The sequence below is a fragment of the Salmo salar genome, chromosome 26 (assembly GCF_965601325.2).
Source record: "Salmo salar chromosome 26, fSalSal1, whole genome shotgun sequence".
Lineage (NCBI taxonomy): Eukaryota > Metazoa > Chordata > Actinopteri > Salmoniformes > Salmonidae > Salmo > Salmo salar.
This window is the reverse complement of record NC_138316.1, coordinates 537,150-681,328: the sequence shown is the minus strand read 5'-3', so window position 1 is coordinate 681,328 and position 144,179 is coordinate 537,150. Positions and strand designations below refer to the sequence as shown.

General features: G+C 42.1%; 4 protein-coding genes and 1 long non-coding RNA gene across 16 annotated transcripts in view; 3 read left to right on the top strand and 2 right to left on the bottom strand.

The window, feature by feature from the left end:
- Positions 1–4,643, top strand: part of LOC106586970 (nucleus accumbens-associated protein 2) — a 9,440-nt gene extending 4,797 nt beyond the window's left edge. Inside the window, exon 5 of the mRNA XM_014174733.3 lies at positions 1–4,643. This exon is cut by the window's left edge and continues 509 nt beyond it. Coding sequence (XP_014030208.1) covers positions 1–48 — 48 coding nt within the window. The 3' untranslated portion in view covers positions 49–4,643.
- A 39,033-nt stretch (positions 4,644–43,676) lies between these two features.
- Positions 43,677–57,248, bottom strand: LOC106586967 (uncharacterized). The gene is made up of 3 exons (XR_001324333.3): positions 56,221–57,248; positions 50,034–50,132; positions 43,677–49,927 (listed from the first exon to the last, which is right to left on the bottom strand). It is a non-coding gene; the product is annotated as an uncharacterized LOC106586967 (long non-coding RNA).
- A 159-nt stretch (positions 57,249–57,407) lies between these two features.
- edf1 (endothelial differentiation-related factor 1) lies at positions 57,408–60,933 on the top strand. 3 transcript variants are annotated; one of them, XM_014174729.2, is made up of 6 exons: positions 57,408–57,738; positions 57,858–57,949; positions 58,386–58,437; positions 59,382–59,542; positions 59,715–59,808; positions 60,027–60,933. In XM_014174729.2, the coding sequence occupies exons 2-6, from the start codon at positions 57,872–57,874 to the stop codon at positions 60,086–60,088; spliced, it is 447 nt and encodes a 148-aa protein (XP_014030204.1). In that variant the 5' UTR covers positions 57,408–57,738; positions 57,858–57,871; the 3' UTR covers positions 60,089–60,933. The 3 variants fall into 3 exon arrangements, with proteins under 3 accessions (XP_014030204.1, XP_014030205.1, XP_082825420.1); XM_014174730.2 differs by having other exon boundaries at positions 57,444–57,743; XM_082969294.1 differs by having other exon boundaries at positions 57,728–57,949.
- A 1,277-nt stretch (positions 60,934–62,210) lies between these two features.
- Positions 62,211–63,029, top strand: brd3os (BRD3 opposite strand). The gene has a single exon (XM_045708911.2). The coding sequence runs from the start codon at positions 62,685–62,687 to the stop codon at positions 62,943–62,945; it is 261 nt and encodes an 86-aa protein (XP_045564867.1). The 5' UTR covers positions 62,211–62,684; the 3' UTR covers positions 62,946–63,029.
- Positions 63,030–65,296: 2,267 nt separating this feature from the next.
- On the bottom strand, positions 65,297–116,352 carry LOC106586971 (bromodomain-containing protein 3). Of its 10 annotated transcripts, none has more exons than XM_014174738.2 (13): positions 116,153–116,352; positions 113,675–114,001; positions 110,198–110,335; positions 109,698–109,845; positions 109,403–109,593; positions 104,739–105,110; positions 104,350–104,478; positions 104,072–104,269; positions 103,625–103,693; positions 99,758–99,960; positions 99,162–99,451; positions 98,551–98,676; positions 65,297–71,690 (listed from the first exon to the last, which is right to left on the bottom strand). In XM_014174738.2, exons 2-13 carry the CDS (start codon positions 113,864–113,866, stop codon positions 71,572–71,574), a joined length of 2,175 nt encoding a protein of 724 aa, XP_014030213.2. In that variant the 5' UTR covers positions 113,867–114,001; positions 116,153–116,352; the 3' UTR covers positions 65,297–71,571. The 10 variants fall into 10 exon arrangements, with proteins under 10 accessions (XP_014030213.2, XP_014030209.2, XP_014030210.2 ...); XM_014174734.2 differs by having other exon boundaries at positions 116,096–116,288; XM_014174735.2 differs by having other exon boundaries at positions 116,104–116,288.
- Positions 116,353–144,179: the final 27,827 nt, after the last annotated feature.

Genomic DNA, 144,179 nt, shown 5'->3' with positions numbered 1-144,179 from the left:
TCCAAACACACAGGACAGCAGGACAAGTTGCTAGGAGATGACCAGTGAGCTCCTAACATCCCTCTTCTCCACCAATCTATATATGTCTATGTATGTGTATTTAAGCTTTGGCTACTCTACTGCATGTAACATCGCAGAAATTGCAGTTAAGACATGCACTTAAAAGAAAACTGATGAAAAATTAAATGCAGTATAATAATTCCCTGAAGAAGAAGAGAAGAATGCTACTACTGTGGCACCTGATGGACTCGCTGATAGATAAGGTGGGTGAACAGACATGAGGCGAATGAGGAAAACCGTTGAGTTTTTAGTTGTCTTCTGTAGTTTGTACTCTTGTAAAGCCTACAAGACCAGAGGTCTAGGGTTGGCTTTTATGTGCATTTACCCTCTACTATACCACTGGTCATAATGTACGGCTCACTACTTCTACCAAAAGTTCGTTACCACTTTATTTTACAGTACAGAAATTACCTGGTATTTTACATAGAAATTGCATTGTAAAATGGTAATTAAACAATTATAATAACCTAGAACCTACATTTGTTTATTTGAGGCTCAATGCAAGTAGAACCACTCAGCACCATTTGGTACCAGGTAGTTACCAACAGTTTAAAGGTCTTAGAAGTAAGTAGCAGAAAGTACCCATTAAATACCTAGAAAATACCAAGTCATTTCTGTTCCTTAAAATAAAGTGCTACCAACGCTTCTTTATTGAATTCTGTTTTCTAATTGTTCTGCTTCCACCTAATTACCTCTGATGTGACATTATGTTCATCTATATAGTCAACTGTTGGCACTGAATAAGACAAACATTACCAATATCAAAATGGGGAGGCCACATAATATTGCTTCTATATTCCTTTATTTGAATCAGCTTCAAACTGTCGGTCCACTGCGATGCATTGAAGGTATAGCCCCAGTGAGATTGATCTGTACTTTACCTTATATCCAGTACTGTTTTGATATTACTGATTGGAATATGTTGAAAGATTCATCCACCCAGGACTCATCCATCAACATTGAGGAATATACGCCATCAATCACAGGCTTCATTAGGAAATGTGTTGATATTGTTCACAAAATAGCAATCCGGACATGCTCCAACTAAAAACCCTGGATCAACAGAGATATCCGTACCATGCTCAGAGCCCGTACTGCAGCATTCAATGTCAGCAGAACGGACCCTGATGACTTGGTGGGGTGCGATGCGTACAAGGCAAGCAGTTACGAGCTCCTCAAATCCATTAGTGACGCAAAAAGACAGTACAGACTCAAACTTGAATTGATGTTTGACTACTTAGACTCGCGACTACAAGGACTACAAACTATCATGGACTATCACGGACTACAAAGGCAAATCTAGCTGTGTGGTGCCCACCGAAACCTCCCTCCCAGATGAGCTTAACACACTCTGGTCGCTTCGAGGCAGACAATACCGAGCAATCCAGGAAGACACTCGCTGATCCGGACAACCAAGTGCTTTCACTCTGAGGCTGATTTGAAGAAAACTCTCAAAAGAGTGAATACTCACAAAACCGCCAGACCAGATGGCATCCCTGGCCGCATTCTCAGTGTGTGTGCTGACCAGCTGGTGAGCGTCTTCTCAGACATCTTCAACCTGTCCCTGGCTGTAGTCCTCACCTGTTTCAAGGAGACTACCATTGTCCCAGTGCCCAAGAAAAACAAGGTGACATTCCCAAATGACTACTGACCAGTCTCACTCACCCCAGTCATCATGAAGTGCCTCGAGAGGCTGGTCATGGCCCACATCAAGGCCATCATGCCAGGCACACTGGACCCACGCCAATTTGCCTACCGCTCCAACAGATCCACGGAAGATCCCATTTCCATCACTATTCACACGGCCCTAACACATCTGGACAAGAGGAACACCTAAGTGAGAATCCTGTTCATTGACTACAGTTCAGCATTCAACACTATTGTTCCCTCCAAGCTCGACACCAAGCTCAAAGCACTGGGTCTGGACAGCACCATCTGCAACTGGGTCCTGAACTTCCTGGCGGGCAGACCACAAGAACAACACCTCTTCCATACTAACTCTTAACACAGGGGACCCTCAGGGGTATCTCCTCAGCCCTCTGCTGTACTCCCTATTCACCCATGACTGCGTGGCTTTGCATGACACCAACTCCATCAAGTTTGCTCACAACACCACAATTGTAGGCCTGGTAACCAACAATGACGAGTCAGTCTATAGGGAGGTTGTAAGTGAACCGGCATTGTGGTGCCAGGACAACAGCAGCTAGAATTTTTCCGTCCACAATTCAACTGTGGGAGCATGGCGGCTCTCAACACCAGGCAATAAAAAGAGCTGGCCGCTACTATACGAGAGATTGTTTGTGAGGAGATTACCTCTGCCCTCGTCTTACAATTAAAACCGATAATTGAATCATTGGCTGTGCTCACTGCTAAAGTGGATACCTATTCTAAAGTGGAAAGCCTGGAGAAGACAACCAATGCGACAGAGGTGTGACTCCATGACCTGGAAACAGCGCAAGCTAAGTTGGAAGGGATAATCAAACTCCTGTAAATTCAATGTGCAGGTCACAGGACTTGAAACTGGTGTGGAAGCGGGCAACCAACTTCCTTCATGAGCAATCTTTTCTATGAGCTGTTCGGACAGGAGGTCCATGTCGCTGATTAACAGTGAGCACTGCACCGGTCAACTCCAACGGCTCTCACTATATGATTGTACGGATCCACAACTTTGAAGTCAAGCGGCGAATTGTTCACCTTGTAGTGTTATCTGGGGGTTTGACTATGCAGGGAAGAGGATCAGCATCTACCCAGACCTGAGTGCCAAAATGCTAAAACACAGGGAAACCTACAACAAGGTGAGATACCAGCTACGTAAGCTAAACCTGAGATGCGGCTTCATCCACTCGACAAAACTCATCTTGACCTCCAGAACACCACACACATGTTTTCCACTGCCAAGGAAGCTCAAGACTTCTTCAAGAAGCACATCAAACCCAACACACAACGGGACAAGCCAACAGAAGGAACCTCATGACTGGCACATTTTTTAAGGTATGCTATCCATGCACAATCACGCGGCCTAGCCTATGGCTATGATGCTGCCCTCAGCATAAGACAATGATGACACCCCCTAATGTTTGGGTACAAGGAACAATAATAATATTATTGCTGAGCATTAAACTTGTTATAAGTATATTGCCTATGGTCCTGGACATTTACACAGTAATGGCACCACACCAATTAATGAACAATGGACAATATATGGAGGTTTACACATACTGGAACTGCATTCTTGAGGCTACAGTGTATTGAATCCATTTGGGCAGAATATGGCAAATAACAGTATATATACAAAAGTATGTGGACACCACTTCAAATTAGTGGATTCAGCTATTTCAGCCATACCCGTTGCTGACAGGTGTACAAAATCTCCATAGACAAACATTGGCAGTGGAATGGCCTTCCTGAAGAGCTCAGTGACTTTCAACCTGGCACCGTCATAGGATGCCACCTTTCCAACAAGTCAGTTTATCAAATTTCTGCCCTGCTAGAGCTGTCCCGGTCAACTGTAAGTGCTGTTATTGTGAAGTGGAAACTTCTAGGAGCAACAACGGCCCAGCCGCGAAGTGGTAGGCTACACAAGCTCACAGAACGAGACCGCACACAAGCGTAAGATCATCATGCGCTATACCAAGCGTCGGCCGGAGTGGTGTAAAACTCGCCGCCATTGGACTCTGGAGCAGTGGAAACGCGTTCTCTGCAGCGATGAACCATGCTTCACCATCTGGCAGTCCGATGGACAAATCTGGGTTTGGCGGAAGCCAGGAGAACACTACCTGCCCAAATGCATAGTGCCAACTATAAAGTTTGGTGGATAAGGAATAATGGTCTGGGGCTGTTTTTAATGGTTTGGGCTAGGCCCCTTAGTTCCAGTGAAAGGAAATCTTAACGCTACAGCTTACAATGACATCCGAGATGGTTCTGTGCTTCCAACTTTGTGACAAAAGTTTGGGGAAGGCCCTTTCCGGTTTCAGCATGACAATGCCCCTGTGCACAAAGCGAAGTCAATACAGAAATGGTTTGTTGAGATCGGTGTGGAAGAACTTGACTGGCTTGCAATGAGCCCTGACCTCAACCCCATCGAACACCTTTGGGATGAATTTGAACACCGACTGCGAGCCAGTCGGCCTAATCGCATAACATCAGTGCCCGACCTCACTAATAATCTTGTGGCTGAATAGAAGCAAGTCCCCGCAGCAATGTTCCAACATCTAGTGGATAGCAGCAAAGGAGGGACCAACTCCATATTAATGCCCATGATTTTGGAATGAGATGTTCGACGAACAGGTGTCCACGTACTTTAGGTCAAGTAGTTTAAGTTAGTAGCTATTCCCCTACTATTTTATGTTTCATTTTGTATAGATATTTTGCTACTGCCAAGGAGAGATGGCCAGTCCAATATGTGCTACTACTACACAATAGCTTTTTTGTTTTTGCTTGTTTTTCTTCTTGTTGATTCCTTCCCCCCTCTATTTAGGCACTAAATGTATCTCCCAGGGAGGACTTGCCCTACAGGCAATGATTAATTATTATATACAGTAACATCTAGAGTATAGACTTCACTTTTTGCACAGGAGGAGGGCTGGGAGCTACATAGGAAGGAGGGGGGCTGAGGAAGGGGGGGCAGGGAAGGGGGAACGGTTTACAGAGACCCAGTGGGTCGTGCTTTTTATTTTACATCCATGGTCTTATCAACACTAAGGATAACAATTACATTTTAGAAAAACAATGGCAACACTAGCTATTGTCTCATGGAATCTGAAAGGCCTTAAATAATCCTATCAAACATTCCAGCTGTCTTGATATTCAGGCAAGATACCATACTGATATAGTAATGCTCCAAGAAACACACTTGCTCCATAAGGACACACATAGAATAGAGAACCATTTGTACAAACTGGCTGCTTCTTAATAAGCCCCAAACAAAACTAAGGGTGTTATCATAATGATGCATAAGAAACTCAAAATCACAGTATCCCTGGTGAAGGCGAAGACCAAGAAGGCAGAATCACTTTCCTTAAATGTATCCGTAATGGAAAGAAAATAGCCTTTATGCAATTTGCCTTCATGAAAATTGCCTGTATGCTTCAAATTCATATGATCCTACATTTTTTTTAAATTCTCTGACCAGCATATTGTTAGAATTGACTGAATTCCAACTGGTTATTTGGACAGACATGAATGCCATTTTGGACATGTGGGACAAATCTAATGAGACCAACATACTCTCCAACATACAGTGCATTCGGAAAGTATTCAGACCCCTTGACTTTTCCACATTTTGTTACGTTACAGCCTTGTTCTAAAATTAATGAAATAGTTTTTTTCCCCTCATCAATCTGCACACAATACCCCTTAATGACAAAGAAAAAATAGGTTTTCAGACATTTTTGCAAATGGATAAAAAAAAACTGAAATATCACATTTACGTAGGTATTCAGACCCTTTACTCAGTACTTTGTTGAAGCAGCCTTGGCAGCGATTACAGCCTCGAGTCTTCTTTGGTATGACGCTACAAGCTTGGCACACCTGCATTTGGGGAGTTTCTCCCATTCTTCTCTGCAAATCCTCTCAAGCTCTGTCAGGTTGGATGGGGAGAGTTGCTGCACAGCTATTTTCAGGTCTCTCCAGAGATGTTCGATCAGGTTCAAGTTTGGGCTCTGGCTGGGACACTCGAGGACATTCAAAGACTTGTCCCAATGCCACTCCTGCGTTGTCTTGGCTGTGTGATTAGGGTCATTGTCCTGTTGGAAGGTGAACCTTCACCCCATTTTGAGAACAGGGAGAACAGGGCTCCGGGCAGCCGAGCGGAAATGGAGGAAAACTCGCCTCCCTGCGGACCTGGCATCCTTTCACTCCCTCCTCTCTACATTTTCCTCTTCTGTCTCTGCTGCTAAAGCCACTTTCTACCACTCTAAATTCCAAGCATCTGCCTCTAACCCTAGGAAGCTCTTTGCTACCTTCTCCTCCCTCCTGAATCCTCCTCCCCCCCCCTCCTCCCTCTCTGCGGATGACTTCGTCAACCATTTTGAAAAGAAGGTTGACGACATCCGATCCTCGTTTGCTAAGTCAAACGACACCGCTGGTCCTGCTCACACTGCCCTACCCTGTGCTTTGACCTCTTTCTCCCCTCTCTCTCCAGATGAAATCTCGCGTCTTGTGACGGCCGGCCGCCCAACAACCTGCCTGCTTGACCCTATCCCCTCCTCTCTTCTCCAGACCATTTCCGGAGACCTTCTCACCTCGCTCATCAACTCATCCTTGACCGCTGGCTACGTCCATTCCGTCTTCAAGAGAGCGAGAGTTGCACCCCTTCTGAAAAAACCTACACTCGATCCCTCCGATGTCAACAACTACAGACCAGTATCCCTTCTTTCTTTTCTCTCCAAAACTCTTGAACGTGCCGTCCTTGGCCAGCTCTCTTGCTATCTCTCTCAGAATGACCTTCTTGATCCTAATCAGTCAGGTTTCAAGACTGGGCATTCAACTGAGACTGCTCTTCTCTGTGTCACGGAGGCTCTCCACACTGCTAAAGCTAACTCTCTCTCCTCTGCTCTCATCCTTCTAGACCTATCTGCTGCCTTTGATACTGTGAACCATCAGATCCTCCTCTCCACCCTCTCCGAGCTGGGCATCTCCGGCGCGGCCCACGCTTGGATTGCGTCCTACCTGACAGGTCGCTCCTACCAGGTGGCATGGCGAGAATCTGTCTCCGCACCACGTGCTCTCACCACTGGTGTCCCCCAGGGCTCTGTTCTAGGCCCTCTCCTATTCTCGCTATACACCAAGTCACTTGGCTCTGTCATATCCTCACATGGTCTCTCATATCATTGCTATGCAGACGACACACAATTAATCTTCTCCTTTCCCCCTTCTGACAACCAGGTGGCGAATCGCATCTCTGCATGTCTGGCAGACATATCAGTGTGGATGACGGATCACCACCTCAAGCTGAACCTCGGCAAGACGGAGCTGCTCTTCCTCCCGGGGAAGGACTGCCCGTTCCATGATCTCGCCATCACGGTTGACAACTCCCTTGTGTCCTCCTCCCAGAGTGCTAAGAGCCTCGGCGTGACCCTGGACAACACCCTGTCGTTCTCCACTAACATCAAGGCGGTGACCCGATCCTGTAGGTTCATGCTCGACAACATTCGCAGAGTACGACCCTGCCTCACACAGGAAGCGGCGCAGGTCCTAATCCAGGCACTTGTCATCTCCCGTCTGGATTACTGCAACTCGCTGTCGGCTGGGCTCCCTGCCTGTGCCATTAAACCCCTACAACTCATCCAGAACGCCGCAGCCCATCTGGTGTTCAACCTTCCCAAGTTCTCTCACGTCACCCCGCTCCTCCGCTCTCTCCACTGGCTTCCAGTTGAAGCTCGCATCCGCTACAAGACCATGGTGCTTGCCTACGGAGCTGTGAGGGGAACGGCACCTCTGTACCTTCAGGCTCTGATCAGGCCCTACACCCAAACAAGGGCACTGCGTTCATCCACCTCTGGCCTGCTCGCCTCCCTACCTCTGAGGAAGCACAGTTCCCGCTCAGCCCAGTCAAAACTGTTCGCTGCTCTGGCACCCCAATGGTGGAACAAGCTCCCTCACGACGCCAGGACAGCGGAGTCAATCACCACCTTCCGGAGACACCTGAAACCCCACCTCTTTAAGGAATACCTGGGATAGGATAAAGTAATCCTTCTAACCCCCCCCCCCCCCCCTTAAAAGATTTAGATGCACTATTGTAAAGTGGTTGTTCCACTGGATATTATAAGGTGAATGCACCAATTTGTAAGTCGCTCTGGATAAGAGCGTCTGCTAAATGACTTAAATGTAAATGTAAATGTTGAGGTCCTGAGAGCTCTGGAGCAGGTTTTCATCAAGGACCTCTTTGTACTTTGCTCTGTTCATCTTTCCTTCAATCCTGACTAGTCTCCCTGTCCCTGCCGCTGAAAAACATCCCCACAGCATGATGCTGCCCCCACCATGCTTCACCGTAGGGATGGTGCCAGGTTTCCTCCAGACGTGACGCTTGGCATTCAGGCTAAAGAGTTCAATCTTGGTTTCATCAGACCAGAGAACCATGTTTCTCATGGTCTGAGAGTCCTTTAGGGGCCTTTTGGTAAACTCCAAGCGGGATGTTATGTGCCTTTTACAGAGGAGTGGCTTCCGTCTGGCCACCCTACCATAAAGGCCTGATTGCTGGAGTGCTGCAGAGATCGTTGCCCTTCTGGAAGTTTCTCTCATCTCCAAGGAGGAATTCTGGATCTCTGTCAAAGTGACCATCGGGTTCTTTGTCATTCCCTGACCAAGGCCCTTCTCCATCGATTGCTCAGTTTGGCCGGGCAGCCAGCTCTAAGAAGATTCTTGGTGGTTCCAAACTTCTTCCATTTAAGATTGATGTAGGCCACTGTGTTTTTGGGGACCTTCAATGCTACAGGCATTTTTTGGTACTCTTCCGCAGATCAGCGCCTCGACACAATCCTTTCTCGCCGCTCTACGGACAATTCCTTCGACCTCATGGCTTGGTTTTTGCTTTGACATGCACTGTGGGACCTTATATAGACAGGTGTGTGCCTTTCCAAATCATGCCCAATCAATTAATTTCACCACAGGTGGACTCCAATCAAGTTGTTGAAACATCTCAAGGATGATCAATGGAAACAGGATGCACCTGAGCTCAGTTTCGAGTCTCATAGCAAAGGGTCTGAATACTTATGTAAACAAGGTATTTTTGTTTTTATTTGTAATAAATTAGCAAGCATTTCGAAAAAAAAACTGTTTTTTCTCGTTTGTATGGGCTAATAATAATAAGGCCAAATAAAATTGTTAATTAAACTGGGTCGTGTTTTGGAGGACACATGACTCTCGACCTTTGCCTCTCCCGAGTTTGTAGGGGAGTTGCAGCGATGAGACAAGACTAACTATCAATGGGATATCATGAAATTTGTGAGAAAAGGGGTAAAAATATTTTTTTTTACCATTGGTCAGCAAAAAAAAAAAATCTATATATTTTTTTTATACATCAAGGAGTCTTAAAATTATAATAATTAAAATGAACCCCCCCCCCCCCATTGAGCCCCTGGCCCAGGCAATTCGACAATCAAAAGAAGTTACACCAATATGCCTCAATTCTACGGATCAAATCATCTCATTATACGCTGAAGATGTATCTCAATCTCTCCCAAATGCTTTGAAGATCATAGACAAATTCCACTCCAGCTCAAGTTATAAAATAAATCTAACCAAATCTGCCCTACTCCCCCTCAAGAACCTGACAAGAGTACCCCAAACTCTACTTATAGAATCCCAATCATTTCCCATTTTAAATATTTAGGAATAGATATATTTCCTTCTTTAGACAAAACCATTGTCAAAACCTTCAACAGAATGCTCAGTGAAGATGCGGGAGGAGGTGTGCTTGGTGGGGTGGGAAAAATGGTTTCTGGGTGGGGAGGGAGGATGCAGGCGTGTGGATATGGACTGAGGGGGTGGGGGAATGGGTTGGTGAGGGGGAGCCTTTTTTGTTTATTTTCCTTACTTAAAAAGTATTACAAAACTGTTGATACACGTACTGTTCTTTATCTTACAAAACTGTTGATACTGTTCTTTATGTATATATGCATTTCTCTGATTGTTTTTTCTTCTTCTTTCGAGTGGCATCCCACAGGTACAAAAAAATATGAAAGGCAAATATGATAACTGAATATATCTGAATTGATTTGACTTTGAATGTTATACCGGTACCTGTAACCCCCTTCTGAAAAAATGCCAAACAAAATAAAAAAAGTGTTAAAAAAAAAGGAAGCAGAGGACGGACACATGCCCTGATACACATATATGGGATTGCAGTAAAAAGAGTCATCAGTTTTAAGTTCCCGGTGTCCACATCACCGAGGACTTGACATGGACCAACAGCACCACCACTCTTGTCAAGAAGGCGCAACAGCGTCTCTACCTCCTAAGGCGGCTGATGATATTCCGCATGCCAACCCGGCTCCTCTCCAAATACTTCCGCTGCACCATCGAGAGTGTCCTGAATGGTTGTGTCACTGCCTGGTAAGGGAATTCCTCCATCCACGACAGCAAGACCCTCCAGTGTGGTGAAGACGGCCCAGTACATCACTGGGACCGTGTCCTGCCCATACAGGACATCTACTTGAAACGGTGCCTGAAGAAGCCCCGCAGCATCGTCAAGGACACCACACACCACAGCGAAGAGCTGTTCACTCCCTTATCGTCTGGCAGATTCAGAGACAGTTTCTATCTACAAGGCATCAGACTGCTGAACACTTGAACTGGACTGACCACCTGCACTGACTCTGCACCTTAGCAAACATGCACTCACTCACATACACAGCCACACACTGTATACACACACACACACACACACACACACACACACACACACACACACACACACACACACACACACACACACTTTCATGCTACGCACACACACATCCCAACTGCTGCTACTAGGCTCTTATTTTTGCTAAATACTGCACAATTTAAACACTTGCCCACCAACCCCCCCCCCTTCCCCAAAACACGTGTAAATATTGGACTATAAATTGTGCCTTCCTGTATTATATTTAAGCTAAAATATTTATTCTATTCTACTGAGCCATTTACTTTATGTTCGTATTCTTATCTTTTATAATTTCTTATTGCTGTTGCATTGTCGAAGGAACCTGCAAGGAAGCATTTCGTTTGACGGTGTATATCATGTTTATCCTGTACATACAACTAATAAAACTTTAAACTAGATGCTTAAGGCTCTCCGTCCCTCCATCAATAACATGAGTTTCTCACTCATGTTCTGAAACAAGGTTGAGCGCAGCAGTCATGGTTTACAACAAAACAGATGCAATAAACAGAAACATTGGTCAAAATCCTCTTTGTTTTGACGTTATGTGAAAGGCAACAGAGCTACCAATAGAGGATGGTTTAGCTGGGAGAAATTGGTGCATATATTGTATGTTAGGTTTGTTATATTGGTTGACTTTGTTCACAATTACTGTTAGTCTTTAAACCCACTCTTCCACAATCAATACATCCAGACGGGTTTGTATTACACAAAGATTGGTCTGGCTATTGGAATATTCTCAAAACCAAATGGCTGGCTGTTTATGAGTGAAGGCACACATGGTATTTTAATTACACTTTTGATATAAGGTATTCATTGAGTATTGTTTGTTGAAATACATGTCAATACTTATACTACCCAAAACATACTACTACACATACAGTACCTTGGATAACTTGGACATTGGAGGGTGAATGTTCATATGTCATTGTTGTTTTGTGATGATCTTTTGTGAGGTCCTCCTGGTCCATGAGCTTCTCCAGGAGGAGGACGTGTCCCTAAATGTGAAGAGGAGGTTCCAAAACTTCCAGACAGTGTGGAACTGGTTGCTCTGTTTGAGGTGGTTGTTCTCAAGGCGAAAGAGATTCCAAATACCGTCTGGAGGAAGAAGAATGAAAAAACAGGCTTCTGGCAAAAAGTTGTGGCAAACGTTTGGCCAATTTGCCAAAAATGTTTGCAAATCGTTTTGTGGCAAACTGTTGCAGTAAATATGTGGCAACTTGTAAACTTCTGGCAAACAATTCTAGGAAACTTGTGGCGAACATTATGTGACGAACAGTGCAAATTAAATCAGTTTTGTGTTACAATGTGTTAAACAAATCAAATGTTGCAGTAAATATGCGGCAACTTGTAAACTTCTGGCAATCAATTCCAGGAAACTTAACTTTAAATTAATTTACACTACCGGTCAAAAGTTTTAGCACACCTCCTCATTCAAGGGATTTTCTTTATTTTGTACTATTTTCTACAGTGTAGAATAATAGTGAAGACATCAAAACTATGAAATAACACATTGAATCATGTAGTAACCAAACAAAAGTGTTAAACAAATCAAAATATATTTTATATTTGAGATTCTTCAAATAGCCACCCTTTGACTTGATGCCAGCTTTGTACACTCTTGGAATTCTCTCAACCAGCTTCATGAGGTAGTCACCTGGAATGAATTTAAATTAACAGTGCCTTCTTAAAAGTTAATTTGTGGAATTTCTTTCCTTCTTAATGCGTTTAACTTCTTTGGGATAGGGGCAGTATTGACATGGCTGGATAAAAAACGTACCCGATTTAATCTGGTTACTACTCCTGCCCAGAAACTAGAATATGCATATAATTAGTAGATTTGGATAGAAAACACTCTACCGTTTCTAAAACTGTTTGAATGGTGTCTGTGAGTATAACAGAACTCATATGGCAGGCCAAAACCTGAGAAGATTCCATACAGGAAGTGCCCTGTCTGACAATTTGTTGTCCTTCTGTTGCATCTCTATCGAAAATACAGCATCTCTGCTGTAACGTGACACTTTCTAAGGCTCCCATTGGCTCTCTAAAGCCGCCAGAAAGTGGAATGGGGTGTCTGCTGTCTCTGGGCGAAGAACAGCAGGAGAATGTGTGAGTGGTCAGCCTGGGGACAGTGACACTGGAGATGCGCGTTCATGAGAATTCTCAATTTTTCTCTTTCAGCCTTTGAATGAATACAACGTTGCCCGGTTGGAATATTATTGCTATTTTACGAGAAAAATAGCATAAAAATTTATTTTAAACAGCGTTTCACATGCTTCTAAGTACGGTAATGGAATATTTCAAAAAAAATTGTCACGAAATGCGCTCGCGCATTACCCTTCGGTTGTGACCTGAACGCACGAACAAAACGGAGGTATTTGGATATAACTATGGATTATTTGGAACCAAAACAACATTGGTTGTTGAAGTAGAAGTCCTGGGAGTGCATTCTGACGAAGAACAGCAAAGGTAATCCAATTTCTCTTAGTAATTCTGAGTTTAGTGAGCACCAAACTTGGTGGGTGTCAACTTAGCTAGCCTGTGATGGCCGAGCTATCTACTCAGAATATTGCAAAATGTGCTTTCGCCGAAAAGCTATTTTAAAATCTGACACCGCGATTGCATAAAGGAGTTCTGTATCTATAATTCTTAAAATAATTATGTTTTTTGTCAACGTTTATCGTGAGTAATTTAGTAAATTCACCGGAAGTTTGCGGTGGCTATGGTAGTTCTGAACATCACATGCTAATGTAAAAAGCTGGTTTTTGATATAAATATGAACTTGATTGAACAAAACATGCATGTATTGTATAATATAATGTCCTAGGAGTGTCATCTGATGAAGATCATCAAAGGTTAGTGCTGCATTTAGCTGTGGTTTTGTTTTTTGTGATATATATGCTTGCTTTGAAAATGGCTGTGTGATTATTTTTGGCAGGGTACTCTCCTGATATAATCTAATGTTTTGCTTTCGCTGTAAAGTCTTTTTTAAATCGGACAATGTGGTTAGATTAACGAGAGTCTTGTCTTTAAAATGGTGTAAAATAGTCATATGTTTAAGAAATTGAAGTTATAGCATTTTTGAGGTATTTGTATTTCGCGGCACGCTCTACCATTGGATATTGGTGAGGCGTTCCGCTAGCTTTGAAAATGGCTGTGTGACTATTTTTGGCTGGGTACTCTCCTGACATAATCTAATGTTTTGCTTTCGCTGTAAAGCCTTTTTGAAATCGGACAATGTGGTTAGATTATCGAGTCTTATCTTTAAAATGGTGTAAAATAGTTGATTGTTTGAGAAAATTGAATTGTGGTATTTTAGTTGGTTTTGTATTTCGTGCCGTGCGATGCCATTGGCTGTTGGCTAAGGGTTCCGCAGGCGGAACGGGGTTCCGCAAGCGGAATGTCTGTCCTCAACCGGTTAAGCCAATCATTGTGTTGTGACAAGGTAGGGTTGGTATACAGAAGATAGCCCTATTTGGTAAAAGACCAAGTCCAATAGAAATGACAGTCCATCATTACTTTAAGACATGAAGATCAGTCAATATGGAACATTTCAAGAACTTTTAAAGTTCCTTCAAGTGCAGTCGCAAAAACTATCAAGCGCTATGAAGAAACTGGCTCTCATCTGGACAGCCACAGGAATGGAAGTCCCCGAGTTACCTCTGCTGCAGAGGATAAGTTCATTAGAGGTACCAGCCTCAGAAATTGCAGCCCAAATAAATGCTTCACAGAGTTCAAGTAACAGACACATCTCAACATCAACTGTTCAGAGGAGACTGTGTGAATTGCTGCAAAGAAACCACTACTAAAGGACACCAATAAGAAGAAGAGACTTGCTTGGGCGAGCAATGGACAGTAGACCGGTGGAAAGTTGTTCTTTGGTCTGGAGTCCAAATTGGAGATTTATTGTTTAGAATTCAAGGCACACTTAACCATCATGGCTACCGCAGCATTCTGCAGCAATACTCCATCCCATCTGGTTTGGGCTTAGTGGGACTATCATTTATTTTTCATCAGGACAATGATCCAACACACCTCCAGGCTGTGTAAGGGCTATTTTACCAAGAAGGAGAGTGATGGAGTGCTGCATCTGTCACGAATCCCACCGAAGGTGGCTCCCCTGCCTGCTCGGGCGGCGCTCGGCGGTCGTCGTCACCGACCTACTAGCCGCTGCTGATCCTTTTTTCCTTTTCGTTTGGTATGTCTTATTGTTTGCACCTGTTCCTCATTTGTCTTTTGATTTTGGTTATTTAAGCCTGGTTAGCTCGCCCAGTGTTGTGCGGGATTATCTTAGCGTCAGGTTGTGTTTTTGTCGTTGGATGTGCTGGCGATTTACGACTGTGATATTGTATGCTGGCTGTGCACCTGTTTTGGGCACTTGGCATTTTTTCCACGCCGTTTGTGTTGGCGTTGTTCGTGTTGTGTTTTTTTATTTAAATAAACACAAAGTTCCGTACCTCTGCTCTCTGCGCCTGACTCCTACCACCACTCCTAGCAACCGTCTGACAGAATCCCGCACCAACTATGGAGTCAGCAGGAGCAGCCTCCCCTCCTCTCCCATCGATGGAGGAACGGGTCCTTCACCATACCACCATCCTCCACCGAATCGGCTCAGCGATGGAGCAGATGATGGAGAGGATGGACCGATGGGAGAGGAGTGGCCTCCCTACCGCATCCCCAGCACCAAATCCCCCTCCACCATCTACCCCTCCACCGACGTCCGGACCCGGAGCCCTACGCCTGGCTCTCCCCAGGGAGTACGATGGAGCGGCGGCTGGGTGCCAGGGGTTCCTGCTACAGTTGGATTTGTACGTCCTCCTCTCCTGCTTAACGGGACGTGCCCTGGAGTGGGCCAACTTAGTGTGGTATGGCCCAGACTCGGCAAGGGATCACTACCCCGAGTTCACCCGCCGGTTCCGGGCCGTGTTCGACCACCCAGCAGAAGGCCGGGCGGCGGGTGAACGGCTGTTCCACCTGCGTCAGGAGACGAGGAGCGCACAGGACTTTGCTCTGGAGTTCCGGACCTTAGCTGCTGGAGCGGGGTGGAACGACAGGGCCCTGATGGACCACTATCGGTGTAGCCTCCGGGAGGACGTCCGCCATGAGCTAGCCTGTCGGGACACTACCCTGTCACTAGACGAACTAATCGACATGTCCATTCGTCTTGACAATCTGCTGGCTGCGCGCGGGCGTCCAGACGGGGCCCTGTTGGTTCCACCTCCAGGTCCTCCAGCTCCCATACCTATGGAGCTAGGGGGGGCCGCGTCCAGGGGAACCGGAGGAGGAGGCTCCCCTTGTATCCAGTGTGGTCGGAGAGGACACACTACCGACCGGTGCTGGGGGAGCTCCTCTGGGAATCGGGATGGCAGGCGGCGCACTCCTCGTCCATCTCAGGTGAGTAAGCACCAACCTCACCCAGAGCTCCCTGTTGGTCACATGTTCGTTTTAGTAACTTTCCCCTTGTTTTCTCCCTCTTTCCAGTATAAGGCGCTAGTCGATTCAGGCGCAGCTGGAAACTTTATGGATCGTGGGCGCGCATTAAGGCTAGGGATTCCCCTGGTGTCGTTGGACCAACCTTTCCCCGTGCACTCCTTAGATAGCCGACCATTAGGGTCAGGACCGGTCAGGGAGGCCACGGTGCCACTGGACATGGTAATGCAGGGGGATGATGGGGAACGGATTAGTCTCTTCCTCATTGATTCTCCTGCGTTTTCCGGTGGTGCTGGGGATTCCCTGGCTGGCCAATCACAATCCCAATATTTTGTGGAGACAGGGGGCTCTCAGAGAGTGGTCAGAGGAGTGCTCAGGCAGGTGTAAGGGAGTTTCCATCGGTGCGACGACGGTGGAGAGTCCAGACCAGGTTTCCACTGTGCGCATTCCCTCAGAATATGCCGATTTGGCTATCGCCTTCTGTAAAAAGAGGGCGACCCGATTACCACCTCATCGACGAGGGGATTGCGTGATAAATCTCCAGGTAAACGCTGCACTTCCCAGGAGTCACGTGTACCCATTGTCACAGGAAGAGACGTTGGCTATGGAGACATATGTCACGGAATCTCTGAGACGGGTATATTCGGCCCTCCATGTCACCCGTCTCCTCGAGTTTCTTTTTCGTGAAAAAAAAGGATGGAGGGTTGCGTCCGTGCATTGATTATCGAGGTCTAAATTCCATCACAGTAGGGTTCAGTTACCCACTACCTCTCATCGCTACGGCGGTGGAATCATTTCACGGCGCGCGTTTTTTCACGAAACTGGACCACAGGAGCGCGTACAATCTGGTGCCTATCCGGGGAGGAGACGAGTGGAAAACCACATCGGGCCACTATGAGTACCTCGTCATGCCGTACGGGTTAAAGAATGCTCCAGCCGTCTTTCAAACCTTTGTTGACGAGATTCTCAGGGACCTGCACGGACAGGGGGTGGTGGTGTATATTGACGACATCCTGATTTATTCCGCCACCCGCACCGCGCATGTCTCCCTGGTGCGCAAGGTGCTTGGGCGACTGCTGGAGAATGACCTGTACGTCAAGGCTGAGAAATGTGAGTTTTTCAAACGAGCCGTTTCCTTCCTGGGGTATCGCATTTCCACCTCGGGGGTGGTGATGGAGGATGACCGCGTTAAAGCCGTGCGTAATTGGCCGACTCCGACCACGGTAAAGGAGGTGCAGCGGTTTTTAGGGTTTGCCAATTACTACCGGAGGTTTATCCGGGGCTTTGGTCAAGTTGCTGCTCCCATTACCTCACTGCTGAAGGGCGGTCCGGCGCGCTTGCGCTGGTCAGCAGAGGCGAACAGAGCGTTCAGTCGCCTGAAGGAGCTGTTTACCGTCGCTCCAGTGCTGGCTCATCCGGATCCCTCTTTGGCATTCATAGTGGAGGTGGACGCGTCCGAGACTGGGGTGGGGGCCGTGCTATCACAGCGCTCGTGCACGCCACCCAAACTCCGCCCGTGCGCTTTCTTTTCTAGGAAGCTAGGGACGGCGGAGCAGAACTATGACGTGGGGGACAGGGAGTTGTTAGCTGTGGTCAAGGCTCTGAAGGTGTGGAGACATTGGCTTGAGGGGGAAAAGCACCCTTTCCTCATCTGGACTGACCACCGTAATCTCGAGTACATCCGGGCAGCTAGGAGACTGAATCCGCGTCAGGCCAGGTGGGCCATGTTCTTTACCCGTTTCCGGTTCACGATCTCTTATCGGCCAGGTTCACTGAACACGAAGGCCGACGCACTGTCCCGCCTATATGACACCGAGGAGAGGGCCATCGATTCGGCACCCATTTTTCCGGCGTCGTGTTTGGTAGCTCCGGTGGTATGGGAGTTGGACGCGGAGATCGAGCGGGCGTTACGGTCGGAACCTGCACCATCGCAGTGTCCGGCAGGTGTTCAGTACGTACCGCTTGGTCTCCGTGATCGATTGATTCGATGGGCCCATAATCTCCCCTCTTCGGGTCACCCTGGGATCGAGAGGACAGTGCGGAACCTGAGGGGGAAGTACTGGTGGCCCACCTTGGGTAAGGACGTGCGGTTTTATGTTTCCTCCTGCTCGGTGTGCGCTCAGAGCAAGGCTCCTCGACACCTGCCTAGAGGGAAATTACACCCCCTCCCCGTTCCACAGCGGCCGTGGTCACACTTGTCAGTGGACTTCCTCACTGACCTTCCCGTATCTCAGGGGAACACCACTATCCTGGTCGTTGTGGATCGGTTCTCGAAGTCCTGTCGTCTCATCCCGTTGCCCGGTCTCCCTACGGCTCTGCAGACTGCGGAGGCCCTGTTTACCCATGTCTTCCGGCACTATGGGGTGCCCGAGGACATCGTTTCTGATCGGGGTCCCCAGTTCACGTCCAGAGTTTGGAGGGCGTTCATGGAACGTTTGGGGGTCTCGGTCAGCCTGACCTCGGGTTTCCACCCCGAGAGTAATGGGCAGGTGGAGAGGGTGAACCAAGAGGTGGGTAGGTTTCTAAGGACGTATTGCCAGGACCGGCCCAGAGAATGGGCGAAATACGTGCCATGGGCAGAAATAGCCCAAAATTCTCTACGGCACTCATCAACCAACATGTCACCGTTCCAGTGCGTGTTGGGCTACCAGCCGGTCCTGGCTCCATGGCACCAGAGCCAGACCGAGGCTCCTGCGGTGGAGGATTGGGTGCAGCGCTCGAAGGACACCTGGAGAGCCGTCCAAGACGCACTTACAAAGGCGAGTGGACGGCAGAAGAAGAGCGCTGACCAGCACCGCAGTGAGACCCCTGTGTTTGCACCAGGGGATCGAGTCTGGCTCTCGGCTAGAAACCTGCCCCTCCGCTTGCCCTGCCGGAAGCTGGGCCCGCAGTGTGTAGGGCCATTTAAAGTCCTGAGGAGGATAAACGAGGTGTGTTACCGGTTACAACTTCCATCTTATTACCGTATTAACCCCTCGTTTCATGTGTCTCTCCTCAGGCCGGTGGTGGCTGGTCCCATGCAGGAAGGTGAGGTGCCGGAGGTTCCTCCCCCCCCGCTGGACATTGGGGGGTCCCCGGCGTATAAAATATTTACATGAGAGGAATGTGAACACTATCGGGATGTTGACCTTAGGAACTACAGAATTATTTACGAGCCAAGTATTAACTGAGCAATAGATTATCCAATGGAAGTTTAAAAGATAATCAGCCAAATGTAATAATAAAAATAACAAAAACTAAATCAAAACCAGTTCAGAACTATTTCCTTTTTGTGTGAACTTTGGAGGTGGGGGCTGTCGTGTCTTTACTATGGATTAAATGACATGACATGCATGCATTCAAAATAGCCCTTACACAGCCTGGAGGTGTGTTGGGTCATTGTCAAATCAAATTTATTTATAAAGCCCTTCTTACATCAGCTGATATCTCAAAGTGCTGTACAGAAACCTAGCCAAAAACCCCAAACAGCAAGCAATGCAGGTGTAGAAGCATTGTCCTGATGAAAAACAAATGATAGTCCCACTAAGCCCAAACCAGATGGGATGGAGCATTACTGCAGAATGCTGTGGTAGCCATTATCAAATTAATTCTCTGTAATTAATATTACCTGACTAAACTAATCATGTAAATGTAATTAACTAGGAAGTTGGGCACCACGGAAGAATGTTTATAGAGCTGTTGTCTTCCATATAAACTCTTAAAGATCTGGTAATCTTTTATATAATTAGCAGTAAATTACGCTGTGAGCTATGGGGTTCATAAACCTCTCCAACAAGGCAACGTCATGACACGGCCCCGTAGAAAGTCCTTTGTCCGAAGTTTGTTGAATGCATGCACTGAAACAAATCAGTAAACAAAATTAGGATACTGAAAACAATTACTGAAAAATATATATTTTGGCATCTTAAAAAGGTAGAAATTGAGTTATACCTAATATGGAAATTTATATTATTTTTCCAACATGAATTATTGTTACTTTTAACCCAATTTGGGTAATTTCGACAACCCACTGCTGGATCAATATCAGTCAGACACAGCATTGGGTTAATTCAACCCAACGGGTTTGGGTTGTGCTTCTAACCCAACGCCTTGGGTTGAGCACTTGACCCAACTGCTGGGTAAATATTAGACTATATTTCTGGATTGTGACATAAACCCAGCACATTGGGTTGGGGGATTGACCCACCAGCTGGGTCATTTATGTCATCCTTGGGTTATTTTCAGTGTCGTCCTAATTTATATTTTGATTGGATATTACATTTGAAGGTCACTCTACTAAGGACAGACTAATGACTCACTACTTAACTATTTCATTCATAAAGCACTTTTCACAATTCCCAAAATGTAACATTTGTATTTAAAATAAATTGTGATCGAATGAAAGCGCAATAGAACGTGCTTCAGTAGTTGAACTAAAGGCAAACAATCCACATATCGTGCTGTAGGCATAAACCAGGCACAAATACATTAAAAAACAAACTAAAAGTACATTTAACAGAGCTATAAATAGTGCCTTAAGAGCATATTAAGAATATATTAGGATTGAAATGAGACACTTGTGGCTCGTCCACCCATTGATCTATTATCATCCTCCTGTCACTTCTCACACAACATACAGTTGAAGTCGGAAGTTTACATACACCTTAGCCAAATACATTTAAACTCAGTTTTTCACAATTCCTGACATTTAATCCTAGTAAAAATTCACTGTCAGAGAGAATACAGTAGGCGGCACACGTCAAAAAGTGATTGAGTTATTTTATGGGTCACGTGGTTACGCCCATATATGTACATCCTGTCCTTCCGTTCTCACGCTGTTGAGTAAGTGTTTATGTAACCTGATAGTCCATCTGTTTATGTTAAAGCTTAAAGCTGTCATGATGATTGATGTGTAGTGACCTCGTTGAACTGTGGAATGTGTTTGAACATTTGAAAGAGTATGGCCCCTGTTCTAGTGAACTTAGGGCCTGGCTATTGTATATGAAACAGTAATGTCCGGGGTATTGGTCAGCTGGAGAATAAGTAAGAGCTGTGACCACTACGAATGACCTCGAGAGATAAACCCGAGAACACTAAAGAAGAAATTAAACATGGATTTTTTGATCACTGACACACCCGTGATGACCTTAACAATGGAAGCAGGACTCTGGTTAAAACATAGAGAAAGGGAAGAGTATAAAGCATCATAAAGCCAAAAAAGTGTTTTCCAAATATGTGTAGAACCCAAATACCGCCCGCAACTGTGTTGAAAGATCAAGTGCTGATTTCTATTGGACAACTATGGGGTTATCTGTTTGATTACCTGGCCTGTAGAGTGAAACTCAACACTGTAGCCGAAGGAGAAGAATATACAGACCTTAGAATTTAGGAGTGGACTACAGGCTTGAAGACTGGCATGTGTTTCGCAAGGTGGTATGTCCCGAACTGAGAGTTATCACAAAGGGGTATAGCTTGTTCACTGGCTACGAGACCCATTGGGAAGGTGCCCCTGACTCCTCAGGAAGAATATTTCATAGGGTGAAAATACAAAGAAAGAATGGACTTCCATGTGGGTGTGTGGAGTTCTATATCAGCAATGAGAAAATCCGCAATGGTAACATCTGTGACGGTGGGATTTTAGGTTGCGTATGCTTATTCCTTTTAACCTGTTAGGGCTAGGGGGCAGTATTGACATGGCTGGATAAAAAACGTACCCGATTTAATCTGTTTACTACTCCTGCCCAGTAACTAGAATATGCATATAATTATTGGCTTTGGATAGAAAACACCCTAAAGTTTCTAAAACTGTTTGAATGGTGTCTGTGAGTATAACAGAACTCATATGGCAGGCAAAAACCTGAGAAGATTCCATACAGGAAGTGGCCTGTCTGACAATTTGTTGTCCTTCTGTAGCATCTCTATCAAAATTACAGCATCTGTGCTGTTACGTGACACTTTCTAAGGCTTCCATTCGCTCTCTAAAGCCTTTAGAAAGCGGAATGACACGTCTCTCTGGGCAAAGTATAGGAGCAGTGTTTGTAAATGGACTGGCTGGGGACAGTGCGCGTCCACGAGACCAAAGCATTTTTTTTCTTTCACTCTTTGAATGAATACAACGTTGCCCGGTTGGAATATTATCGCTATTTTACAAGAAAAATAGCATAAAAATTGCTTTTAAACAGCGTTTCACATGCTTCTAAGTACAGTAAAGGAATATTTTGAAATGTTTTGTCACGAAATGTGCTCGCGCATCACCCTTAGGATAGTGACCTGAACGCACGAACAAAACGGAGGTATTTGGATATAACTATGGATTATTTGGAACCAAAACAACATTTGTTGTTGAAGTAGAAGTCCTGGGAGTGCATTCTGATGAAGAACAGCAAAGGTAATCCAATTTTTCTAATAGTAATTCTGAGTTTACGTTGTCCCAAACTTGGTGGGTGTCAAAATAGCTAGCCCTGATGGCCGAGCTATGTACTCAGAATATTGCAAAATGTGCTTTCGCCGAAAAGCTATTTTCAAATCTGACACCACGATTGCATAAAGGAGTTCTGTATCTATTATTCTTAAAATAATTGTTATGTTTTTTGTGAACGTTTATCATGAATAATTTAGTAAATTCACTGGAAGTTTGCGGTGGGTATGCTAGTTCTGAACATCACATGCTAATGTAAAAAGCTGTTTTTGATATAAATATGAACTTGATTGAACAAAACATGCATGTATTGTATAACATAATGTCCTAGGAGTGTCATCTGATTAAGATCATCAAAGGTTAGTGCTGCATTTAGCTGTGGTTTGGGTTTACGTGACACATATAGCCTTTTTGAAATCGGACAATGTGGTTAGATTAACGAGAGTCTTATCTTAAAAATAGTTGATTGTTTGAGCATATTGAATTGTGGTATTTTAGTTGGTTTTGTATTTCGCGCCATGCGATGCCATTGGCTGTTGGCTAGGGGTTCCGGAGGCAGGGGTTCTGCAGCAGAATGTCTGTCCTCACCAGGTTAAAATGGGATATAATAGTTGTATGTTTGAGAAATTAGATTTATGAGATTTTTGTTGTTTTGAATTTGCCGCCCTGCTATTTCACTGGCTGTTGAATAGTGTGCGTCCCACATACCCCAGAGAGGTTAAAGGGAGTGCTCCTAATCTCTGTTTTTTACCTGTATAGAAGACACCTGTCCTCAGAAGCAATCAATCAATCAGATTCCAAACTCTCCACCATGGCCAAGACCAAAGAGCTCTCCAAGGATATCAGGGACAAGATTGTAGACCTACACAAGGCTGGAATGGGCTACAAGACCATTGCCAAGCAGCTTGGTGAGAAGGTGACAACAGTTAGTGCGATTATTCGCAAATGGAAGAAACATAAAAGAACTGTCAATCTCCCTCGGCCTGGGGCTCCATGCAAGATCTCACCTCGTGGAGTTGCAATGATCATGAGAACGGTGAGGAATCAGCCCAGAACTACACGGGAGGATCTTGTCAATGATCGCAACGCAGCTGGGACCATAGTCACCAAGAAAACAATTGGTAACACATTACGCCATGAAGGACTGAAATCCTGCAGCGCCCGCAAGGTCCCCCTGCTCAAGAAAGCACATATACATGCCCGTCTGAAGTTTGCCAATGAACAGCTGAATGATTCAGAGGACAAGTGGGTGAAAGTGTTGTGGTCAGATGAGACCAAAATGGAGCTCTTTGGCATCAACTCAACTCGCCGTGTTTGGAGGAGGAGGAATGCTTCCTATGACCCCAAGAATACCATCCCCACCGTCAAACATGGAGGTGGAAACATTATGCTTTGGGGGTGTTTTTCTGCTAAGGGGACAGGACAACTTCACCGCATCACCGCATGGGGGGGGTGTTGAAGATGTTGTGCTCTCATTCATTTGGTTAATTAAGTTGTGGGGAGGTTGGCCCTGTGTCATTCATTTGGTTAATTAACCTCTTACATCTAGACGTTCCGCTAGCGGAACACCTGCTCCAATATCCAATGATAGGCGTGGCGCGAAATACAAATTCCTCAAAAATACAAAAACTTAAATTTTTCAAACATATGACTATTTCACAGCATTTTAAAGACAAGACTCTCCTTTATCTAACCACACTGTCCGATTTCAAAAAGGCTTTACAGCGAAAGCAAAACATTAGATTATGTCAGGAGAGTACCCAGCCAAAAATAGTCACACAGCCATTTTCAAAGCTAGCGGAACGCCTCACCAATATCCAATGGTAGAGCGTGCCGCGAAATACAAATACCTCAAAAATGCTATAACTTCAATTTTTCAAACATATGACTATTTCACAGCATTTTAAAGACAAGACTCTCCTTTATCTAACCACACTGTCCGATTTCAAAAAGGCTTTACAGCGAAAGCAAAACATTACATTATGTCAGCAGAGTACCCAGACAGAAATAATCAGACACCCATTTTTCAAGCTAGCATATAATGTCACAAAAACCCAGAAGACAGCTAAATGCAGCACTAACCTTTGATGATCTTCATCAGATGACACACCTGGGACATTATGTTATACAATACATGCATGTTTTGTTCAATCAAGTTCATATTTATATCAAAAAACAGCTTTTTACATTAGCATGTGATGTTCAGAACTAGCATACCCCCCGCAAACTTCCGGGGAATTTGCTAACAATTTACTAAATTACTCACGATAAACGTTCACAAAAAGCATAACAATTATTTTAAGAATTATAGATACAGAACTCCTCTATGCACTCGATATGTCCGATTTTAAAATAGCTTTTTGGTGAAAGCACATTTTGCAATATTCTAAGTACATAGCCCAGCCATCACGGGCTAGCTATTTAGACACCAGGCAAGTTTAGCCTTCACCAAAATCAGATTTACTATTATAAAAGTTTGATTACCTTTTGTTGTCTTTGTCAGAATGCACTCCCAGGACTGCTACTTCAATAACAAATGTTGGTTTGGTCCAAAATAATCCATCGTTATATCCGAATAGCGGCGTTTTGTTCGTGCGTCCCAGACACTATCCGAAATGGTAAATCAGGGTCGTGCGCATGGCGCAATTCGTGACAAAAACATTCTAAATATTCCATTACCGTACTTCGAAGCATGTCAACCGCTGTTTAAAATCAATTTTTATGCAATTTATCTCGTAAAAAAGCGATAATATTCCGACCGGGAATCTCCTTTTCGGCAAACAGAGGAAAAATCACAAAGACGGGGGCGGCCAGGGCACGTGCCTAAGCCCACAGTCCCTTGATCGGCCACTTGAGAAAGGCGATAATGTGTTTCAGCCTGGGGCTGGGATGACGACATTCAGGTTTTTCCCGGGCTCTGAGTGCCCATGGAAGACGTAGGAAGTGTCACGTTAGAGCAGAGATCCTTTGTAAAAGATAGAGATGGCAAAGAAGTTCAAGAAATGGTCAGACAGGCCACTTCCTGTAAAGGAATCTCTCAGGTTTTGACCTGCCATTTGAGTTCTGTTATACTCACAGACACCATTCAAACAGTTTTAGAAACTTTGGAGTGTTTTCTATCCAAAGCCAATAATTATATGCATATTCTAGTTACTGGGCAGGAGTAGTAACCAGATTAAATCGGGTACGTTTTTTATCCAGCCGTGAAAATACTGCCCCCTAGCCATAACAGGTTAAGCAATGGCACTTTATATAATGTTTACATACCCTACATTACTCATTTCATATGTATATACTGTACTCTATACCATCTACTGCATCTTGCCTATGCCGTTCGGCCATCACTCATTCATATATTTTTATGTACATATTCTTATTCATTCCTTTACACTTGTGTGTATAAGGTAGTTGTTGTGAAATTGTTAGGTTAGATTACTTGTTAGATATTACTGCATGGTCGGAACTAGAAGCACAAGCATTTCGCTACACTCGCATTAACATCTGCTAACCATGTGTTTGTGACAAAATATGATTTTGATTTGATGAAAGAAATAAAAGCTGAAATAAATCATTCTCTCTGCTATTATTCTGGCATTTCACATTCTTAAAATAAAGTGGTGATCCTAACTGACCTAAGACAGGGAATTTTTACTATGATTAAATGTCAGGAATTGTGAAAACTGAGTTTAAATGTATTTGGTGTATGTAAACTTTCGACTTCAACTGTGTATATATATATATATATATATATATATTTTTTTTAAGCCTTGTCTCATGCTAACATGAATTCATGCTGTAAGCAAACTCATTTACTGTAAAGCTTAAAATCAAAAAAAGATGGCAGCTGTGTTGTTACCCCGCTTTACCTATTCCTTGTGGAAATGCTCCCAATATTTTGAGTTAATTGAGGAAAAGAAAACACAATTTAGTCAATGCAAACTCTGCAAAGGCAGCATTGATCTCTTCATCCAGAAACACCACATCAAAACTGAGAAAGCCTCTGGCGGTCATGTACAAAGGAACCAAGCTGGTAGCCAAAGTTCCAGAAATACATGAAAGAGGAGAAATCTATAAAGATTGTGATAATAAACAATGATGCATAAATTATATTTCCAAGTGTTACGAAATGTCCATATAAACAATAGAAATGTCTGATAAAAGCAATTCAAAACTGCAATAATAACATACATTGCTAAGAATGTGAGACTTTCCTTCTGGGTCTCGAACCCAGGCCACCAGCACAAAATACCCTAACCACTGCCCCAATAAGGGATATCTCTATTGCATGTGCTAACTGGGCCAGTATAGTTAGTCCCTGTCCAGAAGAAACCCCAAATCCTCCTCCCCAGGCACTTGTGTAGATCTGAAACAACTTTATAGGTGTAAGCAATAGGGTGAATGCACTTTGAAGTAAATCTCAGCACTGTTAAAAGTACACTCAATAAAATATTTTATTGATCATGGTGATTCAGGAGTATCATTAAAAATATGAATATGCCTCACCAACATTAGACAACTATACAGAAGGCCCTTCAATTGCTGAAGTAAATAAAATCTTTGAGAGAGTAGTCAGATTAACAGAAAGCTGACACAGCCATGGTGGCGTAGTATTATAATAAGATCAGAGTTCTGTGAACCAAGAGGTTGTGAGTTCAATCCCAGGTGAGGACAACTTGAATAATAATGACTATATAAAAGAACATGCACAATGTAACTATGTAAGCTGAGAACACTGTACATTTCCTTAATAAAATATTTGTACCCCTTGATGTATTCCATATTTTGTTGTGTTATAGGCTGAGTTCAACATTTATTAAATAGATGGTTTCTCACCCATCTACATACAATATCCCATAATGACAAAGTGAAAACATGTTTTAGACATTTTTGCAAATGTTTTGAAAATACAATACAGAAATATCTCATTTGCATAAGTATTCATAGCCCTGAGTCAATACTTTGCAGAAGCACCTTTGGCAGCGATTACAGCTGTGAGTCTTTCTGGGAATTTAAAAAATATATATATATTTAACTAGGAAAGTCAGTTAAGAACAAATTCTTATTTACAATGACAGCCAGACCCGGACAACACCGGGCCAATTGTGCACCGCCCTATGGAACTCCCAATCACAGCCGGATGTGATACGGCCTGGATTCAAACCAGGTACTGTAGTGACACCTCTTGCACTAAGATGCAGTGCCTTCAACTGCTACGCTACTCGGGAGCAGGGTAAGTCTCTAAGAGCGTTCCTGGATTGTGCAACATTTGCCCATTATTATTTTCTAAATTCTTCAAGCTCTGTCAAATTGGTTGTTGATCATTGTTAGACAACCATTTTCAGGTATTGCCATATATTTTCAAGTAGATTTAAGTCAAAACTGTAACTCGGCCACTCAGGAACATTCACTGTCTTCTTGGTAAGCAACTCCAGTGTAGATTTGGCCTTGTGTTTAAGGTTATTGTCCTGCTGAAAGGTGAATTCATCTTCCAGTGTCTGGTGGAAAGCAGACTGAACCAGGTTTTCTTCTAGGATTTTGCCTGTGCTTAGCTCCATTCTGTAAATGTTTTATACTGAAAAACTCCCCAGTCCTTAATGATTACAAGCATACCCACAACACAATCCCACGTGGTCCCATGTGACTCAGTTGGTAGAGCATAGTGCTTGCGACACCAGGGTTGTGGGTTCAATTCCTTTGAAGAACCAGTACGAAATTAATATATATTTGAAAATGTATGTACTCACTACTGTTAGTTGCTCTGGATAAGAGTGACTGCAAAGTAATAGAAATGATGCAACCAGCACCGGGATTGAAAATATGGAGAGTGGTACTCCATGTTGTATTAGATTTGCCCCAAGCATAACACTTTGAATTCAGGACAAAAAGTGATTTACCTTGCTAATTTTGTTTTGCGCTATTCTGCAAACAGAATGCATGTTTTGGAATATTTGTATTCTGTACAGGTTTTCTTCTGTTCACTCTCTCAATTAGGTTTGTTTTGTGGAGTAACTACAATGTTGTTGAGCCATCCTTAGTTTTCTCCTTCCTCCTGTAACTGTTTTTAAGTCACTCTTGGCCTCATGGTGAAATCCCTGAGCGGTTTCCTTCCTCTCTGAGTTAGGAAGGATGCCTGTATCTTTGTAGTGACTGGGTGTAACTTCAACATGTTCAAAGGGATATTCAATATCAATTGTTTTTGTTTTTACCCATCTACCAGTAGTTGCCCTTCCTTGTGAGGCAATGGAAAACCTCCCTGGTGTTTGTGGTTGAATCTTTGTTCGAAACAGATTGAGTCCATGCAACTTCTTATGACTTATTAAGCATATTTTTACTCTTGAACTTATTTAGGCTTGCCATAACAAAGGGGTTGAATAGTTATTGACTCAAGACATTTCAGTTTTTAATTTTTAATTTGTAAATATTTTGAAAAAAACATAATCCACCTTTATATTATGGGGTATTGTGTGTAGGCAAGTGACACAAAATCTAAATGTAATCTTTTTAAATTCAGGCTGTAACACAACAAAATGTGGAATAAGTCGACGGGTGTAAATACTTTCTGAAGGTACAGTATGTTAAAAGCACTGTGTGTGAGTATCCCTAACCTTGTCAACAGACAGAGCTATGAATGGATCAGTTGTTCACTAATCAGGGCCTTGATTGGTTCACCAACAGTAACAAGACGTGCTGTGTAATTATACTTTTTTTGTGAACGAAATGTTCTTGCAACATTCCCATTCTACACATTTTGTCATGGGGTGCAGAGAAAATTGTGCCGTTTTAAAGCACATTTTCTTGCAATTCCATAACTTTTTCCATGCCTAATGTGTATTCATGTGATATTTGAGTGACTCAAACATTACAACAAAATCTATTGCCTAAAAAACCTAGCTAAAAAACATTAGCTGACATGGGCTAGTTGATCTGGACATTTCTGACAAGTTATAAATAGCTCTCTAAGGTATGCAATGACTGACATCACAAGAGAAAACATATGATGCACTACCCAATTTTGAAGCTGGTGTAGAAATCGGAAAGTAAAAGACACAAAAACAAAACTTGGGAACGGGAAGCATATAAATAGCGCACATTGAACAGATCTACCACTTCTTAGACTTGCTTTCAATGAGAATGACAGATCTAACTCACATTTCTATGTGAATTTTGTCAGGACGCCCAAAAAAGTTACATATTGCAGCTTTAACCAGCTAACTATTTATCTGCTACCATTTGCTTTTTTTGTGGTTTTGTCACATCTACTCCCACTCATCTCCTCCGGCATTTCGATGTCGCTGGTTTACTAACTACCGGTCTTGGGAACCATCATTATGCGCACCTGGCTTTCATCATTACGCGCACTTGCGCTTCATCATTAAGCACACTTGGACTCCATTACCTCACTCATTACCTCCCCTTTATCTGGCACTCCCTTAGGTTCCTTCCCCAGGCAGTATTGTTTATGTTGTTCATGTCTAGACACTATGCCTACCTTGTATCATTCAATGTTATTTGTTAAATTAAACTTACCACCTGCTTACCACAGGTTTGAACTAGTCCTCTATGTGAAAGTGTAGCAATAGCTTATTAACTTTTCATTATTTACAGGTCTACTCCTCTGATAGCATGGCAGTCAGGCAGCACACTTCTGATTCCATGAAAAAGTGTTCAAGTCCTTTCAACACATTCAAACCAAATATTCTATACCATGTAACCACTATTTTGGGTATCTACAAATTTGTAATTTTATATCCTCTCCAGATATTGACTAATTGACTTTTGGAGCTCTGTAGGGGACTTATCGACCACATTCCAGGGGAGGTTACTGATATTCTGTCCAGGGGTTTGAATTGTATGTAATGTTATCTGGTAGGTAATAGGTAGGTAAGTCAGTCAAGCCACAGCTAGCCAGCACTCTAACATGATACACACTCCATTCCCATACACACACCCAAAATGTACTGCATACTCATACTTTCACTTTAATGCACACATGTAGTCAGGTTACAGAACAATTAGGCAGACCTAGGGCCCCTAGACCTAGTGAGAAAAGTATAACAGTAGGTTTGTCTAATCGGTTCCGTAACAGTAGGCCTGTGTCTCCCGGTTCTTGTCCTGGGGGCCCAGGGTGTTCTGCATTTTTGTTCCTGCCCTAGCACTGACACCCTTGAGTCAGCCAATCAAGGGGGATGGGTGTGTGCGTTTTTCTTGGCACCCGGGGCCATGGTTGGGAGTTAGTCGGGCATACTGTACGCAATTATCAAATTAATTATGGTTAATACTGGTGAGGCTGCGGGTCCTGAACCCCTTTTCGGGACCTTTAGCTGCACCACTTTAATTTTGTTTTCTTAAGCCAAGCTCATATGTTTGGCAATGTTGTATTGTCCCATATTGTATGAATTAGTTGTTTACACTGAGATGCTTTGTGGAGACTGGCCCTGGTGTGTGTGTGTATGTGTGTGTGTGTGTGTGTGTGTGGGTGTGGGTGTGTGTGCGTATGTATTTCTTAGGATACGATACCAGTAGATACTGACAGGATGGTAATATGAGGCAAGGGGCATGTGAAAGGAGACTCTTTGCTAAACTTGAATGCCAGGTTATAACACAACTTTAGTCATTTGATTTGCTTTCTAATATTTAGCTTTGTGGTTCTCCTGAACCCTCTCCCACCCCCTAATCATACTCTCTTTTACAGACTGTATATGACCCTATTTGGCCCCGCTTTATATGGCGTGCAGCTTACAAAGGCTTCCTAAAGCCTTCATAAACACTATATAAATGTGTCACAAATCATCTATAACCGTGTCATGCTCTATAAAGGCTTCATAAATGTGGCATAACTGTGTAACATAACCACCAATCTCAAATGTGACATAACCCACTAGGTCAAATATGACATGATCCTGTGTTCTAGAAAGGGTGGCAAAACACTGCTTAGTAAAGGCTTTAAAAATCATATTGAGGCTTAACAAAGCATTTATGACCATGTCATGCATCTTGGCAGAGCATTGCAACGCCAGGATAGTGGGTTGTATTCCCAGGACCACCCATAACTAAAAATGTATGCATGTATGACTAAGTTGCTTTGGATAAAAGTGTCTGCTAAATTGTATATATTATATTACTCTTGTCCGTTTTAGAGCGCTCATTAATGTCTTAATCGAAATTACGGCTTGCCTCTTATCCGCTCATTGTTCCCTTATGCCATAGTTTCAACATCTCAATTGTTATATTGCTTATATACGTCTATCTCATTAGTATCTTATTAATAATTTGAAGCAATGTTGGAATGATTTCATTGTTTTACTTACTTTGTCTATTATAATTAGCTCATGTGCTTTTCTTCAAGAGGAGGGGATATTATATGATGTTGTTGGGTCTGTAACCATGTTTGCCATTCAAATATTTTGTTTCAACAAAAGGTTCAGTAATAGACCTATGCAATTCCAGTTGATATTGCGAGGGTTGTTTTGTTTGCACAATGCACTGTCTGTGCATTGGTATATGTTGTCTATAAAAGTGGATCCTCGCGATTGTATTTTTCTTCCTTTTTAGATCACATAGGTCTAATAAAATACTTGAAATGGTAGGTTAACCTGTCTCTCTCTCTCTATCTCTCTCTCTCTCTCACTCTGTGTGGTTACTTAAAGAAATGTAGTTAGTTAAGTAAAATTTATCTGAACTAACATTTATCTGAATTTCTGTCGGTGTCCATTTTGAAAATGTTGAACGAATAGGCCTACTTCCTCGCAACTCGTTTCATTGCACTTGCTTATACTTAGAGCAAATTGTTAATGTTATAAGAACAAACATTATGAATTTATTGAACAAATGTAACAATGTTTGTGTATGGTTCAAAAGTCAAAACTCATGTTGTCATTTGTTATTATTGAAGGAGAATGCAGTTCTTATCAACTTACACAAATCCACAAGGAGTCAGTAGAAACCATATTTGTTTAGCAAGTCAGCCATATCGCTATGATTTTTAAAAAGGCAGTAAATGAGGCTGAATGAACTGTTTCACTGCCAGACGAGGCTCCGCTGATAGCCAGGTGTAGCGGTGGTAAGGCTTCACTTCATTGTGCTGAAAGGAAAGCTACACTGTCGGGACAGCTTTACGTAGGCACTAACAGTTTGTGGGCACCGTTTGTCACCGTTATAGTGCAATTAATGTGTTTAAAAACTATATATACGTTTATCCTTTATTTAACTAGGCAAGTCAGTTAAGAACAAATTCTTATTTACAATGATGGCCTCCCCCTTGCCAAACCCGGACGACGCAGGGCCAATTGTATGCCACCCTATGGGACTCCCAATCACGGCCGGATGTGATACAGACTTGATGTATTGTTTAGTGTTGTGTAGTGGCCTTGCTGGCATGCATCTAAAAACATTGGTTGAGTTTGCCCCACCAAGATGTACATGCTAAAATTGCCACTGGGAGTAATGCACAGAAAAACATTTGTTTTGGCCTACTTCAGTTTTTTTCTCGCAAATTCCATTTCTTGTTTTAGTTTTCCAGGTTTTGGATTTTTTTTTAACATCTATTGGGATCGGTGTCCCCCTGCGGCACGGTTGAGCTAACGTAGGCTTATGTGATTAGCATGAGGTTGTAAGTAACAAAAACAAATACCAGGACATAGACCTATCTGATATGGGCAGAAAGCTTAAATTCTTGTTAATCTAACTGCACTATCCAATTTACAGTAGCTATTACAGTGAAATAATACCATGCTATTGTTTGAGGAGAGTGCATAATTATGAACTTGAAAATGTATTAATGAACCAATTAGGCACATTTGGGCAGTCTTGATGCAACATTTTGAACAGATATGCAATGGTTAATTGGATCAGTCTAAAACTTTATGGCCTTTCTCTTGCATTTTAAAGAACGCATGTTTTTTTCTTTGTATTATCTTTTAACAGATCTAATCTATTATATTCTCCCACATTAATTTCACATTTCCACAAACTTCAAAGTGTTTCCTTTCAAATGGTATCAAGAATATTCATATCCTTGTTTCAGGTCCTGAGCTACAGGCAGTTAAATTTGGGTATGTCATTTTAGGCAAAACATTTTTAAAAGTGTCCATGTTCACATCAATGCTTAAACCACATCAAGGGATGACTTTTGAGGTCTGGAAAAAAAAATCGAAGAAACTTAGGCTTTTGAGTGTAGTTGCCTTGCTGGGATTTGGCCGCCAATGGAATGGGTGGAGTAAAAGGCCAGCAACACACGGTATTATTTAGAGCCCCATGAAATGACACCATATATACATTCTACAGAACTTACTGAGTATTCCCTACAATACTATTACTGCTGCACCCAGAATAGTTATTGCTCTAAGCCAATATGTATACCTCCACATTGGGGGCATTTATTTGACCTTGGAACATGTTTTAAAACCCACATTTAATGCAAATGCCACATAAATATGAACTAATAATAATCATTGTTAATATTTAGACAATTATTTTTCATATCTCCTGAATGGTTATTGACACTTTTCTACTATTACGTGGGGGACTTTTATTTTGAAGTACCTTTTTAGTGTTGCTGAGGAGACGCTGATCATGTGGATTGAAGAAGAACCGGAAGTACTTTTGTATATTTGCTGACTAGACGCAGGCTGGTGATCAGCACATGTTTTAGGAGCAACGACGGTCGTAATGCGCTACCGTTTGACTGATCCTGTCCACACATGAGAATTGGGTGGATGTGGTTGAGCAACACCGGGCTGTGACTGGAGCAGAGATGGATAGAAAGGTAGGGGGGATAGGAGTTGAGGAGGACGGGATGGAGTGAAGTGGTGAGTCGAAAAATGTGGAGGTATAATAAGAGTAAAGGTTAAGAAGAAGAAGAAGCCTGAGGAGCCTTTGTAGGTCTTGTCAGAGGAGAGTAGTGACGAGGGAGGTTCGGGTCGCAGTGTTGTACTGAGAGAAGTGGAGTTCAAGGTGTTGGTGAAATTTAAGGATTAAGGTGGAGTCACGGCAGTGAGTCTGATCGTGTTGGCTAGGGAGTTGAAGAATAAAGTAGGAGAGGTTGTGTCTGCTAAAGTTCTTTGTGATGGAAGTTTGGTGGTGGTGTGTTTCAATGTTAAACAGTATGAGAAGGCGCTCAAACTCAAGCAGGTATGTAAACGTGTGTTTGATAGTAGCATGTTGGATGAAACTGGATGGAAGTAGGTGAAGAGAGTTATTACAGGAGTTCCAGAAATTGTTAACATTAAAGAAGTAAAGGACCACTTGAAGTGAGGCTCTCTTATTGAGGCAAAGAGGCTCCCGATGACACGAGATGGGAAGAAGGTGGATAGCTTGTGAGTGCTACTAAGCTTTGAGGATCTGGTATTGCCAGAAAAAGTTAGGATTGGGTATATGAGTTACTATGTGCAAGCATATGTTCCGAAGCCATTGCGTTGCTATAACTGTCAAAGGTTTGGGCATGTAGCGGCAGTGTGTAAAGGCAAAAGGAGATGTGCAAAGTGTGGGGGAGAACATGCATATGGGGAATGTGGAGATCGGGTCCAGTTAAAGTGCTGTAACTGTGGGGGTGCCCATAGTGTAATGTATGGGGTTTTTTTCAGAGATGAAAAGACAAGTGGAAGTACAACAGGTAAGGAGTGAGTGTAACATCTTTAATACAGAAGCAGTGATGACACAATCAGGGCACCTAGAAGAGCAGGTATTCCAGGGCAGATTGAGATGCAGGGCATGGTGGAGGGAGCAGAATGGGGGAGAACACAAGACTGGTAGGAGACTTGAGGAAGGTTGTTATATTTGTGACAGCAGCAATCAATTGCACAGAAACATTTCAATCAAGGACTAAGAAGATAAAGATCATAGTGCAGCAGGCAGTGAGGAATGTGAGGAAGTGAGGAATGGGGAAATGTACAGGATGACCTCAATAAGATTGAGAATCAGTCCAGCCAGGAATCATGTACTGGTTCATTTGCATTATGGTGTTAATCCTTCAATGGAATGCCAGAAGTTTGATGGCTAAAGGGCAAGAGTTCAAACAGTTTCTTGAGGAGTAACAAGCCTAACCTGATATAATATGTGATCCGATTGAGGAAACTAGGCATATGTCGCAAGTCACAACTTAACAGGAGAGCCATTTGAACGTAAAAAATATTTTTTTATCAAAATGCGTTTTAAGGCAGAAATACCTACTCGAGCATGTGAACTTTCATGTGCCTTAATAACAAACTTGTATGCCATCTGTAAATATGAATAAAATTGTTACATTATGAGCCTTGTTCTTACATCTAGACGTTCCGCTAGCGGAACACCTGCTCCAATATCCAATGATAGGCGTGGCGCGAATTACAAATTCCTCAAAAATACAAAAACTTCAATTTTTCAAATATATGACTATTTTACAGCATTTTAAAGACAAGACTCTCCTTTATCTAACCACACTGTCCGATTTCAAAAAGGCTTTACAGCGAAAGCAAAACATTAGATTATGTCAGCAGAGTACCCAGCCAGAAATAATCAGACACCCATTTTTCAAGCTAGTATATAATGTCACAAAAAACAAAACCACAGCTAAATGCAGCACTAACCTTTGATGATCTTCATCAGATGACACACCTAGGACATTATGTTATACAATACATGCATGTTTTGTTCAATCAAGTTCATATTTATATCAAAAACCAGCTTTTTACATTAGCATGTGACGTTCAGAACTAGCATACCCCCCGCAAACCTCCGGTGAATTTACTAAATTACTCACGATAAACGTTCACAAAAAACATAACAATTATTTTTAAGAATTATAGATACAGAACTCCTTTGTGCAATCGAGGTGTCCGATTTTAAAATAGCTTTTCTGTGAAAGCACATTTTGCAATATTCTGAGTAGATAGCCCAGCCATCACGGCTAGCTATTTAGACACCCACCAAGTTTAGCCCTGACCAAATTCCGATTTACTATTAGAAAAGTTTGGTTACCTTTGGTGTTCTTCGTCAGAATGCACTCCCAGGACTGCTACTTCAATAACAAATGTTGGTTTGGTCCCAAATAATCCATTGTTATATCCAAATAGCGGCGTTTTGTTCGTGCGTTCAAGACACTATCCGAATGGTAAATAAGGGTCACGAGCATGGCGCATTTCGTGACAAAAGATTTCTAAATATTCCATTACCGTACTTCGAAGCATGTCAACCGCTGTTTAAAATCAATTTTTATGCCATTTTTCTCGTAAAAAAGCGATAATATTCCGACCGGGAATCTGCGTTTAGGTAAAAAGACAAAAGAAAATAAAGCATGGGGTCGACTCGGGCACGAGCCTGAGTCTCACAGTACTGTGACCAGCCACTATCCAACACAGACTGACGAGTTTCTATGGCAGACCAATCCGAACTCCTCTCTCGGCATGTCCAGCACACTCATTATCTCAGCCAATCATGGCTAGTGGGGAAGGTTGCTGACTTTTTCTGTGGCTTAACCTGTTATGGCTAGGGGGCAGTATTGACACGGCCGGATAAAAAACGTACCCGATTTAATCTGGTTACTACTCCTGCCCAGTAACTAGAATATGCATATAATTATTGGCTTTGGATAGAAAACACCCTAAAGTTTCTAAAACTGTTTGAATGGTGTCTGTGAGTATAACAGAACTCATATGGCAGGCCAAAACCTGAGAAGATTCCATGCAGGAAGTGGCCTGTCTGACAAGTTGTGTTTCATCTTGGCTCTTTTTATTGAAGACTGAGGATCTTTGCAATAACGTGACACTTCCTACGGCTCCCATAGGCTCTCAGAGCCCGGGAAAAAGCTGAACGATATCGAGGCAGCCTCTGGCTGAAACACTTTATCGCGTTTGGCAAGTGGCCGATCAGAGTACTATGGGCTTAGGCGCGTGCCCGAGTCGACCGAATGCTTTGTTTTCTTTCGTCTGTTTACCTAAACGCAGATTCCCGGTCGGAATATTATCGCTTTTTTATGAGAAAAATGGCATAAAAATGGATTTTAAACAGCGGTTGACATGCTTTGAAGTACGGTAATGGAATATTTAGACATTTTTTGTCACGATTTGCGCCATGCTCGTCACCCTTATTTACCCTTTCGGATAGTGTCTTGAACGGACGAACAAAACGCCGCTGTTTGGATATAACTATGGATTATTTTGAACCAAACCAACATTTGTTATTGAAGTAGAAGTCCTGGGAGTGCATTCTGACGAAGACAGCAAAGGTAATAACATTTTTCTTATAGTAAATCTGACTTTGGTGAGTGCTAAACTTGCTGGGTGTCTAAATAGCTAGCCCTGTGATGCCGGGCTATCTACTGAGAATATTGCAAAATGTGCTTTCACCGAAAATCTATTTTAAAATCGGACATATCGAGTGCATAGAGGAGTTCTGTATCTCTAATTCTTAAAATAATTGTTATGCTTTTTGTGAACGTTTATCGTGAGTAATTTAGTAAATTCACCAGCAGTGTTCGGTGGGAATGCTAGTCACATGCTAGTCACATGCTAATGTAAAAAGCTGGTTTTTGATATAAATATGAACTTGATTGAACAAAACATGCATGTATTGTATAACATAATGTCCTAGGGTTGTCATCTGATGAAGATCATCAAAGGTTAATGCTACATTTAGCTGTGGTTTGGGTTTATGTGACATTATATGCTAGCTTGGAAAATGGGTGTCTGATTATTTCTGGCTGGGTACTCTGCTGACATAATCTAATGTTTTGCTTTCGTTGTAAAGCCTTTTTGAAATCGGACAGCAAGCGTCCCACCTAGCCCATAGAGGTTAAAGTTAAGAAGACAACAGCTAGCCATGACATATTGGGTAAATCTATAAGGACATAAGGTTACACATCCTACAAGAAAAGGTGCTATTAGAGTGCTGAGAACATCAATAAAATCTGAATACAAGCTTTGGGTGGATAGGCAACTGCATTGCGAAAGAGATGGGGTTGTTTGGGAGGGAGTTTAGCCCCTCTGTGGTTCTTCCTGCTATCCCACCTTTGTTTATTCCTCAAACAGTGATAGATATAGGGTTGCTTAAGAGGGTAAGACATGTTGAGGAAGGAGTAGATTCAGTTGTAAGGGAACATTTAACAACACAGTACTATGCTTTCTTGAATATATTCACAGATGGATCTAAGGACCCTAAAACAAGGAGGACAGGAGCAGCTTTTAGTGTTCCTGAGTTTTAAGGTGGCAGTGACAAAAAGAGCAACACATAATTTATATTTTTACACAGTGGAGTTGTTGGCCCTACTATTGGCTGCAGAGTGCAGGTGAGGCCAGACAGAGTAGTAATTTGCTCCTGTGCAGCACTGATGAGCTTAAATTAATGTGTGTCTCAGAGCAGACATGATGTGCTGTATAATGTTTTGCAGTGTTTGTATAGGTTGAAACAGATGGGGGTATTTGTGATGTTCCTTTGAGTACCAATTCATGTGGGAGTAGAGGGGAATGAGGAAGTGGATATTATTGCCAAGCAGGCTCTTAAACATCCTAATGTTGAGATGGAATTGTCAATCAGTAAAGCAGAAGCTAAGGGATTAATAAGAACAATGGTTAAAAATAAGTGGAAAGAGTTGTGGAACAGAGAGTAAGGGAAGACACCTGCATAAGATTCAGGAAAAGGTGGGGGCAAGGAGGTCCTCAGGCTGAGAGAGAAGGGAGGAAAGAGTAGTCAGATACACAAGGCTAAATAGTACATTGAAAGTGGTGGGGAAACATCCGACTGGGAGGTGTGATCATTGTCAGGAGGAGATTTAGACTGTGGACACGTTCTATTTCAGTGCCAGAAATATGTGAGAGAAAGGGTGCGATTGCCATTAGATTTGAGGAGTAACAGGGTTGAAGAGCCAGGATTAAGTGAACTCTTAGGGAAATCTTCAGGGGATGTAGTACTTAATTATGTATTTTGTTTCCCTTGGGGAGACAAGATTATTGGGTAGGATTTAGACCTTCACTGTCTCTGGTCCACACTCCAGACAGTGACGGTAATGCACCTTAAAGTTGGTTGCCAACCGCCATATAAAATCCACAGAAGAAGAAGAAGCTGCGCGTGTGATGAGTTTGCAAATCAAATGTCCCAAATGTGCTGCAACTGAACAGCGAAAAACAAGTAAGTTAAACTTTATTTATTGTAATTTAAATTTGTTTGTAGTAGTTAAGTTATTTCAAATAATTTTGGTGACTTCACAGCAATTTCTAGCTAGCCAAAATGTTAGCTAGCAGGCTCAGCTAAATACAAATCCTCCTAGATACAGCCATGTCTCATAGTCACATCATGAGATTTGTAAATTAAAGGGGAATATAATAATACACATTTAATGGAGTTTTCCATCTTCCCTTTCAGAGTTTCTGGTGCAGCACATAAATGCCCTTATCCAGATTGTGTGACAAAGGCATTTCCTAACAGACCTGCTAACTATCTTTGTTGTTAAATCAACCCATTTAAATACCTCTCACACCCTGCAGTAACCTGTGAATCATGAGAGAATCTTCATAAATCAGCAAAAAGTTAATAACCTATGTATTGACACTTCATGTAGTGTCCTGTAATACTTAGTTTGAAGTGAGACACTTTCAGTCATTCATAACACATCCTTAAAGACCAAGCACTGCGCGGTATGGCTCGTTTTTGTTGTGTACATGTTTGTGTACCAAGGAACATGTTACTTGGTTCCAGAACAAAAACAATTTAAATGTATTTAGGTTAAGGGCGTCATAGAGGGCACCTAAGGGCATCATAGAGCAAAACGGAGAACACCATTATGAGAGTGGCCCCTTTCCATAGAGTGGTCATAATAGTTCAAACCATTCTGATAAGACCCATTTTTGGGATGTCTCATGGTGTGACAAACATCGCTCTAGCTCTGCCACCTTTCACCACAGATGCCGAAGTGGGACACTGGCGGAAGCAGTATTGAGACCCATCCAATGCAAATAAAAAAAGATACAGTGCATTAGGAAGGTATACAGACCCCTTCATTTTTCTCAATTTTTTTTACGTTTACGTCCTTATTTTAAAATTTATTAAAAAACATTTTTCTCTAAACACACAATACCCGATAATGACAAAGTGAAAACTGTTTTTTAGCCAATTTTTCTAATGTATAAAAAACTAAATGATCAAAATACCTTATTTACATAATTATTCAGATCCTTTGCTACAAGACTCGAAATTGAGTCTCCTGACTGGAGTCCACCTGTGGTAAATTCAATTGATTGGACATGATTAGGAAAGGCACACAACTGTCTATATAAGGTCCCACAGTTGACAGGCCCCAGATCTGGTTCCACAGTCCCCAGTTGACAGTCTCCAGATAAGGTCCCACAGTCCCCAGATCTGTGCCTCGACAGGATTGTGTCGAGGCACAGATCTGGGGAAGGGTACCACAACATTTCTGCAGCATTGAAGGTCCCCAAGAACACAGTGGCTTCCATCGTTCTTAAATTTGAAGAAGTTTGGAACCACCAAGACTATTCCTAGAGCTGGCCGGCTGCTCAAACTGAGCAATCGGGGGAGAAGGGCCTTTGTCGGGGAGGTGACCAAGAACCCGATGGTCACTCTGACAGAGCTCCAAAGTTCCTCTGTGGAGATGGGAGAACCTTTCAGAAGGACAACCATCTCTGCAGCACTCCACCAATCAAGCCTTTATGGTAGAGTGGCCAGACAGAAGCCACTCCTCAGTAAAAGGCACATGACAGCCCGCTTGGAGTTTGCCCAAAAGGTACCTAAAGGACTCTCAGACCATTAGAAACAACATTTTCTGTTCTGATGAAACCAAGATTGATCTCTTTGCCTGAATTCCAGGCGTCACGTCTGGAGGAAACCTGGCACCATCCCTACGGTGAGGCAAGGTGGTGTTAGCGTCAGGCTGTGGGGATGTTTTTCAGCGGCAGGGACTGGGAGACTAGTCAGGATTGAGGGAAAGATGAACAGAGCAAAGTACAGAGAGATCCTTGATGAAAACCTGCTCAGGACCTCAGACTGGGGCAAAGGTTCACCTTACAAAATGACAACGATGTTGACAACACATGCGTGACTTTGGGACAAGTCTATGAATGTCCTTAGTGACCTGAAAATAGCTGTGCAGCAACTCTCCCCATCCAACCTGACAGACCTTGAGAGGATCTGCAGAGAAGAATGGGAGAAACTCCGCAAATACAAGTTTGCAAAGCTTGTAGCGTCATACCCAAGAAGACTCAAGGCTGTAATCGCTGCCAAAGGTGCTTCAACAAAGTACTGAGAAAAGGGTCTTAAGTAAATGAGATTTCATTTTTTTTAATTTTATACATTTGCAAACAATGTTTTTTTTAACGGTTTTTGCTTTGCAATCAAAGATACTAGATCTAAGTAAAATGACTCTTAGTCCTGACACAATGCCAGTTTTTGCCCAGAGACTGCTGAGGTTTTTGTCAATTATGTCCTCCATCTTTGTTACCATCTCCCTCAGCAGTTGAGATGGTTCCACCAGCCTAGCGTCCCGTGTAGCGCTTGCTTTTGATAAAGGTTGTGGCATCAGAAGATCCTTTAGCATAGTTATGCTCAGAACCGATGTGGACCAGCAGCCTCTTACATGCCTTGCAGTCATGTAGGATTGGATCTTTCTGTACCTCATGTGCAAGCCATCCGCTTATATAGCTCAGGATCTCATCCTTGAAACAATCACCTTCTGCATCCCCTTTGGTAATGTAAAATCTGTGTATTGGGAAGTAATATTTATGAGTAGGCCAGCATCCCGGAGTCGCCTCTTCACTGTTGATGTTGAGACTGGTGTTTTGCGGGTACTATTTAATGAAGTTGCCAGTTGAGGACTTGTGAGGGGTCTGTTTCTCAAACTAAACACTCTAATGTACTTGTCCTCTTGCTCAGTTGTGCACCGGAGCCTCCCACTCCTCTTTCTATTATGGTTAGAGACAGTTTGTGCTGTTCTGTGAAGGGAGTAGTACACAGCGTTGTCCAAGATCTTCAGTTTCTTGGCAATTTCTCGCATGCAATAGCCTTCATTTCTCAGAACAAGAATAGACTGATGAGTTTCAGAAGAAAGTTCTTTATTTCTGGCCATTTTGAGCCGGTAATTGAACCCACAAATTCTGGTGCTCCAGATACACAACTAGTCTAAAGAAGGCCAGTTTTATTGCTTCTTTAATCACCACAACAGTTTTCAGCTATGCTAACATAATTGAAAAAGGGTTTTCTAATGATAAATTAGCCTTTAGAAATGATAAACTTTGATTAGCTAACACAATGTGCCATTGGAACACAGGAGTGATGGTTACTGATAATGGGCCTCTGTACGCCTATGGAGATATTCCATGAAAGAAATCTGCCGTTTCCAGCTACAACAGTACTTTACAACATTAACTATGTCTACACTGTATTTCTGATCAATTTTATGTTATTTTAATGGACAAAAAATTGACTTTTTTAAGTGACCCCAAACTTTTGAACAGTAGTGTATATTATTTTAAATATACAGTATGTACAGTACAAGTCAAAAGGTTGGACACCTCCTCACTCCAGTGTTTTTCTTTATTTTTACTATTTTCTACATTGTAGAATAATAGTGAAGACATCACAACTATTAAATAACACATATGGAATCATGTAGTAACCAAAAAAGTGTTAAACAAATCAAAATATATTTTATATTTGAGATTCTTCAAAGTAGCTACTCTTTGCCTTGATGACAGCTTTGCACACTCTTGGTATTCTCTCACCCAGCTTCACCTGGAATGCTTTTCCAACAGTCTTGAAGGAGTTCCCACATATGCTGAGCACTTGTTGGCTGCTTTTCCTTTACTCTGCGGTCCAACTCATCCCAAACCATCTCAATTGGGTTGAGGTTCGGTGATTGTGGAGGCCAGTGTAAGGCGTGGGTGTTTGCTGACGAGGAATCAAGTGCAGGAAGCAGCGATTCAGGGTATTGGCTTTAATAGGCACAATGGCTAAACGACAAGCCAACCCAAATAGCGCACAGAGCGCTCCACCAAACAAAGTGCCCCAAACACAAGGGACAAAACACAGCTTGCGCAAAACACACGCACCACTGAAAATGTACAACAAACAGCGTGTCACCACGCACAGCATACAATGAAATAAATGCAATCCCGCACAAAGAAAAGGCGGACCAGCTAATATAAATAGCCCCGCTAATAACCCCCACTCAGAACAGGTGCACACAATCACAAACAGGGGAAAAACAAAAAGGGAATCAGTGGCAGCTAATAGGCCGGTGATGACGACCGCCAAGCGCCACCCGAGCAGGAGGGGGCGCCACCGTCGGTGGGAATCGTGACAGCCAGGTCATCTGATGCACTCCTTCTTGGTCAAACAGACCAGGAGTTCACTCTTCTCGATGACAGTCAATGAATCTGGGCTTCAAAATAATAATTAATACTGTATTTTAGATCACTTCTGAAAACATGCAGTCCAACAAATGAATCCTCTTGTAAGAGCAAAATGCAATATTTATTCTTACAGAAAATAAACCAATGGTGGGGGCAAGGTAGTGATGGAGGGTACTTATACATGGCAGGATATTTTTGTTTCTGTGGTGGTACAGCTGAATTCCAAGTTGTTTTATCTCCACAGAGAACCTCCACCGTCTTTTATTTCTCTGCACACTGCACTGTAGTTTGAAGAAGTTCTTTAGATGTGGAGTTAGCGACTCCATGGCCTCCAACATTGTCTTTAGTTCTACAAATTATAAAGAGGATAGATGCATGATGGTGAAATCACTATATAATTAATCCTAATGTTGTCTATTAGAAGTCGTGTTATTCCAATCTATAAGATGTTGACATACTTGGTTTTGATGACGCTTCGTCTTGTGGCAGGCCTTGTTTGTGTGACTTTGACAGCTTATTTTGCAGGAACTGTATTCTCTGAAAAAAGTAGCATCTGTATGAAATTATTAATAACTTTGTAATAAGGTGTGCGCAATCACTCAATGTGGGTGTATTATTATTATTATACTATAGACCTCTTTCAATTGAATGATGGCCTCCTCCTGCATGACACCTGTGCTACATGCTGCTTCCTCTGACACCTGAGCTTCCTGAATGCTCGTGAGGATGCCTCCTTCTGCCACCGCTGTCACCTGAGCCTCCTCCTGTCACGGTTGTCGTTTTATAGAGATGACCATAATGCAGCGGGAATATGGATGCTCATCTTTAGATTTATTAAATAAACAGAACATGAAAAAACAACAAAACAAAGAACGGCAGACGACAGTTTTACAGGCTATACGTAGCAGTGCAAAACACAACTACCCACAAAAACCCCAGGTGAAAACAAGCTCCTAATATATGACTCCCAATCAGGAACAACGACGTACAGCTGTTCCTGATCGGGAGCCACACAGACAAAGAATTAGACAAACCAGAAAACCATAGAAAACCAAAACCAGAACATACACTAAAACCCCGAAATACATAAACCAAACACCCCTTTAATACTACACACACAACCCGAACCATATGAAACAAATACCCTTCTGCCACATCCTGACCAAACTACAATACAAATACTCCCTCTACTGGTCAGGATGTGACACCTCCTGTATTCTTGTGAGGATGCCTCCTGCCACCTCTGTCACCTGACAGACCTGCACCTCCTCCTGCAGACCACCTGAACTACATTTAAAAAAATGTAACCTTAGCTGACTTGCCTAGTTAAATAAAGAATACATTCTTATTTACAATGACAGCCTACCAGAAGGCAAAATGCCTCCTGCGGGGATGGGGACTGGGATAATAAATAGTATATATTTATATACAGGACAAAACACACATCATGACAGAGACAGGACAACAACAGCATGGCAGCAACATATGAAAACACAGCATGGTAGTAACACAACATGACAACAGCATGGTAACAACACAACATGGTAGCAGCACAAAACATGGTACAAACATTATTGGGCACAGAGAACAGCACAAAGGGCAAGAAGATATAAACAACAATACATCACGCGAAGCAGCCACAACTGTCAGTAAGTGTCCATGATTAAGTCTGAATGAAGACTCTTTTTTGCAGCTCATTCCAGTTGCTAGCTGCAGTGAACTGAAAAGAGGAACGACCCAGGGATGTGTGTGCTTTGGGGACCTTCAACAGAATGTGACTGGCAGAACGGGTGTTGTATGTGGATGAGGGCTGCACTAGATATCGCAGATGGGGGGAATGAGGCCTAAGAGGGTTTTATAAATAAGCATCAACCAGTGGATCTTGCGACGGGTATACAGAGATGAGCAGTTTACAGAGTAGTACAGTGATGTGTCCTATAAGGAGCATTGGTGGCAAATCTGATGGACGAATGGTAAAGAACATCTAGCCGCTCGAGAGCACCCTTACCTGCCAATCTATAAATTACGTCTCCGTAATCTAACATGGGTAGGATGGTCATCTGAATAAGGGTTAGTTTGGCAGCTGTGGTGAAAGAGGAGCGACTACGATAGATGAAACCAAGTCTAGATTTAACCTTAGCCTAAAGCTTTGACATGTGCTGACAGAAGGACAGTGTACCGTCTAGCCATACTCCCAAGTACTTGTATGAGGTGACTACCTCAGGCTCTAAACCCTCAGAGGTAGTAATCACACCTGTGGGGAGAGGGGCATTGTTCTTACCAAACCACATGACCTTTGACTTGGAAGGTGTTCAGAACAAGGTTAAGGGCAGAGAAAGCTTGTTGAAAACTAAGAAAACTGTTGTAGAGCGTTTAACACAAAATCCGGAGAGGGGCCAACTGAGTATGAGACGGTATCATCTACATATAAATGGATGAGAGAGCTTCCTACTGCTTGAGCTATGTTGTTGATGTAAATTGAGAAAAGTGTGGGGCCTAGGATCGAGCATTGGGGTACTCCCTTGGTGACAGGCAGTGGCTGAGACAGCAGATGTTTTGACTTTATACACTGCACTCTTTGAGAGAGGTAGTTAGCAATCCAGGCCAAAGACCCCTCAGAGACACCAATACTCCTTGGCTGGAAAACAAGAATGGAATGGTCTACCGTATCAAAAGCTTTGGCCAAGTCAATAAAAATAGCAGCACAACATTGCTTAGAATCAAGGGTAATGGTGACATCATTTAAGGCCTATAAGGTTGCAGTGACACATCCATAACCTGAGCGGAAATCAGATTGCGTACCCGAGGGAATACTATAGACATCAAGAAAGCCAGTCAGTTGATTATTGACAAGTTTTTCCAACACTTTTGATAAACGGGGCAAAATAGAAATTGGCCTATAGCAGTTAGGATCCGTTTGATCTCCCCCTTTAAATAAAGGATGCACTGCCTTCCAAGCAATGGGAACCTCCCCAGAGAGGAGAGACAGGTTAAAAAGGTCAGAGATAGGCTTGGAAATGATAGGGGCAGCATCATTAAAGAAGAAAGGGTCTAAACCATCTGACCCAGATGTTTTTTGGGGTCAAGTTTAATGAGCTCCTTTAACACCTCGGACTCAGTGACCGCCTTCAGGGAGAAACTTTGTAGCGGGGGAAAAATAGGGAGGAACATCGGGGATAATTGCATTAGAAGTGGTGGGAGATTAGGAAATGTTGGACAGGCAAGGAGGCATGGCAGAGTCAAATAGGAATCCTGACTTAATGAAGTAGTGATTAAAGAGCTCAGCCATGTGCTACTTGTCAGTAACAACCACATCATCCACATTACGGGACATGGGCAACTGTGAGGAGGAGGGTTTATTCTCCAGGTTTTGAACCGTTTTCCAGAACTTCTTGGGGTTAGACCCACAGATAGAGAACTGCTCCTTACAGTAACTAACTTTGGCCTTCCGGATAGCCTGAGTGAACTTATTTCAAATTTGCCTGAGTATGCATGTGCCGAGTGATTTTCCAAATGGAATTCATGAGGTGGAGTAATAATCTGAGCCAGATCAGTCGAACCAGGGGCAGAATCTGTTTTTTATTCACATTTTCTTTATGGGTGCGTATTTGTTAATGATACCATGAAAATATCAAAAACGAAGGTCCAAGCATCTTTGACATTTGGGATCAAGCTGATTCTATACCAATTTACAGAGGCCAGGTCATGAAGGAAGGCTTGATCATTAAAGTATTTTTGCAGGCGTCTATGACAAATCAGGATAGGTCGTTTCACTGAGCAGCCATTACGAACACAGGCTGTGAAACAGTGATCACTAAGGTCATTACAGAAAACACCAGACTGATACCTATCAGAATTATTTATAAGGATAACATCAAGGAGAGTAGCCTTTTCTGGGTGTTTGAAGTCATATCTTGTGGGATTGGTAATAAACTGAGAAAGATTTAAGGAGTCCCATTGCTTTTGAACTTGGTCAGGTGGTTTAAGCATGTCCCAGTTTAGGTCACCTAGCAGTACAAATTCAGACTTAGTGTAAGGGGCCAGGAGAGAGCTTAGCAGTAGCTAAGCAGCAGCACCGGCCTGTTAGGGCACAGGCCGGTGCTGATGGTAGCCGATAACACCCAGCAACAGTCAACAAAGAGTTATTTGAATGTTTAATGCATAAAACCAGCAAATCAAATTGTTTGGGTACAGACTTGGTGGAGACAACCGAGCACTGAAGGTGTTCCTTGGCAAAGATTGTCACTCCACCACCTTTCCAAGATCTGTCTTGCCGAAAAAGGTTATAACCAGAAAGGTCAACATCAGTGTTCAAAACACTCTTTCTTAACCACGTCTCAGTAATGACCAACACATCTGGATTGGAGCTGTGAAGCCACACTTTCAATTGATCAATTTTAGGTAATAAGCTTCTACTGTTAATGTGCAGAAATCATTGAAGCAGATATCAGAGCCCAAATTAGAATTGGGTCTAGCAACAGTAGATGGGTCAGGATGATGTTATCCTTACTGCTGATTATATCTGGAAATGTGCATGTACACCCTGGCCCATCTACTGTTGCTAGCCTCAAGAGAGCTAATATTAATAATATGCATGTCAGTCTCTCCTGGCTCAAAGTGGAGGAGAGATTGACTTCATCACTGCTTGTATTTGCGAGAGGTATTGGCATGTTGAATGATGAGCTGTCTGTTTGAACTACTGGTGCAGAGCTCGGACACCCATGCAAACCCCACAAGACACGTCACAAGAGGTCTCTTCACAGTCCCCAAGTCCAGAACAGACTATGGAAGGATCACAGCACTAAATAGAGCCATGACTACATGGAACTCATGCAAGCAGTAACATTTGATTTAAAAAACAGGTAAAAAAAACACCGTATGGAACAGTGGGGACTGTGAAGCAACACAAACATAGGCACAGACATATACAAACACACACACACCACACGTGGTTTTTGTACAGTATATACAGAGGTTTACATACAGTTGAAGTCAAAGTTTACATACACTTAGGTTGGAGTCATTCAAACTTGTTTTTCAACCACTCCACAAATTTCTTGTTAACAAACTATAGTTTTGGCAAGTCGGTTAGGACATCTTTGTGCATGACACAAGTAATTTTTTCAACAATTGTTTACAGACAGATTATTTCACTTATAATTCACTGTATCACAATTCCAGTGGGTCAGAAGTTTACACACACTAAATGAACTGTGCCTTTAAACAGCTTGGAAAATTCCAGAACATGATGTCATGGCTTTAGAATCTTCTGATAGGCTAATTGACATCATTTGAGTCAATTGGAGGTGTACCTGTGGATGTATTCCAAGGCCTACCTTCAAACTCAGTGCCTCTTTGCTTAACATCATGGGAAAATCAAAAGAAATCAGCCAAGAACTCAGAAAGAAATTGTAGACCTCCACAAGTCTGGTTCATCCTTGGGAGCAATTTCCAAACTCCTGAAGGCACCACGTACATCTGTGCAAACAATAGTATGCAAGTATAAACACCATGGGACTACGCAGCTGTCATACCACTCAGGAAGGAGACGCATTCTGTCTCCTAGAGATGAATGTACTTTTGTGTGAAAAGTGCAAATCAATCCCAGAACAACAGCAAAGGACCTTGTGAAGATGCTGGAGGAAACGGGTACAAAAGTATCTATATCCACAGTAAAACGTGTCCTATATCGACATAACCTGAAAGGCCACTCAGCAAGGAAGAAGCCACTGCTCCAAAACCGCCATAAAAAAAGCCAGACTACGGTTTGCAACTGCACATGGGGACAAAGATTGTACTTTTTGGAGAAATGTCCTCTGGTCTGATGAAACAAAATAGAACTGTTTGGCCATAATGACCATCGTTATGTTTGGAGGAAAAAGGGGGAGGCTTGCAAGCCGAAGAACACCATTCCAACCGTGAAGCACAGGGGTGGCAGCATCATGTTGTGGGGGTGCTTTGCTGCAGGAGGGACATGTGCACTTCACAAAATAGATGGCTTCACGAGGAAGAAAAATGATGTGGATGTATTGAAGCAACATCTCAAGACATCAGACAGGAAGTTAAAGCTTGGTCGCAAATGGGTCTTCCAAATGGACAATGGCCCCAAGCATACTTCCAAAGTTGTGGCAAAATGGCTTAAGGACAACAAAGTTGTAGGTATGGAATTGTGATTTGGAATCAAGGTTTTGATGTTGAGGTTAGTGTCATGTATAAATCCTTGCAAAAAAAATGCAGGTTTATCTGCTGCTTCCTCTGCTGGAGCTTGGTCCACGCTCTCTTTCACTCTCATATTCTCTCTCACTTTCTCACCAAAAACTCCAAGATCTGCTTCCCTGTCCTCTCCTTCAAAAATAGACAATTCAAGACTTTAAACCTGTTGCATTGATATAAAACAATAATGATGCATCTTTAATTGCTAATCTACAAACTTTATAGTTGACTTACTTACTTTTCTACTACGCCGTACATCTGTTGCAGATCCAGGGGGTGGATTCCTGCAAAGTTTTCTGGTAGGTATTGCCTCAGAGGACAGTGTCTTCCATGAACCCTGTTGAAAGAGAGATATTTTCAACAGAAATGTTTCAGATATGACTGAAATTCATTTTTATTGACAAAGATAGTAGCTCTACATAATCAGAATAAAACACTCTTCAAAGTGCTCCTCGCACACAGCATAAACCCCATTCTTCAGGTAATCGAAGGACTTCTTCAGACTGATGTCCCTACTAGAGGTCGACCGATTAATCGGAATGGCCGATTACTTAGGGCCAATTTCAAGTTTTCATAACAATCAGTAATCGGTATTTTTGGCCACCAATTTATTTACACCTTTATTTAACTAGGCAAGTCAGATTAAGAACACGTTCTTATTTTCAATGACGGCCTAGGAATGGGGGTTAACTGCCTTGTTCAGGGGGGATTCGGGGATTCGTTTTTGCAACCTTCTGGTTACTAGTCCATCGCTCTAACCACCTGCCTTACATTGCACTCCACAAGGAGCCTGCATGGCAGGCTGACTACCTGTTACGCGAGGGCAGCAAGAAGCCAAGGTAAGTTGCTAGCTAGCATTAATCTTATAAAAAACTATCAATCTTAACATAATCACTAGTTAACTACACATGGTTGATGATATTACTAGTTTATCTAACGTGTCCTGCGTTGCATATAATCGATGCGGTGCCTGTTAATTTCTCATCGAATCACAGCCTACTTCGACAAACGGGTGATGATTTAACAATTGCATTTGCGAAAAAAGCACTGTCGCTGCACCAATGTACCTAACCATAAACATCAATGCCTTTCTTTAAAATCAATACCCAAGTATATATTTTTAAACCTGCATATTTAGTTAATATTGCTGGGTGCTTAGGCTCGTTGTCCTGTTGCAAGGTGAACCTTCGCCCCAGTCTGAGGTCCTGAGCTCCGGTTTTTATCCAGGACCTCACTGTACTTTTCTCCATTCATCTTTCCCTCAATCCTGACTAGTCTCCCAGGTAAAATGCTGCTTAAATGTTTCTGTGTCCATATCAACCTCTGTCCCAAAGCAATATGAATGTCTAGTTTTAAATTTGGTACTTGGTAATAATGCTCGTTTAACTCTAAGAGGGGTATATCGCCCCCCCTCAGCTCCTCCTTGTACTCTATGCAAATTATCTGATATACTGTCTAATTATGCAAACTCTGAATTACTGATTTTGGGAGATTTTAACCTGGATTGGCTTTCACCAGTATCCGATAAATTAAAAGACATTTGTACTGAGCTAAATCTAACTCAGCTGATAACTAAACCAACCCGTCCCAACTTTAAGAACCCAGTAAAATCTACTCTACTAGACATTATTCTAACAAATACCCCCCATAAATACACAGCCAGTGGGGTTTTTGCAAATGATATCAGTGACCACTGCCCTATTGCTTGTATTAGAGATACCAGGCTGAAACACTCTGATCCCTGTATAATCTCTAAGAGAAATTATAAACATTTCTCACAGCAAGCTTTTACCCTTGACTTATATCACTCTGAGTTTTTATCCACTTGCTGTTTTCTGGACCCGGTTTTAGCCCTTGCTTTTTTCTCTTCTATTGTTACCTTTATGTCTGATAAACATGCCCCGCTTAAGAATCACAGAGTAAGAAACCGAACCAGTTCTTGGTTCTCTCCTGAATTGTCAGGTATTTTCCTGCAAAAGAATCGGGCCTGGGCCTTGGCGAGGAAAACAGGTACTCCAGCTGATTGGCTGTTTTTTAGGCAATTGAGAAATAAATGTACTGCAGCTGTCAAAAAGGCAAAATCAAATTACTTCCTTAATGCTATGACAGATTCTGCAGGAGATCCTGCAAAATTCTAGAAAACCGTTAATTCACTGAAACGGGGGAATTCTGCTGTTTCTCTTCCTAAGCAAATTACCTCAGATTCCTGTATCCTAAGTGAAAAAAATGATATTTGTGATGCTTTTAATAAGCATTTCATCTCTGCTGGTTTTTTATTTGAAAGGAAAAGTGGCCATTGTGGCACTGGCCAGTTAGTTGATTTTTCGTCTTGCTTTTCAACCGTTACGCTGAAAAATGGTAACCCTGTTTTTAGTTTCCAGAAAATAACCGAAGCAGAGGTTCTAGCTGCCCTGTGTGCCATTGATACTAAGAAATCCTTAGGCGCTAACAATTTAGACCCGTTCTTACTTAAGTGTGCTGCACCTATCATTGCTGGTTCAGTGACACACATTTTTAAACTAACATTAAGCACAGGAATTATCCCTAAGGTGTGGAAAGCAGCTTTTGTTCTGCCATTACATAAGGGAGGTGACGGTAGTGATTTGGATAACTATCGACCCATCTCTAGGCTCCCTTCTCTGGCAAAGAACCTAGAATCTATAGTCAACAAACAGTTACAGTCTTTTCTTTCTGCTAACAGTATTCTTAGCACCAATCAATCTGGTTTTAGATCTAAACACAGTACCACATCGGCCACTATGCTTGTTGTAAATGATATTGCAAATGCCTTAGATGATAGAAAGCACTGTGCTGCGTTGTTTGTAGATTTGTCAAAAGCTTTTGACACTGTAGACCATGCTATCCTTTTGAGTAAGCTGTCTTCTATAGGAGTGGGCACTGATGCCTGCCGATGGTTTTATGACTATCTTAAAGATAGAACTCAGGCCGTCATGGTCGACGGGGTCAAGTCTGACTCCTTACAGTTACTTAAAGGGGTCCCTCAGGGTTCAATAATTGGCCCACTATTGTTCTCACTTTATATAAACAACATTGGTGATGATGTCAGATATTGTAAATCCCATTTATATGCAGATGACACAGTGATGTACTCTATTGCTCCAACAGCGGACCAAGCTTTAATGCAGTTGGAGTCTGATTTTAGGATACTACAGGGGTCTCTTTTACAGCTTAAACTTGTTTTAAACGCTAAGAAAACAAATGTCATGTTTTTTTTCTAGGTCTAAACTCTCAGTTAGAAACACTTTTGTAATCACTAGCTTGGATGGTACTCAAATCAAACAGGTCTCTGCATATAAATATTTAGGGGTATGGTTAGATGATAGGCTTCTTTTAAAAAACATGTTACTGAATTGGGAAAAAAGCTCAAATTCAAGATAGGGTTCCTTTACAGAAACAGGGCTTGTCTGTCCTTTGTAAATAGAAAACAAATTGTGCAGGCTACTTTTATGTCCGTTTTAGATTATGGTGATATTATCTATATGCATGCATCGGCAAACACATTAAAACCACTGGATGCTATTTACCATTGTGCACTCAGGTTTATCACGGGTGATAGTTACAAAACTCATCACTGTATCCTATATCAACATGTGGGTTGGGCCTCTATCTTTGAGGCGAGAGCAACATGCTCTCTTGTTTATTTATAAAGCGCTTCTTTTAAAACTACCTCCATATATATCATCATTAATTTCCACTAGATATACAAATTCTAAAACCAGATCACAGATGTGGATTACATTAGAGACTCCTGCGGTCTCCACAGAGTTGGGTAGGACTGCCTTTAGTTCCTTTGCGCCTTATTTATGGAACAAACTGCAGATCCAACTTAAGTTAGACACTCTGGTGTCCCTTGCCCATTTCAAAAATATTATGGAGGATCAATATGATGTTGTCTGTGATTGTTTCTGTTGAATTGTGTCTTTGTTTTGTATGTTTGAAATGTTCTTGTCTGTATGCCTAAAACTGTACATGTCAACATGTTTACACAGGGCACAGCCGTAAAAGAGATCCAGTTCTCAGTCTGTTTTCCCTGTTAAAATAAAGATTTAAAAAAATATATATATATGGCAGTTGGCAACCAACTTTAAGGTGAATTACTACCACCAACTGGACTGGAGTGTGGACCTCAGTTCAACCTTTATGTATACATTTATTTTTCAACGCTCGCGCACACGATGCAGGTGGTGTGGTCAGCGTGTAAGGCTGTAACGTAACAAAATGTAGAAAAAGGGAAGGGGTCTGAATACTTTCCGAATGCAATGTATATGGACTCTATCCCCGTAGTCTTCTGACTTCTGGGGGTCTACATTTTCAGTTGCTGCTTTCTTGAACCTCCTGATTGCTCTTTTGAAGTGATGCTCTAATTCTACACATGGTGCATGTCTTTCTTTTTGCATCATTTTCCTATTGAGAGGGGATGCATGCTCAATGTGTTCTTCCAGGTTGTGATCAAATGCTCTTTATTTTCATGGTTTCTATATGTTCTATATTTTTCACCACGATAACTGGCCTTTCATAAATGTCTGTTAAATGTACAACCTTTTGAGTTTAGTCTATTTTCTGAAGATGCATATAATTATAGTATTTTATGGTATTCTGAACTAATCTGATCATAGGGCAACAGAACTGAAGTTGTTGCCTATACAATGTCTTACAGACATCAACCATAACTTAAGAGGTACTTAATGGTGTTCTACAGCTGGATAAATTGCTTTGCAATGACCCAGTGTCACAAATGATGGCTCCTATTGATTGTGCAGCATACCCTGGGATACCATTGGATGTAATTTAGCTGGGCACATTAGTCAACTAACGTTAGCTAGCCATGCTGCCTCATCATGCTAGTTGTGGTATACTCAGCTATTGTTTCATTACTGGTAGCATGTTTTATCTATCTGTGATCACCAGTGATCATTGCTTAAGTGATTGATTAGATGGGTAGTCATGGATACAGCACACTATTGATTACAGCGATAGACATGTGCCTCACCATGCAATAATTAATCCAAATGCATCTTCTCTTTATTTATTATATACCTTTCAACGTCTGTTGGAAATTGGAAAACTGATTTTCCTCCCTTTCTCTGGACAGTATTGCAGCCGATTGCTGCACATAGCCTCATCTTTCCATCTCGTAATAATTGCAGTTGTTATTGGGATCTTTGACAAACACATGAGATTCCAGCTCAACAATTTCATAATCAAGCGAGAAATTAGCTTTGCGTAATGATTTGTTTTTTATTTTGCTTCCCCTCCCCCTAAACAAAATCATAAAGAACATTTTACATTTATTGATGACGTATGTGTCTTATCGTGAATTTTTTATTTTATTTTCCCGAGACGTTGGACTAGTAGTGGAAAAACGTACAAAGACATCGATTTCTAGCTGTTTAAGCCAAGTACGTTTTTTTGTTGTTGTTATTTGTGAGTTGAGAATTAGCTAGCTATCACCAAGAAGAGGACAAGTACCATTTGTGCGCTACTGAATATGCATGACATTTTTCATTACGAAAACGCCCAGTACATAGTGCACTCGTCCTAAACAAAGTAATCTCTATAAACAATTTGGTAAGTCTACCAACCTTAGTGCACTCTGTTTGATACAGATTTTAGTTTTGGAAACATAAAACTGTATGTAGATCAAATGTTTAATTGATTAGAAAATTTGCAGAATGTCAGCCAAAAACCATCTAGTTCCAGTTTCTCCCACTGTGGCCAATGGTCTTCCTCACATCACCATATTTTGTAGTGAGTGGAAACGCCAACCGGATGCTTCACATTTATACATCCAGTGAAATCGGTATCCTTGTTCTATCTGTGAGATTATGGGTGTGTTCGTAAATTCACTCTGAAGTGCCAGAAGGCGTTTGTAAATTCAGAGCATAGTCAGATTGTCCAAATCAAATCAAATGTTTTTGGTCACATACACATGGTTAACAGATGTTATTTCTAGTGTAGCGAAATGCTTATGCTTCTAGATCCAACAGTGCAGCAGTATCTAACAGGTAATATCTAACAATTCCACAACAAAACCTAATATCTAACAAATTCCACATCAAAACCTAATATACACAATCTAGTAAAGGAATGGGATAAGAATATATAAATATAAAATATATGGATGAGCAGTGACAGAGCAGCTAAGATGCCATAGAAAGTACAGAATAGAGAGTGTAGGATACAGTATATACATATGAGATAAGTAATGCGAGATATGTAAACATTCTTAAAGTGGCATTATTAAAGTGACTAGTGTTCCATTTATTAAAGTGGCCAATGATATCAAGTCTGTAGGTAGGCAGCCGCCTCTCTGTGCTAGTGATGGCTGTTTAACAATCTGATGGCCTTGAGATGGAAGCTGTTTTTCAATCTCTCTGTCCCAGCTTTGATGCACCTGTACTGACCTCGCCTTCTGGGCGGAAGCGGGGTGAACAGGCAGTGGCTCGGTTGGTGGTTATTGCCCTTGATGATCTTTTTTGCCTTCCTGTGACATCTGGTGTTGTAGGTGTCCTGGAGGGCAGGTAGTTTGCTCCCGGGGATGCGTTGTGCAGACCGCACCACCCTCTGGAGAGCCCTGCGGTTGTGGGCGGTACCAGGCAATGATACAGCAGGACAGGATGCTCTCGATTGTGCACCTGTAAAAGTTTGTGAGGGTTTTCGGTGACAAGCCACATTTTTTCAGCCTCCTGAAGTTGAAGAGGCCTGTCAGGAAGTCCAGGACCCAGTTGCGCAGGGCGGGGTCGAGACCCAGGGACTCAAGCTTTATGATGAGGGTACTATGGTGTTGAATGCTGAGCTGTAGTCAATGAACAGCATTCTTACATAGGTATTCCAACTACATAGGTAGTCCATTTGTAAATGCAGAGCATTTCGCTCTGGGAGTGTTCAGTGCGCACACTGGACGCTCTGACCAAGGAGTAGTTTATTGGCTCAATTGCCAACTTCCTTGTACTGTACCCCGTGGTTATGAGAAAATGGCACTGGTGATTGAGGTTTGGCTTCCTTATGAAGGCTATGTAACCCTTTCCGTGGCAATATGGTCCCGTGTGGCTCAGTTGGTAGAGCATGGTGTTTGCAACGCCAGGGTTGTGGGTTTGATTCCCACGGGGACCAGTATGGAAAGAAAAAAAATGTATGAAATGTATGCATTCACTACTGTAAGTCGCTCTGGATAAGAGCGTCTGCTAAATGACTAAAATGTAAATGTAAAAATGAGTAGGGTTGATCTGAGCTTTCTGACCTCACAATGGCAGTCAAGTACCCAAGCTAACTGGGTAAAGTTAGCTAGCCTGTAGCTACTTCTGTAAATAAATGAGAGAACACCCCACTCTGACCATTCTTCTCACCCTAGCAGAGCTGGTTAGGCTGTTTTAATATTATGTAGACTAGAGCGTTGGTAACTAACTAACTGTGCTGCTGAAATCAAATTAATGACGTTTTGTTGCCGACGTTTACTGACACTGGTCATATTAAACAGGTGTTTTACGTTCGTAAATCCATCAGTTATTTTGCACTGCGCTCTGATAGCGAATAGATAGCCAGAGTTAATTTACGAACGTACCCTACGTTGAAAACAACGTTCGGCCATCTTGGAGGCTATCTCCAGTTCATATGCCGTGTTCAAAACAACAGGGAGCTCGGTCCGACGTCTGAGTGTTCAAACAATTGGAAACTCGGGGGAAAAAACTAAATCCGACTGGGAAAAATCGATTTGAACGGCCATCCAACACGGAATTCCTACTCGGGAACTCTGGCCTCTTTCTAGAGCTCCGACCTGAAAATCACTGACTTCTTGATTTGACCTCGTATTTTTCCGAGTTCCTAGTTGTTTTGAATGCGGCATTAGTATTGCTCAATGCGTATAGGACGTATGTGACGTCATTATAGAACTCCTGTGAACGGCGGCGTCGACTGACTATTCGGTAGTGTACGGTACTTTCATAGTTACCACGTTATATTAGCGAGCGCTAAAGTTATCGTATAGCATACTGACTTTACATTTGTATCTAAACCAACCTGTTTATACATTGTTTCCATCAAGGTAAACTCAAAAACATGGCAGAAAGTGACTGGGATACCGTGACCATACTGAGGAAGAAGGGACCAACTGTCGCACAGTCGAAGTCGAAACAGGTAGCTAACGTTAGTTTAGGTAGAAGCAGGCTTGGGCTAATGCGTTTGCGAACGTTAGCTGATTACTAGCGTAGTCTGGCTAGACAGCGTCTGAACTGTCAGTGAACTGGCTATCTTTTGGCTTAAACTATTTGCATTTTTTTAAAGTCTTACTAGCTGTCTACCCTGCTAGCTTATTTGCATTCGCACTTGAAATAAGTTGTCCAGAAATGGTTCCAAATGTACCTAGCTAGCGTTACTATACTGTAGCTAGTTATGTTAAACAAATATGGTGGTGGTGGTATTATTTATTATTATTATTATTATTATTATTGACTTTCCCTTTAAACGGTGTGTGTCTTGTAATGTGGCTAACGTTTAACAAGTTAAAATGTATGAACTTTCTACACAGTCAGGACACATTGACACAACAATGTGATACGTTACTGTCGTTTAGGCTGTTGCAGCAGCTCAAAGACGTGGAGAAGAACTTGATACCACTAAGAAATGTAAGAACTCCCATCAATTGTGTTATCTTTTGGTTTGGTAGGATGTTGTACCATGTCTGTGGTTGTGCTTATTATTCAATGTTGAGATAAGATGGATATCTTGCTACACACACCATCTCAATAATGTCATCAAGGCCTTGAGTTTTTACTACATTTTTGTTCTTTACTGCCAATTAGATTTTCATTATCTCCAATGATGGCCGTATTGAGCAAATGTTTGAATTGTGTACTGAAGCGGAGTAAACGTATTCATATTTAAGCACAAACGCACATTTTTGTCTGCGACATAAGTCTAGAAATCAAGTTATTTAAATCTGCCAATACAGGTTAGACATTTTGTATATTCATATAGTGCCATTTTGTATGATATGTAACTAAAGGGGCCACCCATTCTTTCGACAACTAGGCTACATCAGAGCAGACTGCTGTAAAACTCTGACATAAGACAATCTTGATTCTTGGGATCCACAGGGTGTACTTTTTCCAGCCTAGTTGTAACATACAGTAGTTGATTAAACTCAAGTGCTTTATGATTAGTTGAGTCAAGTGTGTCTACTGGGCTGAAACAAAAGCCTGCGGACCATGTGGGTCCCCAGGATCAGGAATGAAGAACAGAGGGTGGTCCATTTTGTTTCAGTCTTGTATCTTAGAATACATTTAAAATCGTGCAGCATTGGCCTGATAGTCCCAATAATTAGATATTGTTGTTGAATTTGTTAGCTTGTTACCCAGAGTTTCCCAAACTTGGTCCTCTGGACCCCAATGGGGGCACATTTTGGTTTTTGCCTTAACACTACACAGATGATTCAAATTATCAAAGCTGGGTGATTTAGTTGATTATTTAAATAATCTATGTAGTGCTAGGGCAAAACCCAAAATGTACACCCCTTGGTCACGAGCGCTGAGTTTGGGAAACCCTGCTATTACCTTTCTCTCCTTCTCAGGGGCTGCAGGACAAAACAAACAGCACGTGATCACCAAGAATACAGCAAAGCTTGACAGAGAGACTGAAGAGCTTCAACACCAAAGAGTATCTCTGGAGGTGGGCAAGGTCATCCAACAAGGCCGGCAAAATCAGGGCCTGACACAGAAAGACCTGGCCACTGTAAGTACACTCTCCCAAATGTGGATGAAGAGATTAAAATAAAGGAACTCAGTTCATTTTCACTGAGGGTTGTTTATTGAAGTGTATTTACCTTGGCTTAGCAGGGCTTGGATCAAATAAATGTTCTATACCAGTCATGGATATGTTGTTGGTCTTTTCTTTTCTTTTTTAGAAAATCAATGAAAAACCACAGATAATTGGAGACTACGAATCTGGAAAGGCTATCCCCAATAACCAAGTCATGGGAAAGATTGAAAGAGCAATTGGTGAGCTTTATTTACAGGTCTTTTTTATGTCATAGCTTCATATCACCCTTCTTGCAACATAGGCCTGTTTGACACCATTATTTGGTTATTTTTGAACTAACTAGTCTGATTACAAACATATTTGATTATATCAGTATCACTAATGGAACAATAAAGCCCAGGTGTTTCGAGATGGTGTCAACAAAAATCTGAGTGTTTTTCCTCCATGTTATCCATAGGACTGAAGTTGCGTGGGAAGGACATTGGGAAACCCTTGGAGGCAGTCCCAAAGAAAAAGTGAAGGCAATGCCTTGAAGCAGCTTAGCCTACAGTACTACCACCACAGCTGACAGCCTTGTCAATTCTCTGGAGAGCTAGCACCATCTTAACCAGTTTATTTAATTAACTTGGGCTGCTACTTTCTTTTACTGCCCTGATTCCAGTAATCAAGCTTGTGGGACCTGATTTAAACAATATTGCATAACTAGATTCAAATGTATTGTGGTTTTGTTTTGCATCTGGCTTTCAGCAAACCACAAGAAGAGAATTGATTTTACTGAATGGTTTTAATGTCTACAACACTATATTCTATACTCCCTGAGGTCTGTCTCCATGCACGTTCTGTGGTCATTCCCTTTCAACTAGACATGGATACGTTTGGCATTTTAGCTAAAATGTTTTATTGTAGTGTATGCTTTTCAAACATTTATGCAAGAATGCTGCTTTCATGAGCTGGTCTCTCCTGAAAAAGTGATTTATTAAATCTCCAGGGCCTAAAAAAGTTAAACTAAATAATAAAATATGGTATATGGAACCATTGTGTCGTAATCAATCATTCTACTTAGATTGATTTTTGGACACAATGTTGCCATAAGCTGTATGTCCACCAGATGCACATTTGTTTTGCGATATGTTGTTTTTGCCGGATGTGTAGCTTGCATTTTCTGTACTAGATGCACATGTGCTTCGCAAGGTTGCAGAACGGTTTGCAGCATGGAGAAGATCATTTTCGCCCTGATCGACCAAAGCAAATTATTATAACAGATTAAAGTTATTCTCCTATTGACCTACTGGTTACATAGGCTGGGTGAGATACTAACAGACAATTCAGCATTACTGAACAAAAATAAATATAACATGAAACAATTTAAGATTTGACTGAGTTACACTTCATATGAGGAAATCGGTCAATTGAAGTAAATTCATTAAGCTCTAATCTATACATTTCACATGACTGGAACTACAACATCTACAGCATCTGTTGGTCAGAGATACCTTTAAAAAAAAAAAAGTAGTGGTGTGGATCAGAAAACTAGTCAAGATCTGGTGTGACCACCATTTGCCTCATGCAGCACAACACATCTTTGCATACTGTTGATTGTGGCCTGTGGAACGTTATCCCACTCTTCAATGGCTGTGTGGAGTTGCAGGAATTGGAACACACTGTCTTACACGTCAATCCAGAGCATCCCAAGCAAGCTCAATGGGTGACATTTCTGGTGAGTATGCAGGCCATGGAAGAACTGGGACATTTTCAGCTTACAGAAATTGTGTACAGATCCTTGCGCCATGGGGCCATGCATTACAATGCTGAAACATGAGGTGATGGCAGCGGATGAATGGCACGACAATGGGCCTCAGGATCTCATCACGGTATCTCTGCATTCAATTGCCATCGATAAAATGCAATTGTGTTTGCTGTCTAGTTTATGCCTGCTCATACCATAACCCCACAGCCACCATGGGGGCATTCTGTTCACATTGACAACAGCAAACCGCTCTCACACAACGCCATACAACGTGGTGTGAGGACGGTTGGACGTACTGCCAAACTCAAACAATGTTGGAGGTGGTTTATGGTAGAGATTAACATTACATTCTCTGGCAACAGGTCTGGTGGACATTCCTGCAGTCAGCATGCTAATTGCACACTCCATCAAAACTTCAGCCATCTAACAGGGATGTAAACAAATTTGTGCACAACATTTGAGAGAAATACTATTGTTGTGCGTATTGGAATGTTTCCAAGATATTTTGTTTCAGCTCATGAAACATGGGACCAACACTTCAAATGTGTTTAGATTTTTGTTCTGTATAGTTTTCTTGTCTTCTGTCTCAATGACTATTGTAGTTCGAGACAAGAAGACACCGACTGAAGGACTTGTGTAATTTAGCATGCCATCATGCACGGCAAGCGAGTGACTTGAAATCTGTACTCTATATGAGAACCAATTAAATGTATTGATGTTGCTAGAGATTATCATTTTGGCATCTATGGTGACTCTTCCCCATAGGGAACTTTTATGAACTTCTGTTTGTACCACCGCAAGGTAATACAACGTACGAGTTGAAAATATTGAACTCGTGGTACGCACCGCAGCCTAGTGCTGGATCCCAAATTTAGCGTTGCGGACTGCTCCATTGCCAATTAATGACTTCCGCCGGAACGCTTCTGGTTGAACTTAAGCGCTGATTTAACTCTGGCATCAGCGACAAATACATCTCGGCTCAGCCATGTCTGATGAATTTGTGTTGTAAAACCTGCACCAATATTGCAAATCACTACGGAATCGCATTGAAGAAACCCAGTTGATAGACGTATATGTATTTTTTTTAAGGAAGCTGGATCGCTAACAATGACTGTTACGTTAGCAACAAGCTAGCTAACGTTATCTATATCCACAAGTACGTGTAGTCAACGTTTTACAAGGTTGGGTGTCACAACAGTATGGTTGGTGACGGTGTCATTTACTAGCTACTGCCAACCAGAAAATCTAGCTAGCTTAATCTGTCGCGCAACCCGAACCGTTTTTTCCGAGAACTACGACAACGCTGCCCTGCCCATCCAGGCAGTCAGTGGTAACAAAACAAGAGATTGGAGCGATGACGGCAACATCATGTCTGAGAGATATCCTTTAGTCGAGAAAGCCCTCTCGGAGGGCTATGCTCGGTTTAGGTTCAAGGACACGTCGCTGCTAATTTGGCAACAGCAGCAAATGGAGCTGAAACAGGGACCACCGAGTAACTACCTCAGTCGGAGTCAAAGTACGTGGTACAGTCAGTATGGAAACCAGGCAGTCGTGGTACGGGACAAACGAACTGTCACAGTGGATCCAACTGCTGACACTGGAAGTTCCAGAATATGTTTGATTATGTGACAGTTATAGTGACACATTTATTCATATGCCCTACGCTTCCATATTTGTAAACGGTTTGTGAAAAAATATATGGTGCAGACTGAAGTTGATTATTTGTGTCCTGAAAGACGTTTGCCAGGAACATGTCATGACCATTCACTGGCCGACTATGTGCTGCTCAAAGCAAAGTAAGCCTGTGTATGTACATTGGGGTATGGCAGTGTTAGCTAAGGCTTACATTGGGGCGGCAGATATCCTAGTGGTTAGGGCGTTGGACGTGTAACCGAAAGGAATCCCTGAGCTGACAAGGTAAAAATGTCGTTCTGCCCCTGAACAAGGCAGTTAACTCACTGTTCCTAGGCCGTCATTGAAAATAAGAATTTGTTTTTAACTGACTTGCCTAGTTAAAGGTAAAAAATAAAATATCATTTATTATAGCATTTTTCCATTTCAATGCAGTATTGTCAATATATGTGCTTGTCTCTCAAAAACACTTGTAACAAGACAATTGTTGCAACAGCAAGTGGAGGTTGATTATGTGTATTGTCCTGTGAAATAGAAGTCTGCACTTTCAATTCAATTTCTGTCTGTTACATACTAGAGGTCGACCGATTATGATTTTTCAACGCTGATACCGATTATTGGAGGGCCAAAAAAAGGCTGATTAATATTTTTTTTACAATGTTTTATTTTTTTTTGTGTTTATTTATTTATAATAATGACAATTACAACAATACTGAATGAACACTTATTTTAACTTAATATAATACATCAAAATCTATTTAGCCTCAAATAAATAATGCAAAAACAAAGTGTTGGAGAAGTAGAAGTGCAATATGTGCCATGTAAGAAAGCTAACGTTTAAGTATCTTGCTCAGAACATGGGAACATATGAAAGCTGGTGGTTCCTTTTAACACGAGTCTTCAAATTCCCAGGTAAGAAGTTTTAGGTTGTAGTTATTATAGGAATTATAGGACTCTCTCTCTATACGATGTGTATTTCATATACCTTTGACTATTGGATGTTCTTATAGGCACTTTAGTATTGCCAGTGTAACAGTATAGCTTCCGTCCCTCTCCTCGCTCCTACCTGGGCTCGAACCAGGAACACCGACAACAGCCACCCTCGAAGCAGCATTACCCATGTAGAGGAAGGGGAACAACTACTCCAAGTCTCAGAGCGAGTGACGTTTGAAACGCTATTAGCGTGCACCCGCTAACTAGCTAGCCATTTCACATCGGTTACACCAGCCTAATCTTTGGAGTTGACAGGCTTGAAGTCATAAACAGCGCAATGCATTGCGAAGAGCTGCTGGCAAAACGCACAAAAGTGCTGTTTGAATGAATGCTTACGAGCGTGCTGGTGCATACCACCGCTCAGTCAGACTGCTCTATCAAATCATAGACTTAATTATAATATAATAAACACACAGAAATACGAGCCTTAGGTCAAATCCGGAAACTATCATCTCGAAAACAAAACGTTTTTTTCCTTCAGTGAAATACGGAACCGGTCTGTATTTTATCTAACGGGTGGCATCCCTAAGTCTAAATATTCCTGTTACATTGCACAACCTTCAATGGTATGTCATAATTACGTAAAATTCTGGCAAATTAGTTCACAACGAGCCAGGCAATGAACGCAAGAGCAGTGACACAATTTCATGTTAGCAGGCAATATTAACTAAATATGCAGGTTTAAAAATATATACTTGTGTATTGATTTTAAAGAAAGGCATTGATGTTTATGGTTAGGTACATTGGTGCAACGACAGTGTTTTTTTCGCCAATGCGCTTGTTAAATCATCACCCGGTTGTCGAAGTAGGCTGTGATTCGATGAGAAATTATCAGGCACCGCATCGATTATATGCAACGCAGGACACGTTAGATAAACTAGTAATATCATCAACCATGTGTAGTTAACTAGTGATTATGTTAAGATTGATAGTTTTTTTTAAGATAAGTTTAATGCTAGCTAGCAACTTACCTTGGCTTCCTGCTGCCCTCGCGTAACAGGTAGTGGAGTGGAATGTAAGGCAGGTGGTTAGAGCATTGGACTAATAACCAGAAGGTTGCAAAAACGAATCCCCCCTGAACAATGCAGTTAACCCCCGTTCCTAGGCCATCATTGAAAATAAGAATGTGTTCTTATCTGACTAGTTAAATAAAGGTGTGTAAAAAAATAAATAAATAGGCAAATCGGTGGCCAAAAATACCGATTACCGATTGTTATATAAGCGTTATATAATCGGCCATTCCGATTAATCGTTCGACCTCTATTACATACCACAAACCTTTAACATAGCTAATGCCCCTGCCAGCTTTAACAGCTGTGATGTGGATAGTATACAAAGACTCCAGGAGCTCACAATTGTATGTTTGTAGTTTATTAATGAAAACAAAGGAACTCAGAAAATAAGGGATCCCATGTAAATAATTACATCAAATATTTACTTTGTTTGCCCTGCATCCCCATGTAATTTCACCCTTAAAACAACATGAATCTTACATTTCTCAAAGACATGTCTACAGAAGTTACTATACTGTGCTCAAAATATTTAAGAAAGTTGCAGCAGGAGGATATGCAAATAATGTTTTGAAATAAAAATGACCTATGACCAAGAATTAAAAGGAACAAATCAGTGAAGATGGTGAAAACACTTTAGAAAGTATTCACACCCATAGACTTTTGCCACATTTTGTTGTTAAAGGGATATTGAAATTAATCATTTTCTGTCAACGATCTACACATGTCAAAGTGGATTTTTTGTAAAAAAATGTTTTTGTAAAAAAACTCTTGGTTAGGTAAATATTCAACCCCGAGTAAATACATGTTATACTGAACAAAAATAAACGCAACATATGTCTAGACCTGTTTTCGCTTCGTCATGGTGTATTGTGTGTAGATTAGAGGAAATAATGATATGGCTGTAACGTAACAAAATGTGGAAAAAGTCAAGGGGTTTGAATACTTTCCGAAGGCACGGTACAGGGTCAGTTCCTCTACATCTTTTGCCTCTAAATCAACTGGTGTTCTAACTCCAGTGCGGTTGAAGTGCCGACCCACTATTCACCTGTCTTGGAATACCTGATGGTCAAATGCCAACCCTTCTACCTCCTGAGGGAGTTTTCAGCTGTTAGTGTGACTGTTGTATACATTCCACCCCAGGACAAGAAAAACAAGCTGGCACTTAACGAATTGTACAAGGCTATAATCAAGCAAGAAAACCTACATTGAGGCTGCTTTTCTGGTTGCCGGCGATTTTAATTCCCAGTCACTAAGACACGTGATGCCCAACTTCCATCAACACGTCTCCAACGCCACAAGGGGCGATAAAGTCCTAGATCACTGTTATTCTACCAGCAAACAAGCATACAAGCCCCTCCCTCGTCCGCCATTTGGTAAATGACTCCGTAGTCCTGCTTCCTGTTTACAAGCAGAAACTCAAAACAGGAAGTACCTGTGACTCGCTCTATTGAGAAATGGTCACCAGAATCAGAGATGCTACAGGACTCCTTTGCCACCACTGATTGGAATATGTTTAGAGACTCCGGTGATAACATTGGCTTTTTTTGAAAATGCATTGGCGACGTCCCCACTGTGAGGGTTCGCTGCTTCCCCAATCAAAAGCCAAGGATTAATACAGAGATTGGCACTAAACTAAAGGACAGGGCTACTGCACACGGAGCTAACGTAGACAACCCCGTCTATGGCTGAGGACAGGAATAAGTACAAGAAGTCCCGCTAAGACCTCGGCAGAGTCATCAAACAAGCAAATGGACAATATAGGAATAAGGTGGAATCATATTACATAGGCCAGAAACCATCTCAGAGATTAGGGTGAGGGACATACCAAACAACTCAATGGCGGAGTGAGGGGATAAGAGAAGTTAATAGGAGGGGAGGCCACAGATGAATCCCCATTTCAACTGTACCGGGCAGACAGTGTGTATTGTGGCGTGTGGGCGAGCGGATTGCTGATGTCATCGTTCTTCCATGGCCTACATACTCAAATGGCACCCGTTGAGCATGTTTGGGATGCTCTGGATCGACGTGTTCGACAGCGTGTTCCAGTTCCTGCCAATATCCATTAACTTCGCACAGCCATTGAAGAGGAGTGGGACAACATTCCACAGGCCACAATCAGCAGCCTGATCAACTCTATGCGAAGGACGTGTCGTGCTGCATGAGGCAAATGATGGTCACACCAGATACATTTACATTTACATTTAAGTCATTTAGCAGACGCTCTTATCCAGAGCGACTTACAATACTGACTGGTTTTCTGATCCACGCACCTACTTTAAAAAAATAAAAACTATGACCAACAGATGCATATCTGTATTCCCAGTCATGTGAAATCCATAGATTAGGGCATAATGAATTTATTTCAATAGATGTCTTTATAGGAACTAACTATTGTTTACTTTTATTGTTGCATTTTTATATTTTTATAATTTTTGTTCAGTGTAGAATTTTGGCAGTGATTACAGCTGAGTTTTTCTGGGTAAGTCTAATAGCTTTGGACACCTGGATTGTACAATATTTGCTCATTCAGTTGTTGATCATTGCTAGACAGCCATTCAAGTCTGCCATAGATTTAAGATGATTTAAATCTAACCTGTAACTAGGCACTGAGGAACTTTCAATGTCGTCTTCGTAAGCAACTCCAGAGTATATTTAGTCTTGTGTTTTAGGTTATTATCCTGCTGAAAGGTGAATGTCTCCCGGTGTCTATTGGAAAGCAGACTGAACCAGGTTTTCCTCTAGGATTTTGCCTGCGCTTAGCTCTATTCAGTGTCTTTTTAGCCTAAAAAACTCCCTAGTCCTTGCCGATGGCAAGCATACCCAAAACATGATGCAGCCACCACCATGCTTGATAGTGATACTCAGTGACGTGTTGTTGAATTTGCCCCAAACATAACTCTTTGTATTCAGGACATAAAGTTAATTTATTTGCCAAATCTTTTGCAGTTTTAATTTAGTGTTTCATTTCAAACAGGATGCATGTTTTGGATTTTTTTTATTCTGTACAAGCTTCATTTTCACTGTCATTTAGGTTAGTTGTTGATCCATCCTCAGTTTCCTCCTATCACAACTATTAAACGGTGTAACTGTTTTAAAGTCACCATCATGGTGAAATCGCTGAGCGGTTTCCTTCCTCTCTGGCAACTGACTTAGAAAGTACGCCTGTAACTTTGTAGTGACTGGGTGTATTGAGCCAGTGTAATTAATAACTTCACCATGCTCAAAAGGGATATTCAGTGTCTGCTTCTTCCAATAGGTGCCATTCTTTGCGAGGCATTGGAAAACCTCCCTAGTCTTTGTGGTTGAATCTGTGTTTGAAATTCACTGCTTTACTGAGGGACCTTACAATTATGTGTATGTGTGGGCTACAGAGATGAGGTACTCATTCAAAAATCTTGTTAAGCACATTTTTACTCCTTAACTTATTTAGGCTTCTCATAACAAAAGGGGTTGAATACTTATTGACTCAAGACATTTCAGTTTTCACTTAATTAATTTGTAAAAACATAATTCCACATTGACATTATGGGGTATTGTCACTGGCCTACACACAATCTCAATTTAATCAATTTTAATTTCAGGCTGTAACACAAAATGTGGAAAAAGTCAAGGGGCGTGAATACTTTCTGAAGGCACTGTATATACTTGTCTCAACTTGTATGACATCACTCAGGCACACCAAGCTGTTTTTAAATGTTTTAATGTACGAGGTTGTCTGAATCAGTGTTAATGAGAATTTAGCTGATAAAAGTAAAAAATATCACCACTACTAGCAACTAATTTAATGATCTCAGATTCATGAACTGCCATTGTAAATTATCTCTAAATCGATCGAAAATACATTTACCACCTCACATACATAATAGTAAAAACCCAGTCACAACAGGTGTATTTGTAAAATGGTAAACAAGCAGTTTGAATACATTATTCTGAATTTGGACTACATTGTTTATTAGGACACTTAACTATACTGAACAAAAATATAAATGCAACATGTAAAGTGTTGGTCCCATGTTTCATGAGCTGAAATAAAAGATGCACAAAAAGCTTACTTCTATCAAATTTGTTTACATCCTTGTTAGTGGGCATTTTTCCTTTGCCAAGACAATCCATCTACCTGACAGATGTGGCATATTAAGAAGCTGATTAAACAGCATGATCATTACACAGGTGCACCTTGTGCTGGGGACAATAAAACGTCAGTCTAAAATGTGCAGTTTTGTCACACAATGCCACAGATGTCTCAAGTTGAGGGAGCGTGCAATTGGCCTGCTGACTGCAGGAATGTCCACCAGAGCTGTTACCAGAGAATTTAATGTTAATTTCTCTACCAACGTCGTTTTACAGAATTTGGCAGTACGTCCAACCGGCCTCACAACCACAACCACGAGGAACCACGCCAGCCCAGGACCTCCACATCAGGCTTCTTCACCTGTGGGATCCTCCAGCCCGCCTGATGAAAATGTGGGTTTGCACAACCGAAGAATTTCGTCAGAAACCGTATAAGGGAAGCTCATCTGCGTGCTCGACGTCCTCACCAGGGTCTTGACCTGACTGCAGTTTGGCGTCGTATCCGACTTCAGTGGGCAAATGCTCACCTTAGATGGCCACTGGCATGCTGCCGTTCATCCACCGCCATCACCTCATGTTTCATCATGATAATGCACGGCCCCATTTTGCAAGGATCTGTACACAATTCCTTCAAAGCTGAACATGTCCCAGTTCTTCCATGGCCTGCAAAATCACCAGACATGTCACCCATTGAGCATGTTTTGGTTGCTCTGAATCGACGTGTACGACAGTGTATTCCAGTTCCCGCCAATATCCAGCAACTTTGCACAGCCATTTTAGAGTAATGGGACAACATTCAACAGGCCACAATTAGCAGCCTAATCAACTCTATGCGAAGGAGATGTTTCGCGCTGCACAAGGCAAATGGTGAACTGACTGGTTTTCTGATCCACGCCCCTACCTTTAAGGTATCTGTGACCAACAGATGCATATTGGTATTCTCATTCATGTGAAATCCATAGATTAGGCTTATATGAACTTTAACTCAGTAAAATCGTTAATTGTTGCATGCTGTGTTTATATTTTTGTTCAGTGTAGCTTTGTTTACAGAGGTCTTTGCAATGCTCAAATGTTAAGAAAATAATTTTCTGTCTTGAGTAAACCAATTGAGTTTTTATACATTTGGTGTTTAGTCGATTACCCAGATGAGACAGAGAACCCATTGCTCGCCACTCTTAAAAGAAACAGGCTATACTGTAAGTGTTAATTCACCTACATTTAGAATATAACCATCATGTTCAATGGAAAGACTAGCCCATACACAGACAAAGGAAATAGTTATTTCATTCAATAATGAAAGTTGTCAGATATGGCACATGCCAAATATACAAACAGGCCAGGAAACAAATCACAAGAGTATGGTGATGCGTGTTAAAACATCTTAGGAGGGGAGCATTTAACATTAAACACTGGCTGCATAGAGATACATGTAAAGGACAGTGACAATAGAAGTGTCAAGAACTATCGAATAAAATTGAGAAAATCATAGAACTCCAAACTCAGTCTCAACTGCTTGATAAAAGAAATCACCTGACAAATCATCAGGTGAACTCTTTATAAGAAGTAGATGTTAAAGGTATGAGTACATCTAGTAATACATTACTTTGGGAAGTATCAAACCAAACAAGTTCATTTGTATTTGTTCCACATTCTTGATGCAAAATATCAAAGCAAAACACTGCTAAGAAAATAAGACACAAAAATGATAATTAGACAATCAGCAAAAGGTGTTCGAATAGCAACTTTACTTTGCCACAAATGTGGATATAAAATATCCTCAGGAAATACAGATAGGGCCATGATTAAGTCAATGTTCTATTCAACTGCAGTCTAGTGTTAACCCACAACTATATTTCAACAGACCCTTGAGACATAACAGATTTAAATACTGATTGGAGCATGGAAGATTGATAACAAAAATAAATTCTTTGCGATAGATGACTAGTAACCATTTGTTTTACATTGTCAATGGAAATGAGATTTATGATCATAAAAATAACAATTATCTTAATTTCTTCAATATAGCTGTATACATAAAGTAAAACAAAATGTAATGGAATGTTGTGAGGTGGCAAAGGTCAAACTACAGGCAACAGCCATCCCAGGAAGAGAAAGACCGTATTTGTCCCTTGAGACAATGTTGTCCAAACCAAAATCAATCTTAGTGTTTTTGAAGATTTCCTACTGGTATAACAGTCTTTCAAAGTTGATTCAGCTACAAGCACCCATGTAAAGCAGAAATCTTTTTTCTCTTCAATTAAAATAACTAACATGTGGTTCTGGTGATACCAGGCATTTCCCTTTGAGGGCCAGCAAAAACAAACCCTGACTATGTTCAGTCAGCTATATCTTCTTACACGTTTCATACTTTGTCTCTAAAGGCATTTCTAAATACAAAACATGATCAATATCTTCAGTCATCGAAAGTCTTCATTATCTTATAAAAGTAATCCAGGGGAAGAAAAAAAGAGTACTCTACTAGCTAAAAAGGAGCGTAAATTACCTAAGGTGAGAGAGAGACTCAGGGTATGGGGGTCTTTCTCTGATCAATCGGAGTCACTGCTTTCTGAGCTGGAGCCACTGGAGCTGCTGCTGCCAGAGTCAGAGGAGCTGCTGCTGCCGCTCAGCCGAGAGGCGCCCCCTGCTGGCGCCGAGCCTGCCTTCTCTGCAGAGAAGAAGGAAGGAGGCGAGGGTTAATACTGAGGCACACAGTCAAACACAGACATATCAACTAGAGAAAACAGACAGCCATCCTTTTCACAGAGAGCATCAATGGACAATATATTATACACAGCCCAAAGCGGCATAATTAGTAATAGGCCACATTCAGTCAATACTACTTAAATTGAAGATGCAGTTATGGTGACATTGTGCAATGACAAACACTTTTGATGTGCATGGTTAGAGGAGAAAGAGGTAGCCATCCAAGCAGTCAGAGAGTTTCCTACAGAAATGTCTGAATCTGTTCTATTTCCCTCCATGGCTAAAGCCTAACGCAGAAACACAGAAAACGTGTCCTATTTAGGGCTGTCCCCAACAACAACAAAAAAATCTTGGTGACTAAGAGTCATCTGTTCTTTAGACCAATCAAATGGCCAACATTTTAAAATGTGTATATTTCTATATATTGACACATCAGACTGTCTTTCCACCCTCAGCCTCTGACGGATTGTCTCCACCTTCCACCAAATACTCTGACTGTTCACAGCCATAAACGTATGTGACAACAGTTAACACTCATAATAACGTATTATTTGTTGAACAACAATTACAGTCCATCCATTCCAGCTGACCCCATTCCTCATTTGAACTCCATGTAAAGTGATGCGCTCTACAATACGTCTTCGTATTTGTCTCCCTACCAGCAGACCCCGTCTCTCCACTCTCAGCCTCTCTGATGGACTGTCTCCACCTTCCACCACTTCCACCATACTCAAAATGTGAATCTGAAGGCTGGCACCCTGAGCTGGTGTGACTGTACAGTAAAAGGAGTCGACCTCAAATGTGAAAACTGTTCAAGGGTGTGTAGACTCACTAGACACTGTATACCCATTGATTCTTGAAGAAAATAAGTTATAAATACTTGTTGAGCTTAGTTGAACTGTTCTTCCCCATCAGAACCAAACATAGGCCTGTTTAACTGAAAACAAACACTGTATAGCCTCAAAACATGGTTAAAACTGTCATGATGTGGCCCTTTCTGAGTGTAGATCGTGCCCCCGTCCCCCCTCCTCCTCACTCTCTCTCCTACACCCAGGTTCTGTTATATCAGGTCATACATTCCTGGCGAAGATTCTCTCCGCCTGGTCATGCAGAAAGAGAGAGCACAGAGAGAACAATGGACTTCACTTGGAGACACCTAAATCCCAAAAATGGGAGAATTAAACAATGTTTCTGCTTTTGAGAATGTGGGAATGACCCGTGGACACTTAAGGGACAGTCATGTTGAGTGTGTTTCATTTGGTGATCTCATGAGGTACAGGAAACACACATAACGGTATCTCTTAAAGTGTACATTTCCCAGCTGTCAGGTTTACATCTAAATATTGTGAAAAGTATGTGATTAAACACAAAACTATTTGTGAAAAGATGTAACGTGATATTAACCTTCTAAATGAGAGTATGGATTTTCATATAAAGATTAACTAGTCAGTGGCCACACCCCCGTGAGCCCAGACATCACATTAGGCGTCACGGACCGCCCTTTTTCACTGTTACGTATAAAACCCACTCGTGACCCAATTCACGATAGACTAAGCAAACAACAGCGTGAGCTGTGGTGGCGAATAGTTAAGACTAAAAACATGACTGCAAATTAGAGGTCAACCGATTATGATTTTCCAAAGCCGATACCGATTAATCGGCCAATTTTTAAAACTGTATTTGTAATAATGACAATAACAACAATACTGAATGAACACTTATTTTAACTTAATATAATACATAAATACTATCAATTTAGCCTCAAATAAATAATGAAACATGTTCAATTTGGTTTAAATAATGCAAAAACAAAGTGTTGGAGAAGAAAGTAAAAGTGCAATATGTGCCATGTAAAAAAGCTAACGTTTAAGTTCCTTGCTCAGAACATGAGAACATATGAAAGCTGGTGGTTCCTTTTAATAACATGAGTCTTCAAATTCCCAGGTAAGAAGTTTTAGGTTGTAGTTATTATAGGAATTATAGGACTATTTCTCTCTATACGATTTGTATTTCATATACCTTTGACTATTGGATGTTCTTATAGGCACTTTAGTATTGCCAGTGTAACAGTATAAGCTTCCGTTCCTGTCCTCGCTCCTACCTGGGCTCGAACCAGGAACACATCGACAACAGCCACCCTCGAAGCAGCGTTACCCATGTAGAGGAAGGGGAACAACTACTCCAAGTCTCAGAGCGAGTGACGTTTGAAACGCTATTAGCGCGCACCCGGCTAACTAGCTAGCCATTTCACATCGGTTACACCAGCCTAATCTTGGGAGTTGATAGGCTTGAAGTCATAAACAGCGCAATGCTTGAAGAATTGCGAAGAGCTGCTGGCAAAATGCACGAAAGTGCTGTTTGAATGAATGCTTACGAGCCTGCTGCTTCCTACCACCGCTCAGTCAGACTGCTCTATCAAATATCAAATCATAGACTTAATTATAATATAATAAATTCACAGAAATACGAGCCTTAGGTCATTAATATGGTCGAATCCGGAAACTATCATCTCGAATTTTTTTTTTTTTTTTTTCAGTGAAATACGAAACCGTTCCGTATTTTATCTCATGGGTGGCATCCCTAAGTCTAAATATTCCTGTTACATTGCACAACCTTCAATGTTATGTCATAATTACGTAAAATTCGGGCAAATTAGTTCGCATTGAGCCAGGCGGCCCAAACTGTTGCATATAACCTGACTCTGCGTGCAATGAACTCAAGAGAACTGACATAATTTCACCTGGTGAATATTGCCTGCTAACCTGGATTTCTTTTAGCTAAATATGTAGGTTTAAAAATATATACTTCTGTGTATTGATTTTAAGAAAGGCATTGATGTTTATGGTTAGGTACAGTCGTGCAACGATTGTGCTTTTTTTTCGCAAATGCGCTTTTGTTAAATCATCCCCCGTTTGGCGAAGTTGGCTGTCTTTGTTAGGAAGAAATAGTATTCACACAGTTCGCAACGAGCCAGGCGGCCCCAACTGCTGCATATACCCTTACTCTGTTGCAGAGGTGACACATTTTCCCTAGTTAAAATAAATTCATGTTAGCAGGCAATATTAACTAAATATGCAGGTTTAAAAATATATACTTGTGTATTGATTTTAAGAAAGGCATTGATGTTTATGGTTAGGTACACGTTGGAGCAACGACAGTCCTTTTTCGCGAATGCGCACCGCATCGATTACATGCAACACAGGACAGGCTAGATAAAATAGTAATATCATCAACCATGTGTAGTTAACTAGTGATTATGATTGACTGATTGATTCTTTTTTATAAGATAAGTTTAATGCTAGCTAGGAACTTACCTTGGCTTCTTACTGCATTCGCGTAACAGGCAGGCTCCTCGTGGAGTGCAATGTAAAGCAGGTGGTTAGAGTGTTGGACTAGTTAACCGTAAGGTTGCAAGATTGAATCCCCAAGCTGACAAGGTAAAAATCTGTCGTTCTGCCCCTGAACAAGGCAGTTAACCCACCGTTCCGAGGCCGTCATTGAAAATAAGAAATGTGTTCTTAACTTGTTACGGATAGGGGGCAGTATTTTCACGGCCGGATAAAAAAACGTACCCGATTTTAATCTGGTTATTACTCCTGCCCAGAAACTAGAATATGCATATAATTAGTAGCTTTGGATAGAAAACACTCCAAAGTTTCTAAAACTGTTTGAATGGTGTCTGTGAGTATAACAGAACTCAAATGGCATGCCAAAACCTGAGAAGATTCTGTACAGGAAGTACCCTGTCTGACCATTTCTTGGCCTTCTTTGTCATCTCTATCCAAAACAGAGGATCTCTGCTGTAACCTGACACTTTCTAAGGCTCCCATAGGCTCTCAGAAGGTGCCAGAACGTTGAATGATGACTCTGCAGTTACTGGCTGAAAAACAGTAGCGCATTTGGTAAGTGGTCGATCTGAGAACAATGAGACGGGTGCGCGCGTGCACGTGAAGAGTCCATTTCACTTTTTCAGTCTTTGAACGAAAACAACGACTCCCGGTTGGAATATTATCGCTATTTTACGAGAAAAAAAAATCACATAAAAATTGATTTTAAACAGCGTTTGACATGCTTCGAAGTACGGTAATGGAATATTTTGAAATATTTTGTCACGATACGCGTCCGCGCATCACCCTTCGTTACCCTTCGGATAGTGTCTTGAACGCACGAACAAAACGCTGCTATTTGGATATAACTATGGATTATTTGGAACCAAACCAACATTTGTTGTTGAAGTAGAAGTCCTGGGAGTGCATTCTGACGAAGAACAGCAAAGGTAATCCAATTTTTCTTATAGTAAATCTGAGTTTGGTGAGTACCAAACTTGGTGGGTGAAAATTAGCTAGCCCGTGATGGCGAGCTATCTACTCAGAATATTGCAAAATGTGCTTTCACCGAAAAGCTATTTTAAAATCGGACACCGCGATTGCATAAAGGAGTTTTGTATCTATAATTCTTTAAATAATTGTTATGTTTTTTGTGAACGTTTATCGTGAGTAATTTAGTAAATTCACCGGAAGTGTTCGGTGGGAATGCTAGTTCTGAACGTCACATGCTAATGTAAAAAGCTGGTTTTTGATATAAATATGTACTTGATTGAACAATACATGCATGTATTGTTTAACATAATGTCCTAGGAGTGTCATCTGATGAAGATCATCAAAGGTTAGTGCTGCATTTAGCTGTGGTTTTGGTTTTTGTGACATTATATGCTAGCTTGAAAAATGGGTGTCTGATTATTTCTGGCTGGGTACTCTGCTGACATAATCTAATGTTTTGCTTTCGTTGTAAAGCCTTTTTGAAATCGGACAGTGTGGTTAGATAAAGGAGAGTCTTGTCTTTAAAATGGTGTAAAATAGTCATATGTTTGAAAAATTGAAGTTTTCGGATTTTCGAGGAGTTTGTATTTCGCGCCACGCCCTATCATTGGATATTGGAGTGGTGTTCCGCTAGCAGAACGTCTAGATGTAAGTTAACTGACTTGCCTAGTTAAAAAATATATTTTTTTTTTATTAAAAAAAACTTAGATAAACTAGTAATATCATCAACCATGTGTAGTTAACTAGTGATTATGTTAAGATTGATCGTTTTTTATAAGATTAATGCTAGCTAGCAACTTACCTTGGCTTCTTGCTGCCCTCGCGTAACAGGTAGTCAGCCTGCCATGCAGGCTCCTCGTGGAGTGCAACGTAAGGCAGGTGGTTAGAGCGTTGGACTCGTAACCAGAAGGTTGCAAAAATGAATCCCCCCTGAACAAGGCAGTTAACCCCCGTTCCTAGGCCGTCATTGAAAATAAGAATGTGTTCTTAATCTGACTTGCCTAGTTAAATAAAGGTGTAAAAAAAATGTTTAAATATTTTATTTTTATTTTTTAAATCGGCGGACCAAAATACCGATTGTTATGAAAACTTGAAATCGGCCCTAATTAATCGGCCATTCCGATTAATCAGTCGACCTCTACTGCAAATGGTTGAATTTCTGAGACCAAAATATGCCTGGTGACGCTGGTGTGTGAAGTGGTTGAAACTGCATCTCTACCAATGGACAAGACTATGGCTACACGGCTGGAAATGGTTCAACTCTGAGACTATCGATCCCTACAGAATAAGAGCAAATCTTAGACACAAATTACCAGTCTGCAGCTAGAAATTACGTAACCCGAGGTACGAGAATACAGACAACCGCTGAAACACCTATTCTAACATCTATTCTACCATTTCTGAATGGTACTCTGAAGTATCCATTCTAACCACGAAATACTTTGATAGTCGGGGAAACGCAACCAGAGAGACTCTGATGAACTCTCCAGCAGACGGACCGGATTCCAACAGAGAAGACAACAATGACATACAGGTGTAAATATATACTTGCATTTCAATGCATATAATTATAGACTGTTTGTAATGAATCCATTTGTTTTTCCCACTCTTTCCCAGTCCCACCCCTTTCCCTTTGTCCACCAAGCCGTCATATCGGCTTAGCCCACTAGGGACTCTTTCCTATAGTAACCAATATCTACTGTTTGTTTATGTATTTCTGTGATTATTTAGTTGGTTAGTAAATAAATAAATAATTGAGCCAATTGGTGTATGGATGATTCATAGTAGAGGCTGGGTTTGTGCAGATAACCAACAATTTACGACGTTCAGATGAGACTGATTAAGGTAATAATAATAATAATAATTCATTAATAGAAGAGTAATTGATCAGATATAAAAATATATTTGGAAAATTCTAACTTTGTAATCTGAACATTTTCCATGGTGCCCTGACTTCCTAGTTAATAAAATGTACATGACTAGTTTAATCACGTAATAATAATAATTACAGAGAATTGATTTGATAAAATAAGTCTTCACATTTAATGACAAGCCAGAGACACGACAAAACTATAAATCTTGATATAATGGATGGCCAGTCCTTGCATCCATAGCTCCTATATGTTTATGACCAGTGCTATCTGGGATCCTTGGGACGTCCCTACCACAAACCATAACCCTTCCCCTAACCTTACATATAACCAAATCCCATACCTAACCTTAACCATTTTAAAACGCCAACTTCAATGTCAACTGACCAATAAACAAAGTGGGAATGTTCTGGCACATGAATGCATATAAAATCAGACACAGATATTTGTATTTTAACCAAACTTGGTACACATGTTACAAATCCTGTCAAGACTCAACATATGCATGCACATTCAGATTGACCACACAGTGGTGCTACAACAGGCATATATTTATATCTCTTGATCTGTTTTGAAATTGAAAACCTTTGTGTTTATTATGTTGATGTGCTTCCCATTTGAGGTCTGGAATCCTAGGATTTTTGTGTGGTGTCAAAATCTGACTAATTGTAACTACTTTTGCTATTTTTTTCCTGTTATTCAAAGGTGCTGTCAGGAGAAACACTTTCACATCCAAAGCTACAGCTATAGAGCTGGAGAAGTTCGTCATAAGGTAGCTGCAGCTTGCACCAGACAGAGACGGAGGTAGAAAGGAGAGGACAAAACACAGCAAGGAAAGGGTGGATAGACCCAGAGAGACATTTACATACACACATACAGTTGAAGTCGGAAGTTTACATACACTTAGGTTGGAGTCATTAAAACTCGTTTTTCAAGCACTCCACAAATGTATTGTTAACAAACTATAGTATTGGCAAGTCAGTTAGGACATCTACTTTGTGCATGACACAAGTAATTTTTTCAACAATCGTTTACAGACAGATTATTTCACTGTATCAGAATTCCAGTGGGTCAGAAGTTTACATACACTAAGTTGACTGTGCCTTTAAACAGCTTGGAAAATTCCAGAAAATGATGTCATTGCTTTAGAAGCTTCTGATAGGCTAGTTGACATCATTTGAGTCAATTGGAGGTGTACCTGTGGATATATTTCAAGGCCTACCTTCAAATTCAGTGCCTCTTTGCTTGACATCATGGGAAATCAAAAGAAATCTGCCAAGACCTCAGAAAAAATTGTAGACTTCCACAAGTCTGGTTCATCCTTGGGAGCATTTTCCAAACGCCTGAAGATACCACGTTCATCTGTACAAACAATAGTACGCAATTATAAACACCATGGGACCACGCAGCCATCATACCGCTCAGGAAGGAGACGCGTTCTGTCTCCTAGAGTTGAACGTACTTTGGTGTGAAAAGTACTAATCAATCCCAGAACAACAGCAAAGGCCCTTGTGAAGATGCTGGAGGAAACAGATACAAAAGTATTCATATCCACAGTAAAACGAGTCCTATATCGACATAACCTAAAAGGCCGCTCAGCAAGGAAGAAGCCACTGCACCAAAACCGCCATAAAAAAGCCAGACTATGGTTTGCAACTGTACATGGGGACAAAGATTGTACTTTTTGGAGAAATGTCCTCTGGTCTGATGAAACAAAAATAGAACTGTTTGGCCATAATGACCATCGTTATGTTTGGAGGAAAAAGGTGGAGGCTTGCAAGCCGAAGAACACCATTCCAACCGTGAAGCACGGGGGTGGCAGCATCATGTTGTGGGGGTGCTTTGCTGCAGGAGGGACGTGTACTTCACAAAATAGATGGCATCATGAGGACGGAAAATTATGTGGATATATTGAAGCAACATCTCAAGACATCAGTCAGGAAGTTAAAGCTTGGTCGCAAATGGGTCTTCCAATTGGACAATGACCCCAAGCATACTTCCAAAGTTGTGGCAAAATGGCTTAAGGACAACAATGTCAAGATATTGGAGTGGCCATCACAAAGCCTTGACCTCAATCCTATAGGAAATTTGTGGGCAAAACTGAAAAAGCATGTGCGAGCAAGGAGGCCTTTAAACCGGACTCAGTTACACCAGCTATGTCAGGAGAAATGGGCCAAAATTCACCAAACTTCATTCTGGGAAGCTTGTGGAAGGCTACCTGAAATGTTTGACCCAAGTTAAACAATTTAAAGGCAATGCTACCAAATACTAATTGAGTGTATGTAAACTTCTGACCCACTGGGAATGTGATGAAAGAAATAAAAGCTGAAATAAATAATTCTCTCCTATTATTCTGACATTTCACATTCTTAACATAAAAGTGGTGATCCTAACTGACCTAAGACAGGGAATCAGGAATTGTGAAAAACTGAGTTTAAATGTATATGGCTAATGTGTATGTAAACTTCCGACTTCAACTGTACATGTAAGGGGTAAACACTGATGCTTTGTACATTATCTGGAAAGAATGGATGACTTGGTACTGCCCGTGTTTATTAGTTCCAGAAATTGTACAGAGCAGAGGTGTTTATCACACCTTATACCACGGTTGCCAAAGAAAACAAGCACATATTTACTGGTAAAAATGACATGTAAATTCATACTATTTCATCCTTCCACTTAACCTGGTTGTTAGTTCTATAGGTTAGGTTGCTAGAGAAGCGGACTTGTTGTTCATTCTATTTGTTTGATTGCTATGCAGGCTGGCAATGTTCTTATCCCTTGTTTGCTAGCTAGTCAACTATGGCTAACACAGTCATGTCAAATCTGCAGATAAAATAACATCAAAGTAGCTGCATTTGCATAAACTGTTTTCTGGTGACATTTATTTGGGTACATCCATGCTACTGTACATACGTGTAGTGCCTGTTGAGGGATGACACGCACACAAAGTCAATTTCATCTATTTCAATAAGTTTTAAAATGAGAAAATGTCATGTCTTTTTTTATGTTTATGTTGTTCATATTTCAGTTGATAACTGCAATATAACTACCTACATTTAATATAATATGACTAACTACATTTAACATAAATAAGTTTTAGTGGGGGAAGGGTGGGGTAGAATCGAGTGGATTTGGGACATTCCTGGGCCGATTCTGGCCCAAAAATAGCAGCTTTGGCTCAGTTAACTTCTTTGGGATAGGGGGCAGTATTTTCACGGCCGAATAAAAAAACGTACCTGATTTAATCTGGTTACTACTCCTGCCCAGAAACTAGAATATGCATATAATTAGTAGATTTGGATAGAAAACACTCTAAAGTTTCTAAAACTGTTTGAATGGTGTCTGTGAGTATAACAGAACTCATATGGCAGGCCAAAACCTGAGAAGATTCCATACAGGAAGTGCCCTGTCTGACAATTTGTTGTCCTTCTGTTGCATCTCTATCGAAAATACAGCATCTGTGCTGTAACGTGACATTTTCTAAGGCTTTCATTGGCTCTCTAAAGCCGCCAGAAAGTGGAATGGGGTTTCTGCTGTCTCTGGGCGAAGAACAGCAGGAGAATTTGTGAGTGGTCAGCCTGGGGACAGTGACACTGGAGATGCGCGGTCACGAGACTACTCAATTTTTTTTCTTTCAGCCTTTGAATGAATAAAACGTTGCCCGGATGGAATATTATTGCTATTTTACAAGAAAAGTAGCATAAAAATAGATTTTAAACAGCGTTTGACATGCTTCTAAGTACGGTAATGGAATATTTAGAATTTTCTTGTCACGAAATGTGCTCGCGCGTCACCGTTTGGATAGTTACCTCAACGCATGAACAAAACGGCGGTATTTGGATATAACTATGGATTATTTGGAACCAAAACAACATTTGTTGTTGAAGTAGAAGTCCTGGGAGTGCATTCTGATGAAGAACAGGAAAGGTAATCCAATTTTCCTAATAGTAATTCTGAGTTTAGGTTGTCCCAAACTTGGTGGGTGTCAAATTAGCTAGCCGTGATGGCCGAGCTATGTACTCAGAATATTGCAAAATGTGCTTTTGCCGAAAAGCTATTTTAAAATCGGACATAGCGATTGCATAAAGGAGGTCTGTAAAATAATTGTTAAAATAATTGTTATGTATTCTGTCAACGTTTATCGTGAGTAATTTATTAAATTCACCGGAGGTTTTCGGTGGGTATGCTAGTTCTGAACATCACATGCTAATGTTAAAAGCTGTTTTTTGATATAAAAATGAACTTGACTGAACAAAACATGCATGTATTGTATAACATAATGTCTTAGGAGTGTCATCTGATGAAGATCATCAAAGGTTAGTGCTGCATTTAGCTGTGGTTTGGGTTTATGTGACATATATGCTTGCTTGGAAAATGGCTGTGTGATTATTTGTGGCTATGTACTCTCCTGGTTCGATTCAGGAGAAGTGTATCATAGTCCTATGTTTGAGAACTTTGAATTATGACATTTTGTGGTTTTAAATTTGGCGCTCTGATTTGTCACTGGCTGTTGAATAGTGTGGGACGATTTCGTCCCACCTCCCCTAGAGAGGTTAAGGGCTCCTGAGTGGCACAGCAGTCTAAGGCACTGCATCTCACTGCTAAAGGCATCACTACAGACCCTCGTTCGATTCCAGGCTGTATCACAACCGGCCGTGATTGGGAGTCCCATAGGGCGGCACACAATTGGCCTTACGTCGTCTGGCTTAGGGTTTGGCCGGGGTTGAGGAGTGACGGACTCCATCCTAGCTGGAGGGGTGCTCTCATCTTATCTACGAACATAGACAGGGCTCTAACTCCTCTAGCTCCACAATGAAATAGGGTGCAGGCCAGGCAGCAGGCTGTTAGCCAGCCTGCCAGCTTAGTGGAGTCTGCCACTAGCACAGTCAGCGTAGTCAGCTCAGCTTTCCCCATTGAGACCGTGTCTGTGCCTCGATCTAGGTTGGGCAAAATTAAAAATGGCGGTGTTCGCTTTAGCAATCTCACTAGTATAAAGACCTCCTCCATTCCTGCCATTATTGAAAGAGATTGTGATACCTCACATCTCAAAATTGGGTTACTTAATGTTAGATCCCTCACTTCCAAGGCAGTTATAGTCAATGAACTAATCACTGATAATAATCTTGATGTGATTGGCCTGACTGAAACATGGCTTAAGCCTGATGAATTGACTGTGTTAAATGAGGCCTCACCCCCTGGTTACACTAGTGACCATACCCCCCGTGCATCCGGCAAAGGCGGAGGTGTTGCTAACATTTACGATAGCAAATTTCAATTTACAAAAAAAAAACACGACGTTTTCGTCTTTTGAGCTTCTAGTCATGAAATCTATGCAGCCTACTCACTCACTTTTTATAGCTACTGTTTAAAGGCCTCCTGGGCCATATGCAGTGTTCCTCACTGAGTTCCCTGAATTCCTATCGGATCTTGTAGTCATAGCAGATAATATTCTAATTTTTGGTGACTTTAACATTCACATGGAAAAGTCCACAGACCCACTCCAAAAGGCTTTCGGAGCCATCATCGACTCAGTGGGTTTTGTCCAACATGTCTCTGGACCTACTCACTGCCACAGTCATACTCTGGACCTAGTTTTGTCCCATGGAATAAATGTTGTGGATCTAAATGTTTTTCCTCATAATCCTGGACTATCGGACCACCATTTTATTACGTTTGCAATTGCAACAAATAATCTGCTCAGACCCCAACCAAGGAGCATTAAAAGTCGTGCTATAAATTCTCAGACAACCCAAAGATTCCTTGATGCCCTTCCAGACTGCCTCTGCCTACCCAAGGACGTCAGAGGACAAAAATCAGTTAACCACCTAACCGAGGAACTCAATTTAACCTTGCGCAATACCCTAGATGCAGTTGCACCCCTAAAAACTAAAAACATCTGTCATAAGAAACTAGCTCCCTGGTATACAGAAAATACACGAGCTCTGAAGCAAGCTTCCAGAAAATTGGAACGGAAATGGCGCCACACCAAACTGGAAGTCTTCCGACTAGCTTGGAAAGACAGTACCGTGCAGTATCGAAGAGCCCTCACTGCTGCTCGATCATCCTATTTTTCCAACTTAATTGAGGAAAATAAGAACAATCCGAAATTTCTTTTTGATACTGTCGCAAAGCTAACTAAAAAGCAGCCTTCGCAAATGGAGGATGGCTTTCACTTCAGCAGTAATAAATTTATGAACTTCTTTGAGGAAAAGATCATGATCATTAGAAAGCAAATTACAGACTCCTCTTTAAATCTGGGTATTCCTCCAAAGCTCCATTGTCCTGAGTCTACACAACTCTGCCAGGACCTAGGATCAAGGGAGATACTAAAGTGTTTTAGTACTATATCTCTTGACGCAATGATGAAAATAATCATGGCCTCCAAACCCTCAAGCTGCATACTGGACCCTATTCCAACTAAACTACTGAAAGAGCTGCTTCCTGTGCTTGGCCCTCCTATGTTGAACATAATAAACGGCTCTCTATCCACCGGATGTGTACCAAGCTCACTAAAAGTGGCAGTAATAAAGCCTCTCTTGAAAAAGCCGAATCTTGATCCAGAAATTATAAAAAAACTATCGGCCTATATCGAATCTTCCATTCCTCTCAAAAAATTTTGAAAAAGCTGTTGCACAGCAACTCACTGCCTTCCTGAAGACAAACAATGTATACGAAACGCTTCAGTCTGGTTTTAGACCCCATCATAGCACTGAGACTGCACTTGTGAAGGTGGTAAATGACCTTTTAATGACGTCAGACCGAGGCTCTGCATCTGTCCTCGTGCTCCTAGATCTTAGTGCCGCTTTTGATACCATCGATCACCACATTCTTTTGGAGAGATTGGAAACCCAAATTGGTCTACATGGACAAGTTCTGGCCTGGTTTAGATCTTATCTGTCGGAAAGATATCAGTTTGTCTCTGTGAATGGTTTGTCCTCTGACAAATCAATTGTAAATTTCGGTGTTCCTCAAGGTTCCGTTTTAGGACCACTATTGTTTTCACTATATATTTTACCTCTTGGGGATGTCATTCGAAAACATAATGTTAAATTTCACTGCTATGCGGATGACACACAGCTGTACATTTCAATGAAACATGGTGAAGCCCCAAAATTGCCCTCGCTAGAAGCCTGTGTTTCAGACATAAAGAAGTGGATGGCTGCAAACTTTCTACTTTTAAACTCGGACAAAACAGAGATGCTTGTTCTAGGTCCCAAGAAACAAAGAGATCTTCTGTTGAATCTGACAATTAATCTGGATGGTTGTACAGTCGTCTCAAATAAAACTGTGAAGGACCTCGGCGTTACTCTGGACCCTGATCTCTCTTTTGAAGAACATATCAAGACTGTTTCAAGGACAGCTTTTTTCCATCTACGTAACATTGCAAAAATCTGAAATTTTCTGTCCAAAAATGACGCAGAAAAATTAATCCATTCTTTTGTTACTTCTAGGCTGGACTACTGCAATGCTCTACTTTCCGGCTACCCGGATAAAGCACTAAATAAACTTCAGTTAGTGCTAAATACGGCTGCTAGAATCCTGACTAGAACCAAAAAATTTGATCATATTACTCCAGTGCTAACCTCCCTACACTGGCTTCCTGTTAAGGGAAGGGCTGATTTCAAGGTTTTACTGCTAACCTACAAAGCATTACATGGGCTTGCTCCTACCTATCTTTCCGATTTGGTCCTGCCGTACATACCTACACGTACGCTACGGTCACAAGACGCAGGCCTCCTAATTGTCCCTAGAATTTCTAAGCAAACGGCTGGAGGTAGGGCTTTCTCCTATAGAGCTCCATTTTTATGGAATGGTCTGCCTACCAATGTGAGAGACGCAGACTCAGTCTCAACCTTTAAGTCTTTACTGAAGACTTATCTCTTCAGTAGGTCCTATGATTAAGTATAGTCTGGCCCAGGAGTGTAAAGGTGAACGGAAAGGCTGGAGCAATGAACCGCCCTTGCTGTCTCTGCCTTGCCGGTTCCCCTCTTTCCACTGGGATTCTCTGCCTCTAACCCTTTTACAGGGGCTGAGTCACTGGCCTACTGGTGTTCTTCCATGCCGTCCATGGGAGGGGTGCATCACTTGAGTGGGTTGAGTCACTGACGTGGTCTTCCTGTCTGGGTTGGCGCCCCCCCCTTGGGTTGTGCCATGGCGGAGATCGTTGTGGGCTATACTCGGCCTTGTCTTAGGACGGTAAGTTGGTGGTTGGAGACATCCCTCTAGTGGTGTGGGGGCTGTGCTTTGGCAAAGTGGGTGGGGTTATATCCTGCCTGTTTGGCCCTGTCCGGGGGTATCATCGGATGGGGCCACAGTCTCTTCTGATCCCTCCTGTCTCAGCCTCCAGTATTTATGCTGCAGTAGTTTATGTGTCGGGGGGCTAGGGTCAGTCTGTTACATCTGGAGTATTTCTCTTGTCTTATCCGGTGTCCTGTGTGAATTTAAATATGCTCTCTCTAATTCTCTTTCTCTCGGAGGACCTGAGCCCTAGTACCATGCCTCAGGACTACCTGGTATGATGACTCCTTGCTGTCCCCAGTCCACCTGGCCTTGCTGCTGCTCCAGTTTCAACTGTTCTGCCTGCGGCTATGGAACCCTGACCTGTTCACCGGATGTGCTTGTTGCACCCTCGACAACTACTATGATTATTATTATTTGACCATGCTGGTCATTTATGAACATTTTAACATCTTGACCATGTTCTGTTATAATATCCACCCTGCACAGCCAGAAGAGGACTGGCCACCCCTCATAGCCTGGTTCCTCTCTAGGTTTCTTCCTAGGTTTTTGGCCTTTCTAGGGAGTTTTTCCTAGGGAGTTTTTCCTAGCCACCGTGCTTCTTTCACATGCTTTGCTTGCTGTTTGTGGTTTTAGGCTGGGTTTCTGTACAGCACTTTGAGAATATCAGCTGATGTACGAAGGGCTATATAAAAATAAATTTGATTTGATTTGATTTGGTAGGCTGTCATTGTAAATAAGAATTTGTTCTTAACTGACTTGCCTAGTTAAATAAAGGTTAAATAAAAAATAAAAACAAAGTTCAGGCTACCAGATCTGGGCCGAATGACTCGGGCCTAGTCTGTACTGTCATTCATTTCGGACTCGGGCCGGATACGACTGCAAGCAGTTTTAGATTTGGAATGCTGTTATCAGGCCAGATGTGAGCCAGACATTTGTGCTACCTGGGACAGTGCAATTGCACTTGAGATGCATTTTAAGGCTATGGATGAGAAAGTTAACATAATTTCCAAACGTTTAGGTCAGTTGTATGCGGCTTTGCGATCTATTAACCTGTTAGGGCTAGGGGGCAGTATTGACACGGCTGGATAAAAAACGTACCCGATTTAATCTGGTTACTACTCCTGCCCAGTAACTAGAATATGCATATAATTATTGGCTTTGGATAGAAAACACCCTAAAGTTTCTAAAACTGTTTGAATGGTGTCTGTGAGTATAACAGAACTCATATGGCAGGCAAAAACCTGAGAAGATTTCATGCAGGAAGTGGCCTGTCTGACAAGGTGTCGTTCTTCTTGTCTCTGTTTATTGAAGAGTGAGGATCTTAGCTGTCCCGTGACACTTCCTACGGCTGCCATAGGCTCTCAGAAGGCGGCAAAACGCTGAATCGTGGCTTTGCAGGCTCTGGCTGAAAAAAAGTAGCGCGTTTGGGTAGTGGCTGGTTACAGTACTGTGAGACTCAGGCTCGTGCCCGCGTCGACCGAAAGCTTTGTTTTCTTTCCTCTGTTTAGCTAAATGGACATTCCCGGTCGGAATATTATCGCTTTTTTACAAGAAAAATGGCATAAAAATTGATTTTAAACAGCGGTTGACATGCTTCGAAGTACGGTAATGGAATATTTAGATTTTTTTTGGCACGAATTGCGCCATGCGCGCGACCCTGATTTACCATTTCGGATAGTGTCTGGAACGCACGAACAAAACGCCGCTATTCGTATATAACGATGGATTATTTTGGACCAAACCAACATTTGTTATTGAAGTAGCAGTCCTGGGAGTGCATTCTGACGAAGACAACAAAAGGTAATCAAACTTTTATAATAGTAAATCTGATATTGGTGAGTGTTAAACTTGCCGGGTGTCTAAATAGCTAGCCCGTGATGGCTGGGCTATGTACTTAGAATATTGTAAAATGTGCTTTCACCAAAAACCTATTTTAAAATCGGACATATCGAGTGCATAGAGGAATTCTGTATCTATAATTCTTAAAATAATTGTTATGCTTTTTGTGAACGTTTATCGTGATTAATTTAGTAAATTGTTAGTGAATTCGCCGGAAGTTTGCGGGGGGTATGCTAGTTCTGAACGTCACATGCTAATGTAAAAAGCTGGTTTTTGATATAAATATGAACTTGATTGAACAAAACATGCATGTATTGTATAACATAATGTCCTAGGGTTGTCATCTGATGAAGATCATCAAAGGTTAGTGCTGCATTTAGCTGTCTTCTGGGTTTTTGTGACATTATATGCTAGCTTGAAAAATGGGTGTCTGATTATTTCTGGCTTGGTACTCTGCTGACATAATCTAATGTTTTGCTTTCGTTGTAAAGCCTTTTTGAAATCGGACAGTGTGGTTAGATTAACGAGAGTCTTGTCTTTAAATAGCTGTAAAATAGTCATATGTTTGAGAAATTGAAGTAATAGCATTTCAAAGGTTTTGAAAATCGCGCCACAGGATTCAACTGGCTGTTACGTAGGTGGGACGAATTCGTCCCGCCTGCCCCAGAGAGGTTAACAGCAAGGGTTGCATTAAATAGGCTCAATATTTCTTACTGATGCATTTGGCAATTTTCAGTTCATACGCACAAAAGCATTTCATGTGAAAGTTGATAGGCTACATTTAAGCCATTCATATATAGCTTATGCGCAATTTATTGAATCACTTAATGTTTTCTTGCGTAAACCGTGATTAACACCTGTCAAACTCAGACATGTCTCAAAACACAGGGATTTCGATTCGCACAGGACTAGTATTATCAGAGGACCTTGGAGTAGGTTATTCTGGCTGGAATTGTTGCTCACCTGCCATGTTAAAAATTACTGACATAGTAGATTCGGACGGGACTAGAATTACAGATGTGGTGTTTTGTGCTCATGCACATACACTACCATTCAAAGGTTTGGGGTCACTTAGAAATGTCCTTGTTTTTGAAAGAAAAGCATATTTTTTTGTCCATTAAAATAACATCAAATTGATCAGGAATACAGTGTAGACATTGTTAATGTTGTAAATGACTATTGTAGCTGGAAACGGCTGATTTTGTTATGGAATATCTACATAGGCGTACAGAGGCCCATTATCAGCAACCATCACTCCTGTGTTCCAATGGCACATTGTGTTAGCTAATCCAAGTTTCTCATTTTAAAAGGCTAATTGATCATTAGAAAAACATTTTGCAACGATGTTAGCACAACTGAAAACTGTTGTTGCTGATTAAATAAGCAATAAAACTGGCCTTCATTAGACAAGTTGAGTATTTGGAGCATCAGCATTTGTGGGTTCGATTACAGGCTCAAAATGGCCAGAAACAAAAATCTTTCTTCTGAAACTCGTCAGTCTATTGTTGTTCTGAGAAATGAAGGCTATTCCATGCGAGAAATTGCCGGTGTGTACTACTCCCTTCACAGAACAGCACAAACTGACTCTAACCAGAATAGAAAGAGGAGTGGGAGGCCTACCACTGTTGTGCCATCGGCAAACTTGATGTTAGTGTTGGAGTCGTGTCTGGCCATCAGTCATGAGTGAACAGGGAGTACAGGAGGGGACTGAGCATGCACCCGAGGGGCCACCGTGTTGAGGATCAGTGTGGCGGATATGTTGTTACCTATCCTTACCACCTGGAGGCAGCCTGTCAGGAAGTCCAGGATCCAGTTGCAGAGGGAGGTGTACAGTCGTGGCCAAAAGTTTTGAGAATGACACAAATATTTATTTTCACAAAGTCTGCTGCCTCAGTTTGTATGATCAGATTAATTGCAATGTCCCTCTTTGCCATGCAAATGAACTGAATCCCCCAAAAACATTTCCACTGCATTTCAGCCCTGCAACAAAGGACCAGCTGACATCATGTCAGTGATTCTCTCGTTAACACAGGTGTGAGTGTTGACGAGGACAAGGCTGGAGATCACTCTGTCAGGCTGATTGAGTTCGAATAACAGCTTCAAAAGGAGGGTGGTGCTTGTAATCATTGTTCTTCCACTGTCAACCAAGGATTACCTGCAAGGAAACACGTGCCATTATCATTGCTTTGCACAAAAAGGGCTTCACAGGCAAGGATATTGCTGCCAGTAAAGATTGCACCTAACTCAACCATTTATCGGATCATCAAGAACTTCAAGGAGAGCGGTTCAATTGTTGTGAAGAAGGCTTCAGGGAGCCCAAGAAAGTCCAGCAAGCGCCAGGACTGTCTCCTAAAGTTGATTCAGCTGTGGGATCAGGGCACCACCAGTACAGAGCTTGCTCGGGAATGGCAGCAGGCAGGTGTCAGTGCATCTGCACATACAGTGAGGCGAAGACTTTTGGAGGATGGCCTGGTGTCAACAGTAAAGCATCCTGAGACCATTCATGTGTGGGGTTGCTTCTCAGCCAAAGAAGTGGGCTCACTCACAATTTTGCCTAAGAACACAGCCATGAATAAATAATGGTACCAACACATCCTCCGAGAACAACTTCTCCCAACTATCCAGGAACAGTTTGGTGACAAACAATGCCCTTTCCAGCATGATGGAGCACCTTGCCAAAAGGCAAAGTGATAACTAAGTGGCTTGGGGAACAAAACATTGATATTTTGGGTCCATGGACAGGAAACTGCCCAGACCTTAATCCCATTGAGAACTTGTGGTCAATCCTCAAGAGGCGGTTGGACAAACAAAACCCACAAATTCTGACAAACTCCAAGCATTGATTATACAAGAATGGGCTGCCAGGGTGTGGCCCAGAAGTTAATTGACAGCATGCCAGGGTGGATTGCAGAGGTCTTGAAAAAGAAGGGTCCACACTGCAAATATTGACTCTTTGCATTAACTTCATGTAATTGTCAATAAAAGCCTGAGACACTTATGAAATGCTTGTAATTATACTTTAGTATTCCATAGTAACATCTGACAAAAATATCTAAAGACACTGAGGCAGCAGACTGTGAAAATTAATATTTGTGTCATTCTCAAAACTTTTGGTCACGACTGTATATTTTAGATTTCAGATTCTTCAAAGTAGCCACCCTTTGCCTTGATGACAGTTTTGCACACTCGTGGCATTCTCTCAACCAGCTTCATAAGGTAGTCACCTGGAATGCATTTCAAATAACAGGTGTGCCTTGTTAAAAGTTCATTTGTGGAATGTCTTTCTTTCTTAATGCGTTTGAGCCAATTAGTTGTGTTGTGACAATGTAGGGGTGGTATACAGAAGATAGCCCTATTTGGTAAAAGACAAAGTCCATATTATGGCAAGAACAGCTCAAATAAGCAAAGAGAAATGACAGTCCATTACTTTAAAACATGAAGGTCAGTCAATCCGGAACATTTTAAGAACGTTGAAGGTTTCTTCAAGTGCAGTCGCAAAAACCATCAAGCGCAATGATGACACTGGCTCTCGTGAGGACCACCACGGGAAATGGAGACCCAGAGTTACCTCTTCTGCAGGGGATAAGTTCATTAGAGTTAACTGCACCTCAGAAATTGCAGCCCAAATAAATGCTTCATAGAGTTCAAGTAACAGACACATCTCAACATCAACTGTTCAGAGGAGACTGCGTGAATCAGGCATTCATGGTTGAAATGCTGCAAAGAAACCACTACTAAAGGACACCAATAAGAAGAAGAGACTTGCTTGGGCCAAAAAAAACCCACGAGAAATGGACATTGGACCGGTGGAAATTTGTCATTTGGTCTGATGAGTCCAAATCTGAGATTGTTGGTTCTAAACGCAGTGTCTTTGTGAGACGCAGAGTAGGTGAACGGATGATCTCTGCATGTGTGGTTCCCACAGTGAAGCATGGAGAAGGAGGTGTGATGGTGTGGGGGTGCTTTGCTGGTGACACTGTCAGTGATTTATTTAGAATTCAAGTCACACTTAACCAGCATGGCTACAACAGCATTATGCAGCGATACGCCATGCCATCTGAAGGAAAAGCAGCCAACAACTCCTTCAAGACTTTTGGAAAAGCATTCCTCATGAAGCTGGTTGAGAGAATGCCAAGATTGTGCAGCTATCATCAAGGCAAAGGGTGGCTACTTTGAAAAACATAAATGCATTTTGATTTGTTTAACACTTTTTTGGTTACTACATGATTACATGTGTGTTATTTCATAGTTTTGATGTCTTCACTATTATTCTACAATGTAGAAAATAGTAAAGAAAAATACTTAAATGAGTAGGTGTGTCCAAACTTTTGACTGGTAGTGTACTTGCCAGTATCCATTTTTTGCATCCATAATAGAAAAGATGTTCGCTTTTGCCAGGCTTGGCAGTACCTCTTCAACGGTAGGCATTTGGTAATAAGGCTTTGTTCAGGTATTTGGATCGAGTCAGATTCTTATTTATCCACCACAACCATGCTTATCCACTTAGTAGGTTTGGTGACCTTCGTAATGACACCCTTTTCCTCCATTGAATCAACAGCCTTTAGTATACTGCTCAAAAAAATAAAGGGAACACTTAAACACATCCTAGATCTGAATGAAAGAAATAATCTTAAATACTATTTTCTTTACATAGTTGAATGTGCTGACAATAAAATCACACAAAAATAATCAATGGAAATCCAATTTATCAACCCATGGAGGTCTGGATTTGGAGTCACACTCAAAATTAAAGTGGAAAACCACACTACAGGCTGATCCAACTTTGATGTAATGTCCTTAAAACAAGTCAAAATGAGGCTCAGTAGTGTGTGTGGCCTCCACGTGCCTGTATGACCTCCCTACAACGCCTGGGCATGCTCCTGATGAGGTGGCGGATGGTCTCCTGAGGGATCTCCTCCCAGACCTGGAATAAAGCATCCGCCAACTCCTGGACAGTCTGTGGTGCAACGTGGCGTTGGTGGATGGAGCGAGACATGATGTCCCAGATGTGCTCAATTGGATTCAGGTCTGGGGAACGGGCGGGCAAGTCCATAGCATCAATGCCTTCCTCTTGCAGGAACTGCTGACACACTCCAGCCACATGTGGTCTAGCATTGTTTTTCATTAGGAGGAACCCAGGGCCAACCGCACCAGCATATGTTATCACAAGGGGTCTGAGGATCTCATCTCGGTACCTAATGGCAGTCAGGCTACCTCTGGCGAGCACATGGAGGGCTGTGCGGCCCCCCAAAGAAATGTCACCCCACACCATGACTGACCCACCGCCAAACCGGTCATGCTGGAGGATGTTGCAGGCAGCAGAACGTTCTCCACGGCGTCTCCAGACTCTGTCACGTCTGTCACGTGCTCAGTGTGAACCTGCTTTCATCTGTGAAGAGCACAGGGCGCCAGTGGCGAATTTGCCAATCTTGGTGTTCTCTGGCAAATGCCAAACGTCCTACACGGTGTTGGGCTGTAAGCACAACCCCCACCTGTGGACGTCGGGCCCTCATACCACCCTCATGGAGTCTGTTTCTGACCGTTTGAGCAGACACATGCACATTTGTGGCCTGCTGGAGGTCATTTTGCAGGGCTCTGGCAGTGCTTCTCCTGCTCCTCCTTGCACAAAGGCGGAGGTAGCGGTCCTGCTGCTGGGTTGTTGCCCTCCTACGGCCTCCTTCACGTCTCCTGATGTACTGGCCTGTCTCCTGGTAGCGCCTCCATGCTCTGGACACTACGCTGACAGACACAGCAAACCTTCTTGCCACAGCTCGCATTGATGTACCATCCTGGATGAGCTGCACTACCTGAGCCACTTGTGTGGGTTGTAGACTCCGTCTCATGCTACCACTAGAGTGAAAGCACCGCCAGCATTCAAAAGTGACCAAAACATCAGCGAGGAAGCATAGGAACTGAGAAGTGGTCTGTGGTCCCCACCTGCAGAACCACTACTTTATTGGGGGTGTCTTGCTAATTGCCTATAATTTCCACCTGTTGTCTTTTCCATTTGCACAACAGCATTTGAAATTTATTGTCAATCAGTGTTGCTTCCTAGGTGGACAGTTTGATTTCACAGAAGTGTGATTGACTTGGAGTTACATTGTGTTGTTTAAGTGTTCCCTTTATTTTTTTGAGCGGTGTATATGTTTTTTTCAATGGAATGGGGATTCGGCAGGGAAGCTGTTGAACTGGTCTGATAGACTCATCCACCACCAAGTGGAGGTCACCTGGCAGAGTCCCCATCCCTTCAAACACATCCTAAAACATTTTGCAACGATGTTAGCACAGCTGAAAACTGAGAAATTAAGCCTATTCCATGAGAGAAATTGCCAAGAAACTGAAGATCACCAGTCTCAACGTCAACAGTGAAGAGGCGACTCTGGGATGCTGGTCTTCTAGGCAGAGTTGCAAAAAAAAGCCATATCTCAGACTGGCCAATAAAAAGAAAAGACTAAGATGGGAAAAATAACACAGACACTGGACAGAGGAATTCTGCCTAGAAGGCCAGCATCCCAGAGTCGCCTCTCCACTGTTGACGTTGAGACTGGTGTTTTGCGGGTACTATTTAATGAAGCTGCCAGTTGAGGACTTGTGAGGTGTCTGTTTCTCAAACTAGTGTAATGTACTTGTACTCTTGCTCAGTTGTGCACCGGGGCCTCCCACTCCTGTTTCTATTCTGGTTAGAGACAGTTTGCGCTGTTCTGTGAAGGGAGTAGTACACAGCATTGTACGAGATCTTGAGTTTCTTGGCAATTTCTCGCATGGAATAGCCTTAATTTCTCAGAACAAGAATAGACTGACGAGTTTCAGAAGAAAGATTTTTGTTTCTGGCTATTTTGAGCCTGTAATCGAATCCACAAATGCTGATGCTCCAGATACTCAACTAGTCTAAAGAAGGCCTGTTTTATTTCTTATTTAATCAGCAACAACAGTTTTCAGCTGTGCTAACCTAATTGCAAAAGGATTTTCTAATGATCAATTAGCCTTTTAAAATGAGAAACTTGGATTAGCTAACACAACGTGCCATTGGAACACAGGAGTGATGGTTGCTGATAATGGGCCTCTGTACGCCTTTGTAGATATTCCACAAAGAAATCTGCCGTTTCCAGCTACAATAGTCATTTACAACATTAACAATGTCTACACTGTATTTCTGATCAATTTGATGTTATTTTAATGGACAAAAAAAAAGGACATTTCTAAGTGACCCCAAACTTTTGAACGGTAGTGTAATTACATTACTGATCTCCCCCAGTAAAACAAATCCCGTCTGAATAGGGCACAATAGAGCCTGACCTATAGCACATCATAATCACTTCAATAAATTGGTTATAACAAACTGAACACCATAACAGGTGACAGAAAAATGGATGTCGAGGATGTGACAAACTCGAAACGGGGGAATGTTACTGTTTGCTCAGGAGGTAAAGGGAAAGTCATATGGAGAATAACTTTGACTAGTTGTGAAAAATACTGGAGATCAAGAAAAAGAAGGTAAGGAGCAAGCGCTGCGTGCATATTATATGTGCAAAAACAGGTGCTGTATAGATTACAATATAATTTCTGACCGTTTGGAACAATGTAAACGCTAAATAAATTATAAGGGTACCAGAGAGTCTGTTGTTGCCTTTATTACAGCAAAAACTAAAAACAGTCACATTCATTCGTGAATGCAATTTGCGAAATGGAACAGTTTATTTACTGTTTAAGCTAATTATTCAAGCCTCGCTTTATTTTATCTTAAAACTAAAATGCTTGATTACATTTCAAATTATGAATGACTCGTATGCTGTGTGATAACATGAACAAATTAATTATTGATTGATACAGTAGCCTATATAAGTATTGAAATATAGGCCTAAGTAAGGTACAGTATTAAGACTAAACAGTAAGCGCTCTTAGGCTGCTATACTAAGCTTACTAATGATAATGACATTACTTATGATCATAATAATAATAATAGTAATAATAACAATAAGGAGGTCAAGAAAAAGCAGCGATATATTATTATTATAAATATAATTTTTCGGACAATTTGGAAGACTAAATAAATTATAAATAATACCAGAGGCTGTTCTAACAAAATAAAGTGTAAGGACTTTATTACAGCAAAGATTAAAAACAGCCTAATTGTGTACTTGACATGTCATTGCGGGAGGCTTTTGCTCGTGAAAATCAGTAGGCTATTAAACAAACACTCAAACAGGCAACAGAAGCAGGATCTTATTCCTGCAGATATATTGATGATTTATAAAGCCAGACAAATGTAACAGTTGATTATAGACCTAATTAAGTTGGAGTTTCCTTTCCTCACTTTTCTTAGAAAATAAGGCAAGGGCTGTTTTCCTCCGCTGCATTGTTCTCAACACCAATATGCTTGTTAAATTTGCTTATATGCACATAGCAACATGGTCTAGGAAAAGGCGCCAATTCAACAGCACACTGATGTGTTTCTGAACTGCGGACAGCGGCCACTATCCAACGCAGGAGGAAGCGCATTTTATATCAAATAACGTTATTTTTATTAGTGTTGCACCATCGTTCTTCTGTAATATAACCATATACAATTTCAGTAGCACGTCTTAGACTGATGGACTGTGTCATCCCCACGGCCTCCTCAATGAATCAGTTCACTCAGACAGGTGTTACGTACACCATGATATTTAAAAATTTTTTAAATGTTTTGCTACTGCTCGACTAAAGAAATCTCGGTCGGTCAACAGCCTATCGACCAAACAATCGACGAGTCGACTAACTGGGGTCAGCCCTAGTCCCATTCCATGTTTGTATTATTTCTATTGATTGTCTATCACTATGTGCCATCAGGGTGATTGCCCACAAAACTTGAACAAAAGATGACCATGACTCTTTTGATTTTCACGAATTTTATCCATAAAAGGATCCTTTGGAAGAAGGTGTGATTACATTATTTGACATTTGCATCTTAAAGCACAATTGAGAAATAATTAATTGAAGTTTTGGCCTTACATTTTGGCCTTACTCAGGCCTACTTTAGACACCATAATGTTTCATCTGTCATATGAAGCTTTACTACTTGCTCTGTAATATGAGTAGTATTTTGATTAAAATAAAATTATTTTCTTGCATAAAATTTATGAATAAAGATAAATCTAAACATGAATATTGAAAAACATTTTCCAATATGTTGTTGATCATAATATAAATCTACAGCAGGGGTTCTTAAACTTTTAGCTCGAGACCCAAATGAGAAATGAATCGTCCTCCTGTGACCCAAATCGTCCTCCAAACAGCCCAAATGAATTATAGATGTGATTATAGATGTATTCTCATAACTCGCGATCTACCTCTCACATGCCCAGGGCCCACTTTGGGTCCTGACCAATAGTTTAAGAAAGAAAACCTGATCTACAGGCATATATATAAAGTTCCAGAGAGGGATCTCACCTAGTTTAGAGTTATGATAAAAATTGTAGCATTATGATCCAATTCCCTTGTAGCACATACAGATTAAACATTATGGAGTCTTAAAGGAGGCCTGGGTAAGGTCAAAATGTCACAAATGTTCCAACTTCAATTAAAGGAATAATCCACCCAAAACTACAAATTCGTAAGATTTACAGTGTTAAATAACACTAACGTGGGAACAAGGTTCAAACATGCTTCGTCGCAGCATGTGAAAATCTGTTGCAGCAAAACCCATAATTCAAAGCTATCAATTTAGGAGTCTACAATCTCATCATGTTCAACTTGCAGTTCATCTCAGTCTGCCTCAATGTGCAGAGTGCTAGCTATGACAACGGCCCTTTCCTACAGACACACAGGGAGCATTGTGCGATAGAGTTGAATCATTTGGTACACTGTTTAGATTGAGCACATCTAACTGAAATATATACTTTGTCATGACGATAAACGGATGATTTGGTGATCTGGAGTGCAAGTAATTGTTTTAAAAGCGTTATGAAATGTTATATTGTGTTTTTCCCCCATCTCCAGTGATGAGTACCGTATACGTATGACGTTTTCCTACACGATTTCCTGATTTCACAGACAGACCACTTAAAAGTTAAAACATGGTGAAAATAGTTATTTTACCCACTCATAAAACATTCGAAAAATTGACAGGAGTTTAAAGAGTTTATTTTCTGGGGGTGGATTATCCCTTTAATTATTTCTCAATTACACTTTCAGACACAAATGTCAAATATCTGTCAACAAGCCTTCTTCCAAAGGACCCTTCTATGGATGCGATTTCACGAAAATCCCCCAACTCATGGTCCTGTTCTAGTTCGGTGAGGAATCACTCATCATAAAGCTACTGGACAGTGACAACTCAAGTAGGTCTATGCCACTTCCTGACATGAGGACCTCCATGCCTAGACAGTCGCTAGGTCGGGGGGTAACTGATCCTTGAAACTAGAGAAACATCTAATTCTACAAAGCAACAACAAAACTGCCATCAAGGCCTCAAGTTTTCACTGGCCTAGTTTTCACTTGCCCATCTCTTGCCTAAACTATTCTAGACCATTTGGCAGCCTGTTGCACAATGTGAGCTCTGAAACACAGGTACCTTTTTCAGGCGGTTTCTTGTTGTGGTTCAGTTGTCCACTCACATCCCGTAGTCTCTTTTCTAACTCTTTCTTCTTTTCCTGAACCAGTTCTTCCTTAGAATTGGCACTGTTTTCCTCAATGCCCGCTGCGAGAGACACACAGTGCCATGCAATAAGTTCCCACATGCTGTACCTTGCTGATCTGGCAACAAGCTGCACGTCTTGGCCTCTCTAACATCTAGTTTATTTCTGTGTTTTGGTGTGGTAATGAGTCCACTTAAAATTCTATTGGACCAAAACAATAGTTCCAGTTCAAGTCAGTTTTGCTCTCTTGAATTAGGATATATTTCTGTTGTCGCATTCAACACAGAAGTACTGTACGTGAATTGGCAAACTGCTCTGCATATGAGAGACAATTGTATCTGAACTGAAGGCCAATTTTCAATGAACCACTAAAGCCAGACATGCAAAGGATGGGAGGGTGAGTAACCTCAGTTCAAAGGGGGGAGGGGGGGGGACAAATGCAAGGGAGCTTTAAAGCATTTAGGCAACAGACAGAGAAAGGAAAGGTTTATCCCTGGAGAAGGGCATCTGTGAAAACACCAAGAAAGAGTAATAGTTCACAACTTACGTAAAAGTTTCCGCTGCTTTTTCTGCAAACAGGACTTGACGTATCGTTCGAGCTCACGAAGGGTTGAGGGTTTGAGTGTCTCAAAGTCTATCTCTATCTCGTCTGGATTGGAGTCACGCAACGATGGCTCCCGGGACTGGATGATGTGGACCACCCTGCCCAACTTCTCACCCGGAAGACGGTTGATGTCAAGGCTGAGCTGGCGCTTCTCGTCGTACGACATGGGAAGGGATGTCTCCTCTTCTGACTCGTTGTTCGCCACCACCACCTTGGACCCTTTCTTCGGTTGCCTGAAATTGTTTTGGTCAGATCTTTGTTAGGCCTACAGCTTTTGCCTTTCTCAGGATGTTCAGCTTAGCACTGAGGGAAGTTCAAAGAACAGATGATTTGTGACAGACTGACATGTCTGGATCAGGCTACATGGAGATACGAGTTAAAGTGTAACACAGCAGTGCGTAACACTGTTGCAACAAGAGGCATAGTAACAATGATTCATCCAAAACAAAAGTTACTGGCAGTATTGAGCAAATTACTTGTGATGCTCAGGACAGTGTGATGAATTACGAAACAGATATGAAAAGACTGGGCAGTAGTACCTGGTAGCCACAACCATGCTGTTTGGTTTCCGGGCTGGAGCCTTCTTCTGATTAGCTGGCTTGGCTTGGGGTGCCAACTTGGGTTTCTTCTTGTCATCAGCCTTCCCCTTGTCCTTCTCTTTCTTCTTATCTTTTTCCCTTTTCTTTGGTTTACTTACTGGGGCCTGTGACAGAACAGCCAGCTGTTCGTGAACGGCCTTCAGCTGAGGAGAAAAGCAGAGTCAAGAGTCACCAGATGTTGGTGTATGTAGGGTGAAGCTGATGCAGGGACTGGGGCAAGATACTGGGAGTGATGGCAAAATACAGGCATCGATGGTTAGCTTATTGTGTGATGTTGGCACGTGTAACCTGTTGCAGAGAATTTGCACCATTTTGTCTTGGACTATCTCATGTCACAATTATGACAGTGATATTAGTTATATATTAGCCCAGGGAGGAACATTTTCTTTTCCCTTTGAAGGAGTCTCATTTTATAGCCAATTAATGCGTTTGCTTGATTTACTTGGCTTTTGTTGCATCTTAAATCATCCACAAGTTATCTTATTCATGTATTATGTACATTAATTAATGGACTATACAGTACCCATGTTTCTGCATATCTTCTCAAATGAAAGCTCAAAATATTAATAGAAACAATCAAGTGTGTGATGTGTATAATGTACATTGATTTATCTCACAAAAACAGTAGAATACTGGCATGCAAATGAGGTGTCTCGATAAATAATTTCCCATTGGCCTGGGAAAAAAGTGGTAGGAAAAGCACACCGGGGCCAACCAGCCTGTACTGTAGCTGTCTAACACTTTAAAACAAGAAGCACATGCTGACTCCCCAAGTAACGCATTGACTGATTGCTTTTTGAAGAAACAAGTATGTAATATAGAACAAAAAAACAAACAATATAATAACTTTGAATTGTGAACACCCTAATAACACTGACATTTCCTCGTCTTCAGCACAAAAACATTGGTCTTTTTTATTCCACTTGAAAAAAGGAGGAAATATTTTAAGTGAAGCTACAATGCGGAAAAAGCATTTAAAATCATTGCCAGAATCATAAAATAAAATCACTGCTAACACTATCACCATTCGCCACCAGCCAACACTGTCACAAAGTTTTATTAGTTACAGGATACACATGGTTTACATCGTCCAACATCGTCATGCTTACCACCATGAAAACTAACATTTCCTATAAAAAACACAAAAATAATGCAACAATGGAGGGAAAAAGTAACTATCAACTTACAAAAAATCTTAGAAAGGACTATCTAGGCCTACATGACAAAGACCAAGCTGACTACTGAGGGAAAGACCATCTGCTAGGGATGGACAATAGTATTCGAATACTTTAACACGGAAAATTGTATTGAAATATCCATGTGTCATTGTAACATACTACAAAGATATACCATTACATTTCAAATGATTAATTTAATAAAACAAACTTTTCAATGTAGTTTTTATGACATGAGCCCCATAAAAAGACTGGCAGCCGACCGGTAGCATTCACGTGTGTAGCTTGTTTTTTATGTTGGCCAATCAAAGTGGCAAAAAGGCTCAATGTAATTAAAGGTTAGAGATATGAGAAGGAGTAGGCTACAACGAGAAACCAACAAGTAGGCTGTTTAATCTTAACGGGGTTGGGTAGAAAGCGCAGCATGTACAGTGCATTCAGAATACATTCAAATCCCTTCCCCTTTTCCACATTTTGCTGCGTTACACTCTTATTCAGAAATTGTTTAAATATATTTTTTCATCAATCTACACACAATACCCCACAACAACAAAGCAAAAACAGGTTTTTAGAAATTTCTGCAAATTTCTAAAACTTAAAAAAACGAAATATTTACATACGTATTAAGACCCTTTGCTATGAGACTCAATAGAGCTCAAGTGCATCCTGTTTCCATTGATCATCCTTGAGATGTTTCTACAACTTGATTCGAGTCCACCAGTGGTAAATTCAATTGATTGGACAAGATTTGGAAAGGCACACAAGTGTCTATTATAAGGTCCCACAAGCCTTGAGGTCGAAGAAATTGTCTGTAGAGCTCCGAGACAGGACTGTGTCGAGGCACAGATCTGGGGAAGGGTACCAAAAAAATTCTGCAGCATTGAAGGTCCCCAAAAACACAGTGGCCTCCCTCATTCTTAAATGGAAGAAGTTTGAAACCACCAAGACTCTTCCTAGCCTGGCCAAACTGAGCAATCGGGGGAGAAGGGCCTTGGTCGAGGAGGTTACTAAGAATCTGATGGTCACTCTGACAGAGCTCCAGAGTTCCTCTGTGGAGATGGAAGAACCTTCCAGAAGGATAACCATCTCTGCAGCACTCCACCAATCAGGCCTTTATGGTAGAGCGGCCAGACGGAAGCCACTATTTAGTAAAAGGCAGAGTTTGCCAAAAGGCACGTAAAGGACTGTCAGACCATGAGAAAGAAGATTCTCTGGTCTGATGAAACCAAGATTGATCTTTTTGGCCTGAATGCCAAGCGTCATGTCTAGAGGAAATCTGACACCATCCCCTATGCTGAAGCATGGCGGTGGCAGCATCATGCTGTGGGGATGTTTTTCAGCGGCAGGGACTGGGAGACGAGGGAAAGATGAAAGGAGCAAAGTACAGAGAGATCCTTGATGAAAACCTGCTCTAGAGCGCTCAGGACCTCAGACTGGGGTGAAGGTTCACCTTCCAACAGGGCAACAACCCTAAGCACACAGCCAAGACAATGCAGGAGTGGCTTCGGGACAAGCCTCTGAATATTCTTGAGTGGCTCAGCCAGAGCCTGGACTTGAACCCGATCGAACATCTCTGTAATCATTGCCAAAGGTGCTTCAACAAAGTACTGAGTAAAGGGTCTGAATACTTACATAAATGTGATTTCAGTTTTTAGGTTTTTGCTTTTCATTATGGGGTTTTGTTTGGAGATTGATGATTAAACATTTTTTTAATTACATTTTAGAATAAGGCTGTAACGTAACAAAATGTGGAAAAAGTTATGGGGTCTGAATACATTCTGAATGCACTGTAGCCTCAATTAGCCTAGCTAGCTGTAGCTGAATAGCTTAGCTAGCTAGCTTGTCTGGGCTAATCCAGTCAAGAAAGGCACTGTTATATCATAGGAGGCGCAATAGGAGGACAGGCTCATTGTAATGGCTGGAATAGAGTCAAATATGTTTCCATGTGTTTGATGCATTTGGAACCATTCCATTTATTCCATTCCAGCCATTAGACGGTCCCGTGTGGCTCAGTTGGTAGAGCATGGTGTTTGCAACACCAGGGTTGTGGGTTCGTTTCCCACGGGGGACCAGTACGGAGAAAAAAATGTATGAAATGTATGCACTCACTACTGTAAGTCGCTCTGGATAAGAGCGTCTGCTAAATGACCAAAATGAAAAAAAAACAATGAGCCCATCCTCCTATATCGCCCCCCCCCCCCCCACCAGCCTCCTCTGTGTTTTATGGGATGGTAAATAACATTGGGGCTGCTACAAGTTAGCTAGTCTTGGCTGTAGCCGAGTTGCCTTGGCTAAAGTTACTTCGTCTCCCTCTCCCCTCCGTCTGCTTGGCTTGCTCCCATCTCACACACAACGGCCCCTCCGCAGCTGCAGCAATAGCGTGCCAATACCTCTCCCTCACACAGCAGTGCTCAGATTAAAATGTTTTTTTTTTTTTTAAAACACATGTATTTTGAATTTCCGGATATCCAACATTTTATTTCAAACTCCCATCCCTACCATCTACCAAGCACACTTACAATCCGTTTCAGAGTGCTGGTCCCCACCTGTAACCCTCTACCGCTCTTTCAACAAGGTGCAATACAAAAATATAAATAGTTTTGCGGGGACGGGGAAGTAAGAGATAAATCACCTGAAAACGTTTGGCACACCCGTTTTTTTTCCCCGCCCTGTTACCATTGGGGTGCTCCACAGTGATTTGCTGGTAAGAAAGCCAAAGGGGAAATCAGTGGACAAAGATAGAAAACTCCAAAGATCATGTTAACATCCTAGCAGCACAACAAACTATTTCATCATCAGAGCTAAATACTGTCACCATTGGTATGAATGAAATGTAAAACATTGCTCTAAATGTGAGCTCTACAGTTACAGTATGCAAGCCATGATACCAAGATATTCTAACAGTTTGTGGCGGTAGAGGGTTAACTATGTCACTTTTACTGTGGATCTCTGAACATCATGTAGTGGCTTTGATTTTTAAGTGGTAGCGGTCTAAATCTGAAGTGGGGGATGAAGAGGGCATCTCCCTGTTCATCCATCCATGGGTTTTGGATCTTGGTCCTTGGTTGTGAGAACCCACCTGTTCCGAACCCACCTGTTCCTGCAGTTCGGCGAGCCGCGTGGCCCGCTCCTCCTCTGAGTCCGAGCTCTCCGAGCTGGAGGTGTTGCCGCTGTTCTCACTGCTCTCTGTACTCTTGCTTACCACCGGCGTGGTGGAGGGCTGGGTGGCGTCGATGGGCTCGTCCGGCATCTTGGCAAATCGCATCTCAAACACATCCTGAGAAACAAGACGACAAGGGGCAGTTCAACCGGCAGTGCTCCAATGAGGTGATTTAAATCTGATGAACTTTATCTTACCTGTAGCTTCCTGGCCATGGCTACAACCTCGTGGTCGGGGGGGTTGTACTTGTAGCAATTTGAGAACATTAACCGGACGTCTGTCGCAAAGCTTTGGGCATCTTGGTAATCTTGACTGTCCATTTTTTTCTGTGGATACAGCGCAAACAGTCAGAGTCTTATTACTGAGAAAGCTCTCTCTTCAAAACTCAAAAGCAAATCTACTAGAAAAACAAATGTAATCATCCTCCCCTTAGCTGTTACGGTGTCGACTGTCGTTCAGGGACAGTTTTAATAACGAAATAAAAAAACAGGGTCAAATTATTTTCTTCCACCAAGTAAACAGCCAGGCTTTGGAGGGCAATTTCGAAGAGTTAGGAGTGAGTCGAGGGAGTGAATAGGGGACCTACTTTGACAGTGCTGAGGTCCATGGGGTGCTTGATGATCTCATGGTAGTCATGCAGTTCTAGCGCCTCCGCATCTACAGGCTTATAGAAAGGCCAAGCGTAGGCTGCGTGCTTCTTGGAGAGCATCTCCTTCAGGATGAAGTCGCAGTGCTTGAGCTGCTCGCCGAGCTTGCCTTTCTTGCCACCGAGCAGTGGCACCTCTCTGTCCTCGGTGCCCTTCTTGGGGGGCTTTAGGGGTCGCACCGTGCTCTCCCGCCTGGATGAGACTTTCCCCTGTTGGGATTCCAGGAGCTGGGTAGGGGAGTCACTTCTACTGGCCGAGATTGCTGAGGTTGTGGGAGTTGTTGTGTCTGCTTTCCGCTTCACCCCCTTTTTCTGTGAAAATGACGATGGCCAAACACAAATACATCAATGGCTTGCTTCTCTTTATCAAGACATGGCATATCCAACATTTTATCGGATTTGTAATAGATTACATCCTAAGACAACATTTTGAGGAGCAGAATTGTAAAATACGTTCCCCACACGAAATCCCATTAGACTAGAAATAAATAAAAAGACCCGAGAGCGGCCTGTCTTTCTGGACTGAACATTTAATTTTTTATATAATTCAAAAAAATTACATACATACACACAGTTGAAGTCGGAAGTTTACATACACCTTTGCCAAATACATTTAAACTCAGTTTTTCACAATTCCTGACATTTAATCCTAGTAAAAATTCCCTGTCTTAGCTCTGTTAGGATCACCACTTTATTTTAAGAACGTGAAATGTCAGAATAATAGTGGAGAGAGTGATTTATTTCAGCTTTTATTTCTGTCATTACATTCCCAGTGGGTCAGAAGTTTACATACACTCAATTAGTATTTGGTAGCATTGCCTTTAAATTGTTTAACTTGGGTCAAACATTTCAGGTAGCCTTCCACTAGCTTCCCACAATAAGTTGGGTGAATTTTGGCCCATTCCTCCTGACAGAGCAGGCGTAACTGAGTCAGGTTTGTAAGGCCTCCTTGCTCACACAAGATTTTTCAGTTCTGCCCAAAAAATTTCTATAGGATTGAGGTCAGGGTTTTGTGATGTTGTCCTTAAGCCATTTTGCCACAACTGTGGAAGAATGCTTGGGGTCATTGTCCATTTGGAAGACCCATTTGCGACCAAGCTTTAACTTCCTGACTGATGTCTTGAGATGGTGCTTCAGTATATCCACATAATTTTCCTTACTCGTGATGCAATCTATTTTGTGAAGTGCACCAGTCCCTCCTGCAGCAAAGCACCCCCACAACATGATGCTGCCACCCCCGTGCTTCACGGATGGGATGGTGTTCTTTGGCTTGCAAGCCTCCCCCTTTTTCCTCCAAACATAGCGATGGTCATTATGGCCAAATAGTTCTATTTTTGTTTCATCAGACCAGAGGACATTTCTCCAAAAAGTATGATCTTTGTCCCCATGTGCAGTAGCAAACCGTAGTCTGGATTTTTTTATGGTGGTTTTGGAGCAGTGGCTTCTTCCTTGCTGAGCGGCCTTTCAGGATATGTCAATATAGGACTCGTTTTACTGTGGATATAGATACTTTTGTACCTGTTTCCTCCAGCATCTTCACAGGGTCCTTTGCTGTTGTTCTGGGATTGATTTGCACTTTTTGCACCAAAGTACGTTCATCTCTAGGAGACAGAACACGTCTCCTTCCTGAGTGGTATGAAGGCTGCGTGGTCCCATGGTGTTTATAATTGCATACTATTGTTTGTACAGAAGAACGTGGTACCTTCAGGCGTTTGGAAAATGCTCCCAAGGATGAACCAGACTTGTGGAAGTCTACAGTTTTTTTTTATTGAGGTCTTGGCTGATTTCTTTTGGTTTTCCCATGATGTCAAGCACTGGGGCACTGAGTTTGAAGGTAGGCCTTGAAATACATCCACAGGTACAACCCCAACTGTCTCAAATTATGTCAATTAGCCTATCAGAAGCTTCTAAAGCCATGACATCATTTTCGAGAATTTTCCAAGCTGTTTAAAGGCACAGTCAACTTAGTGTATGTAAACTTCTGACCCACTGGAATTGTGATACAGTGAATTATAAGTGAAATAATCTGTCTGTAAACAATTGTTGGAAAAATTACTTGTGTCATGCACAAAGTAGATGTCCTAACTGACTTACGAAAACTATAGTTTGTTAACCTCTCTTTGGTAGTGGGCAGTATTTTCACGTCCAGATGAAAAGCGTGCCCAAAGTAAACTGCCTGTTACTCAGGCCCAGAAGCTAGGATATGCATATAATTTGTAGATTTGGATAGAAAACACAAGTTTCTAAAACTGTTAAAATAATGTCTGTGAGTATAACAGAACTGATATGGCAGATGAAACACCGAGGACAAACCATCCCCCCCCCCCAAAAAAAGAATTCAGCCTACCACTATTTTCAATGGCTGTCACTTTTACTATAAGGCGAAGTCCTCCCAGATTGCAGTTCCTAGGGCTTCCGCTAGATGTCAGTCTTTAGAAAGAGTTTCAGGCTGGTTTTTGGAAAAATTAGACAAATTGTCGTTTTTCTTGGTGGCTCCCAATTTGGCTTTAGTGTTTCCAAGCGCGTCAATGAGAGCGCGTTCTTTGGTATTTTTCTCCGGTAAAGACAATAACAATTCCCCGTCTTAAATTTGATCGTTTATTTACGTATTAGGGTACCTAAGGTTTGATTATAAACGTTGTTTGACTTGCATGGAAAAGTTTATTAGTAACGTTTGGGATTCATTTTGTATGCATTTTGATGGAGGGAAACTGGGTGGATTATTGACTGAAGCGCGCCAGCTAAACTGAGTTTTTATGGATATAAAGAAGGACATTATCAAACAAAAGGACCATGTGTGATGTAACTGGGACCTTTTGGAGTGCCAACAGAAGAAGATCATCAAAGGCATTTTTTATATCGCTATTTCTGACTTTTGTGTCGCACCTGCCTGGTTGAAATATGTTTTCATGGTTTTGTATGCGGGGCGCTGTCCTCAGATAATCGAAAGGTGTGCTTTTGCCGTAAAGCCTTTTTGAAATCTGACACAGCGGCTGGATTAACAAGAAGTTAAGCTTTATTTTGATGTATTACACTTGTGATTTTATGAAAGATAAATATTGATAATTCTGTAGTTTGAATTTCACGCTCTGCAATTCCACCAGATATTGGCCAGGTGGGAAGCTAATTTGTGGAGTGGTTGAAAAAACGAGTTTTAATGACTCCAACCAAGTGTATGTAAACTTCCGACTTCAACTGTACATACATAGACAAAAACAATAAACAAATTAACATTTACAGTGGCTTGCGAAAGTGTTCACCCCCCTTGGCATTTTTCCTATTTTGTTGCCTTACACCTAGAATTAAAATAGATTTTCGGGGGTTTGTATCATTTGATTTACACAACATGCCTACCACTTTGAAGATGCAAAATATGTTTTATTCTGAAACAAACAAGAAATAATACAAAAAAACTGAAAACTTGAGCGTGCATAACTATTCACCCCCCCAAAGTCAATACTTTGTAGAGCCACCTTTTGCAGCAATTACAGCTGCAAGTCTCTTGGGGTATGTCTCTATAAGCTTGGCACATCTAGCCACTGGGATTTTTTCCCATTCTTCAAGGCAAAACTGCTCCAGCTCCTTCAAGTTGGATGGGTTCCACTGGTGTACAGCAATCTTTAAGTCATACCACAGATTCTCAATTGGATTAAGGTCTGGGCTTTAACTAGGCCATTCCAAGACATTTTAATGTTTCCCCTTAAACCACTCGAGTGTTGCTTTAGCAGTATGCTTACAGTCATTGTCCTGCTGGAAGGTGAACCTCTGTCTCAAATCTCTGGAAGATTGAAACAGGTTTCCCTCAAGAATTTCCCTGTATTTAGCCCCATCCATCATTCCTTCAATTCTGACCAGTTTCAAAGTTGCAGCCACCACCATGCTTCACTGTGGGGATGTTGTTCTCGGGGTGATGAGAGGTATTGGGTTTGTGCCAGACATAGCGTTTTCCTTGATGGCCAAAAAGCGAAATCTGACCAGAGTACCTTCTTCCATATGTTTGGGGAGTCTCCCACTTGCTCCATGGGATGTTGAAAGTTGTGGATATTGTTTTAGAACCCAACCCTGATCTGTACTTCTCCACAACTTTGTCCCTGACCTGTTTGGAGACCTCATTGGTCTTCATGGTGCTGCTTGCTTGGTGGTGCCCCTTGCTTAGTGGTGTTGCCGACTCTGGGGCCTTTCAGAACTGGTGTATATATACTGAGATCATGTGAAATCATGTGACACTTAGATTGTACACAGGTGGACTTTATTGAACTAATTATGTGACTTCTGAAGGTAATTGGTTGCACCAGATCTTTTTTAGGGGCTTCATAGCAAAGGGGGTGAATACGTATGCATGCACCACTTGAAAAAAATAACTTGTTTAAATTGTTTAATTTCACTTCACTAATTTGGACTATTTTGTGTATGTCCATTACATGAAAATCTATTTAAATTACAGGTTGTAATGCAACAAAAAAGGGAAAACGCCAAGGGGGATGAATACTTTTGCAAGGCACTGTACATACATTTTCACAAACACTAATGACATCACACTTGCTCAGACCCACATATCCACACCCAACGTTGTTTCCAATACCTGAAAGACTTTCTGGACTTACTTTGATGACTGGCTGTGCTGTGGGAACCACAGCCATCATGGAGGCAGCGGGAGACACAGCTTGGACAGGGATAACAGAGATGATGGTTGGCACTGGCGTGGCTGCTCTGACAGGAGTCTGACACACAGGTGGAGGGGAGCTGGGATAAGTGGATGGGGGTGAATCTGTTGACTCAGCCTCTGCTTGGCTGCCTGAAAGACGTAGGAAGCAAACTTTTGTAAATGACAGACATTTCCCCTCAAACAACTTTTCTTCAGCGCACGAGTCCCTCCCAACTGTGAAAGGATGGAGTTACCTGCACTAATAGGCCCTCCTGGTTTGTGGGCAGCTTTAACTTTGGGGGCCGGTGGTAGCAGCTCCACCTCCTCCTGAGGCATTTGAGCCACTTTCTGTAAGAAGATTTTCTCCAGAGCTTGGGCCATCAGCACAATGTCATCTGTAGGCTGTGGGAATACAAGAGGGAATGAGTTATGGGTCAAGATGAAGGCGAAGGTCAGACGGAGCACCTGATCAAAATTATCACAGTTACAGAATCAATAATACCTAGAAAGGTGATGGGTCGCCTCTAGACAGAGTAGAGAAAGTGTAAATACATTCAAATCACAATCCTCATCTTGATGAGTCAAAATAAAGTTCACAAGTTAAAATCAATGTCACTGGAAAACTATCTGTGTGTGTAAATGTCAGTGTATGTGATCCTGTGAAAAAACGGCAAAAGAAAGTATGCCCTTTGAACTACTTGTTATTGCTGTTTTTTTTATTTAGATTTGGAATGAATGGTAAAGGAGAATTTACCTTGTTGTAGATGTAACAGTTGGTAAACATTGTGTTGAAGTCCTGCATGCACTCACTGGCGCTCCAATAGTAGTTATTCTCTAGCCTCTTCTTTATTGTTCCCATGTCCATTGGGCTCTTGATAACTTTATGATAGTCCTATATGGCAGCATCAATTGGAAAGAACCATTCAATACGAGGGAGCAATACAATAAATGGTAAGGAAATAAACAACATGTTTTAAGATGATGAATGTTGAACAATGAGGAGTTCATCCTTTCACACATCGCAATATTACTACTACTTAGGAACCACACAAAAATGTACATACATCCACACAGAGTATTTACATTCAACTATAAGAGCCTACTTCTACCCAGAGCCAAATGTAGCATTAAAGCTAGAATCCCTAGCTGTTACATCTATTTCTGGACTTAGAAATGAATGACATATACCCATTGATTCTTTAACTTATAAATGCCTCATGAGCTTAGTTAAACTGTCATACCCTATTAGAACCCAAAATATAAGCTTGTTTTACTCCAATGTTTCAAAAGTAAAATCTAAACAAACACTATATAGCCTCAAAACATGGTTAAAGGTCCAATGCAGCCGTTTTTATCTCAAAATCAAATAATTTCTGGGTAACAACTAAGTACCTTACTGTGATTGTTTTCAATTAAAATGGTCAAAAAGAAACAAAAATAGCTTCTTAGCAAAGTGGCATTTCTCAAGAAGTTTGCTAGGACTGTCTGGGAGTGGTCTGAGTGGGGAGGGGAGAACTGAAAATGAGCCGTCATTGGCGGAGAGGTTTGGAACTCTTTCTTATGGGTCTGGCACTAGGCAGGCCAAAACTTCATCCCACCAAAACAGGCTGAAATTTCAGCGGTCTTTTCAAACAGTCCTTTCAGTACAAGGGAATTATCATAATTTTCACAGCAGTTTCACAGATTCTAGCATTTATTCTGTTGGTCAACCGAGATTGTTTTAATCGAGCAGTAACAAATAATATAAACTCAGCAACAAAAGAAACGGCCCTTTTTCAGGACCCTGTCTTTCAAAGATAATTCGTAAAAATCCAAATAATTTCACAGATCTTCATTGTAAAGGATTTAAACACTGTTTCCCATGCTTGTTCAATGAACCATAAACAATGAATGCACCTGTGGAACAGTCGTTAAGACACGGTCGTTAACAGTCGTTAAGACGGTAGGGAATTAAGGTCACAGTTATGAAAACTTAGGACACTAAAGAGGCCTACTGACTCTGAAAAACACCAAAAGAAAGATGCCCAGGGTCCCTGCTCATCTGTGTGAACGTGCCTTGGGCATGCTGCAAGGAGGCATGAGGACTGCAGATGTGGCCAGGGCAATAAATTGCAATGTCCGTACTGTGAGACGGCTAAGACAGCGCCACAGGGAGACAGGACGGACAGCTGATCGTCCTCGCAGTGGCAGACCACGTGTAACAACACCTGCACAGGATCGGTACATCCAAACATCCCCCGTGCGGGACAGGTAACAACAACTGCCCGAGTTACACCAGGAACGCACAATCCCTCCATCAGTGCTCAGACTGTCCACAATAGGCTGAGAGAGGCTGGATTGAGGGCTTGTAGGCTGGATTGAGGGCTTGTAGGCCTGTTGTAAGGCAGGTCCTCACCAGATGTCACCGGCAACAACAATGTCTATAGGCACAAACCCACCGTCGCTGGAGCAGACAGGACTGACAAAAAGTGCTCTTCACTGAGGAGTTGCGGTTTTGTCTCACCATGGGTGAAGGTCGGATTTGCGTTTATCGCCGAAGGAATGAGCGTTACACCGAGGCCTGTACTCTGGAGCGGGATCGATTTGGAGGTGGAGGGTCCGTCATGGTCTGGGGCGGTGTGTCACAGCATCATCGGACTGAGCTTGTTGTCATTGCAGGCAATCTCAACGCTGTGTGTTACAGGGAAGACATCCTCCTCCCTCATGTGGTACCCTTACTGCAGGCTCATCCTGACATGACCCTCCAGCATGACAATGCCATCAGACGTACTGCTCGTTCTGTGCGTGATTTCCTGCAAGACAGAAATGTCAGGGTTCTGCCATGGCCAGCGAAGAGCCCGGATCTCAATCCCATTGCGCACATCTGGAACCTGTTGGATCGGAGGGTGATGGCTAGGGCCATTCCCCCCAAAAATGTCCGGGAACTTGCAGGTGCCTTGGTGGAAGAGTGGGGTAACATCTCACAGCAAGAACTGGCAAATCTGGTGCAGTCCATGATGAGGAGATGCACTGCAGTACTTAATGCAGCTGGTGGCCACACCAGATACTGACTGTTACTTTTGATTTTAACACCCCCTTTCTTCAGGGACACATTATTCCATTTCTGTTAGTCACATCTGTGGAACTTGTTCAGTTTATGTCTCAGTTGTTGAATCTTGTTTTGTTCATACAAATATTTACACATGTTAAGTTTGCTGAAAATAAACACAGTTGACAGTGAGGGGACGTTTCTTTTTTAGCTGAGTTTAGATATTCCATAAAAAATCTGCTGTTTCCAGCTACAATAGTCATTTACAACATGAACAATGTTTACAATGTATTTCTGATGAATTTGATGTTATTTTAATGCCACACAGCCAAGTCAATCAAGGTGTGGATGGAGGACCACCAGATCAAGACCCTGTCATGGTCAGCCCAATCTCCAGACCTGAACCCCATTGAAAACCTCTGGAATGTGATCAAGAGGAAGATGGATGGTCACAAGCCATCAAACAAAGCCGAGCTGCTTCATTTTTTGCTCCAGGAGTGGCATAAAGTCACCCAACATCAATGTGAAAGACTGGTGCAGAGCATGCCAAGACGCACGAAAGCTGTGTTTGAAAATCAGGGTTATTCCACCAAATATTGATTTCTGAACTCTTCCTAAGTTAAAACATTAGTATTGTGTTTAAAAATTAATATAAACTTATTTAGTTTCATTATTCAAGATCTGACGACAACTGCATCTTTTTTGTTATTTTGACCAGTTGTCATTTTCTGAAAATAAATGCTCTCAATGACAATATTTTTACTTGGAATTTGGGAGAAATGTTGTCAGTAATTTATAGAATAAAACAAAAATGTTCATTTTACCCAAACACCTGGCAACATTAGAAGAGTAATGGCAGGATCTACGAAAGCCAGCAGGAGCGGGAGGAGAATAGTAGGGTCAGGTTACGTTTTTTTTAAATCCTGGTTATCTAGATCTCTGGCGCACTCTTGCGGCATTTGTCTTATTTCATCAAACTGTAAGCTTAAAGCATCAGACAAGCTCAATGCATATATTTGGTGTTATATGGAAAAATACACTTTAAAAATGTTGACCAGTCGATTGGTCGAAAGAACAGACAACTTTCAGTGGACCAAGATTTGTTTCTGTTGGGGACAGCCCTACTAGCTTAAAGGATCTGCTTCTACCTATTACTAACTACCAATAACAAAGAGAAAACTACGGAGTGTGGACTCGACTTACAGCAAGACATAATTTGATGGTATCCACAGGCGTATAAAAGGGCCACGCAAACTGATGTTTCCATAGAGTCTTCACCACAACATTCTGCATGTACTGTAGTTGGTTAGTTTTCCTGCCAGGCTTGTTGGGGTTGAAGAACTCTGGTGGCGGTGGATTAACAAGCGTCGGGGCGGCCGCAGGAACAGCCGACATACTGGCAACAGGAGAACACTTCTTCCCAGTTCTGCAAAACGTCTGAGTGTTTTCAATGGATACTTTGCTCCACTTTCAGCTCCTTATTCCTCCAGCAGTACACACATCCCATCTCACGACCTGAGTGTCTGTGCCCTGCAAAACAAAATAAACAAATATTGGAATTAGAAAATGAAGGGAGGTGCAGTTCAGAAAATATGAGACACTCAGAGTTCAAGATAGCATCCTCGCAGACAGTAAAGTTTACTCGAGTCAATTAGGCTAACATTTTATGACAAAGACTTTGAGCTATCAATGGTAGCTAAATTATAAACAAAAAATGTAATTCATAAAAAATGTGAGTACACATTACATCTAGCCTAAGTAATACAGCCTGCACAGACACCTGATCACTTAGAATTTGTAAAATGGGCAAAGAATTTACATTTAGCTGGGCAACAGCTAGCTAGATTGTTACACCAGATAATTTACCCCCCAAAATTGGTATCCATTACTGGGAGTTACAGGTTAGATACTGTTTGCTATACAAAGGGTGGGTCTAATCCTGAATGCTGGTTGGTTAAAAACGCATTCCAGCCGGTGTCTATTCCACAAATTACCACCTGCTAAATCTATGACGTAAAAATGGCTATTTACTCTGTTCCATCTGACTGCGCAATCCACTGTCTCATCAGCCCAGGCAGGGAAGTTATAAACTTGATCTCCACATTCATTTTAGACTAGTTTTCAACAGCGGAGATTTGTCTCTCCAAAATTAGCAACATTGTTTCAATATTCAAATTCTATCTCCAACTGTCCCATAATAATGAACGTGTAGGGGTCGGGAGAGAGAGGCAGGCAGCGTTTCTCAGCCTGTCGAAATCATGAATCAGCTGCCATCATTTTTATGGATATATACAAAGAAATGTCAATTGAAAAAAGGTATAACGAAACGAAGTGCATCTAGTTTGCAGTCTTCCAGGCAACACTCGTGCCAATATATCCTCCAAACACCGGCTTCTCGGGCATTATCACTTACTGCAAGTGTAGCACAGATAATTTTCGACCGACCTTAACAATACTTTCTTCATATTCAATTCGCCCAAAATGTATCTTCTAAAATGTCCGTGTCCAGTTGCAGGTGGAGCGTTTGAATAAAAAAAAATGCTACATTATTAAAATAAATGTTTTGCTCCATGAACTCATCCAACAATGTGTACGCTGCCATCTTGTCTATTTCAAATATTCTCCCATTAATCGAGAGAGATGGGTGTCCACCCCAAAGTACTGCATGTCATGACAGCCGTCTCGATCAATGAGAGAACACTTGAAAGAGACAAGATGGCAGTGTATACACATTGTTTGATTACTTCATGGAGCAAAAATGTATTTTATTTTAATAACGGAGCATTTTCAAAATTCAAACGGACCCCCTGAAACTCATTTTATGGGACTCCCGTTTCCACAAATAGAGAACGAAGATTTTATAGCCAAAACCAGTTAAGCATAAAATTATCTTGCAGCTTCTGTATAGGCAAAGCTGTAATTACATTATATGGTGTTACAATCTGTAGCTACACCAAACCTGTAACTCCCAGTAATGGATACCAACAATATTTGGTTAAATCACATCTGTAGCTAGGCAACAACAATGATGCAGAGATAAAACATTCACAAAAGCACATTTCCCCCCCCAAGTTACGTCCAAAATCTGACACGCTTAGCAATTAAAATGCATATTGCTAAATGTACAGAACTACTTATCCACCCTTTATCTCACAAAATAGTAGCTATTTTACATGTAGCGATGGTGTGCATGATGATTACGTATCATCACATCTATTCCTTTAAAAAAGATGGCGGGTAGGGGAACGCAATGCAAGCTTGCCAACTAGCCTCTCAATCGGCAAAATCCTAAATGTGCACGCCATGCAAAGAGCTAGCTAGCAACGTACATACGCCACTAGTTCACGTGAAGTAGCTACACCTAAAATGTTGAGTAGTGTGTTATAGAAGCGCTGAACATGATATAATTAGATAGATAGCTTCCCATTTAAACTTCGCATATGATAAATGTAGCGTTAGCTACTAGCCTAACAAATCTTAGCTGCTTTGTAGCTATGCATTGTTTCAAGGCGCCGAGCGGACCGGCCGAATCAGAAAACAACCTAGATGGAGTGTATTTGAGAATCACTTAGATATGTATCCTGTCCTTTAAATTACACAAACCAGAACAAAATAACATTTTACTTTATTACTTTCTCCTCAAATGGCTCCAGTGGTGGTTCGCTCGCAGTTTTCAGGTACCTTTTATTTCAGCGAAGTAGCTAGCATATTAGATGAGTTATCAGCATAGAGCTAGATAGAGGACAAATTTATTTTATCTGTGCCATTACAGCGTCTGTGGCAGCGCCATTAGACTATCTCCAATGTGAAGAGGTCAATTTTCTTCTTCACGATTGGCTGATCAGTTGCGAGGACCCGGTTGCACATGACTACAACAGGGTCACCAGGGGGAATCAGCCAATGAAATTGAAGTCCCACCCAGTTGACCACATTAAAATGGTGGAAGCGCTCAATGGCGCTAATAAAGTATTTTGGCCATTAGATGCCGCTATCATTCTTTATGGTCATCAGCTGTCTGCAATGTCCATGCGCAATTTCGAGCAGCATCATGGTCCTTGTTGTGTTTTGATGGTTAAAGCATTTAGAATTGGAGGTATGTCCCTAAATGACCTACTACATATCCCAAGATGCACCTCCTTATTGCACAAGCCATGTTTTGGCCAAACATGTCGTCATGAAGGGAAACGTATTGTTCGAAGCTATCAATTGGCTTTGATACAACATTATTAAATATAGAATCAGATATTACCTACAATAATACATAACTTATAGGAACAATGGATTTAAAGTAAATGTGTCCAATAGAATGCTGTAATTGCACAACTCCCTGCATTCCCAGCTAACAAGTCTCGGGAGAGAACGTGTTTCTAATGTTACCTGTAATGTTCCCCTAATGTTTTAGTGTCCCGTTTTTCATTAGTAAAGGGAATATTTTAATCTACACTGAACAAAAAATAAACTCAAAATGTAAAGTGTTGGTCCCATGTTTCATGAGCTTAAATAAGCAATCCCAGACATTTTCCATATGCACAAAAAGCTTATTTCTCTAAAATGTTTTGCACACATTTGTGTTCTGTTAGTAAGCATTTTTCTTTTGCCAAGATAATCCATCCACCTGACAGGTGTGGCATATAAAGAAGCTGATTAAACAGCATGATCATTACACAGGTGCACCTTGTGCTGGGGACAATAAAAGGCTACTCTAAAATATGCAGTTTTGTCACACAACAGAATGCCACAGATGTTTTGAGGGAGCGTGCAACTGGCTTGCTGACTGCAGGAATATCCACAAGAGCTGTTACCAGATAATGTTATGTCTATTTCTCTACCATAAACTGCATCCAATGTCGCATCCCATGTGTAACCACGCAAGCCCAGGACATCCACATCCGGCTTCTTCATCTGCGGGATCATCTGAGACCAATCACTTGGACAGCTGATGAAACTGTGGGTTTGCACAACTGAAGAATTTCTGCACAAACTGTCAGAAACTGTCTCAGGGAAGCTTGTCGTCCTCACCAGGGACTTGACCTGACTGCAGTTTGGCATCATAACCGACTTCAGTGGGCAAATGTTCATCTTTGATGGCCACTGGCACTCTGGAGAAGTGTGCTCTTCACGGATTAATCCCGGTTTCAACTATACCGGACAGAGTGCCCCATGGTGGTGGGGTTATGGTATGGGCAGGCATAAGCTTCAGACAACGAACAAAATTAAATTTTATTGATTGCAATTTGAATGGACAGAGATACCGTGACGAGATCCTGATGCCCATTGTCATCCCATTCATCCACCGCCATCACCTGATACTTCAGCATGATAATGCATGGCCCCATGACGCAAGGATCTGTACACAATTACTGGAAGCTGGAAATGTCCCAGTTCTTCCATGAAATGTGTGTATCTTATGTTCTGAGAACATGGCAACCATGTTCTGTGTATGTTTGGTGGGATGTTGATGGAATGTTGTCCTAACCCACAGAAAACTGGACACATGGATGTTCTTGCAACGTTCCCATGAAATGTGTCTAGAACAACATCTTAAGTTCTGATAACATGGTAACCACTTTCTGGGTATGTTCCATTTGACATTAAGGGAATGGTATCTTGGAAACATTACTTGCACATCACAATAACATTCTTATGAAAACATTAGTTTATGACCTAATGAGTCTCTTAAGGGAATGTTCTCTAAAGTTGTGGGAACATTTGCTGTTAGCTTGGTTGGCCCAGAAGTCAAGTGAATCAGTTGACAAGCTCTGGAAGTCTCTGAAGCAGCTAAGGATATAGTAACATACTTTAGACCAAGACTAGTAGTCTCAGCCTGGATATTAAATGTCAAGTCAGTTCTGACAAGATTGAAGTGGAGAGACAGCCTTAATGCTTATTCACTACTGTTGCTAACAAGTTGGTTGAAAATCTTCCAGGTCGTTCAGGCCTTTACGGAGAGGGTCAAGTCTAGGAGTTTTACTCTAAGCAGGGGGTTGAAGCTGATGCTTTTTCATTTGGTAAAGTTTCAGAAACATCTGTGTTAAAGAAAATACTACAAAGCAACGGGTCTTGATAACATTCCTTCCAGGTTCTTGAAGGATGCTGCAGAGAGATGGAAAAGGAAGCGAGACATCCCACTCGCTAGTTTTTTCTGGTTCATATAGAGTCACTGAACTAAGCAGACCAGACCCAGCTGCTAATGCATTGCTGCCTATGGGAGAGCCACCCCCTTAAGCAAACCGGAACTTACTATTTTTTTTACAATGGTAAATGTGACTCACCACCTGGATTCGGTCTTATGTAGCAACATTTGAATTTCCGTTTTTTACATTGGATAAAAGTAGAGACAGAGCTACAAAATGATATATCATACCCTGCATTTGAGGAAACAATTGGAAAGTAATTCTGCTTTGAAAGTTGATCAACTTGTAAACTCACTTTTGAGAAAACAGTCTTTCAATGTTTTGGTACTACTATTGGAGAACCCTTCTTTGTCTACACCCATTCAGCATTGTTCACACCCTCTTAAGCCGTAGCCCCACCCATCTCTTTAAGGGTTGATCTGACCGTTCTGTACTAATTTGCCAGCTACTTCAAGACATCTAAGGGATCTCCCTCACTAAACATTACTCGTCCTAGCAGAGCTGGTTAGGCTGTTATGTTATCCAGAGCATTGGTGACTGCAACTGTGCTGTCAGATTGTGCGTTCGTAAATTCAGAGCGTTTCGCGTTCAGAGAGCACACTGGACGCTCTGGCCAATAAGTAGGGTTGTTCTGAAAGCTCTGACCTCAGAACCACAGTCAAGTTCCCAAGCTAACTGGCTAACATTGGCTAGCTACTTCCAGACATAATGAGAGAAGACCCCATTCTGACCATTTTACTCCCCCTAGCAGAGGTGGTTAGGCAGTTTTCATGTTATCCAGAGCATTGGTGACTGTAGTTGTGCTGCTGGCAACATTTGAATTATGCTTTGTTTCCGATGTTTACTGACACCGGACATATTCAATGGGTGTTGAGCGTTAAAAAATTAATCCGTTATTCTGCACTCTGGCACACTAAGACGAGAGAGACTTTTGTTAAGAAATGTAGCTAGATAGCTAGCTAGGTAAACAATGAATCCCAAAGCATGACATAACGTTAGTTAGCGAGCCAGCTAGTTAACAGTACACTAACTTGAAATGAAAATACTTTGTCAATATTAGAGTGGAGTCTTTTGTTAAAACATGTAGCTAGCTAAACAATGGACCATAATCACAACTCATGACGTTACTACCCTGCATGAATCTGCAGGTAGCTAACCAACAAGGTTCTATGGCTATAACTAGTCAAGTAAATGTGTCTGAGATACGAAGAATAAGATCATACACAACGTTAGCTAGCGACCCAGCCAGCTAACATTAGCTAACTACTCAGCCAGCTAACGTTAGCTAGCTAACAGTACACTTGAAATGAAACCACTTTCTGTCAAATTAGAAATGTGTAATATCTAAAAATGTAGCTAGCTAGACTATTTTACCAGTATACATCATGGTTGGACGCGTCTTCTGTCTGATGCCATGAATGGTTGCCCTTAGTTTGATGATATAATCCAGACTGGTGTTTTCTCCATCTACTTAGCTATCATACTCAGGTGAAAAAAGCAGCGTTTGACACGATTACGTAGACATACTGACTAGCTCCAATAGACAGACGCGTGCTAATCCAAACTCATCTCTCGGCATGTCCAGCCCACTCATTATCTCAGCCAATCCTGGCTAGCGGGAAGGTTGCTCTCTTTTTCTGTGGCTAAACCAACTAGGCTCGCAACTGTATTTGTATTTACAGATGGCATACAAGTTTGATATTAAGGCGCATGAAAGTTCACATGTTCGAGAAGGCATTTCTGCCAAAAACGCATTTTGATAAAAACGTTTTTTTTTTAATGTTCAAACAGCTCTCCTGTGAAGTCGTGACTTGCGATGTATGCCTAGTTTCCTGAATCGGGTCACAAATGGCCTGAGTGGGACATTTTCATTTATTCAACATCTTTGGTATTACCCCATGTGTAACACATAGTTCATCTATCAATAGAACAGGGGACGTTCCCTAGTGGCATGAAACATGCAAGAGTAATTCCTCTCTTCAAATAAGGGAATAAGTTGGACCAGGGAAACTACAGGCCGGTCTATTCTGTGTGTACTATCTAAGGTCATGGAAAAGATTATGTATGAATATATTGATAAATACATCTCAGTCATGGTCTGTTCAATGATCTTCAGTTTGGGATTCAGGAAGTCCCATTCCACAGACAGTTGCTTACTCTACCTTACTGAACAGATAAGGAAAATTCTGTGGAATGGTCATGCTAGATCTTCAAATGGCATTCGACACAGTAGATCTTGACACCCTACTGTTCAATCTACGGCCCCTGGGTTTAACAACTCAGCCACTGACTGTGTCAGATCCTATGTCACGGGGCATAATCAAACGGTGGATGTGAATGGGTCTCTGTCAAAATCCAGAACCATTAACTGTGGAGTCCCACAAGGCAGCGCTCTTGTGCCCCTTCTCTTCCTGTTATACATCAATGACTTGAAAGCAGTCTGTTCATGTGACCTCTTTCTTTGTGCAGATAATTCTGCACTTCTTGTGTCCCAAGAGAAACCAAAAATGCAATTTTTTTGTAAAAAAAAATCCCTAAGTGCAGAACTTCAAAATGTTACAAAAATGTTATCTGACAATAAATTGTGTTAAACAGAATCCATCCTATTTGGATCCAAGACCAAATTGGGGAGAAACCTGGTGTTGAGATAATGTGCATAATACCAATCCAGAGATGGCGCTAGTGGGTCACCTATCTAGGATAGATAAACAGGTGCATTATGAGTGTCTGACTGAGATGTCGTGACCTGTAACATGTTATACCTAAGTAAAGGATTATGCTTGCATCCTACTAACTCTCCGATGTGAGTTATTCACGTACACATATTAACATGGTGTCAAAGAAATGAACCCAAAGCCAAGCACTGCTGAAAAGATAAGGTATGTGGACAATGTAATCGCTGTCGGATAAACGCAAACAAGTGGAACAAATGAGCGAGGACAAAGAGCCAGCAATGTCTTCAGTCAAATTCCAGTGCCTAACGCAATTTTAAAGACAAGACTCTCCTTTATCTAACCACACTGTCCGATTTCAAAAAGGCTTTACAGCGAAAGCAAAACATTAGATTATGTCAGCAGAGTACCCAGCCAGAAATAATCAGACACCCATTTTTCAAGCTAGCATATAATGTCACAAAAAACAAAACCACAGCTAAATGCAGCACTAACCTTTGATGATCTTCATCAGATGACAACCCTAGGTCATTATGTTATACAATACATGCATGTTTTGTTCAATCAAGTTCATATTTATATCAAAAACCAGCTTTTTACATTAGCATGTGACGTTCAGAACTAGCATTCCCACCGAACACTTCCGGTGAATTTACTAAATTACTCACGGCTTTAGAGAGCCAATGGAAGCCTTAGAAAGTGTCACGTTACAGCACAGATGCTGTAATGTCGATAGAGATGCAACAGAAGGAGAACAAATTGTCAGACAGGGCACTTCCTGTATGGAATCTTCTCAGGTTTTGGCCTGCCATATGAGTTCTGTTATACTCACAGACACCATTCAAACAGTTTTAGAAACTTTAGAGTGTTGTCTATCCAAATCTACTAATTATATGCATATTCTAGTTTCTGGGCAGGAGTAGTAACCAGATTAAATCGGGTACGTTATTTATCCGGCCGTGAAAATACTGCCCCCTATCCCAAAGAAGTTAAGGCTAATCTGAAGATGGTGCTGGCTAAGGCTAAAACTATGTTAGGGTGTTAAGCACCAACGATGTTAGGGTGAAACAGTCAGAGGTCACCAAGCGCAACATAGCCTCAGAGTGTAAATCAGCTAGAAAGATGCGTCAGCATCGAGTAATTGTCTCTGGCCTCCTCCCAGTTAGGGGGAGTGATGTCTCACAACTCAATCGTTGGTTGAAAACTGTTTTCTGCCCATCCCAAAATATAGAATTTGTAGATATTTGGACCTCTTTCTGGGACTAACCCACAAACAGGACCAAGCCTGGCCTGCTGAGGAGTGACGGACTCCACCCTAGCTGGAGGGGTGCTTTCATCTTATCTATGAACATGGACAGGGCTCTAACTCCTCTAGCTCCACAATGAGATAGGGTGCAGGCCAGGCAGCAGGCTGTTAGCCAGCCTGCCAGCTTAGTGGAGTCTGCCACTAGCACAGTCAGTGTAGTCAGCTCAGCTATCCGCATTGAGACCGAGTATGTGCCTCGATCTAGTTCGGGCAAAACTAAACATGGGGTGTTCACCTTCATGGGCTGTTCACCAAAATCTCACTGGAAGAAAGACCTCCATTCCTGTCGTTATTTAAAGAGATAGTGATATCTCACATCTCAAAATAGGGCTATTTAATGTTAGATCCCTCACTTCCAAGGCAGTTATAGTCAATGAACTCATCACTGATCATAATCTTGATGTGATTGGCCTGACTGAAACATGGCTTAAGCCTGATTAAGTTCCTGTGTTAAATGAGGCCACTCCTCCTGGTTACACTAGTGACCATATCCCCCGCGCATCCCGCAAAGGTGGAGGTGCTGCTAACATTTACGATAGCAAATTTAAATCCCCCCCCCCCAAAAATGACTGTTTTTGTCTTTTGAGCGTCTCGTCATGTAATCTATGCAACCTATTCAATCACTTTTTATAGCTACTGTTTACAGGCCTCCTGGGCCGTATATAGCTCCCTGAGTTCCCTGAATTCCTGAATAATTTTCACATTTTTGGTGACTTTAATATTCACATGGAAATGTCCACAGACCCACTCCAAAAGGCATTCGGAGCCATCATCAACTCAGTGGGTTTTGTACAACATGTCTCCGGACCTACTCACTGCCACAGTCATACTCCGGACCTAGTTTTGTCCCGTGGAATAAATATTGTGGATCTTAATGTTTTTCCTTATAATCCCGGACTATCGGACCACCATTTAATTACATTTCCAATTGCAAAAAAAAATCTGCTCAGACCCCAACCAAGGACACCCAGCTGTACATTTTGATGAAACATGGTGAAGCCCCAAAATCGCCCTCCCTGGAAGCCTGTGTTCAGACATAAGGAAGTGGATGGCGGCACATTTTTTACTTTTTAACTCGGACAAAACAGAGATGCTAGTTCTAGGTCCCAAGAAACAAAGATCTTCTGTTGGATGTGACAATTAATCTTGATGTTTGTACAGTCGTGTCAAATAAAACTGAAAAGGACCTCGGCGTTACTTTGGACCCTGATCTCTCTTTTGACGAACATATCAAGACTGTTTCAAGGACTGCATTTCTCCATCTACATAACATTGCAAAAATTATGCTGAAAAATTCATCCATGCTTTTGTTACTTCTAGATTAGACTACAGCAGTGCTTTACTGTAACGACAGTTGTCATGGAGAGAAGACCAAGGCGCAGCAGGTATGTGAATACTCATATTTAATTTCCAAAAAAGGAGTAAAGCATCCACTTAACAAAACACTAAAGGTGACAACAGCAACAGTTCTGCAGGCTATTAACCTGTTTAGGATAGGGGGCAGTATTGACACGGCTGGATAAAAAACGTACCCGATTTAATCTGGTTACCACTCCTACCCAGTTTGCGGGGGGTATGCTACTTCTGAACGTCACATGCTAATGTAAAAAGCTGGTTTTTGATATAAATATGAACTTGATTGAACAATACATGCATGTATTGTATAACATAATGTCCTAGGGTTGTCATCTGATGAAGATCATCAAAGGTTAGTACTGCATTTAGCTGTCTTCTGGGTTTATGTGACATTATATGCTAGCTTGAAAAATGGGTGTCTGATTATTTCTGGCTTGGTACTCTGCTGACATAATCTAATGTTTTGCTTTCGTTGTAAAGCCTTTTTGAAATCGGACAGTGTGGTTAGATTAACGAGAGTCTTGTCTTTAAATAGCTGTGAAATAGTCATATGTTTGAGAAATTGAAGTAATAGGATTTTTAAGGTTTTGAAAATCACGCCACAGTGGCTGTTACGTAGGTGGGACGAATTCGTCCCGCCTAGCCCAGAGAGGTTAAACGCAGTGCAAAAACAACCACCCACAACCCCAAAGAAAAACACACACACCTATATAGGACTTCCAATCAAAGGCAACTCAACAACACACCTGCCTTCAATTGGAAGGCCCAATCAACAACACAATCATTCACATACAAAAACTGCCACGTCCTGACCCGAAAACTAATACAATAGCTCCATCTGCTGGTCAGGACGTGACAGTACCCCCCCCCCCCCCCCCCCTCAAGGTGCAGACCCCGGAATGCACCTACCAACAGAAAACACCAACAAAAAACCCATAAACACTAACCCCTAAACAATAAGGGAGGGAAGGGAGGGTGGCTGCCGTCACCGACGGCACTGTGCTACACCCTCCCTCCCCAACCCACCTATCCTGGAGGTGGCTCAGGTGCAGGACGTGGACCTCGCTCCACCTTCGGCGTCGCCCACTTTGGTGGCGCCGATAGCTGCACCGGGCAGACGGGCCACTCGGACTGACCCTGGCAGACGGACCACTCAGGCTGGGCCGGAGGACAGGCGGGCCACTCGGGCTGGGCCGGAGGACCGGAGGGCCACTCGGGCTGGGCCGGAGGGCAGGAGGGCCACTCGGGCTGGGCCGGAGGGCAGGAGGGCCACTCGGGCTGGGTTGGAGGGCAGGAGGGCCACTCGGGCTGGGCCGGAGGACAGGAGGGCCACTCGGGCTGGGCCGGAGGGCAGGAGGGCCACTCGGGCTGGGCCGGAGGGCAGGAGGGCAACTCGGTCTGGGCCGGAGGGCAGGAGGGCAACTCGGGCTGGGCCGGAGGGCAGGAGGGCCACTCGGGCTGGGCCGGAGGGCAGGAGGGCCACTCGGGCTGGGCCGGAGGGCAGGAGGGCCACTCGAGCTGGGCCGGAGGGCAGGAGGGCCACTCGGGCTGGGCCGGAGGGAAGGAGGGCCACTCGGGCTGGGCCGGAGGACAGGCAGGGCACCCTGGCAGATCCGGGCAGGCGGGCCACTCTGGCAGACCCGGGCAGTCGGGCCACTCTGGCAGACCCGGGCAGTCGGGCCACTCTGGCAGACCCGGGCAGTCGGGCCACTCTGGCAGACCCGGGCAGTCGGGCCACTCTGGCGGTTCCGGGCAGTCTGGCCACTCTGGCGGTTCCGGGCAGTCTGGCCACTCTGGCGGTTCCGGGCAGTCTGGCCACTCTGGCGGTTCCGGGCAGTCTGGCCACTCTGGCGGTTCCGGGCAGTCTGGCCACTCTGGCGGTTCCGGGCAGTCTGGCCACTCTGGCGGTTCCGGGCAGTCTGGCCACTCTGGCGGTTCCGGGCAGTCTGGCCACTCTGGCGGCTCCGGGCAGCCGGGCCCCTCTGGCGGCTCCTGACTAGCGGGAGGCTCTGGCGGCTCCTGACTAGCGGGCAGCTCTGGTGACTCCTGACTGGCGGGCAGCTCTGGTGACTCCTGACAGGCGGGCAGCTCTGGTGACTGTTGACTGGCGGGCAGCTCTGGTGACTGTTGACTGGCGGGCAGCTCTGGTGACTGTTGACTGGCGGGCAGCTCTGGTAACTGTTGACTGGCGGGCAGCTCTGGCGACTGTTGACTGGCGGGCAGCTCTGGCGACTGTTGACTGGCGGGCAGCTCTGGCGACTGTTGACTGGCGGGCAGCTCTGGCGACTTCCGACTGGCGGGCAGCTCTGGTGACTTCCGACTGGCGGGCAGCTCTGGTGACTTACGACTGGCGGGCAGCTCTGGTGACTCTTGACTGGCGGGCAGCTCTGGTGACTTACGACTGGCGGGCAGCTCTGGTGACTCTTGACTGGCGAGGCTGGGCTGACGCACTAGACTCCTGATGCGTGGGGCTGGTACTGGACGTGCCAGCCTGGAGACACGCACCTCCATGCTAGTGCGTCTAGCGGGAAACACCGGACCGAAAGGGCGCACTGGCGGTCTTGAGTGCAGGGTTGGCATCACCCCTTCCGGCTCGATGCTCACCTTGCCCTGGCACCTGCGGGGCGCTGGTACTGGGCGGACTGGGCTGTGCGTCCGTATAGGCGAGATGGTGCGTACCTCAGCGTAACATGGTGCCCTCCACCTCATACGCACCTCCCTGTAGTCACGGGTAGCTGGCTTACGGCTCTTCCCTGGCCTGGCCAAGCTACCCGTGTGCCCCCCCAATTTTTTTTTATTGGGGGTGCCTCTCGGGTTTCCTACCCAACCGTGTTCCAGGATAACGTTCCCGTTGGTTCCTCTGTCCAGCTGCCTCCACTCTCCTGAGTGCCTCCACCTGTTCCCATGGGAGGCGATCCCTTCCGGCCAGGATCTCTTCCCAGGTGTAGGCTCCCTTGCCGTCCAGGACGTCCTCCCATGTCCATTCTTCCCTTTTTTTCTCCTGTGGCTTCCTCCTCTTCTGCTGCTTGGTCCTGGTTTGGTGGGTGGTTCTGTAACGACAGTTGTCATGGAGAGAAGACCAAGGCGCAGCAGGTATGTGAATACTCATATTTAATTTCCAAAAAAGGAGTAAAGCATCCACTTAACAAAACACTAAAGGTGACAACAGCAACAGTTCTGCAGGCTATTAAACGCAGTGCAAAAACAACCACCCACAACCCCAAAGAAAAACACACACACCTATATAGGACTTCCAATCAAAGGCAACTCAACACACCTGCCTTCAATTGGAAGTCCCAATCAACAACACAATCATTCACATACAAAAACTGCCACGTCCTGACCCCAAAACTAATACAATAGCTCCATCTGGTGGCCAGGACGTGACATTTACTTTCCGGCTACCCGGATAAAGCACTACATAAACTTCAGTTAGTGCTAAACACGGCTGCAAGAATCTTGACTAGAACCAAAAAATTTGATCAAATTTCTCCAGAGCTAGCCTCTCTACACTGGCTTTCTGATAAGGCTAGGGCTGATTTCAAGGTTTTATTGCTAACCTACAAAGCATTACATGGGCTTTCTCCTATCTATCTTCCCGATTTGGTCCTGTCGTACATACCTACATGCACGCTACGGTCACAAGACTCAGGCCTCCGTGTTGTCCCTAGAATGTCTAAGCAAGCAGCTGGAGGCAGGGCTTTCTCCTATAGAGCTCAATTTTTATGGAATGGTCTGCTTATCCTTGTGAGACGCAGACTCGGTCTCGACCTTTAAGTCTTTATTGAAGACTCATCTCTTCAGTAGGTCTATGATTAAGTGTAGTCTGGCCCAGGGGGGTTGTGAAAGTGAACGGAAAGGCACTGGAGCGACGAACCACCCTTGCTGTCTATGCCTGACCGGTTCCCCACTCTGCACTGGGATTCTCTGCCTCTAACCCTATTACGGGGGCTGAGTCACTGGTTTACTGGTGCTCATCCCTAGGAGGGGTGCGTCACTTGAGTGGGTTGAGTCTCTTTTGGGATCTTTCTGTCCGGGTTAATGCCCCCCTCGGGTTTGGGCCGTGGGGGAGATCTTCGTGGGCCTTGTCTCAGGGTAATAAATTGGTGGTTGAAGATATCCCTCTAGTGGTGTGAGGGGCTGTGCTTTGGCAAAGTGGGTGGGGTTATATCCTGCCTGGTTAGCCCTGTCTGGGGGTATAGTCGGACGGGGCCACAGTGTCTCCCGACCCCTCCTGTCTCAGTCTCCAGTAATCATGCTGCAATAGTATATGTGTCGGGGGGCTAGGGTCAGTCTGTTATATCTGGAGTATTTCTCCTGTCTTATCCGGTGTCCTGTGTGAATTTAAGTATGCTCCCTTGAATTCTCTTTCTCTCTCTCTCTCTTTCTCTCTCTCTCTTTCTCTTCTCTCAGAGGACCTGAGCCGTAGGACCATGCCTCAGCACTACCTGGCCTGATGACTCCTTGCTGTCCCGAGTCCACCTGGTTGTGCTGCTGCTTCAGTTTCAACTGTTCTGCCTGCGGCTATGGAACCCTGACCTGTTCACCGGACGTGCTACCTTGTCCTGGACCTACTGTTTTTGATGCTCTCTCTCTAGAGCACCTGCTGTCTCTAACTCTGAATGATCGGCTATGAAAAGCCAACTGACATTTACTCCTGAGGTGCTGACCTGTTGCACCCTCTACTACTACTGTGATTATTATTATTTGACCCTGCTGGTCATCTATGAACTTTTGAACATCTTGGCCATGTACTGTTATAATCTCCACCCGGCACAGCCAGAATAGGACTGGAGAGCCTGGTTCCTCTCTATGTTTCTTCCTAGGTTCCTTGGGAGTTTTTTCTAGCCACCGTGTTTCTACATCTGCATTGCTTCCTGTTTGAAGTTTTAGGCTGGGTTTCTGTATAGCACTTTGTGACATCAGCTGATGTAAAAAGGGCTTCATAAGTACATTTGATTTAGCTGTTTAGATGTTGCCTGTAATCCATGGCTTCTGGTTGGGGTATGTACATACAGTCACTGTGGGGACGACGTCATCGATGCACTTATTGATGAAGCCAGTGACTGATGTGGTGCCATCGGAAGTATCCCGGAACATATTCCAGTCTATGCTTGAAAAACAGTCCTGTAGCTTAGCATCTGCTTCATCTGACCGCTTTCTTTTGACCAAGTCACTGGTGCTTCCTGCTTTAATTTTTGCTTGTAAGCAGGAATCAGGAGAATAGAATTATGGTCAGATTTGCCAAATGGAGGGCGAGGGAAAGCTTTGCACACGTCTCTGTGTGCAGAGTAAAGGTGGTCTATAGTTTTTCCCCTCTGGTTGCACATTTAACATGCTGGTGGAAATTTGGTAAAACGATTGTGAGTTTCCTTGCATTACAGTCCCTGGCTACTAGGATCGCCTCCTCTGGATGAACGTTTTCCTGTTTGCTTATGGTGGTATACAGCTCATTGAGTGTGGTCTTAGTGCCAGTTTCGATCTGTGGTGGTATGTAGACAGCTACGAAAAATACAGATGAAACTCTAGGTAGATAGTGTGGTCTACAGCTTGTCATGAGATACTCTACCTCAGGCAAGCAAAACATTGAGACTTCCTTAGATATCGTGCACCAGCTGTTGTTTACAAAAATACATAGTCTTCCGCCTCTTGTCTTACCAGACGCCGCTGTTCTATCCTGCCGATACAGTGTAAAACCCGCCAGCTGTATGATGTTCATGTCATCGCTCAGCCACAACTCGGTGAAACATAAGATAGTACAGTTTTTATGTCCCGTTGGTAGTTTAATCTTGCTCGTAGGTCATCGATTTTATTTTCCAATGATTGCATGTTCGCCTACGAATTCTCAGAAAGCAGTCCGACCTCCGCCCCCTTTTTCTCCGTCTTCTCTTCACACAAATGACTGGGATTTGGGCCTGTTCCCGGGAAAGCAATATATCCTTCATGTCGGACTTGTCAGACTCTTTAAAGGAAAAAGCTTCTTCCAGTTTGTGGTGAGTAATCGCTGTTCTGATGTCCAAAAGTTATTTTCGGTAATAAGAGACGGTAGCAACAACATTATTTTCAAAATAAGTTAAAAAAATAAGTTACAAACAAAGCAAAAAAATGAACAAAGTAACACAGTTGGTTAGGAGCACGTAAAACGTCAGCCATCCTCTCTGGCGCCATTCCACTAATGTTAGGTAGCTAGCTACTTTTATGAGAACAGGCATATTGTTTGGGTTAGCACTTGCTCACGATAACTCAGGTCCTGGTGGCAATCTGTGTATTCTCCAAACATGTCAGGGAACTGTCCTATATGGGACACCATATGAAGTCATGACAACTAACATGTACCACAAGACAAAATGCTAATAGGTACAGTATCTTTAGCGGCTGTGAATGACAATAGAAGATGAAAGACACGTAATATGTATACCGTAAATTCCGGACTATAAGCCGCAACTTTTTTCCCAGGCTTTGAACCTCGCGGCTTAAACAATGGCGCGGCTAATATATGGATTTTTCCCGCTTTCAATTTTTTTTCTCCAAAAAAACACATTCTGTGACGTGCTCAGTTTTTTGGCGGCATGAAGCTTTCATTAGACCAATAAAATTGCCGAACCGGTTAAGGTCAAACAACTTTTTTGTTTACTGTTTAGATTAAATCGAGCGCTCTCAAACTTCCCATCATTCTGATTACGGTAGTCATTTTGTCACCCTCATCATGGCAAAGACACGGAGAAATGCATATGATGCAGCTTTCAAGTTGAAGGAGATTGATCTGGCTGTTGGAAAAGGAAATAGAGCTGCTGCACGGGAGCTTGGTCTTAATGAGTCGATGGTAAGACGTTGGAAACAGCAGCGTGAGGAATTGACTCAGTGCAAAAAGACAACTAAAGCTTACTGCTCATTTTTAATTTTTTGTTACAAGCCGTGTTTCGTTAAAGCCTATTTATTTTTGTTACAAGCTGTGTTTCGTTAAAGCCTATTTATTTTTGTTACAAGCCGTGTTTCGTTAAAGCCTGTGTAAAGTTCATTTGTTTCAACGTACTGGTAGGCACCTGCGGCTTATAGACATGTGCGGCTTATTTATGTTAAAAATAAAATAAAATAAAAAAATTCAGTGGGTGCGGCTTATATTCAGGTGCGCTTAATAGTCCGGAAATTATGGTACATTGTTACATTAGCAGAACGCTGCTTCGACAGTATTATGAAAAAAATGTTTTATTCTACATGGAACTGTTGCACTTAAAAGTTATCAAACACTTTCTTTAGAATATCTACATAAGTTCAGCAACTACTACTGACCTAGAGTGGTATGAGAAGAGTGCAATTGAGTGCCATCTTCCTGCATCTCACATCTGCCTGTATTTATTGAATTCTGCCTGCTGGGCCCACTCTGTCATATCCATTCATGCACTCCATTCTGCTACCTGACTGCAGCTGTCCATAACCTGTAATACATTACACAGATGGAAGGGACTTCATCACCCTCTGAAGACTTTAAGACAGAATCACACCCAGAGCGCTGTGTGTTAGACAGCCAAATCCTTAGAATAGACCATAGAACTAGAATAGAATGCCGGCTAGTTCTGAGACAGCTGAAGTTGTACCAAAGATTTCTATGTACCTTGTTCTATCTGTGGTTGTACTCAACACACAACTTATATTCATTTGCTCAGTAAAGTGTAGGCATACTGTCTTTACAATCTACGATAGCCTATTTACAGCAGAAAATGTTTTTGCCTATCGATTATTTTTTTGATAAATGTATCTACACTCAAGCCGGCCATGTTTGTGCAATGTCCACATGTAGCCTATACCTGTAGGGATATTAGTTCTGGGATTTGTCCCACGTGGAAAGATCCAACAGCGGACATAAGGAGAGACAAAACAATCCAGTTATAGAATATTGTGTTGACAGCTGAGCTGACTAAAGACCGGGTATTCAACTTGCAGTTGTTGATTGTTTCCACAGTAACATGTCTTTACATGATGTGATAAAACATGCAAGCTACATTCGTAGCAAGAGGTTGTAGAACAAGTGTCTCATGAAACATATTCCAGACACATCTTGACATAACTGTGATTTAACAGAGAAATATTAGCTAGATAGATAGCTACAGCTGGCAAGCCTATTCCCAAGCTATGCTAGCTAGTTTCTGTCAAGTTGGCTAAACACAAGGTCAGCACAGGCTTTAGCCTACACATAGAACATAATTAGCGAGTCAGTCAGGAGGGGCGAAGTCCTCAACTTTAAAACTTCCCTCCATAGCAAAGCTAGCTTTGCTTACTTCGCTGTCACTAAGTTACTCACTTCTGCCCTTGTTTGTGTAACGATCATCGTAGAGAGGTGACCAAGATGCAGCGTGGCACGTGTTCATGATTATTTATTTAAACCAAATAAACACTCGAACAAAAATAACAAAGGGAAACGAAAGGGCATAGTTCTGTCAGGTACAGAAACACAAAACAGAAAACAACTGGGAAAAGGCTACCTAAGTATGATTCCTAATCAAAGACAACGATAGACAGCTGCCTCTGATTAGGAACCATACTCTGCCCAAAACAAAGAAATACAAAACATAGAATGCCCACCGCACACCCTGACCTAACAAAATAGAGAAATAAACCGTCTCTCTCAGGTCAGGGCGTGACAGTTTGTTGCGATTGAATGGCAAAGACACACCCAAGAAACACCCACATTAAACCACACCCCCAAAGACAACTCTTGTTTGGTCTTCAATAATGGCCGCTGCATTTCTTAATTAGCACCGGAAGAAACACATGCGAAATAGGTGTGTGCAGTTCACCTTTAAGACCATCAAAAAGCATGTCTTAATGGTAACGCAGTTGATAATGGAATGGATTTTGTGAGGGGAAGTGCCACCTATCCAGCCATGACGCACAGTGCCCATGGAAAGATAGATGTGCCTTTTGTGCCAGTGAATCTCATATTTATAAACAGAGCGCTCCTCATCCGATAACCTAAGACAACCTCTGTTGTGTACTGATATTCTAGTTTTCCCTTCAGGGCACCTGTGTACGTACATTGGAATGCTTGGAATGTCTTGTCCTGTGAAATGTATTAAATAACGCCCACTTTAATTACTACTCCTGCCTCATGTCCGGTCCTTATATTAGTTGTTTAAGTAATATACTGTGCTATATAAAATGCTCCTCCAAACTATATAGTCCTCCTATAATGACATATCAATGGTGGATTCTTTTTTAAAATATCATGACATTTTAGCTGTACCGAACATGTTGCTGAACTCAGGCCCATAGCCCATTTGAACTGTTCCAGCTTTACTCAATGTGGACAGACACTCTACAAATACAGAGCAAAAGACAGGCAAGGGAAATACAGGTAGCCTGGGTTCATGTCACAGTAAAGGGGATGACAAGATACCTTTATATGTTTTGAAATGGCAAACAAATGGGAGCTCTGGTCAGGGACACAGCTGCGGTGAGTTGGATGACAAAGAAGAGAAGTTCTACAAGGTCATCATTCCTGATATATGAAATAAATACAATTGTGTACATGTCTAGTAGTTTTGTCTAGGATTTTCTTTTTAAAGCCCTGGATAGCCTAAAGACACTATAAAAAGGGCCCTTGTAGGACCACAATTGCTTGGCACCATATTCAGGATTTCTTTCAAAAGCAAGTCAGTAGGCTATAACATTTGAATAAACTAGATCCTAAATAGTGTTGTGCTTGCATAGGCTATACAGACCTAACTCAGCCGGCCAGAAGTACCTGTGGTAGGTGAGGATGAAGGCGAGTGACTGGCGTGGATCAATTGTTTCATCCAGGAGAGAGGTTTCATCCGAGCAGGGGTTTGAACGTCATTCCTAAAGTAAAATAGAATAAAGTAATTATTCAAAAAGCTAAAAAAACGACATAAGGTCTACACAATATGTGCTGGGTAATGTCCATGAATGTGTGGTAGTATTATCCTGCCGACTAAGACAGATAACATTATCATAACAACAACATTTTTCCAATAAAAGATGCACTAAACTGAACAGGCCAAAATACTATGTCTAACTTCATAAACACGTTCTTTATTGATTTACTTTGTTGTTCATATCGCTTATGGAACTCGACATGGAATGGAAAGTTATATCGATAGAAGAATCACCCACTTTTGCGCGCTAGGCCAAACAGAAAAACCAAGTGACTAAACTTTGACTCAAATTTAGATTACTTCCTGTAGCTTAGAATGTGACAATTTTCCATTGACTTCTGAATGAATCTAACTTGAAACTTTTGATAGACTAGCATCTCTGATTCAAGTTTTTCTGACAATGGAGCTATCAATATTCCGTGACAAAAATAAATGTCAAACAGAGCTGACAGGATTCCATATTCTACATGTCAGACCCAAGTGTTCTATAATATATTTAAATCTGAAGGTTTTGTTTGCATTATAATGTGTTTGATTTAGCTACCGCTCGATATTCCCTTTGTTTAGGCTAGGCTAATAGCTACACATTGGCTACAATGCCGATCTATGAAACCTGAATGCACTAGCTATGTAACTAACTTCATTAGCCATAACTACACATTATAGCTATAACAATAACACCAATAATCAATAAAAATATCCAATGTTACTACTTACAACTCATGTCCAGCATCAATAAGTTATGAAGTTAAAATAGTGCCTTAAGTATACAAGCATGTAAAGAATGATTTGGACATGTAAAATATGAGTTGCCTCTAGGACTGTTAGGGTGACCGTATTACTGCCAACCCGCGGTCATGAGTCATGACGGCAGTCAAATTCCACGTGACCGTTTAGTCATGATGTGATGGAGAGAGATAGAGGTTGGGTGGTGTGGGCTCTGGGAGTCATCAGGGTGATGGAGAGAGGGAGAGGTTGGGTGGTGTGGCTCTGGGAGTCATGAGGGTCTGGAGAGAAAATGGTCCTCCTATATGCTTAATTTAGAGTTATTTATGCAACTTTAGTTGTGATACAAACATTGGGCTCTTTGTTTTGATGTTCAGGCTGCATGATGGGACTCTAATTATGATTTGAGTTGCAAGCTGCACACAGTTCATCAGTCTCTCATTCACAATTTGACAAGCACTTGATAATATTCTCAACAGGCCTCGAATTTACCAGCGGCATCCCCCTTGTGTGGCTGTAATGCCCCCTAAAAAGAATACATGCCTTTTGTGGCCAAAGCTCCCTAGCAACTCTCACTCACATGGTTCTGTCAGATGTAGCCAATGCCCATCACATGATCAGTTCCTTCTCACAGGCATTTCAGCTAAGAAGTAGGCTACAAGTGAATGAAGACAGACACATCGGGGACACAAGAAAGTGCGTCCCTTACGAGGCGCATATTAAAGATGTTAGAACTGTCCACATTTAGTCTACATTTCATCAGCCAACAAGATGAGTAGGCCTAACGAACAGCAAAAGCACTAACCTAAAAGTTGACCTAGTCTATTGGTCAACTTGTCCTTCTGTGCAATAAGTAAATATTCCAAACATACTCTGGGACAGTTGTGGGATACAATAGATCACAAATGAATACAACCACTTGCATCAACAAAAAAAACTTTTAAAGCAATGAGGATGACCATTTAGCTTAAATTTTGATAAACTATTAGGCAATTTTTTCACATCATAATTTGCAGAAATGTGCAAACGGCAGTAGGTTATAAGCGTGAATGTTCCAAAATGCAATCAATTAGCAGGAAAACACTGTTCTCGAAAGTGACGGCAAATGCGATTATGCGTCATGCTTTATTATAAAGGTGCATTTTTATGGTGAAATGTATCTTCCCCAAACGTGAAATTCACACGCAGCCTATATATGCCAGTTAGGATCTATACCGGTTATAAAGCAGATTAATGCGCTTAATTTAAAAAAAGTTATTTGGACACTTTAGTTGTGATACAAACCTCAAATCATATAGGCCTATGGGCGGGGCTACATGAGGGCTCCCGAGAGGCGCAGCGGTCTAAGGCACTGCATCTCAGTACAAGAGGTGTCACTGCAGTCCCTGGTTCAAATCCAGGCTGCATCACACCTGATTGTGATTGGGAGTCCCATTGAGCGGTGCACAATTGGCCAAGCATCATCCGGGTTTGGCCGGGGTAGGCCGTCATTATAAATAAGAATTTGTTCTTAACTGACTTGCCTAGTTAAATAAAGGTAACATTTTTTTTAAATAAAAAAATGAGGTGTGTGACTGTGATTTGAAAAAGTTATGCACAAGCTGGGCATCATTCACAAGTGAAAGGCTGATATTATCACCGATCAGACTATTCTTAATTTAATGTTGTCTTTACATATACAGTACTAAATAATATATGTGTGACATTAGTTTTGATTTAGAATGGGCCATTATCATGCACCTGTCTTGGAACAGGGGCATTTGGGAAAAAAATATGGTTCATATGGTTCATTTTCATGCCATCCAAGTAGGCTGTACTCCTGTTGTAAAGCTAAGCAATGTGCTTAATATTAAGAAAGTTGATAAATAAATATAGTAGGCCTAGTCTATAGAAAGCTGATGGGATCCTCCTCTGTTTTCTCATGCAATTGCATAGCCTATAGAAATGTTGCTCAACATGACCTCATGGGCTCTCATGAAGTGTTTGATTAGATTTTTGATTACATTTGCAATGATGTCAGAGTGATGTCATAGTGATTAGAGGGACAATAGAGTGGTGAGTACCAGGCAGGTAGAATGTTTGGTAGGCTACTAATGATCCTCAGCAGCATCAGAGCTTGGAGAAGACTAATTACCGTGACTAAACCAGACGCTGTGTCAGATTTCAAAAAGGCTTCAAGATGAAAGCACACCATGCGATTATCTGAGGACAGCGCGCTGCATACAAACACATGAAAAACATATTTCAACCAGGCAGGTGCGACACGAAAGTCAGAAATAGCGATATAAAAAATGCCTTACCTTAGATGATCTTCTTCTGTTGGCACTCCAAAAGGTCCCAGTTACATCACAAATGGTCCTTTTGTTCGATAATGTCCTTCTTTATATCCATAAAAACTCAGTTTAGCTGGCACGCTTCAGTCAATAATCCACCCAGTTTCCCTCCATCAAAATGCATACAAAATGAATCCCAAATGTTACTAATTGTCACGTCCTGACTGATATAGGGGTTATTTGTTATTGTAGTTTGGTCAGGACGTGGCAGAGGGTATTTGTTTTATGTGGTTCGGGGTGGTTGGTTGTTTAGAAGGGTGTTTGATTTATTATTTCCGGGTTTTGGGCTATGTTATATGTTTTGTATTTCTATGTTCATTCTAGTATTAGTATTTCTTTGTTTAGGTCATTGGGTGTTGGACTCTCAATTGGAGGCAGGTGTTTCCTAGTTGCCTCTGATTGAGAGTCCTATATATAGGTATGTGTTTGTGTTGGTAGTTTGTGGGAGATTGTGCTAGGTATAGCTTTAATGCCTTACTGGCCTGTTATTCGTCATTATGTTTTGTGTACGTGTTTATTTTGGTTTTTCCTTCTTTGCCAATTTAATAAAAGAAGATAAGTGCACATAACCCCGCTGCATTTTGGTCCGTCAATGATTTTTCTTTATCATCTGACGAAGAAGAATGTGACACTAATAAACTTTTACAAACAAGTCAAACAACATTTATAATTAAACCTTAGGTACCCTAATACGTAAATAAATGATACAATTTAAGACAGAGAATCGTTATTGTCTTTACCGGAGAAAAACACCAAAGAATACGCTCTTTTCCACGCACTTGGAAACATTACAGCCAAAATGGGAGCCACCTAGAAATTCTACAATTTCTGGCAAATTTTTCCAAAAACCAGCCTGAAACTCTTTCTAAAGTCTGTTGACATCTAGTGGAAGCCCTAGGAACTGCAATCTGGGAGGACTTGGCCTTATAATAAAAGTGACAGCCATTGAAAATAGTGGTAGGCCGAATTTCTTTTGGGGGGGGATGGTTTGTCCTCGGGGTTTCGCCTGCCATATCAGTTCTGTTATACTCACAGACATAATCTTAACAGTTTTAGAAACTTTAGAGTGTTTTCTATCCAAATCTACCAATTATATGCATATCCTAGCTTCTGGGCCTGAGTAACAGGCAGTTTACCTTGGGCACGCTTTTCATCTGGACGTCAAAATACTGCCCCCTACCCAAGAGAGGTTAACCGCTCAACATAGAATAGCCGCATGTGCGCACTTCCTTTGCAATAGTTTGGAGAAAAGATCCTTTCTATTTAATTGAGTTGAAACCTGAACTAAAGACCTCAGTTTAAAAGCTGACAGTGTTTTTATATACTTTTATTTATTTTTTAATCCTGCAGCTATGTTGGGCAAAATTTCTTTGAGCATTGCTATCTGTCCCGGGATCCTGCCAGATTCTATATAGGGGGAGAGATGCGAAAGCCCAGCTAGCCTAGCTGGCTCGGTGTCTCAAATGGAGGCCGCTATTGAACGTTTCCAGCATTGCAGGAGCTGTGTTTACATTGCTTTGTTCCGGGACAATGTGGACCGCACTGACTTTCAATATAGCAACTGCTTGCGGAGGATAACAGGAGCGAAGTAGCATCTTTTAGCAAGCAAGTAGCAAACCTACATAAGCTATTGGGGAACCCACGCCCACCTACTTTTTCTTTTTCTTCCACCCCAGTAGCCAGACGCCGCTCTGGTCTGGTGGAAGTTTTGCCGCCGTGTCGGCTCTCCACAGGCAATGGGCTGGTGCAAGGCAGGGTTCCATCCCCGAAGGGGTCTCCCCCTTCCCTGGAGAACGGAGCTGATCCCAACCCAACCAACCAGCCATGGAGATACGTCACTCACCGTGGAAGTTGAAGAAGGTGTCCTCTGGCAACGGGGGTCTCCATGGAGATGTTGAGCCCGGAACTGACACAGACCCGAAACAGCTTTGCCGCCCTGGATCCAGAGGTTCCGGCGCCTTCGTCCTTGGTGGCCTTCCAATCAAGATCGGATCTGGAGGTACCGCGTCTTCGTCCTCGGCTCTGTCTTCCTTTCCGGTGGCTTCTACTTTGGGTTCAGATCCTCGGAGCTCCCAGCCTCACCAGACCGTGAGGCTGCCTGAGAGACTGGCCCATTCTACATCACCAGCTGTCATCATAGGCAGCTCTATGGTGAGAAACATCTCAGGCCCCAAGGCAAAAACCCTGTGCTACCAAGGAGCACAAGTACAGGACATAACAAGGCTGCTTCCGACTGTTCTACCACAGATGCCGGGAGCTGACACTGTCGTAGTCCATGTGGGGTCCAACGACATCAGGAGGGCTAGCTCAGAACATTTAAAAGACCAAAAAAGGCCAATAATTTCAGGTCCAGTACCATCGTTGGGCCGCGGGTGTGACAGATTCAGTGGACTGCTGGCATTACAGATCTGGCTAAAAGACTACTATAGCTCTGCTGGAGTCACTTTTATTGATAACTTTGACACCTTCTGGAAACAGAAGATACTCTACAGGAATGACGGAGTCCATCTAAATCATCTTGGCTCCTGGACTCTGTCCATATATTTCAAGGCTGCGTTGAAACAATGACGTAAATGAACCAAGACCAGCTCAGTTAATCCCTACCATTGTGACACTAAGTTGTAATAATGCTGCATCAAATGTACATGATTTTAGGGGCATTGGCAAACACAATGTAAGTAATTTCATTTATGTACTCCTAATTGCGCCGAATACATATGTTTATGCAACAGCTATTGTAAGCAATAATCATGAGCCTATAAACCAGAGTTACACTGTTAGCACTGAGGCGGTGTGCAATAGTAGGAAGACCACTTTATGCAGCTCACCCTGCACCCTGCATCAGTTCCAATGTAAATAACATGAGTAAGTCTACCTTTGATAAGCTTCCCAGTAAAGCATTAAATAGTATCAAGTAACCCACAAAAGTGCTAAAAATAGAACATATTAACATATGTAGCCTAAGAAACAAGGTCCATGAAGTCAATAACTTGCTTGTAACAGATGGCAATCAGATTCTGAATATCTCTGAACCTCAATTAGATAATACCTTTGATGATACATTGGTAGGAATACATGGTTATAACACCTTCCGAAAAGACAGAAATGCCAAGCTGTAAAGCTTAGAGACGATCTTATGTTAAATACTGTTGAAGTAATATGGCTACAGGTTCATCTGCCTCACCTAAAGCCCATTCTTGTGGGAAGCTGCTATATGACCACCAAGTGCTAACAGTCAGTATCTGGATAAAATGTGTGAAATGCTTGATAATGTATGTGATATCAACAGAGAATATATTTTCTGAGTGATTTAAATATTGACAGGCTATCACCAAGCTGCCCGCTCAGGAAAAACTTCAAACTGTAACCAGTGCCTGCAACCTGGATCAGGTTGTCAGTCAACCTACCAGGGTAGTTACAAACAGCACATGAATTAAATCATCAACATGTATTGATCACATTTTTACTAACACTGCTGATATTTGCTTTAAAGCAGTACCCAAATCCATAGGATGTAGTGATCACAATATAATAGTCATATCTAGGACAATTATATGAAGAATGATAGAAAAAAACTTTGGGGCACCTTAAATAAAATTTTTGAGAAAAAGGCCAACTTGGCTACTTCATTTATTGAATCAGATGGCTCATTCATCACAAAGCCCAGTAATATTGCAAACTACTCTAATGACTTTTTCATTGGCAAGATAAGCAAACATAGGGATGACATACCAGCAACAAATGCTGACACTACACATCCAAGTATATACTCGACCAAATTATGAAAGATAAGAATTGTACTTTTGAATTTTGTAAAGTCAGTGTGGAAGAGGTGAAAAAATTATTGTTGTCTATCAACAATGATACACCCCCGGGGTCTGACAATCTGGATGGAAAATTACTGAGGATAATAGCAGACGATATTGCCACTCCTATTTGCCACATCTTCAATTTAAGCCTACTAGAGAGCGTGTGCCCTCAGGTCTGGAGGAAAGCTAAAGTCATTCCGCTACCCAAGAATAGTAAAGCCCCCTTTACTGGCTCAAATAGCCGACCAATCACCAACTCTTAGTAAACTTCTGGAAAAAAATGTGTTTGACCAGATACAGTGCTATTTCACAGTAAACAAATTGACAACATAATTTCAGCATGCTTATAGGGAAGGACACTCAACAAGCACAGCACTTACACAAATGACTGATGATTGGCTGAGAGAAATGTATGATAAAATAATTGTGGGGGCTGTCTTGTTAGACTTCAGTGCAGCTTTGACATTATTGATCATAGTTTGCTGCTGGAAAAACGTATGTGTTATGGCTTTACACCCCCTGCTATAATGTTGATGAAGAGTTACTTGTCTAACAGAACACAGAGTGTGTTCTTTAATGGAAGGGTCTCAAATATAATCCAGTTAGAATCAGGAATTCCCCAGGGTAGCTGTTTAGGCCCCTTGCTTTTTTACATTTTTACTAATGACATGCCACTGACTTTGAGTAAAGACAGAGTGTCTATGTATGCGGATGACTGAACACCTTACACGTCAGCTACTACAGTGACGGAAATGTCTACAACACTCAACAAAGAGCTGCACTTAGTTTCAGCTCTTTGTTGTGGCAAGTGTGTGGCAAGGAATAAGTTACCCCTAAATATTTCTAAAATTGAAAGCGTTGTATTTGGAACACAACAATCACTAAACCCTAAACCTCAACTAAAACTTGAAATAAATAATGTGGAAATTGAGCAAGTTGAGATGACTAAACTGCTTGGAGTAACACTAGATTGTAAACTGTCATGGTCAAAACATATCGATGCAGTAGTAGCCAAGATGGGAAGAAGTCTATCTATAATAAAGCGATGCTCTGCCTTCTTAACAACACTATCAACATGGCAGGTCCTACAAGGCCTAGTTTTGTCACTCCTTGACTACTGTTCAGTTGTGTGGTCAGGTGCCACAAAAAAAGGACTTTGGAAAATTTCAGAACAGGGCAGCTCAGAACAGGGCAGAACAGGGCAGCATGGCTGGCCCTTGGATGTGCACAGAGAGCTAATATTAATAATATGCATGTCAATCTCTCCTGGCTGAAAGTGGAGGAGAGATTGACTTCATCACTACTTTTATTTATGAGAGGTATTGACATGTTGAATGCACCGAGCTGTCTGTCTAAACTACTGGCATACAGCTCGGACACCCATGCATACCCCACAAGACATGCCACAAGAGGACTCTTCACAGTCCCCAAGTCCAGAACAGACTATGGGAGGCACACAGTACTACATAGAGCCATGACTACATGGAACACTATTTCTCATCAAGTAACTGACGAAGCAGTAAAATTAGACTTAAAAAACAGATAAAAAACACCTTATAGAACACTGGGGACTGTAAAGCAACACAAACATTAGCACACACACACACACACACACACACACACACACACACACACACACACACACACACACACACACACACACACACACACACACACACACACACACACACACACACACACACACACACACAGACACACAGACACACACACACATGATAACATACGCACTATACATACACATGGATGTAGTACTGTGGATATGTGGTAGTGGTGGAGTGAGGGCACACAGTGTGTTGTGAAATTTTTGAATGTATTGTAATGTTTTTAAAATTGTATAAACTGCCTTAATTTTGCTGGACCCCAGGAAGAGTAGCTACTGCTTTGGCAGCAGCTAATGGGGATCCATAATAAATACAAATACAAATTGTATTCCTCAAACAATAAAATAAGAAAAAAAATTATGCCACGGAATTCAAATTTTTCTCTGCTAAATGAACTAGTGTAGCCCACAGCCATATGACATAGCCATTTCAAGACCTAACATAAGGAGAACTCAGAGTATGCTATTCTGTTCTTCTGAAATAGACTATATTTTCTTCATATCATGTTTCTTTAGAACTGTCTAAAATAAATGATGGATGTATTGTGACTGTGTACGCTATATTAATGGATTAATTAGACTTTTTAAAATGTAGATGTTCCAAAGGTCTGCATCAGTGGCTTGTAGGCTATGCATGGAAGCCAGGAGATGCTAAACTTGTTTATGCTAATTAACGGTAAATTGTGAGACCTGCAGTTATTTGCTTGACAATCACCGGCTGACAAAATTTTATGACCACCACAGCCCTAGTTGCACCTGTATAATCAGTTTTCTAGTTGCTAAAAATATTTTCAAACATGTAACTTCTTTTGAGAATAAATGCAACAAGACGTAAGCTGATATGTGAATAAATTAAATAAGATTTGCAAGCACGCAACTACATTTGAGAATTAATGCAACTTGTTTACTAAATTGCGACTGGTGAATCTTCTTCTGTGAATCAAAATGACATTTGCCAATGTCAAATCTGTGCGGCCAGAGTTTTGGCACTAATTTTGTGACTAACCTCAGCCAAAAGTTTTGTAGTTGTACAAAAAAAATACACAAGCTCTGGTGGACAGGGCTTTGCTAGAATGCAAGCTGAGATCTCTGCTTAGGTTTTCTAACGTTAGCTAGCTTGCTAATAAGGTTTTAGGAGAACAGGCTAGGGGATGGGGAAGAAGATTAGATTTGCCGTTGCTTCATCTGGCTGATGCAGTGTCTAGATGAGATGAGAGCTAACTGCTCAGAGATAAAAAGGTAAATTCAACCAGATTCTAGACAAACCAATACCTCACAGACCAATACCTCACAAGGCTTTTGAGACCTTGAGATATCTTTCGTTCTCAAAACAATGTTTGGGCGTACTGCTAAATTGCAGCCGCCGATAGTGAGGATTCATTCAGTGAGCCACTTGCATGAACACAGAAATTGGTTTATAGAACAGCACATTAATAGAACACAGAAATGAGTTATAAGAAAATCACAAACATCAAAATTCCCATTACACTACACATTATAGCAATAACACAAATAATCTATACAAATATCCAATTAAAATAATGCAATTACTAGCTCTCTCCATGCTTTTCCTGATTTTTTTTAATCAGATATTATAAATAAAATACAATTTTATTGGTCACATACACATGTTTAGCAGATGTTATTGTGGGTGTAGCAAAATTCTTGTGTTTCCAGCTCCAACAGTGCAGTAATATCTAACAAGTAATATCTAACAGTTTCACAAAAATATACACAATACACACAAATCCAAAGTAAAGGAATGGAATTAAGAATATATAAATATTTGGACGAGCAATGTTGGACTGGCATAGACTAAAATACAGTAGAATAGAATAGAATACAGTATATACATTTA

Excerpts from the sequence above, each read along its gene's own strand:
- brd3os (XM_045708911.2), top strand. The coding sequence starts at position 62,685 with ATGTCTGAGAGATATCCTTTAGTCGAGAAAGCCCTCTCGGAGGGCTAT.
- edf1 (XM_014174729.2), top strand. The coding sequence starts at position 57,872 with ATGGCAGAAAGTGACTGGGATACCGTGACCATACTGAGGAAGAAGGGA. Across the intron at positions 58,438-59,381 it reads ACTTGATACCACTAAGAAAT|GGGCTGCAGGACAAAACAAA; the intron begins GTAAGAACTCCC and ends TCTCCTTCTCAG. Across the intron at positions 59,543-59,714 it reads CACAGAAAGACCTGGCCACT|AAAATCAATGAAAAACCACA; the intron begins GTAAGTACACTC and ends TTTCTTTTTTAG.
- LOC106586971 (XM_014174738.2), bottom strand. The coding sequence starts at position 113,866 with ATGTCGGCTGTTCCTGCGGCCGCCCCGACGCTTGTTAATCCACCGCCA. Across the intron at positions 105,111-109,402 it reads CAGCACAGCCAGTCATCAAA|AAAAAGGGGGTGAAGCGGAA; the intron begins GTAAGTCCAGAA and ends TCATTTTCACAG. Across the intron at positions 71,691-98,550 it reads CAAGAAACCGCCTGAAAAAG|AGAAGGCAGGCTCGGCGCCA; the intron begins GTACCTGTGTTT and ends TCTTCTCTGCAG.